The 144,179-nt window shown below is 40.2% G+C and overlaps 1 protein-coding gene across 14 annotated transcripts; it reads right to left on the minus strand.

Annotated features, from left to right (window-relative positions):
- Positions 1 to 54,167: 54,167 nt before the first annotated feature.
- LOC148852736 (D-isomer specific 2-hydroxyacid dehydrogenase family protein) lies at positions 54,168 to 111,123 on the minus strand. 14 transcript variants are annotated; one of them, XM_088943478.1, is made up of 11 exons: positions 110,934 to 111,107; positions 110,393 to 110,542; positions 109,067 to 109,200; positions 106,262 to 106,406; positions 106,014 to 106,141; positions 97,613 to 97,684; positions 95,156 to 95,282; positions 94,925 to 95,070; positions 94,779 to 94,820; positions 75,181 to 75,393; positions 54,168 to 54,386 (listed from the first exon to the last, which is right to left on the minus strand). In XM_088943478.1, the coding sequence occupies exons 2-11, from the start codon at positions 110,529 to 110,531 to the stop codon at positions 54,318 to 54,320; spliced, it is 1,215 nt and encodes a 404-aa protein (XP_088799604.1). In that variant the 5' UTR covers positions 110,532 to 110,542; positions 110,934 to 111,107; the 3' UTR covers positions 54,168 to 54,317. The 14 variants fall into 14 exon arrangements, with proteins under 14 accessions (XP_088799604.1, XP_088799615.1, XP_088799605.1 ...); XM_088943489.1 differs by having other exon boundaries at positions 109,067 to 109,205; positions 110,934 to 111,103; XM_088943479.1 differs by having other exon boundaries at positions 110,393 to 110,562; positions 110,934 to 111,093.
- Between the last annotated feature and the right edge of the window lie 33,056 nt (positions 111,124 to 144,179).

Genomic DNA, 144,179 nt, shown 5'->3' on the forward strand with positions numbered 1-144,179 from the left:
TTTTGGATCGAAGATGGCGGCACAGAGAAGGAGATTTCGCAGATGGGAGATTCGATATCTGCGACTTGTAGTTTGAGAAACTGTAATCTGTGATCTAACCTCTGTTTTGCAGGATGGAGTGTGCAAACAGCCCTGATTGACTGATTCTAGTTTTTCTTTTATTAGTTATTTAATTTCAGATTATTTTCTTGAATTAAGGATTTAATTAAAAATCAAACCCTAGACCCATTCGAACCAAGATTGGTTCAAACTGTTTGGACCAAATCTAAGGTTTAATCAAGGCTGAAAGTCAGCCCTAATTTTCCCACTAATGGGCTTGAGGATTGATATTTAATTAAATGGTTAATTCGGCCCAACCTGTAAAGGCCCAGTTTTAAATCGTTAAAACTACAAAAGCCCATTTTAAAGGATAAAGTTATATGGGCCGAACTGGGTAACTCTAATTCAGCCCATATACCTAGATAATATTAATGCTTAATATTATGGAATTTTAACGGGCTTCCAATGGGCTTTATAGATAATTAATTGATTGGATCAATTTATCCCTGCATGAGATGTATGGAGGATGTGTGATGTGCTGCGTACATGGGCCATAAGTACTTGACCCATGCTCATTCGACAGTGGCTCTTGCGCACACCATGGCTGAATGCACATCATTGCCATGGTGTCCCTTTTGGTCATTGAATGACCTCCCTCAGTGGTGGGCCCCACACCTCATCGAGAGGTTACGTGCGGAACCCTAGCTGATTTAAGGCCCAACAAAATCTGGCTTTATGAAAGTCAGTGGGAGCCACTTTGGTTTGACCTAAATCAAACTAGGGTGTAATTAACTATGTCGACTGGTACAAGAACATTATGCTGGTCCTAGCTTCAGAAAAGCTTGACAAAGTGGCAAAGAATCCTGCCCTGGAGTGTCTGGGAGACAGGGCTTCTGAGGCCCGAAGGAGAGACTATCAGGAATGGGAGGAGAAAAACTCCCTAGCCCAGTGTTACATCATCGCCTCCTTTGACAACCCAATACAGATGTTGTTCCATCAGATCGAACTTGCCAAGGACATATTGGATAGCCTGAGGACGATGTATGAAGAGCATAATCGTTCTACTCGGCAAAAGGTTTTGAAGTAGTTCATCACCACTAAAATGTCCAAGGGCCAACAAGTTCACGACCATTGTCTTTGGATGATGGGTTACATAAACGAACCGGAGGCTCTTGGATCCGGGCTGGACCTCGCAACCAAGATAGATGCTATCCTTAATTCTTTGCCTCCTTCCTTTAATCAGTTCATCATGAATTGTAACATGAACAAGCTGAATGTCAGCTTGCATGAGCTCAGCAATGAAGGGAATGAGAGATCCATCCCATGGACGCCCAAAGATTGCAGAATAAGGGGCGAATTTCAAAAATTTTTCTCTCCCTTCAACTGGGAATCACATTCCCTATTTAGAAAATCATATTTTCAAGGATCAATTTTTTAACCTTAAACTGAACCAGATCTGAACCAAAAGGAATGGGAGAGAATGATACCTGATACGGAGAAGCGATATCTCCCAACGAAGGTGTCCACGCCCAAGGAAGGATCCAAAAACTGCTCCCACTGAAGATGGCACAGTGCAGGATGGAGCAAAATCAGCAGTGTCCTTCCCCAAGAACTCTGTCCTTCGCAAGAAACAGTAGGATGGAATGTGAGCACAGCTTCTTTTTCAATTCTTTCTCAAAGAACTGATGTCAAGATCCACTCTTGACTTCTCCCACAGCTGGAGATCGAACTGGCAAAACAGGGCGGCAAGAGCGGGGAGGCGACAAGAGAGTATTCGTAGGCTGCAGAATTCTCTCTTCTTGATTTCAGCACTAAAGAGGATCTGATGTGTTTCTTGTTCTCTCTCAAGGCTGCCGCCCCTTCCTTCTTTTTGTTAACTTGAAAAGATCAGCTCCTAATATCATTAGGAGGTGCTTATCCAAATCATATTTGGATCAGCCTTCTCTTCTAGTGATAATGATAAACCCTTATCTTATCTGCAGATTAGATTAGCTTTATCCTAATCTTATTAGGAGGTTTCTAGATCTGAATCACATTTAGATCTGGACTCTCTGAGTGCATAGGATTAACACCCTATCCTAACTGCTAATCCAACTCAGAATTCGCTCCTTTAATTAACTAAATTAATAGCCCAGTTCAAAATGGGCTTTAGGCCCATTAAGCTTATGTGCTCACTTAACCTTCCTAACTGCTGCCCAGTTGGGCTTCCTTGTATGGCGTGGGACCCAAGTATTGATCTACACATCAGCCACATGGGTTCGGCCCAGCCTTTGTTACAAGGCCTGGTCGAATACACTGTTAACACAGTGTACCCCCTGAAACCCATCAAATGGCCTCTATGGGCCCAACACTTACCCTAAGTGGTCCCTGGGCCAAGCCACCTTGTAACACCCAGGGACTGTGGGCAGATGCAAGATTAGCCCATCAGGTATTATCCTCAATGGTCTTACACTTAAACCTCTCAGCCCTTCATGATCATACACTGCCCAACAAGAAAGGACCTCTCCCTCGGCTGCAAGGAACAATGTTGCACTCTCCACTTATAAGGATCCCAGGAATTAAAACCTTTTGCAAACATTTTGGAAACCATAATATATATACTTTTATATCTCATATAAAATATACTTCACAAAAACAAATTTCAACGGTTGAAATCGGCTGCCGGCACCTTGGTTTCCAATAGTGAGAGTGCATCCCCGATCATTACCTTTGTTCGACAAAGGGGCTGATCCTATCACTATGATCACCCACTCAGATGAATTCTCGGATTGTCCCAACATACCCAGGTTTTGACCCCCGCTAGGGATCTCACTGATTGGTACATTAAAGACAGCCCGATCTGACACCTAGTGCAATATCATAATCAAGTCTAGGGGTCGGGTGTAACTTTCCAGTTTTGCCCATCAATCTCCAAGGTCCATGGCAATACTGGAAATCTGGTCCAGTTCAAAGATTCAATTAATCCCACACTGTATGTGCCTACGGTCTCACCCCGGTAGCTGAGACAAGCCACCCCAACCGACTTGGTGGCACCACAGTGTCAGCCTTGTCAGGATAGGTCTCCCTAGACCGACCCACTGGCTGTGAACATTCTAAACTAACACGAGTCTCAATAAGTGTTCAGTTTAAGGGTAATACACAGAAACATACCAAGGGAACATGAACAAAATATGTACTTTTTTATTCATTTACGATAAACTCATAAAGTACATCAATTTTGATTGAAGCTAAGGGCATACAAAACTGTCTAACAAGCAATATGTTGCAAAGAGCTGAAGAACTTATTAAAAAGGATGAGCCTATAGCTATGCTTGTTGAAGCTAGCAAAACGAGCAAGAGAAAGAGGAAGGCAAAGAAGCATCAGAAGAAAGCCACCAAGGGCAAAAGGCAGAAGATAGACATAGCATCGGATGCCTGTCACTTCTGCAAGAAGACCAGCCACTGGAAATGGAATTGTCCTCCCTACCTGGAATCCAAGAAAGGTAATTTCAAAACTTGTGTTATAAAACCAATTTATTGGTAGCTTCTACATCCTGGTGTATTGACTCCGGGGCTTCAACTCATGCGTTTAACTCACTGTAGGGGTTCAACGTAAGCAGAAGGCTGAGTGAATGAGAAGTCACTCTCTACTTGGGGACTACTGCAACTATTGCCGACGCGGCGATAGGAACCGTGGAGTTAATTTTTAGAAAAGGAAATGTTGTACTGAAAGATTGTCTTTATGTACAAAACTTATGAAGAAATTTGATTTTTGTTTCAAAACTGTGTGCAGATGGTTATTATGTCTTCTTTAGTAATACGATTACTATTAAAAGAAATAACAGATTCATCGCATACGGGGAACTAGAGATGGTCTTTATGTTCTACATCCTTCTCTGGAAACTAACATAACCGAAACTACATTGGCTGAAATCCCCAAGAAGACAGCCCGTAATACAGTTAATCCCACGTGTCTGTGGCATTACCGACTTGGCCACATCAGTGTTGACCGAATCACAAGGTTGGTAAAGGATGGTCCTTTGGATTTTCTAACTGTAGAAAATCTTCCCACCTGTGAGCCTTGCCTACAAGGCAAAATGACAAAACAGCCATTTAACGGTAAGCCCGAAAGATGTACATACTGATGTATGTGGTCCCCTGAGTGTTAGGACATGGAATCAACACGTGTATTTCATCACCTTCACAGATGATTTCTCACGATATGGTTACGTGTAACTAATGAGACACAAGTCTGAATCCTTTGAAAAGTTCAAAGAGTTTAGAAAAGTGGTCGAGAAACAATTGGGGAGAGAATTTAAAGTCATTCGATCTGATCGAGGTGGCGAGTATCTCTCTGACGATTTCAGGGACTACTTAAAGGACAATGGGATAGTATCACAATTAGCTCCTCCTGCTACACCACAACTGAACGGTGTTTCAGAGGAGGAATAGGACCTTATTGGATATGGTCTGGTCACTTCTTATACACTCAGAGTTACCCACATCCTTTTGGGGTTACGCATTAGAGGCTACAATTTACGTGCTGAACCGGGTTCCAACCAAATCGGTTCCGAACACTCCATATGAACTTTGGACCGGAAAGAAACCAAGTGTCAGAAACTTGAAGATTTGGGGTTGTCCGGCACACATTAAAAGAATGAGTGCGGACAAGTTGGAATCCAAGACCAATCATTGCGTGTTTGTAGGCTACCCAAAAAGCTCTGTAAATTACCTTTTCTATGACGCAAGTGAGCAGAAAGTGTTCTGCAGTCAAAATGCCCAGTTCTTGGAGACCGATTACATCCTGGACACCCATCGTCAGGAAATTGTTCTTGATGAGGAGAGCTCAGGAGCAATGAGAGATGTCCCACAAGTTCCAGGTAGTGAACAACCTAAAAGATACACTCAGGTATCCAAGCCACCAGTCCGTTATGATTATGACCAGGATAGTTACCTAGTGGAAACATTGACTGGTGAGGAGCATCCCGTGACTTATGCGGAAGCTATGTTGGACATAGATTCCCAGAAGTGGGTGGAGGCCATGAGAGCAAAGGTGGACTCAATGGACACAAATGGAGTCTGGACTCTAGTAGATCCGGCCTCCTGGTAAAAGCAATCGGTTGCAAATGGATTTACAAGAGGAAGAAGGGCCGGATGGTAGAGTAGAGACCTTCAAAGCTCGTCTAGTGGTGAAAGGGCACACTTAGAAAGAGGGCATCGATTATGAGGAAACCTTTTCGCCTGTGGCCATGCTTAAATCCATTAGGATCCTGCTAGCTGTAGCAGCATACCATGATTATGAGATTTGGCAAATGGATGTCAAAACTGCATTCCTGAATGGAGATCTTACTAAATATATCTATATGCAGCAGCCGCAAGGCTTCATAGCTACGGGTCAGGAAAACATGGTATGTAAACTTAATAGATCCATTTATGGACTTAAGCAAGCTTCTAGAAGTTGGAACATCCGTTTTGACTCTGCCGTCAAATTGTTTGACTTCGAGCAAAATCTGGATGAACCCTATGTTTACAGGAAGTACAATGGAGATAAGGTTACCTTCTTGGTTCTGTATGTAGATGGCATTCTACTCATTGGGAATGATGTAGGAATGTTGACTACAGTGAAAGTATGACTTTCATAGCAATTCTCCATGAAAGATCTTGGAGAGGCTTCCTATATACAGGGTCTTCAACTCTATAGTGATAGATCGAAGCGGATAATAGGATTATCCCAATCTGCCTACATTGACAAATTAGTCAAAATATACAGCATGGAAAACTCCAAGAAAGGAAATGTTTTTTTCAGGAATGGAGTCACTCTCTCCAAGAAGATGTCTCCCAAGACTTCTGAGGAGATTGATGGCATGAAAGACATTTCCTATGCCTCTGCCGTAGGGAGCATCATGTATGCCATGCTGTGCACTCACCCTGACATTGCTCAGGCGGTGAGTGTAGTAAGCAGATTTCAGGCCAACCCAGGGCAGGAGCATTGGACTGCTGTGAAAAACATACTTAAGCACCTTCAAAGGACAAAAGAGTTTTGTCTAGAATTCGATGGTAGCTCACTACAGATCCAAGGGTATACAGATGCCAATTTCCAGTCGGATCCAGATGATAGAAAGATGTTCATTCCTGAATTTGGAATTCAGCACATCACCCATTCCATTGTTGTATGACAACACTGGACCTACGGGAGGATGATAGTAAGAGGTAGCATCAACGGAGAATGTGGTAGACCCATTGACTAGGCCCCTGACACAGAAAGTGTTTATGAAACACATGGAAAGTCTGGGACTCCGGCTAGTACCTGATTGGACCTAAGTTCAAGAGGGAGCTGTTAGACAGTTTTGTATGCCCTTAACTTCAATCAAAATGATGTACTTTATGACTTTATTGTAAATGAATAAAAGTGCATATTTGATTCATGTTCACAGCCAGTGGGTTGGTCTGGCGAGACCTATCCTAACAAGGCTCACACTGTCGTGCCACCAAATCAGTTGGGGTGGCTTGCCTCAACTACCAGGGTGAAACCCTAGGCACACACAGTGTGGGATTAATTGAAACTTTGAACTGGAACAGATTTCCAGTATTGCCCTGGACCTTGGAGATTGATGGAAAAACTGGGAAGTTACACCCGACCCCTAAACTTGATTATGATACTGCACTAGGTGTTGGATTGGGTTGTCTTTGATGTATCAATCAGTGAGATCCTTAGCGGGGGTCAAAACCTAGGTATGTTGGGACAGTCTGAGAATTCATCTGAGTGGTGATCATAGTGACAGGATCAGCCCCTTTGTCGGACAAAGGTAATGATCGGGGATGCACTCTCACTGATGGAAACCAAGACTACCGGCAGTCGATTTCAATCGTTGAGATTTGTTTTGCAAAATATATTTTATATGAGATATAAAAGTATATATATATTATGGTTTCGTAATAATTTACAAAAAGGTTTTAATTCCCGGGATCCATAGATGAGAGAGTGCAACACTGTTCCTTGCAGCCGAGGGAGAGGTACTCTCTTGTCGGGCAGTGTATGATCATTATGGGCGGAGAGGTTAAGTGTAAGGCCATTGAGGATAATACTTGATGGGCTAATCTTGCATCTGCCCATTGTCTCTGGGTGTTACAAGGTAGCTTGGCCCAGGGACCACTGAGGGTAAGTGTTGGGCTCATAGAGCCCATCTAATGGGTTTCAAAGGCTGCACTGTCCATAATAGTGTATTCGGCCAAGCCTTGTAACAAAGGTTGGGCTGAACTCATGTGGTTGATGTGTAGATCAACGTTTGGGTCCCACACCATACAAGGAAGCCCAACTAGGCAGCAATTTGGAAGGCTAAATGAATACATAACCTTAAATGGGCCTTAAGCCCATTTCGAACTGGGCTAATTTGTTTAGTCATTAAGGGGCAAATTCTGAGATAAGATCAGCTGATAGGATTGGGCCCACACCCTATCCACTCAGAGAGTCCAAGATCTAAATGAGGCTTAGATTTGGAAATTTCCTAATTTGATTAGGAGCTGGTTTATCTAATCTGTAGATAAGATAAGGATTATCCCTTATCTTAAAGGGACTTCTAATCCAGATATGATTTGGGTTAGCAACTCCTAATGGGATTAGGAGTTGATCCCTTTAAGTCTGTAAAACAGAAGAGGGGGCGACAGCCTTTAGACATCCAAAAACATCCAACAGACTCAAGTCTTGTCTTCAGAGCTAAGATTACAGAAGAGAGAATTCTGCACCCTGCAAATACTCTCTAGCTGCCTCCTTCCTAGAGCCACCGCCTATACCAGTTCGATCTCCCTTGCTTGGGAGAAATCAAGATTGGATCTTGATTCCAATCTTTTGGAGAAAAGATTGGCAGGAGTTGTATTCACAAGCCGTCCAGGTGATACTTGGGAAGAATCAAGTTCTTAGGAATGGCTCTGTTGATTCTGCTCCACCTTGCACTGCGCCATTTTCAGTGGAAGCAGATTTTGGTTTCTACCTTGGGCGTGAACACCTCCATTGAAAGATATTGTTTCTCTGTATTAGGTATTATCTCTCTCCTCCTTTTGGTTCAGATCTGGTTCAGTTTATGATTCAAGAATGATCCTTGAATATAAGATTTTCTAAATAGGGAATTTGATTCCCAGTTGAAGGGAAAAGAAAAATTTTTGAAATTCGCCCCCTTTATTCCGCAATCTTGGGCATCCATGTGATGGATTTCCTATCCCTTTATTGTGATCATTGGATTGTTCTTCTTGGATAGGGGAAAGATTGATTTTATGGGCAGCTATTCTTCATGTTCAAGGAATAACCAGAGATTGATTTTATGGGCAGCTAAGGGAACCTATCGATAGAGTCGTATGTTTGTTATGATTCATACCTCCTTTTATAAGGAGAGATCCCGAGGTCCTAAAAGGAATGAGCCAAAAATAATTTGATTCCCATATGGAAAGGGAATCTTTGATTCAGTTTTAGTTGTTAGGGGAACTCTGCTAAGCGTTCGCCACATATCTTATGTGATCTCTCCAAGATGAGGTTTCCTTTTGTCTAAGGATTCTCATAATGTGTGTATCCTACTTCTTTTTGCAGGTCTCCTATACTGACATGGCATGGGTGATGTCAGTGCTAGTCTTATGTGTCTTTCTTAATCCTACTAGGTGTTCTGTCACAGGTGATATTGACTGGTTATTGTATTTTCATTCATAACAGATTTGCAATGGCTCTAAACTCATCACAAGCTCACGGTGGATTTGGGCTCATCACAGGTCTGTGGTGACTTCATGTTCTTCGTCGGTATTGTGGCTTTCAGCTCATCACATGTCTATGTAGGCTTTGAGCTCATCGAAAGTCTGTGTAGGCTCTAAGCTCACCATAAATCTGTGCTGAGTTGTGAACTCGTCACGGATGTTTCTGTAGCACTGGTTTAGTACCTTCTATACCATTGTAGTCGTGGTGAACATGTACCTATATCCGCATAGGAGAGATGCTTCTATGTTTAGTTCTGCTTAGTCTGTGAAAGGGAAAAAAATAAGTAGATCAATTTGTTGTGCGGTGGGAGAGGTACCTTGGTATGGTAAAAAATAATGTTGAGTGAGAATGATACGGAGAAAAGAGAGATGGAGGGTGATAATAAAAATGGAGGGAGAAAGAAAAATAATGTAAGTGAGAGTTTGTGTTTGTGTGTGTGTGTGTGTGTGTGTGTGTGTGTGTGTGTTTGTGAAAGAAAATGAGATGACAAGATTGAGAGAACAAATCACCACTATTGTGAGTTGTAATGGTGGTTGAAAAATAATAGAGGTTGCAGAATGGGAAACAGAAGATGAAAAAGAAGAAGGCGAAGGAGATGAAGAAAAAGAGAATGAAAGAAATAGAGAAGGGAGATCATCGCTACCACATGATATTGTAATGGTGGTGGTGAGGTTTCAAATCGAGAAATAAGGGAAAAGGGAGGTGTTGGAACCGATGAAATATAAAGGAAAATATGAGGGAAAGGGAGAGAGGATCAAAGGAAGAAAGAGAATAATGAATAAGAGGGAAAAAGGTAGGGAAGTAATCAGACCGATGAAACATAAAGGAAAATATGAGGGAAAGGGAGAGAGGATCAAAGGAAGAAAGAGAATAATGAATAAGAGGGAAAAAGGTAGGGAAGTAATCAAACTTCACTTTTTGTTGTTACCAAATTTATCGTTGTGTTGAGAGGGAAAAGAGACTAAATAGTGTCTTCGATCGATAAGGTTAAATTTGAAACATAGCTTAGCTATTATAATAAGTAAAAATGCTATTTTGGTAATTTTAAATCAGGTATAAATTTGAGAAATTTAGGCTAAATCAGATCTAAGGGGTCAAATTGGGATTCTGGTTTAATGATGGGGATTTCAGGTTTATGTATGGTTTTGTGTGTGTGGGCCTGTGAAATTGGTTGAAATGGAATCTTTTTAGTTAGGGGACAAAATAGGGTATTTTTAGTTGAAAATTGGTAGGATAGATTTTTTGAGAATTTTGGATCAATTAATGGTGTTAGATTAGCATTATTTGGCCCAGATTAAGCAGATTTGGAGATGAGAATTTTGGATCAATTGATGGTGTTAGATTAGCATGATGCTGCCTACGGCAGAGGCATAGGGAACGTCTTTCATGCCCTCAATCTCCTCAGAAGTCTCGGGAGACATCTTCTTGGAGAGAGTGACTCCGTGCCTGAAATGAACATTTCCTTTCTTGGAGTTCTCCATGTTGTACCTTTTGACAATTTTGTCAATGTAAGAAACCTGGGATAATCCAATTATCCGCTTTGATCTATCTCTATAGAGTCGAAGACCCAATATATAGGTAGCTTCTCCAAGATCTTTCATGGAGAATTGCCGCGAAAGCCACACTTTGACCAAAGTCAACATTCCTACATCATTCCCAATGAGTAGGACCTTATCCCCACTGGACTATCTATAAACACAGGGCTCATCCAGATTTTGCCCAAAGTCAAATGATTTGACTACAGAGTCAAAACAGATGTTCCAACTCCTAAAAGATTGCTTAAGTCCATATATGGATCTATTAAGTTTACATACCAGGTGTTCCTGACCAGCAGCAACAAAGCCATGTGACTGCTGCATGTAGATATCTTCACTAAGATCTCCATTTAGGAATGCGGTTTTGACATCCATCTACGAAATCTCATTGTCATGGTATGCTGCTACAGCTAGCAGGATCCTAATGGATTTAAGCATGGCCACGGGCGAAAAGGTTTCCTCATAACCGATGCCTTCTTTCCGAGTATACCCTTTCGCCACCAAACGAGGTTTGAAGGTCTCAATCTTGTCGTCGGGGCCCTTATTCCTCTTATAGATCCATTTGCAATCGATTGCTTTTACCCCAAAGGGTGAATCTACTAGAGTCCAGACTCCATTGGCCTCTATTGAGTCCATCTTGGCTCTCATGGCCTCCAACCACTTTTTGGAATCTATGTCCAACATAGCTTCTGTGTAAGTCACAGGATCCTCCTCATTAGTCAAGGGTTCCACTGTAAGAATGGTAGGATCCATCCAATGGACGCCAAAAAGTGTTGCGGAATGGGTGGGCGAATTTCAAAAATTTTCCTACATTCTTCCAACTGGGAATCATATTTCCCAAATTTAGAATACAATATTCTAGGATCCTACTTGAACAATAATCGAACCAGATCTGAACCAAAAGCAAAAGGGAGAAATTAACCTGATCCGGAGAAGTAGTATCTCCCAAAGTTGGTGTTCACGCCCAAAGAAAAAACCAAGATCCACTCCTACTGAAGATGACATAGCTATGGATGGAACGGAACCAGCAAGTTGCGTCCTACACATTTTATCCTTCGCAAGAATCCTCTGGAAACTCTGAACACCGAATCTTTTTTAGTCTTTCCTACAAGACTGATGTCAAGAACTGATTTCTTGACTTCCTATTGCTGCAAAGATCCAATCTTGCAAGAGGGAATGGTGGCGGCTGGAGGAGAACTCCAGGGATGAAGAGGGATGAATTGTTTCTCTTCTTTCTGGAGTCTATGTGTGATCAAATCTTAATTCGCAGGAGGTATCCCTTGCATACCAACCCTGGTTCAAAATCTGATATGTCTCTTAGGGTTTCTCCTCTTTCTTCTTGATTAAGAAAACTCCTAATTGGGATTTATCCCAATCCAAATCAGTATTTGGATAGGGGATAATCTTAATCCTATCTGCAGATTAAGTTAGCTTACTCCTGATCTTATCAGGAGGTTACCAGATTCAAATCTAATTTTAATTTGAACTCCTAGAGTGGATAAGGTTAAAGGCTCAATCCTTTTACTAACATTAATCTCAGATTCGCCCCATGAATAGGTGATCAATTAAGCCCAGTTCGAAATGGGCTTTTGGCCCATTAAGTGTTCAGTGTTTAACTAGTTTCCAATCGGCTGCCCAATTGGGCTTCTTTGTATGGCGTGGGACCCAAGCATTGATCTACACACTAGCCACATGGGTTCGGCCCAGCCTTTATTATAAGGCCTAGCCAAATTCACTAAAAAAATCAGTAAACCCCTGAGCCCATCATATAGACCCTATGGGCCCAACACATACATTAAGTGGTCCCTGGGCCAAGCCATCTTATAAAAACCAAAGGACTGTGGGCAGGTGCAAGATTATCCCATCAGGCACTATCCTAAGTGGTCTTACACTTAACCTCTCAGCCCATAATGATCAAGCACTGCCCGACAAGAGAGGACCTCTCCCTTGGCTGCAAGGAACAGTGCTGAACTCTCTATTCACATGGATCCCGGGAATTAAAACCATTTGCAAACATTTTGAAACCGTACATATGCATATATATATATATATGTACTAATTTTGCAAAACAAAATTCTAACGATTGAAATCAACTGCCGATAGTTTGGTTTCCATCAGAGAGAGTGCCTTTCCTGATCATTACCCTTGTCCGACAAAGGGCTGATCCTGTCACTATGATCACCCACCCAAATGAATTCTTGAACTGTCCCAACATACCCAGGTTTTGATCCCCGCTAAGGATCTCACTGATTGGCATATCAAAAATAGCCCGATCCGACACCTAGTGAAGTGTCATAATCAAGTCTAGGGGTCAGGTGTAACTTTCAAGTTTTGCCCATCTGTCCTCAAGGTCCAAGGCAATACTGGAAATCTGGTCCGATTCAAGGATTTAAATAATCCCATACTACATGTGCCTTGGGTCTTACCCTGGTGGCCGAGACAGGCTATCCCAACATTTGGTGGCACACCAGTATCAGCCTTGGTTGGATAAATCTCCCCAGACTTATCCAATGGCTGTGAACATTTAAAACTAACACGAGTCTCTATAAGTGTCCAGTTTTAGGGTCTTACACTGAATTATACCAAACAACATGAATCAAACATGCACTTTAATTTATTTCCACTAAATAACAAAAATACATCAAATCGGATTGAAGCTAAGGGCATACAAAACTATTTAACATCCACCAGGTAACTATCCTGGTCATAACCATAACGGACTGGTGGCTTGGATACCCGGGTGGATTTTCTAGGTTAGCCACTACTTGGAACTTGTGGGACATCTCCCACTGCTCCTGAGCTCTCCTCATCAAGAACTATTTTCAGACGATGGGTGTCCAGGATATAATCAGTCTTTAAGAATTGAGCGTTTTGACTACAGAACACTTTCTGCTCACTTGGGTCATAGAATAGATAACCCACTGAATCCTTTGGGTAGCCTACAAATAGGCAACTACTAGTCTTGGATTCCAACTTGTCCGCACTCGTTCTTTTAACGTGCACAGGACAACCCCAAATCTTCAAGTGTCTAACACTTGGTTTCTTTCTGGTTCAAAGTTCGTATGAAGATTTCGTAATCGATTTGGTTGGAACCCGATTCAGCACGTAAATTGTAATCTCCAATGCATATCCCCAAAAGGATGTGGATAATTCTGAGCATGTGAAAAGTGACCAGACCATGTCTAACAATGTCCTATTCCTCCTCTCTGAAACACCGTTAAGCTGTGGTGTTGCAGGAGGAGCTAATTGTGATATTATCCTGTTGGCCTTCAAATAGTCCCTAAATTCATCAGAGAGATACTCGCCACCTCGATCTGATCAAAGAGCCTTAATTTCTCTCCCTAACTGTTTTTCGACTTCTTGTCTGAACTCCTTCAACCTTTCCAAGGATTCAGACTTCTGTCTCATTAGGTACACAAAACTATATCGTGAGTAATCATCAGTGAAGGTGATGAAGTACACGTATTGGTTATGAGTCCTAACACTCAGGGGACCACATACATCAGTATGTATAAGGTCAAACGTGCCTGTACATCTTTCAGGCTTACCGTTAAATGGCCGTTTTTTCATCTTACCTCGAAGGCAAAGCTCACAAGTGGGAAGATCTTCTATGGTTAGAAAATCCAAAGGTTCATTCTTTACCAGTCTTGTGATTCTGTCAATACCGATATGGCCAAGTCGGTAATGCCGCAGGCACATGGAACTAACTATTTCACGAGTCCTTTTCTTGGGGATTTCGACCGACGTAGTTTCCGTTAAGTTAGTATTTAGAGAAGGATGTAGAACATAGAGACCGTTCTCCAGTTCTCCACATGCGATGAATTTATTATTCCTTTTAATAGTAATCATATTACTAAAACATATAGTATATCCATCAACACAGCTTAGACATAGAAATTAAATTTCTTCTTAAGTTTTGTACATAAAGACAATCCTTAAGTACAAATAATCCTTCTCTAAAGACTAATTCTATGCTTCCTATCGCCGAAGCCTTCTGCTTACTTTGTACCCCGACAGCGAATTACAGTGTCACCTCTCCTTCACTTAGTCTTCTGCTTACTTTGAACCCCAACAGCGAATTACACGCTTGAGTTGAAGCCCCGGAGTCAACACACCAGGACACAGAAGCAACTAACATATTAGTTTCCATGACACAAGTTTCGAAAGTACCTTTCTTAGATTCCAGGTAGGCAGAATAGTTCATCTTCTAGTGGTCGGCCTGCTTGTAGAAGTGATAGGCATCGAATGCCTTGTCTTTCTTTTATTTCTTAATTTTAGTGGCCTTTTTCTGGGGATTCCTCTTTTCTCAACTCTTCTTGGGAGACATATTCTTGGAGAGAGTGACTCCGTCCCTGAAAGGAACATTTCCTTTCTTGGAGTTTTCCATGCTGTATCTTTTGACTATTTTGTCAATATAAGCAGATTGAGATAATCCTATTATCCGCTTCGATCTATCTTTATAGAGTTGAAGACCCAGTATATAGGAGGCTTCTCCAAGATCTTTCATGGAGAATTGCGGTGATAACCATACTTTCACCGTAGTTAACATACCTACATCATTCCCAATGAGTAGAATGTCATCTACATACAGAACCAAGAAGGCAATTCCCAATGAGAATTGCTGTGATAACCATACTTTCCGGATTCTGCTCGAAGTCAAACGATTTACGGTAGAGTCAAAACGGATGTTCCAACTTCTACAAGCTTGTTTAAGTCCATAAATGGATCTATTAAGTTTACATACCATGTTTTCCTGACCCACAACAATGAAGCCTTGCGACTGCTGCATATACATATCTTCAGTAAGATCTCCATTCAGGAATGTAGTTTTGACATCCATTTGCCAAATCTCATAATCATGGTATGCTGCTACAGCTAGCAAGATGCTAATGGATTTAAGCATGGCCACATGCGAAAAGGTTTCCTCATAATCGATGCCCTCTTTCTGAGTGTACCCTTTCGCCACCAGACGAGCATTGAAGGTCTCAACCTTACCATCGGGGCCCTTCTTCCTCTTGTAAATCCATTTGCAACCAATTGCTTTTACCCCGGAGGGCGGATCTACTAGAGTCCAGACTCCATTGGTCTCCATTGAGTCCATCTCTGCTCTCATGGCCTCCACCCACTTCTGGGAATCTATGTCCAACATAGCTTCCGTGTAAGTCACGGTATCCTCCTCACTAGTCAAGGTTTCCACTAGGTAACTATCCTGGTCATAACCATAACGGGCTGGTGGCCTGGATACCCGAGTGCATCTTCTAGGTTGGTTACTACCTAGAACTTGTGAGACATCTCCCACTGCTCCTGAGCTCTCCTCAACAAAAACAACTTCCTGACGATGGGTGTGCAGGATATAGTCGGTTTCCAAGAATTGCGCATTACGACTGCAGAACACTTTCTGCTCACTTGGGTTAGAGAATAGGTAACCTAGAGAGCCTTTTGAGTAGCCTACAAATAAGCAACGGCTGGTCTTGGATTCTGACTTGTCTGCACTTGTTCTTTTAACGTGTGCTGGACAACCCCAAATCTTCAAGAGTCTGACACTTGGTTTCTTTCCGGTCCAAAGTTCATATATTCGGAACCGATTTGGTTGGAACCCGATTCAGCACATAAATTGCAGTCTCTAATGTGTAACCCCAAAAGATTGTGGGTAACTCTGAGTGTATGAGAAGTGACCGGACCATATCCAATAAGGTCCTATTCCTCCTCTCCGAAACACCGTTAGGTTGAGGTGTAGCAGGAGGAGCTAATTGTGATACTATCCCATTGTCCTTTAAGTAGTCCCTGAATTCGTCAGAGAGATACTCGCCACCTCGATCTGATCGAAGGGCCTTAATTTCTCTCCCTAACTGTTTCTCGACCTCTTGTCTAAACTCTTTGAACTTTTCAAAGGATTCAGACTTGTGTCTCATTATGTACACGTAACCGTATCGTGAAAAATCATCTGTGAAGGTGATGAAATACACGTGTTGATTTCGTATCCTAACACTCAGGGGACCACATACATCAGTATGTATTAGGTCAAGTGTGCCCGTACATCTTTCAGGCTTAGCGTTAAAAGGCCATTTCGTCATCTTGCCATGTAGGCAAGGCTCACAAGTGGGAAGATCTTCTATAGCTAGAAAATCCAAAGGACCATCCTTTACCAACCTTGTGATTCGGTCAACACCGAAGTGGCCAAGTCGATAATGCCACAGACACGTGGGATTAACTGTATCACAAGCTCTCTTCTTAGGGATTTCTGCCAACGTAGTTTCGGTTATGTTAGTTTCTAGAGAAGGATGTAGAACATAGAGACCGCTCTCCAGTTCCCCGTATGCGATGAATCTGTTGTTTCTTTTAACAGTAATCGTATTACTAAAGAAGACAGAATAACCACCTACACATAGTTTTGAGACAGAAATCAAATTTCTCCTTAAATTTTGTACATAAAGACAGTCTTTCAGTACAATTATTCCTTCTCTAAAAATTAATTCCACAGTTCCTATGGCCGCGGCGCCAACAGTTGCAGTAGTCCTAAAGAAGAGTGTGACTTCTCCTTCACTCAGCCTTCTGCTTACCTTGAACCCCTGCAGTGAGTTACAAGCATGAGTCAAAGCCCCGGAGTCAATACACCAGGAAGCAGAAGCTACCAACAAATTGGTTTCTATAACACAAGTTTCGAAGTTTCCTTTCTTGGATTCCAGGTAGGCAGGACAATTCCTTTTCCAGTGGCCGGTCTTCTTGCAGAAGTGACAGGCATCCGATGCTTTGTCTTTCTTCTGCTTCTTGCTCTTAATGGCTTTCTTCTGAGGCTTCTTTGCCTTCCTCTTTCTCTTGCCTGTCTTGCCAGCTTCAACAAGCATGGCTACAGGGTCATCCTTTCTAATCAGTTCCTCAGCTCTTTGCAACATATTGCTGAGCTCTTGTAAACTGACATTCAGCTTGTTCATGTTATAGTTCATGATGAACGGATTAAAGGAACGAGGCAAAGAGTTAAGGATAGCATCTATCTAGGTAGCAAGGTCCAACCCAGATCCAAGAGCCTCCAGTTCATTAATGTATCCCATCATCCGAAGACAATGGTCGTGAACTTGTTGACCCTTGGACATTTGTGCGGTCATGAACTGTTTCAAGACCTTTTGTCGAGTAGAACGATTCTGCTCTTCATACATTGTCCTGAGACTGTCCAATATGTCTTTGGAAAGTTCGATCTGATCGAACTGCCTCTGTATCGGGTTGTCTAAGGAGGCAATGATGTAACACCGGGCAAGGGAGTTTTTCTCCTCCCATTCTTGATAGTCTCTCCTTCGGGCCTCAGAAGCCCTATCACCCGGACACTCTGGGGCAGGATTCTTTGCCACTTTGTCCAGTTTTTCAGAAGCTAAGACCATCATAAGGTTCCTGTACCAATCAGCCTAGTTTGGGCCCTTCAAATTGTTGTCATCAAGCAGTTTTGCAAAAGATCCGTTTGCCATTTTCTGATAAAAGAGCAAACATCAGTCCACAACCTAATTTGATTCATGTTCATTTCATAGATATGGATTTTAATCTATGATCCATTTCCATTTATTCGTCTCTGAGATTTCCCTCCTCTCTCAGTGACGGAGACAACGGGTTGTCTCTAGAAATGTGGGAAATCACATAGGGTGCATGGAGCCAACTGTTTCAGCTGCATAACCCCACCACCTTTCTGTAAAGGATCACATCCACTCATCATATGAGTTTTCCCTTTGGCCTCTGTCAAACAAGGTTCAGAGTCGTTTTCAGGTAAACCTTTCTGTCCAGTGAGTGCTTGCCCATCATATTCGTGAACGCCAAGGTACCGTGAGAGAGTTCACATTTTCTGGTGAAGCCCCTCCCACATCGGTCTATGACGCCCCTATCATCTTATGAAACACTCAGACAAGCCCAACAACAAATGGATAGCCCATTTTCTGGTGCGTTTCCTCATTACTGAAGGACCCATCCTCATGCTAATGATGGAAAGCCTTTAGAGAGGTCATCATATGAATCTCCCTATCACATGCACTCATATTAGTTGGAGGGAACGAAATTACGCCCTAGTTTGATTTAGGTGAAACCAAAGTGGCTCCCACTGACTTTTATAAAGCCAGATTTCGGTGGGCCTTAAATCGGCTAGGGTTCCGCACGCAACCTCTTGATAAGGTGTGGGGCCCACCACTGAGGGAAGTCATCCAACAACCAAAAGGGACACCATGGAAATGATGTGCATTCAGCCATGGTATGCGCAAGAGCCACTGTCGAATGAGCATGGGCCAAGTACTTATGGCCCATGTACGCAGCACATCACACATCCATACATCACATGCAGGGATAAATTGATCCAATCAATTAATTATCTATAAGGCCCGTTGGAAGCCCGTTAAAATTCCATAATATTAACCATTAATATTATCTAGGTATATGGGCTGAATTAGGGTTACCCAGTTCGGCCCATATAGCTTTATCCTTTAAAATGGGCTTTTGCAGGCTGGGCCGAATTAAATATCAATCCTTAGGCCCATTAGTGGGAAAATAGGGCTGACTTTCAGCCTTGATAAAACCCTAGAATTGGTCCAAACAGTTTTGAACCAATCTTGGTTCGAATGGGTCTAGTGTTTGATTTTTAATTAAATCCTTAATTCAAGAAAATAATCTGAAATTAAATACTGATAAATGGAAAAACAAGAATCAGTCAAACAGGGTTGTTCGCACAATCCTTCCTGCAAAACAGACGATCACAGAATGCAGTTTCACAAACTGCAAATCGCAGATAGCATTTCTCTAATCTGCGAAATCTCCTTCTCTGTGCCGCCATCTTCGATCCAAAATAAAATAAATACAAATCCTATTTCTATTAATAATTACATCAGATCGAATACCTATACATTGAGTTTATAAAATAAAAAAAATTATTTACAGACCCAAAACAAGTCAAGAACTGCAAAATTGCAGATTCCCTACGCAAACCAAGAATTCTATCTCCTCTTGTACGAACAACCCATAAATCAAGAAAATTATAAAGAACAATTCTAAATAATAATTAGATTTATTTAAAATTAATTTTAGATTATTTGCCCATCTGATTTGGGAACAAATTTCCCAAAACCAAATTTGCGCAAATTGTGTAGAACGCCTTCTCCCTAATTGCGCAGGTTCAGATCTGAAACAGAATGGTTCAAGATTTTAACCCGTGGCTCTGATACCACTGAAGGGTTGGGAGATCCATCCCATGGGCGCCCAAAGATTGCGGAATAAGGGGCGAATTTCAATTTTTTTTTTCTCTCCCTTCAACTTGGAATCACATTCCCTATTTAGAAAATCATATTTTCAAGGATCAATCTTGAACCTTAAACTGAACCAGATCTGAACCAAAAGGAATGGGAGAGAATGATACCTGATACGGAGAAGCAATATCTCCCAACGAATGTGTTCACGCCCAAGGAAGGATCCAAAGACTGCTCCCACTGAAGATGGTGCATTTCAGGATGGAGCAGAATCAGCAGTGTTCTTCCCCAAGAACTCTGTCCTTCGCAAGAAACAGTAGGATGGAACGTGCGCATAGCTACCTTTTCAATCATTTCTCAAAGAATTGATGTCAAGATACAATCTTGACTTCTCCCACAGCTGGAGATCGAAGTGACAAACAGGGCGGCAAGAGCAGGGAGGCGGCAAGAGAGTATTCGCAGGGTGCAGAATTCTCTCTTCCTGATTTCAGCACTATAGAGGATCTGATGTGTTTCTTGGTCTCTCTCAAGGCTGCCGCCCCCTCCTTCCTTTGGTTAACTTGAAAAGATCAGCTCCTAATCCCATTACGAGGTGCTTATCCAAATCATATTTGGATCAGCCTTCTCTTCTAATGATAAGGATAAACCCTTATCTTATCTGCAGGTTTCTAAATCTGAATCACATTCAGATCTAGACTCTCTGAGTGGATAGGATTAAGTCCCTATCCTAACTGCTAATCCATCTCAGAATTCGCCCCTTTAATTAACTAAAATAATAGCCCAGTTCGAAATGGGCTTTAGGCCCATTAAGCTTATGTGCTCACTTAACCTCCCTAACTGCTGCCCAGTTGGGCTTCCTTGTATGGTGTGGGACCCAAACATTGATACACATCAGCCACATGGGTTCGGCCCAACCTTTGTTACAACGCCTGGTCGAATACACTGTTAAAGACAGTGCACCCCCTGAAACCCATCAAATGGGCTCTATGAGCCCAACACTTACCCTAAGTGGTCCCTGGGCCAAGCTACCTTGTAACACCCAGGGACTGTGGTCAGATGCAAGATTAGCCCATCAGGTATTATCCTCAATGGTCTTACACTTAACCTCTTATCCCATAATGATCATACACTGCCCGACAGGAGAGGACATCTCCCTCGGCTGCAAGGAACAGTGTTGCACTCTCCACTTATATGGATCCCAGGAATTAAAACCTTTTACAAACATTTTAGAAACCATAATATATATACTTTTATATCTCATATAAAATATATTTTTCAAAACAAATTTCAACGGTTGAAATCGGCTGCCGGCAATCTTGGTTTCCAACAGTGAGAGTGCATCCCCGATCATTACCTTTGTCCGACAAAGGGGCTGATCCTGTCACTATGATCACCCACTCAGATGAATTCTCGGATTGTCCCAACATACCCAGGTTTTGACCCCCGCTAAGGATCTCACTGATTGGTACATCAAAGATAGCCCGATCCGACACCTAGTGCAATATCATAATCGAGTCTAGGGGTCAAGTGTAACTTTCCAGTTTTGCCCGACAATCTTCAAGGTCCAGGGCAATATTGGAAATCTGGTCTAGTTCAAAGATTCAATTAATCCCACACTGTATGTGCCTAGGGTCTCACCCCGGTAGCTGAGACAAGCCACCCCAACCGACTTGGTGGCACCACAGTGTCAGCCTTGTCAAGATAGATCTCCCCAGACCGACCCACTGGCTGTGAACATTCAAAAATAACACGAGTCTCAATAAGTGTCGAGTTTAAGGGTATGACACAGAAACATACCAAGGGAACATGAATCAAATATGCACTTTTATTCATTTACAATAAACTCATAAAGTACATCAATTTTGATTGAAGCTAAGGGCATACAAAACTGTCTAACATGATGAACTCTCTAAAGGCCTTCCATCAATAGCATGAGGATGGGTGCTCCAGTAATGAGAAAACGAACCAGAAAATGGGTTATCCATTTGTTGTTGGGCTTGTCTGAATGTTTCATAAGATGATAGGGAAGCCATAGACCGATGTGGGAGGGGCTTCACTAGAAAATAGGAACTCTCGCATGATACCTTGGCATTCACGAACATGATGGGTAAGCACTCACTAGATAGAAATGTTTACTTGAAAATGGCTCTGAACCTTGTCTAACAGAGGCCAAAAGGGAAAACTCATATGATGAGTCGATATGATCCTTCATAGAAAGGTGGTGGGGTTTTGCAGCTGAAACAGTTGGCTCCATGCACCCTATGTGATTTCCCACATTTCCAGAGACAACCAATAGTCTCTGTCACTAAGAAAGGAGAGAAATATCAGAGATGAATAAAAAGAAATGAAACGTAGATTAAAATCCATATCTATGTAATGAACATGAATCAAATTAGGTTGTGGACTGATGTTTGCTCTTTTATCAAAAAATGGCAAACGGACAATTTGCAAAGCTGCCTGATGACTAGTTGGAGGAAGGTAGGAAATTTTTTTTGAAATTCGTCCTCCAATCCGCACCCTTCTTGGCGTCCATTAGATGGATCCTACCATTCTTTCAGAAGATCTACTCGGGTATCCCGGCCACCAGTCTGTTATAGTTATGATCAGGATATTTACCTGGTGGAAACCTTGACTAGTGAAGAGGGTCTCGTGACTTACGCGGAATCTTTGTTGGACATAGATTCATAGAAGTGGGTGGAGGCCATGAGAGCAGAGATAAACTCAATTGAGACCAATGGAGTCTAGACTCTAGTAGATCTGCCCTCCGGAGTAAAAGCAATCGGTTGCAAAAGGATTAGAAGAGGAAAAAGGGCCTCGATGATAGGGCTGAAGGGATAGGAAACCATCATATGAACACCCAAGATTGCGGAATAAAGGGGGGGCAAATTTCAAAAATTTTTCCTTCCCTTCAATTGGGAATCAAATTCCCTATTTATAAAATCATATCTTCAATGATCATTCTTCAACCATAAACTGAACCAGATCTGAACCAAAAGGAGGAGAGAGAGATAATACCTGATACAGAGAAATAATATCTCTCAACGGAGGTGTTCATGCCCAAGGTAGAAACCAAAATCTGCTCCCACTGAAGATGGCGCAGTGCAGGGTGGAGCAGAATTAATAGTGTCCTTCCTAAGAACTTGATTCTTCCAAAGAATCACCTGGGCGGCTTGTGAATACAACTCCTACCAATCTTTTCTCCAAAAGATTGGAATCAAGATCTGATCTTGATTTCTCCCAAACAATGGAGATCGAACTGCTATAGACGGTGGCTGCAGGAAGGAGGCGGCTAGAGAGAATTTGCAGGGTGCAGAATTCTCTCCTCTAGGACCTCAGCTCTGAAGACAAGACTTGAGTCTATTGGACGTTGTGTCTAAAGGTTGCCGCCCCCTCTTCCTTTTATAGACTTAAAGGGATCAGCTCCTAATCCTATTAGGAGCTGCTAACCCAAATCATATCTAGATTAGAAGTCCCTTTAAGATAAGGGATAAACCTTATCTTATCTGCATATTAGATCAACCAGTTCCTAATCAAATTAGGAAGTTTCCAAATCTAAATCCCATTTAGATCTTGGACTCTCTGAGTGGATAGGGTGTGGGCCTAATACTATCAGCTGATCTTATCACAGAATTCGCCCCTTAAAGACTAATCAAATTAGCCCAGTTCGAAATGGGCTTAAGGCCCATTTAGGGTTATGTATTCATTAAACCATCAAAACTACTACCTATTTGGGCTTCCTTGTATGGCATGGGACCCAAACATTGATCTACACATCAGCCACATGGGTTCAACCCAGCCTTTGTTACAAGGCCTAGCCGAATACACTGTTATGGACAGTGCATCCCCTGAAACCCATCAGATGGGCTCTATGGGCCCAACACTTACCCTAAGTGGTCCTTGGGCCAAGCCACCTTGTAACACTCAGGGACTATGGGCAGATGCAAGATTATCCCATCCGGTATTATCCTCAATGGCCTTACACTTAACCTCTCAACCCATAATGATCATATACTACCCGACAAAAGAGGACCTCTCCCACGGTTGCAAGGAACAGTGTTGCACTCTCTCAAGTATGGATCCTGGGGATTAAAACCTTTTGCAAACATTTCAAAATCATAATATATCTAAACTTTTTATATCTCATATAAAATATATTTTGCAAAACAAATCTCAACGATTGAAATCGGCTGTCGGCAGTCTTGGTTTCCATCAGTGAGAGTGCATCCCCGATCATTACCTTTGTCTGACAAAAGGACTGATCTTGTCACTATGATCACCCACTCAGATGAATTCTCAGACTGTCCCAACATACCCAGCTTTTTACCCCCGCTAAGGATCTCACTGATTGGTATATCAAAGATAGCCCAATCCGACACGTAGTGCAGTATCATAATCGGTTGCAAATGGATTTACAAGAGGAAGAAGGGCCCCGATGGTAAGGTTGAGACCTTCAAGGCTCGTCTGGTGGCGAAAGGGTACATTCAAAAAGAGGGCATCGATTATGAGGAAACATTTTCGCTTGTGGCCATGCTTAAATCCATTAGGATCCTGCTAGCTGTAGCAGCATACCATGATTATGAGATTTGGCAGATGGATGTCAAAACTGCATTTCTGAATGGAGATCTTACTGAAGATATCTATATGCAGCAGCCGCAAGGCTTCATTGCTGCAGGTCAGGAAAACAATGTATATAAATTTAATAAATCCATTTATGGACTTAAGCAAGCTTCTAGAAATTGGAACTTCCATTTTGACTCTACTGTCAAATCGTTTGACATCAAGCAGAATCCGGATGAACCCTGGGTTTACAGGAAGTACAGTGGAGATAAGGTTACCTTCTTGGGAATGATGTAGGAATGTTAACGACGATGAAAAAATGGCTTTCACAGCAATTCTCCATGAAAGACCTTGGAGAAACTCCTATATACTGGGTCTTTGACTCTATAGATATAGATCAAAGCGGATAATAGGATTATCTCAATATGCTTACATTGACAAAATAGTGAAAAGGTACAGCATGGAAAACTCTAAGAAATGAAATGTTCCTTTTAGGCATGGAGTCACTCTCTCCAAGAAGATGTCTCCCAAGACTTCTAAGGAGATTGATGACATGAAAGACATTCCCTATACCTCTGCTGTATGGAGCATCATGTATGCCATGTTGTGCACTCATCCTGACATTGCTCAGGCAGTGAGTGTACTAAGAACATACTTAAGTACATTCGAATGACAAAAGAGTTTTGTCTAGTATTCGACAGTAGCTCACCACAGATCCAAGGGTATACAAATGCCGATTTTCTGTCGGATCCAGATGATAGAAAGTCTACATCTGGATATGTTTTCACGATAGGATAGTGTGTTATTTGCTGGAAAAGCAGCAAATAGGGGTACATTATAGACTCCACGACCGAGGCTGAGTACATTGCCACAAATGAGGCTGCCAAAGAAGCCGTGTGTATGAAGAAGTTCGTTCACGAGTTGAGAGTAGTTCCGTCCAGCACATCACCCATCCCTTTTTTGTGTGACAACAATGGAGCCATTGCTCAGGCTAAGGAGCCATGAGCCCACTCAAAGACGAAACACATCGAGAGGAAGTACCATCTATTGCGGGAGATTGTTGTCAGACGGGACGTCCTGATTCAGAAAGTAGCGTCAGCGAAAAATGTAGCAGACCCATTGACGAAACCACTATCACAGAACGTGTTTGAGAAACACATGGAAAGCATGGGACTCCGGCTTGTACCTGATTGGACCTAATTGTAAGTGGGAGTTGTTGAATAGTTTTGTGTGCCCTTAGCTTTAATGAATACAAGTGCATATTTGATTCATGTTCCCATTGTATGTTTCTGCGTATTACCTTTAAACTGGACACTTAATAAGACTCGTGTTAGTTTACAATGTTCACAGCCAGGGGGTCGGTCTAAGGAGACCTATCCTGATAAGGCTGACACTGTTGCGGCACCAAGTCGGTTGGGCTGGCCTGTCTCAACTGCCTGGGTGAGCCCCTAGGTACATACAGAGTAGGATTAATTGAATCTTTGAATTGAACCTGATTTCCAGTGTTGCCCTGGACCTTGGAGATTAATGGGCAAAACGGGAAAATTACACCCGACCCATAGACTCGATTATAATACTGCACTATGTGTCGGATTGAGTTGTCTTTGATGTACCAATCAGTGAGATCCTTAGCGGGGGTCAAAACCTGAGTATGTTGAAACAGTATGAGAATTCATCTGAGTTGGTGTTCATAGTGACATGATCAGCCCCTTTGCTGATTTCAATCGTTGAAATTTTTTTTGCAAAGTATATTTTATATGAGATATAAAAATATATATTGTTATGATTTCTAAAAGGTTTGCAAAAGGTTTTAATTCCCGGGATTCATATAAGTGGAGAGTGCAACACTGTTCCTTGTAGCCGAGGGAGAGGTCCACTCTTGTCGGGCAGTGTATGATCATTATGGGCTGAGAGGTTAAGTGTATGACTATTGAGGATAATACCAGAAGGGCTAATCTTGAATCTGTAAGACAGTCTTGTATGCCCTTATCTTCAATCGGATTTGATGTACTTTTGTTATTTAGTGGAAATAAATTAAAGTGCATGTTTGATTCATGTTGTTTGGTATAATTCTGTGTAAAACCCTAAAATTGGACACTTATAGAAACTTGTGTTAGTTTTAAATGTTCACAGCCATTGGATAAGTTAAGGGAGACTTATCCTGCCAAGGCTGATACTAGTGTGCCACCAAGTGTTGGGATGGCTTGTTTCGGCCATCAGGGTAAGACTCAAGGCACATGTAGTATGGGATTGCTTGAACCCTTGAACCGGACCAGATTTCCAATATTGCCCTAGACCTTGGAGACAGATGGGCAAAACTGGAAAGTTACACCTGACCCCTAGATTCGATTATGACACATCACTAAGTGTCGAATCGGGCTATCTTTGATGTGTCAATTAGTGAGATCCTTAGTGGGAGTCAAAACCTGGATATGTTGGGGCAGTCTGAGAATTCATCTGAGTGAGTGGTCATAGTGACAGGATCAGCCCCTTTGTCAGACAATGGTAATGATCGGTAATGCACTCTCTCTGATGGAAACCAAACTGCCGGCAGTTGATTTCAATCGTTGGAATTTTGTTTTGCAAAATAAGATATATATATATATATATGTACGGTTTCAAAAGATTTGCAAAAGGTTTTAATTCCCAGGATCCACGCCATACAAAGAAGCCCAACTGGGCAGCAGGTTAGAAACTAGTTAAACATTGAACACTTAATGGGCCAAAAGCCCATTTCTAACTGGGCTGATATGATCACCAGTTCATAGGGCGAATCTGAGATTAGTGTTAGTAAAAGGATTGGGTCTTTGACCTTATCCACTCTAAGAGGCCAAATTCAAATTAGATTTGAATTTGGTAACCTCCTGATAAGATCAGGAGTTAACAAACTTAATCTGCAGATAGGATTAAGATTAACATCTATCCAAATACTGATTTGGATTGGGATAACTCCCAAAATATTGGGAGGTTTCTTAATCAAGAAGAAAGAGGAGAAACCCTAGCAGAAATATCAGATTTCGAACTAGGGGTTTTGAGTAAACAAGAAACACATCCTACAATCTGATATTTGATCTCTCACAGACTCCAGAGAAAAGAGACAATTCTGCCCTCTTCGTCCCTGGACTTCTCATCTTTCAGCCGCCGCCACTACCTGTTGGAAGATTGGATCTTTGCAGCAACAGGAAGTCAAGAAAGCAATTATTGACAATAGTCTTGCAAGAAAGACACTAAGATTCGGTGTTCAAGATTTCTAGAGGGTTTTTGTGAAGAATCCAGTGTGTAGGACGCACCCTGCTGGTTCCGTTCCATCCACAATTGTGTCATCTTCAGTAGGAGCGGATCTTGGTTACTTCTTTGGGCGTGCACACCAACTTTGGGAGATATTATTTCTCTGAATCAGGTATAATCCTTCCTGTTTCCATTTGGTTCAGATCTGGTTTATTTATGGTTCAAATAGGATCCTTGAATAATGTATTCTAAATTTAGGGAATATGATTCCTAGTTGGAAGAAGGTAGCAAATTTTTTTGAAATTCGCCCCCCCCCCCCATTCCGCACCTTTCTTGGCATCCATTAGATGGATCCTACCATTCTTTCAGTGGTATCAGAGCCACAGGTTTGAATCATGAACCAAAAGAAAATCAGATCTGACCCTGCACAGATGAACAGAAAATGTTCTGCCAAGATCTGCGCAGATTGCTTTCCTTTTTTTTCAAGAAAAGGTTTCTAGTTAAGGGTGTTTGATCTGAAATTAATTTTGTTAAATCCAAAAATTTATTTAGAATTGTTCTTTATTTATTTTTTATTTAATGGACTGTTCGAACCTGTAAAGTCCAGTTTTAAAGGGTTAAAACTGCAAAAGCCCATTGTAGTGAGAAAAGCTGTATGGGCCAAACTGCTAACTGTAATTCAGCCAGTAGACCTAGTAAACATTAATTGTTAATGATTTAAGTTTGAAATGGGCTATTCGATGGGCTTTATAGTAGTTAATTGATTGGATCAATTCCTCTTTTACATGCGATGTTTGGATGTATGATGTGCTGCGACCATGGGCCTTAAGCACTTGGCCCATGTTGAATCGTTAGTGGCTCTTGCACACACCATGGCTGAATGCACATCATTGCCATGGTGTCCCTTAAGGTCATTGGATGACCCCCTCTCTGTTTGGTGGGCCTCACAACCCTAAAAATGGATATGTACGGAACCCCTAACCGTTTGAGGCCCACCAGAAATCGAACTTTATGAAAGTCAGTGGGAGCCACTTTGGTTTGACCTAGATTAGAAATAGGGTGTAATTTTGTTCCCTCCAGCAAATATGAATGCATGTGATAGGGAGATCCATATGATGGACTCTCTAAAGACCTTCCGTCATAAGCACGATGATGGGTCCATCAGTAATGAGGAAATGCACCATAAAATTGGGCTATCCATTTGCTATTGGATCTGTTAGAATGTTTCATTAGATGATAGGGGCGTCATAGACCGATGTGGGAGGGGTTTCACCAGAAAATGGGAACTCTCTCACGGTACCTCCCACATCGGTCTATGACGCCCCTCCCAAGGTACCGTGAGAGAGTTCCCATTTTCTGGTGAAGCCCCTCCCACATCGGTCTATGACGCCCCTATCATCTTATGAAACACTCAGACAAGCCCAACAGCAAATGGATAACTCATTTTCTGGTGCGTTTCCTCATCACTGAAGGACCCATCCTCATGCTAATAACAGAAGGCCTTTAGAGAGTTCATCATATGAATCTCCCTATCACATGCACTCATATTAGTTGGAGGGAACAAAATTACGCCCTAGTTTGATTTAGGTCAAACCAAAGTGCCTCCCACAGACTTTCACAAAGCCAGATTTCGATGGGCCTTGAATCGGCTAGGGTTTCGCACGTAACCTCTTGATGAGGTGTGGGGTCCACCACTAAGGGAAGTCATCCAATGACCAAAAGGGACACCATGGCAATGATGTGCATTCAGCCATGGTGTGCGGAAGAGACACTGTCAAATGAGCATGGGCCAAGTACTTATGGCCCATGTACGCAGCACATCACACATCCATACATCACATGTAGGGATAAATTGATCCAATCAATTAATTATCTGTAAGGCCCGTTGGAAGCCCATTAAAATTCTATAATATTAACCATTAATATTATCTAGGTATATGGGCTCAACTAGGGTTACCCAGTTCGGCCCATATAACTTTATCCTTTAAAATGGGCTTTTGTAGTTTTAACTATTTAAAACTGGGCCTTTACAGGCTGGGCCGAATTAACCATTTAATTAAATATCAATCCTTAGGCCCATTAGTGGGAAATTAGGGCTGACTTTTAGCCTTGATTAAACCCTAGAATTGGTCCAAATAGTTTTGAACCAATCTTAGTTCGAATGGGTCTAGGGTTTGATTTTTAATTAAATCCTTAATTCAAGAAAATAATCTGAAATTAAATACTGATAAAAGGAACAACAAGAATCAGTCAAACAGGGCTGTTCACAAAATCCTTCCTGCAAAACAGAGGTTAGATCATAGAATGCAGTTTCACAAACTGCAAATCGCAGATAGCATTTCTCTCATCTGCGAAATCTCCTTCTCTGCGAAATCTCATTTTCTGCGCCGCCAACTTCGATCCAAAATAAAATAAATAGAAATCCTATTTCTATTAATAATTACATCAGATCGAATACCTATACATTGAGTCTAGAAAATAATAAAAAAATATTTACAAACCCAAAATAAATCAAAAACTGCAAAATCGCAGGTTCCCTACGCAAACCAAGAATTCGATCTCCTCTTGTACGAACAACCCATAAATCAAGAAAATTATAAAAAACAATTCCAAACAATAATCAAATTTATTTAAAATTAATTTCAGATTATTTGCCCATCCGTTTGGGAACAAATTTCCCAAAAACAAAATCTGCACATATTGGGTTACACGCCTTCTCCCTGATTACGTAGGTTCAGATCTAAAACAGAATGGTTCAAGATTTGAACCTGGCTCTGATACCACTGAAGGGATGAGAGATCCATCACATGGACGACCAAAGATTGCGGAATAAAGGGCGAATTTCAAAAATTATTCCTCTCCCTTCAACTGCGAATCACATTCCCTATTTAGAAAATCATATTTTCAAGGATCAATCTTGAACCTTAAACTGAACCAGATCTGAACAAAAAGGAATGGGAGAGAATAATACCTGATACGGTGAAATAATATCTCCCAACGAAGGTGTTCAAGCCCAAAAAGGATCCAAAGACTGCTCCCACTGAACAAGGCGCAGTGCAGGATGGTGCAGAATCAGTAGTGTTCTTCCCCAAGAACTCTGTCCTTCGCAAGAAACAGTAGAATGGAACGTGAGCACAACTTCCTTTTCAATCCTTTCTCAAAGAACTGATGTCAAGATCCAATCTTGATTTCTCCCACAGCTAGAGATCGAACTAGCAAACAGGGCGACAAGAGCAGGGAGGCGGCAAAAGAGTATTCGCAGGCTGCAGAATTCTCTCTTCTTGATTTCAGAACTAAAGAGGATCTTATGTGTTTCTTGTTGGTCTCTCTCAAGGCTGCTGCCCCTCCTTCTTTTGGTTAACTTAAAACATCAGCTCCTAATCCCATTAGGAGGTGCTTATCCAAATCATATTTGGATCAGCCTTCTCTTCTAATGATAGGGATAAACCCTTATCTTATCTGCAGATTAGATTAGCTTTATCCTAATCCCATTAGGAGGTTTCTGGATCTGAATCACATTGAGATCTGGACTCTCTGAGTGGATAGGATTAAGACCCATCCTAACTGCTAATCCATCTCAAAATTCGCCCCTTTAATTAACTAAATTAATAGCCTAGTTCGAAATGGGCTTTAGGCCCATTAAGCTTATGTCCTCACTTAACCTTCCTAACTGCTGCCCAGTTGGGCTTCCTTGTAAGGCATGGGACCCAAATATTGATCTACACATCAGCCACATGGGTTCGGCCCAGCCTTTGTTACAAGGCCTGGTCGAATACACTGTTAAAGACAGTGCACCCCCTGAAACCCATCAAATGGGCTCCATGGGCCCAACAATTACCCTAAGTGGTCCCTGGGCCAAACCACCTTGTAACACCCAGGGACTTTGGGCAAATGCAAGATTAGCCCATATGGTATTATCCTCAATGGTCTTACACTTAACCTCTCAGCCCATAATGATCATACACTGCCCGACAAGAGAGGACCTCTCCCTCGGCTGCAAGGAACAGTGTTGCGCTCTCCACTTATATGGATCCCGGTAATTAAAACCTTTTGCAAACATTTTAGAAACCATAATATATATACTTTTATATCTCATATAAAATATATTTTGCAAAACAAATTTCAACGGTTGAAATCAGCTGCCGACAGTCTTGGTTTCCAACAGTGAGAGTGCATCCCCGATCATTACCTTTGTCCGACAAAGGGGCTGATCCTGTCACTATGATCACCCACTCAGATGAATTCTCGGATTGTCCCAACATACCCAGGTTTTGACCCCCGCTAAGGATCCAACTGATTGGTACATCAAAGACAGCCCGATCCGACACCTAGTGCAGTATCATAATCGAGTCTAGGGGTCAGGTGTAACTTTCCAGTTTTGCCCATCAATCTCCAAGGTCCAGGGCAATACTAGAAATCTGGTCCAGTTCAAAGATTCAATTAATCCCACACTGTATGTGCCTAGGGTCTCACCCAGGTAGCTGAGACAAACCACCCCAACCGACTTGGTGGCACCACAGTGTCAGCCTTGTCAGGATAGGTCTCCCCAGACCGACCCACTGGCTGTGAACATTCAAAACTAACACGAGTCTCAATAAGTGTCCAGTTTAAGGGTATGACACAGAAACATACCAAGGGAACATGAATCAAATATGTACTTTTATTCATTTACAATAAACTCATAAAGTACATCAATTTTGATTGAAGCTAAGGGCATACAAAACTGTCTAATAGCTCCCACTTGCACTTCGGTCCAATCAGGTACTAACCGGATTCCCATGCTTTCCACGTGTTTCTCAAACACTTTCTGTGATAGTGGCTTTGTCAATGGGTCTGCTACAATATCCGCTGACGCTACCTTTTGAATCAGGACGTCCCCTCTACCAACAATCTCCCACAGTATGTGGTATTTCCTCTCGATGTGCTTCGACTTCGAGTGGGCTCGTGGCTCCTTAGCCTGAGCAATGGCTCCATTGTTGTCACACAACAATGGGATGGGTGATGTGTTAGACGGAACAATTCCCAACTCATGAATGAACTTCTTCATCCATACGGCTTCTTTGGCAGCCTCGCTTGCGGCAATGTACACTGCCTCGGTCGTGGAGTCTGCAGTGGACCCCTGTTTGCTGCTTTTCCAGCAAACAGCATACGATCCTATCGTGACAACATATCCAGATGTTGACTTTCTATCATCTGGGTCTGACTGGATGAAGAAGTTCCACCAGGTAACTATCCTGGTCATAACCATAACAGACTGGTGGCCTGGATACCCGAGTGGATCATCTAGGTTGGTCACTACCTGGAACTTGTGGGACATCTCCCACTGCTCCTGAGCTCTCCTCATCAAAAAAAACTTCCTGACGATGGGTGTCGAGGATATAGTCGGATTCCAAGAATTGCGCATTACGACTGCAGAACACTTTCTGCTCACTTGTGTCATAGAATAGGTAACCTACAAAGCCTTTTGGGTAGCCTACAAATAGGCAACGGCTGGTCTTGGATTCCAACTTGTCTGCACTCGTTCTCTTAACGTGTGCTGGACAACCCCAAATCTTCAAGTGTCTGACACTTGGTTTCTTTCCGGTCCAAAGTTGATATGGAGTATTCGGAACCGATTTGGTTGGAACCCGGTTCAGCACATAAATCGCAGTCTCTAATGCGTAACCCCAAAAGGATGTGGGTAACTCTGAATGCACGAGAAGTGACTGGACCAAATCCAATAAGGTCCTATTCCTCCTCTCTGAAACACTATTAAGTTGTGGTGTAGGAGGAGGAGCTAACTGTGATACTATCCCGTTGACCTTCATGTAGTCCCTGAATTCGTCAGAGAGATATTCGCCAACTCGATCCAATCGTAGGGTCTTAATTTCTCTCCTTAACAGTTTCTCGACCTCTTGTCTGAACTCTTTGAACTTTTCAAAGGATTCAGACTTATGCCTCATTAGTTACACGTAACCATACCGAGAATAATCATCAATAAATGTAATAAAGTACTCATGCTATTTACGGGTCCTAATACTCAAGGGACCACATACATCAGTATATATAAGGTCAAGCGTGCCTGTACGTCTTTCAGGCTTACCGTTAAATGGCCTCTTTGTCATCTTACCCTGAAGTGACCGGACCATATCCAATAATGTCATATTCCTCCTCTATGAAACACTGTTAAGTTGTGGTGTAGCAGGAGGAACTAACTGTGATACTATCCCGTTGACCTTCATGTAGTCCCTGAATTCGTTAGAGAGATACTCGCCACCTCGATCTGATCGAAGGGCCTTAATCTCTCTCCCTAACTGTTTCTCGAACTCTTGTCTAAACTCTTTGAACTTTTCAAAAGATTCAGACTTGTGTCTCATTAGGTACACATAACCGTATCGTGAAAAATCATCTGTGAAGGTGATGAAATACACGTGTTGATTTCGTGTCTTAACACTCAACGGACCACATACATCAATATGTATTAAGTCAAGTGTGCCCGTACATCTTTCAGGCTTACCGTTAAATGGCCGTTTTGTCATCTTGCCTTGTAGGCAAGGCTCACAAGTGGGAAGATCTTCTACAGTTAGAAAATCCAAATGACCAACCTTTACCAACCTTGTGATTCGGTCAACATCGATGTGGCCAAATCGATAATGCCACAAACACGTGGGATTAACTGTATCACGAGCTCTCTTCTTAGGGATTTCAACCGACGTAGTTTCGATTCTTTTAGTTTCTAGAGAAAGATGTAGAACATAGAGACCGTTCTCCAGTTCCCCGTATGCGATGAATCTGTTGTTTCTTTTAATAATAATCGTATTACTATAGAAGACAGAATAACCATCTACACACAGTTTTGAGATAGAAATCAAATTTCTCCTTAAATTTTGTACATAAAGACAGTGTTTCAGTACAATTAATCCTTCTCTAAAAATTAATTCCATGGTTCCTATGGCCGCGGCTGCAACAGTTGCAGTAGTCCCCAAGAAGAGTGTCGCGTCTCCTTCACTCAGCCTTCTGCTTACCTTGAACCCCTGCAGTGAGTTACAAGCATGAGTCGAAGCCCTGGAGTCAATATACCAGGAAGCAGAAGCTACCAACAAATTGGTTTCTATAACACAAGTTTCGAAATTACCTTTCTTGGATTCTAGGTAGGTAGGACAATTCCTTTTCCAGTGGCCGGTCTTTTTGCAGAAGTGACAGGCATCCGATGCTTTGTCTTTCTTTTGCTTCTTGCTCTTAGTGGCTTTCTTCTGAGGCTTCTTTGCCTTACTCTTTCTCTTGCCTGTCTTGCCAGCTTCAACAAGCATGGCTACAGGCTCACCCTTTCTAATCAGTTCCTCAGCTCTTTCCAACATATTGCTGAGCTCTTGTAAACTGACATTCAGTTTGTTCATGTTATAGTTCATGATGAATGGATTAAAGGAATGAGGCAAAGAGTTAAGGATAGCATCTATCTGGGTAGCAAGGTCCAACCCGGATCCAAGAGCCTCCAGTTCGTTGATGTATCCCATCATCCGAAGACAATGGTCGAGAACTTGTTGACCCTTAGACATTTGTTCGGTCATGAACTGTTTCAAGACCTTTTGTCGAGTAGAACGATTCTGCTCTTCATACATTGTCCTGAGACTGTCTAATATGTCTTTGGCAAGTTCGATCTGATCGAACTGCCTCTGTATCGGGTTGTCTAAGGAGGCAATGATGTAACACCGGGCAAGGGAGTTTTTCTACTCCCATTCTTGATAGTCTCTCCTTCGGGCCTCAGAAACCCTATCACCCGGACGCTCTGGGGTAGGATTCTTTGCCACTTTGTCCAGCTTTTCAGAAGCTAGGACCAGCATAAGGTTCCTGTACCAATCAGCATAGTTTGGGCCCTTCAACTTGTTGTCATCAAGTAGTTTTGCAAAAGATCCGTTTGCCATTTTCTGATAAAAGAGCAAACATCAGTCCACAACCTAATTTGATTCATGTTCATTTCATAGATATGGATTTTAATCTATGATCCATTTCCATTTATTCGTCTCTGAGATTTCCCTCCTCTCTCAGTGACGGATACTACGGGTTGTCTCTAGAAATGTGGGAAATCACATAGGGTGCTTGGAGCCAACTGTTTCAGCTGCATAACCCCACCACCTTTCTATTAGGACCACATCCACTCATCATATGAGTTTTCCCTTTGGCCTCTGTCAGACAAGGTTCAAAGCCGTTTTCAGGTAAACCTTTCTGTCCAATGAGTGCTTACCCATCATATTCGTGAATGCCAAGGTACCGTGAGAGAGTTCTCATTTTCTGGTGAAGCCCCTCCCACATCGGTGTATGACGCCCCTATCATCTTATGAAACACTCAGACAAGCCCAACAGCAAATGGATAGCCCATTTTCTGGTGTGTTTCCTCATTACTAAAGGACTCATCCTCATGCTAATGATGGAAGGCATTTAGAGAGTTCATCATATGAATCTCCCTATCACACGCACTCATATTCGATGGAGGGAACAAAATTACGCCCTATTTTGATTTAGGTCAAACCAAAGTGGCTCCCACTGACTTTCATAAAGCCAGATTTCGGTGGGCCTTAAATCGGCTAGGGTTCCGCACGCAACCACTTGATGAGGTGTGGGGCCCACCACAGAGGGAAATCATCCAATGACCAAAAGGAACACCATGGCAATGATATGCATTCAGCCATGGTGTGCGCAAGAGCCATTGTCGAATGAGCATGGGCAAAGTACTTATGGCCCATGTACGCAGCACATCACACATCTATACATCACATGCAGGGATAAATTGATCCAATCAATTTAATTATCTGTAAGGCCCGTTGGAAGCCCGTTGAAATTCCATAATATTAACTATTAATATTATCTAGGTATATGGGCTGAATTAGGGTTACCCAGTTCGGCCCATATAGCTTTATCCTTTAAAATGGGCTTTTGCAGTTTTAACTATTTAAAACTGGGCCTTTACAGGCTGGGCCGAATTAACCATTTAATTAAATATCAATCCTTAAGCCCATTAGTCGGAAATTAGGGCTGACTTTCAGCCTTGATTAAACCCTAGAATTGGTCCAAACAGTTTTGAACCAATCTTTGTTCGAATGGGTTTAGGGTTTGATTTTTAATTAAATCCTTAATTCAAGAAAATAATCTGAAATTAAATACTGATAAATGGAAATACAAGAATCAGTCAAACAGGGTTGATTCCACAATCCTTCCTGCAAAAAAGAGGTTAGATCACAGAATGCAGTTTAACAAACCGCAAATCGTAGGTAGCATTTCTCTTATCTGCGAAATTTCTTCTCTGCGCCGCCATCTTCGATCCAAAATAAAAAAAAATAGAAATCTTATTTCTATTAATAATTACATCAGATCAAATACCTATACATTGAGTCTAGAAAATAAAAAAATATTTACAGACCCAAAATAAATCAAGAACTGCAAAATCGCAAGTTCTCTGCACAAACCAAGAATTCGATCTCCTCTTGTACGAACAGCCCATAAATCAAGAAAATTATAAAGAACAATTCTAAATAATAATCAGATTTATTTAAAATTAATTTCAGATTATTTTCCCATCTATTTTGGGAACAAATTTCCCAAAACCAAATCTGCGCAAATTGGGTAGAACGCCTTCTCCCTAATTGCGCAGGTTCAGATCTGAAACATAATGGTTCAAGATTTGAACCAGGCTGTGATACCACTGAAGGGAATGAGAGATCCATCCCATGGACGCCCAAAAATTGCAGAATAAGGGGCGAATTTCAAAAATTTTTCTCTCCTTTCAACTGGGAACCACATTCCCTATTTAGAAAATCATATTTTCAAGAATCAATCTTGAACCTTAAACTGAACCAGATCTGAACAAAAAGGAATGGGAGAGAATAATACATGAAACGGAGAAGCAATATCTCCCAACGAAGGTGTTCACGCCCAAGGAAAGATCCAAAGACCGCTCCCACTAAAGATGGCGCAGTGCAGGATGGAGCAGAATCAGCAGTGTTCTTCCCAAAGAACTCTATCCTTCGCAAGAAACAGCAGAATGAAACGTGAGCACAGCTTCCTTTTCAATTCTTTCTCAAAGAACTGATGTCAAGATCCAATCTTGACTTCTCCCACAGCTGGAGATCGAACTGGCAAAACAGGGCGGAAAGAGCAAGGAGGCGGCAAGAGAGTATTCGTACGCTGTAGAATTCTCTCTTCTTGATTTCAGCACTAAAGAGGATCTGATGTGTTTCTTGTTCTCTCTCAAGGCTGCCGCCCCCTCCTTTTTGTTAACTTTGAAAAGATCATCTCCTAATCCCATTAGGAGGAGCTTATCCAAATCATATTTGGATCAGCCTTCTATTCTAGTGATAATGATAAACCCTTATCTTATCTGCAGATTAGATTAACTTTATCCTAATCTTATTAGGAGGTTTCTAGATTTGAATCACATTCGGATCTGGACTCTCTGAGTGGATAGGATTAAGACCCTATCCTAACTGCTAATTCAACTTAGAATTCGCCTCTTTAATTAACTAAATTAATAGCCCAATTCGAAATGAGCTTTAGGCCCATTAAGCTTATGTGCTAACTTAACCTTCCTAACTGCTGCCCAGTTGGGCTTCCTTGTAAGGCATGGGACCCAAATATTGATCTACACATCAGCCACATGGGTTCGGCCCAGCCTTTGTTACAAGGCCTGGTCGAATACACTGTTAAGACAGTGCACCCCCTGAAACCCATCAAATGGGCTCTATGGGCCCAACACTTACCCTAAGTGGTCCCTGGGCCAAGCCACCTTGTAACACCCAGGGACTGTGGGCAGATACAAGATTAGCCCATCAGGTATTATCGTCAATGGTTTTACATTTAACCCCTCAGTCCTTAATGATCATACACTGCCCGACAAGAGAGGACCTCTCCCTCGGCTGCAAGGAACAGTATTGCACTCTCCACTTATATGGATCACGGGAATTAAAACCTTTTACAAACATTTTAGAAACCATAATATATATACTTTTATATCTCATATAAAATATACTTCGCAAAAACAAATTTCAACGGTTAAAATCGGTTGCCGGCAGTCTTGGTTTCCAACAGTGAGAGTGCATCCCCGATCATTACCTTTGTTCGACAAAGGGGCTGATCCTGTCACTATGATCACCCACTCAGATGAATTCTCGGATTGTCCCAACATACCCAGGTTTTGACCCCCGCTAAAGATCTCACTGATTGGTACATCAAAGACAGCCCGATCCGGTACATAGTGCAATATCATAATCGAGTCTAGGGGTCGGATGTAACTTTCCAGTTTTGCCCATCAATCTCCAAGGTACAGGGCAATACTGGAAATCTGGTCCAGTTCAAAGATTCAATTAATCCCACACTGTATGTGCCTAGGGTCTCACCCCGGTAGCTGAGACAAGCCACCCTAACCGACTTGGTGGCACCACAGTGTCAGCCTTGTCAAGATAGGTATCCCCAGACCGACCCACTGGCTGTGAACATTCTAAACTAACACGAGTCTCAATAAGTGTCCAGTTTAAGGGTAATACACAGAAACATACCAAGGGAACATGAATCAAATATGTACTTTTATTCATTTACAATAAACTCATAAAGTACATCAATTTTGATTGAAGCTATGGGCATACAAAACTATCTAACAATTTTAAGTGTGGGGGAGTTAGGCTTAGGCCAGGGTGTGGGGCTGGAACCATGCACCTCAATCACACCAACACACACATGCAGGCAATAACATGACCAATTAGACTAAAATCCCCCAAGTTCATTGTTGTTTATTAGGTGAATTTAAAGAAGGAGTATAAAGAGTTGAGGGAGACTAACATTTGTATCAGTTTTTATTCTTGAGAATAATCCAACTTAGCACATGCATGAGGTTAAGGGGGCTGAATATGTGTTTCATCATGACTAGCCCTAACTACCTTCATATGTATAAAAGCACTTGATTTCATCATTAATGGTCATTCTAGCTAGTTCACTTCTGACCTGCTGATGCATGAGACTCAACAAATGCAAAAAAGATAAAGCCCAATTGACTCCGCTATTCCAAGATGAATAGTAAAACTAGCAGCTTGGAATATGAGTCTTGTTATCTACCTCAAGCTTATGACCAGTGTGAGATGGAGTATAAAATGCACTCACAGCTAGAAAACAATTGAGGAAAGAAAAAGAAAAATTGGTGATGGCTGAGGTTCAAACGGACAAAATGCAATTGAACTCGCAATGAAGGTACAGTTACAGATTCGAACTTAGTCCAAAGTAATGGTTAGTTTTCACAGTCAAGGAGTTTATCTACATATTGAATGGGAGTGAAAACTAGAGTTTGAAGAATCTCATATTCTCTCTTTCCTTGGCTCTTATGCATGTGTTAAATGGTAGTTTATATGAATAGAAGTTGAATACTCACAACAGTTTCCCAACTACTCAATGCAGTTACCTCCTACAAATTCGTCCGATAAATGGCGAGAATAAAAGGGGGGGATGATCAGTTTATGGCTGATGTCTTTTCTTGAGGACAAGCAAAAGCTTAACTGTGGGGGTATTTGATGAGTACATGGTTTACCTACAATTTATGAAGTTTTATGCATGCTTTTATGATGGTTTGTTTGAGTTTCACCCCATTTTTAGTTTAATTTCAGGAAATATTTCAGGGAAACCAATTCAAGAAAAATAAGGCATAAAACAAGAAAAAAAAAAGAGAGCCAAGATTAAATTAATTTAGCCCAACCCAGCCAAGAGAGTAATAGAGGATCACTCGACCCATGTAGCCCATGCTACACTCTTTTGGAGAACCCAAAGAGAGCCTAGCAAGAAAACTAAATTTGAATCAGCAAAGAGGAGGCCCATTTCAGCAAATAAATAGCCTAGATTGCAGCCCAAAACAAATCAAAATTCAATTAAGTTACAGCCCAAAGTGCAGCCCAGAGGGAGCTAGGGGTAGTAACTTCTAGAAGCTTCAAGAGAATAAGGGGGGCAGCACTCTAGAATGTTCAAGAGGAGAGAAGGGCAACCAATTCTAGAAGCTTCAAAAGAGGCCTCTAGACTCCTTGAAAGTCTATAAAAGGAGGTCTCTTGAAGGGGGGGAAGGTGTTCATTTGCCTAAGTTCAAGACTCCTTGGTCTCTTGGGTTCAAAATTCAAGGAGAGGAGAAGAGAGATAGCTAGGTGCAAGAGAGAAGGGGCTGAGAAGATTCAAGCATTCCAAGAGAGAAGAAGGTGAGTTCGAAGGAGAGGAAGCTTGATTGAGAGATCTAGGTTACATTCTTACTTAGTTTTTGTTTTCTTTGAATTTGAATTCAGCTTTAGATCATATTGTTTCTCTTCCTTTCTTTCTTTCTTTCTTGCTGTAATGGAGATTGAATGTTGTAAATTCAGATTATGTAATTAAGTTTTCTTGAATCATTCAAATGGATTAGATACAACATTTGATGTTTCTTGAATTAGAGAATTGATTGTAGAACTGATGGGCTGAATTGTTCTCTTACAAATCCATATAAGAAATTTCAGATCTAAGATTTGTAATGACTGAATTGCTTGAGAAAGAATTCAAACATTCATTATTCAGTTTGGCCGATCTATTCTAACCTCTTGGAATTTCTAGAGTGCTTGAGAAAGACTCTAGAAATTCGGATCTGCTACTCAAGAACTAAATTGAATGCAAGGTTGGAGACAACTTACATAATTCAGTTGGTGATCAATTCAATCTGAATTGATGCCCTTGAAGTGTTCGATCTAATGCATGCATGAATGGTTAGATTATTGATAAAGATATAAGAATCATCATTCATGCATAGGATGAACAAGCACTTGAAAGAGGCTACTCATTGCATGAATGGTTAGAAAATCATATTTTCAAAGATCAATCTTGAACCTTAAACTGAACCAGATCTGAACAAAAATTAATGGGAGAGAATAATACCTGATACGGAGAAGCAATATCTCCCAACGAAGGTGTTCACGCCCAAGGAAAGATCCAAAGACTGCTCCCACTAAAGATGGCGCAGTGCAGGATAGAGCAGAATCAGCAGTGTTCTTCCCCAAAAACTCTATCCTTCGCAAGAAACAGCAGAATGGAACGTGAGCACAGCTTCCTTTTCAATTCTTTCTCAAAAAACTGATGTCAAGATCCAATCCTGACTTCTCCCACAGCTGGAGATCGAACTGGCAAAACAGGGGGGCAAGAGCAGGGAGGCGGAAAGAGAGTATTCGCACGCTGCAGAATTCTCTCTTCTTGATTTCAGCACTAAAGAAGATCTGATGTGTTTCTTGTTCTCTCTCAAGGCTGCCGCCCCCTCCTTCTTTTTGTTAACTTTGAAAAGATCAGCTCCTAATCCCATTAGGAGGTGCTTATCCAAATCATATTTGGATCAGCCTTCTATTCTAGTGATAATGATAAACCCTTATCTTATCTGCAGATTAGATTAGCTTTATCCTAATCTTATTAGGAGGTTTCTAGATCTGAATCACATTCAGATCTGGACTCTCTGAGTGGATAGGATTAAGACCCTATCCTAACTGCTAATCCATCTCAGAATTCGCCCCTTTAATTAACTAAATTAATAGCCCAGTTCGAAATGGGGTTTAGGCCCATTAAGCTTATGTGCTCACTTAACCTTCCTAACTGCTGCCCAGTTGGGCTTCCTTGTATGGCGTGGGACCCAAGCATTGATCTACACATCAGCCACATGGGTTCGGCCCAGCCTTTGTTACAAGGCCTGGTCGAATACACTGTTAAAGACAGTGCACCCCCTGAAACCCATCAAATGGGCTCTATGGGCCCAACACTTACCCTAAGTGGTCCCTGGGCCAAGCCACCTTGTAACACCCAGGGACTGTGGGCAGATGCAAGATTAGCCCATCAGGTATTATCCTCAATGGTCTTACACTTAACCTCTCAGCCCATAATGATCTTACGCTGCCCGACAAGAGAGGACCTCTCCCTCGGCTGCAAGGAACAGTGTTGCACTCTCCACTTATATGGATCTCGGGAATTAAAACCTTTTGCAAACATTTTAGAAACCATAATATATATACTTTTATATCTCATATAAAATATATTTTGCAAAACAAATTTCAACGGTTGAAATCAGCTGCCGACAGTCTTGGTTTCCAACAGTGAGAGTGCATCCCCGATCATTACCTTTGTCCGACAAAGGAGCTGATCTTGTCACTATGATCACCCACTGAGATGAATTCTCGGATTGTCCCAACATACCTAGGTTTTGACCCCCGCTAAGGATCTCACTGATTGGTACATCAAAGACAGCCCGATCCGACACCTAGTGCAGTATCATAATCGAGTCTAGGGGTCGGGTGTAACTTTCCAGTTTTTCCCATCAATCTCCAAGGTCCAGGGCAATACTAGAAATCTGGTCCAGTTCAAAGATTCAATTAATCCCACACTGTATGTGCCTAGGGTCTCACCCCGGTAGCTGAGACAAACCACCCCAACCGACTTGGTGGCACCACAGTGTCAGCCTTGTCAGGATAGGTCTCCCCAGACCGACCCACTGGCTGTGAACATTCAAAACTAACACGAGTCTCAATAAGTGTCCAGTTTAAGGGTAATACACAGAAACATACCAAGGGAACATGAATCAAATATATACTTTTATTCATTTACAATAAACTCATAAAGTACATCAATTTTGATTGAAGCTAAGGGCATACAAAACTGTCTAACAATCTGAATATGATTCAGAGCTAGAAACTTCCTGGTGGGATTAGGAGAAGGCTAATCCAATCTACAGATAAGATAAGGGTTTATCTTTATCACCTAAAGAGAGGTCTGATCCAATCAGCAGCTCCTAATTGGATTAGGAGTTGATCCTTTGGATTTACAAAAGAAAGAGGGAGTGGCAACCTTTAGAAATATCACATAATCGGATCTTCTTCTGAGCTGAAATTAGAGAAGAAAGATTTCTGTTATCCCTGCAATGATCTTTTTGCCACCTCCTTCCTATCGCCTCTAGACATCCAATTCGATCTCTAGTTGTGAGAGAAGTCAAGATTCGATCTTGACATCAATTCTTTGAGACAGAATTGATAGAAAATTGTGCTCACGTGCCATTTTGCTGTTTCTTGCGAAGGGCAGAATTCGTGGAGAATAATACTGTTGATTCTGCTCCATCCTGCACTGCGCCATCTTCAGTGGGAGCAGTTTTTGGATCCTTCCTTGGGCGTGAACACCTTCGTTGGGAGATATTTTTTCTCCATATCAGGTATAATCTTCTCCTACTCCTTTTGGTTCTGATCTTGTTCTGTTCATGGTTCAAGATTGATCCTTGAAAATATGATTTTCTAAATAGGGAATGTGATTCCTAGTTGAAGAAAAATTTTTGAAATTCGCCCCTTTATTCCGCAAGATTTGGGCGTCCATACGATAGATCTCTCATCCCATCAACATAGATATAGCTTTTAGTCTATGTTCCATTCCCATTTGTTCTTCTCTGAGATTTCCCTCCCATCTGAGTGACGGGGATGGCGAAATATCTCTAGAAATGTGGGAAATCACATAGGGTGCGTGGAGCCAACTGTTTCAACTGCATAACCCCACCAACTTTCTATGACGGATCATATCCACTCTTCGTATAAGTTTCCCTTTGGCCTCTAACAGACAAGTTTCATAGCCATTTTAGGATAAACCTTTCTATCCAGTGACCCATCATATTCAGGTTACGCCAAGGTACCGTGAAAGAGTTCCCATTTTCTGGTGAAGCCCCTCCCACATCGGTTTATGACGCATCTATCATCTTATGAAACACTCTGACAGACCCAATAGCAAATGGATATCCCAATTTTATGGTGTGTTTCCTCATTACTGAAGGGCCCATCATCGTGCTAATGACGAAAGGCCTTTAGAGAGTCCATCATATGGATCTCCCTATCACATGCACTCATATTACCGGAGGGAACAAGAGATTACGCCCAAGTTAATTTAGGTCAAACCAAAGTGGCTCCCACTGACTTTTATAAAGTCAGATTTCTGGTGGCCCAATTCGGCTAGGGTTTCTGCATGTGTCCCACTTTAGGGTTATGGGGCCCACCACGAAAGGAAGGGGTCATCCAATGACCGTAAGGGACACCATGGCAATGATGTGCATTCAGCCATGGTGTGCACAAGAGCCACTATCGTATCATCACGGGCCAAATACTTATGGCCCATGGTCGCAACACATCAAACATCCACACATCGCATGTAATGGAATAATTGATCCTACATCAGTGTTCACGCCCAAAGAATACTCCCAAGATCTACTCCCACTGTAGATGACGTAGTGATATTGGAACAGAACCAACAGTGTTCCTCCTACGAACCAAATTCTTCACAAGAATTCGATGGAAGCGAAGAACACAGTACACAATCAGCCTTTCAGCAAAGACTGATATAAAGAACACCTTGATCTTTCCCTTTCAGAGAGATCAAACTAGGTAGTGAATGGCGGTGGTGGCAGAAGGAGAACTCTAGAGCTGAAGTTGGTGTATTTGCTTTTCTTCTTTCTAGGGTTTCTGAGATCCTATCTCAATTTACAGAAGAAGAGAGTGCCAAAACCCTTAGTTCGAATTCTAGTAATTCAAGACTAGGATTTCTCATATTTCTTAGTGATTAAGAAACCTCATAATCCTATTAGGAGTTATCCCAATCCAAATCTGTATTTGGATAAAGAATCATCTTAATCCTATCTGTAGATAAGGTCAACCCACTCCTGATCTTATCAGGAGATTACCAGATTCAAATCTTTATTTGAATCTGAAATTCACCCCTTTAAGTGGGTAATTAAATCAACCAGTTCGAAATGGGCTTTAGGCCCAATAATATTAAGTACTCAATAGGCTTCTAAACTGCTGCCTAGTTGGGCTTCTTTGTATTGTATGGGACCCAAGCATTGATATACACATCATCCATATGGGTTCGACCCAGCCATTGTTACAAGGCCTAGTCGAATTCACTAGAGAGCCCAATAAACCCCTTGAGCCCATCACATGGACTCTATGGGCCCAACACTTACACTAAGTGGTCCCTGGGCCAATCCATCAAAAGGGATGAGAGATCCATCGTATGGACGCCCAAATCTTGCGAAAAAAATGGGTGAATTTCAAAAATTTTTCTCTCCCTTTCAACTGGGAATCGCATTCCCTATTTAGAAAATCATATTTTCAATGATCAATCTTGAATCATAAACTGAACCAGATCTGAACCAAAAGGAGTAGGAGAATATTATACCTGATACGGAGAAAAATTATCACCCAACGAAAGTGTTCACGCCCAAGAAAGGATCCAAATATTGCTTCCACTGAAGATGGTACAGTGCAAGATGGAGCAGAATCAGCAGTATTCTTCTCCAAGAATTCAGTCTTTCACAAGAAACAGTAGGATGGCACGTGAGCATAGCTTCCTACAAATTCTTTCTCAAAGAACCGATGTCAAGATCAAATCTTGACTTCTCCCACAACTGGAGATCGAACTAGATGTCTGGCGGTTACAGGAAAGAGGCGGCAAGAAAGATCTTTGCAGGGATTACAAAAATCTTTCTTCTCAGATTCCAGCTCTGAAGATGATCTAATTATGTGATGTTCCTAAAAGCTGCTGCCCCCTCCTTCTTTTGTAAACCCAAAGGATCAACTCCAAATCCAATTAGGAGCTACTGATCCAAATCATATTTGGATCAGACCTCTCTTTAGGTGATAAGGAAAAACTCATATCTTATCTGTAGATTGGATCAGCCTTCTCCTAATCCCATCAGGAGGTTTCTAGATCTGAATCATATTCAGATCTGATCCATCTCAAAATTCGCCCAAATTTAACTTATTAAATAAGTCGAATTCGAAATGGTCTTTAAGCCCATTAAGCTAATGTGCTCACTAAACATTCCTAACTGCTGCCCAATTGGGCTTCCCTGTATGGCATGGGACCCAAACATTGATCTACACATCAGCCACATGGGTTCGGCCCAGCCTTTGTTACAAGGCTTGGCCGAATACACTGCTATGGACAGTGCACCCCTCAAACCCATCAAATGGGATCTATGGGCCCAACACTTACACCAACTGGTCATTGAGCTAAGTCACCTTGTAACACCCAAGAACTGTGGGCAGATGCAAGATTATCCCATCAGGTATTATCGTCGATGGTCCTACACTTAACCTCACAGCCCATAATGATTATACACTGCCCGACAAGAGAGGACATCTCCCTCGGCTACAAGGAACAATGTTAAACTCTCCACTTATATGGATCCCGGGAATAAAAACCTTTTGCACTTTTTAGAAACCATAATAATATATATTTTTATATCTCATATAAAATATACTTTGCAAAACAAATCTCAACGATTAAAATCGGTTGCCGGTAGTATTGGTTTCCATCAGGGAGAGTGCACCCCCGATCATTACCTTTGTCCGATAAAAGGGCTAATCCTGTCACTATGATCACCCACTGAGATGAATTATCAGACTGCCCCAACATACCCAGGTTTTGACCCCCGCTAAGGATCTCACTGATTGGTATATCAAAGACATCCAAATCCGACACCTAGTGTAGTATCATAAGCAAATCTAGGGGTTGGGTGTAACTTTCCAATTTTGTCCATTAATCTCCAAGGTCCAAGGCAATATTGGAAATCTGGTCAAGTTCAAAAATTCAATTAATTCTACATTGTATGACATCTGGTCCAATCTGACATTGATTACTACCAAAGAAGTTGGGGTAGTTGTCTCAATTGCTAGGGTTACACCCGAAGCACATGTAGTATGTGTTTGGTTGAAACGTCAAACCCGAACCATTTTTCAGTTATGCCTTGGACTTTGGAGATTGAATGACAAAACTAAAAAGTTATACATAACTCCTATACTTGATTATGGTACTGTAATGAGTGTCGAATTGGGTTATTTTTTGTGAATGGTAAAATCCATCATATGGATGCTAAAAAATTACGAAATGGGTGGGCGAATTTCAAAAAGTTATACATAACCCAGTGAACCCCTTAAGCCCATCACATGGAGTCTATGGGCCCAACACTTTCACTAAGTGGTCCCTGTGCCAAACCATCTTATAAAAACCCAGAGACTGTGGGTAGATGCACGATTAGCCCATCAGGTATAACCCTAAATAGCATTACACTCAACCTCTCGACCCATAATGATCAAACACTGCGCGACATGAGAGGACCTCTCCCTTGGCTGCAAGGAATAGTGTTGCACTATCTGCTCATATGGATCCCGAGAATTAAAAGCACTTGCAAACATTTTGAAAGAATATATATATATATAACTATATCTTATATATAACTATATATATAACTATATCTTATATATAAATTTTGCAAAACAAAATTCCAACGATTGAAATCAATTGCCGACAGTTTGGCTTCCATTAGAGAAAGTGCATCCCCGATCATTACCTTTGTCCGATTAAGGGGTTGATCCTGTCATTATGATCACCTACTCAGATGAATTCACAAACTGTCCCAACGTAACCAAGTTTTTGTTAGGCAGTCTTGTATGCCCTGAGCTTCAATCAGATTTGATGTACTTTTGTTATTTAGTGGAAATAAATTAAAGTGCATGTTTGATTCATGTTGTTGAAAGAATGATAGGATCCATCTAATGGATGCCATGAATGGTGCGAAATGGAGGGCGAATTTCAAAAAAAATTCCTACCTTCTTCCAACTAGGAATCATATTCCATAAATTTAGAATACTTTATTCAATGATTCTACTTGAACCATAAACAAACCAGATCTGAACCAAAAAGAAACAAAAAGAATTATACTAGATCCGGAGAAATAATATCTCCCAAAGTTGGTGTTCACGCCCAAAAAAGTAACCAAGATCCGCTCCTGCAGAAGATGACACAGCTGTGGATGGAACGGAACCAGTAAGGTGTGTCCTACACACTGGATTCTTGCACAAGAACCCTCTGCAACAGACCTTGAAAGGCGTTCCCTATGCCTCTTTCATAGGGAGCATCATGTATGCCATGCTGTGCACTCGCCCTGACATTGCTCAGGCGGTGAGTGTAGTAAGCAGATTTCAGGCCAACCCAGGGCAGGAGCATTGGACTGCTGTGAACAACATACTTAAGTACCTTCGAAGGACAAAAGAGTTTTGTCTAATATTCGATGGTAGCTCACTACAGATCCAAGGGTATACAGATGTCGATTTCTAATCGGATCCAGATGATAATAAGTCTACATCTAGATAGTCCACAACCCAAACCGAGCGCATTGTCGTAAGTGAGACTGCCTTATGAATGAAGGTGTACATTCCTGAATTTGGAATTCAGCACATCACCCATTCCATTGTTGTATGACAACACTGGACCTACGGGAGGATAATATTAAGATGTAGCATCAGCGGAGAATGTGGTAGACCCATTGACTAGGCCACTAACACAGAAAGTGTTTGCGATACACGTGGAAAGCATGGGACTCCGACTATTGGGCTAATTTGATTAGTCTTTAAGGGGCGAATTCTGAGATAAGATCAGTTGATAGGATTGGGCCCACACACTATCTACTCAAATAGTTCAAGATCTAAATGAGATTTAGATTTGGAAACTTTATAATTAGATTAGGAACTGGCTGATCTAATCTGTAGAAAAGGATTATCCCTTATCTTAAAGGAACTTCTAATCCAGATATGATTTGGGTTAGCAACTCCTAATGGGATTAGGAGCTGATCCCTTAGAGGCTATAAAAGGAAGAGGGGCAGCAGCCTTTAGACATCCAAACAACATCCAACAGACACAAGTCTAGTCTTCAGAGCTGAGATAACAAAAGAGAGAATTCTGCACCCTGCAAATTCTCTCTAACCGCCTCCTTCCTGCAGCTGCCGCCTATAGCAGTTCGATCTCCATTGCTTGAAGGGTTGAGAGATCCATCACATGGACGCCCAAAGATTACGGAATAAGAGGCGAATTTAAAAAAATTTTCTCTCCCTTCAACTGGGAATCACATTCCCTATTTAGAAAATCATATTTTCAAGGATAAATCTTGAACCTTAAACTGAACCAGATGTGAACCAAAAGGAATGCGAGAGAATGATACCTGATACGGAGAAGCAATATCTCCAAACGAACGTGTTCACGCCCAAGGAAGGATCCAAAGACTGCTCCCACTGAACATGGCGCAGTGCAGGATGGAGCAAAATCAGCAGTGTTCTTCCCCAAGAACTCTGTCCTTCGCAAGAAACAGCAAGATGGAACGTGAGCACAGCTCCCTTTTCAATCCTTTTTCAAAGAATTGATGTCAAGATCCAATCTTGACTTCTCCCACAGCTGGAGATCGAACTGGCAAACAGGGCAGCAAGAGCAGGGAGGCGACAAGAGAGTATTCGTAGAGTGCAGAATTCTCTCTTCTTGATTTCAGCACTAAAGAGGATTTGATGTGTTTCTTGGTCTCTCACAAAGCTGTCGCCCCCTCCTTCCTTTTGTTAACTTGAAAAGATCGGCTCCTAATCCCATTAGGAGGTGATTATCCAAATCACATTTGGATCAGCCTTCTCTTCTAATGATAAGGATAAACCCTTATCTTATCTGCAGATTAGATTAGCTTTATCCTAATCTTATTAGGAGGTTTCTAGATCTAAATCACATTCGGATCTGGACTCTCTGAGTGGATAGGATTAAGACCCTATCCTAACTGCTAATTCAACTCAGAATTCGCCTCTTTAATTAACTAAATTAATAGCCCAATTCGAAATGAGCTTTAGGCCCATTAAGCTTATGTGCTAACTTAACCTTCCTAACTGCTGCCCAGTTGGGCTTCCTTGTAAGGCATGGGACCCAAATATTGATCTACACATCAGCCACATGGGTTCGGCCCAGCCTTTGTTACAAGGCCTGGTCGAATACACTGTTAAGACAGTGCACCCCCTGAAACCCATCAAATGGGCTCTATGGGCCCAACACTTACCCTAAGTGGTCCCTGGGCCAAGCCACCTTGTAACACCCAGGGACTGTGGGCAGATACAAGATTAGCCCATCAGGTATTATCGTCAATGGTTTTACATTTAACCCCTCAGTCCTTAATGATCATACACTGCCCGACAAAAGAGGACCTCTCCCTCGGCTGCAAGGAACAGTGTTGCACTCTCCACTTATATGGATCACGGGAATTAAAACCTTTTACAAACATTTTAGAAACCATAATATATATACTTTTATATCTCATATAAAATATACTTCGCAAAAACAAATTTCAACGGTTAAAATCGGTTGCCGGCAGTCTTGGTTTCCAACAGTGAGAGTGCATCCCCGATCATTACCTTTGTCCGACAAAGGAGCTGATCCTTTCACTATGATCACCCACTGAGATGAATTCTCGGATTGTCCCAACATACCCAGGTTTTGACCCCCGCTAAAGATCTCACTGATTGGTACATCAAAGACAGCCCGATCCGACACATAGTGCAATATCATAATCGAGTCTAGGGGTCGGGTGTAACTTTCCAGTTTTGCCCATCAATCTCCAAGGTCCAGGGCAATACTGGAAATCTGGTCCAGTTCAAAGATTCAATTAATCCCACACTGTATGTGCCTAGGGTCTCACCCTGGTAGCTGAGACAAGCCACCCCAACCAATTTGGCGGCACCACAGTGTTAGCCTTGTCAGGATAGGTCTCCCCAGACCGACCCACTAGCTGTGAACATTCAAAACTAACACGAGTCTCAATAAGTGTCCAGTTTAAGGGTAATACACAGAAACATACCAAGGGAACATGAATCAAATATGTATTTTTATTCATTTACAATAAATTCATAAAGTACATCAATTTTGATTGAAGCTAAGGGCATACAAAACTGTCTAACATTGCTTGGGAGAAATCAAGATCAGATCTTGATTCCAATCTTTTGGAGAAGAGATTGGTAGGAGTTGTATTCACTAGCCGCCCAAGTGATTCTTGGGAAGAATCAAGTTCTTAGGAAAGACACTACTGATTCTGCTCCACCCTGCACTGCGCCATACTCAGTGGATGCAGATTTTGGTTTCTACCTTGGGCGTGAACACCTCCGTTGAGAAATATTATTTCTCTGTATCAGGTATTATCTCTCTCTCCTCCTTTTGGTTCAGATCTGGTTCAATTTATGGTTCAATAATAATCTTTGAAAATATGATTTTCTAAATAGGGAATTCGATTCCTAGTTGAAGGGAAAGAAAAATTTTTGAAATTCGCCCCCTTATTTCGCAATCTTGGGAATGACTGCAAGTGTTGCAGCTGTTGCAATAGGAACCGTAGAATTAGTTTTTAGAGTATGAGTCCTTGTACTTAAAGATTATCTTTATGTACAGAATTTGAGAAGAAATTTAATTTCTGTTTCTAAACTGTGTGCTGATGGATATACTGTTTATTTTAGTAATATGATTACTGTTAAACGAAATAACAAATTAATCGCATGCGGGGACTGGAGAATGGTCTCTATGTTCAACATCCTTCTCTAGAAACTAACCTAACCGAAACTACGTCAGTCGAAAATCTCAAGAAAATGAATCGTGATGCAGTTAATCCCACGTGCCTCTGGCATTACCGACTTGGCCATATCGGTATTGACTGAATCACAAGACTTGTAAATGATGGTCCTTTGGATTTTCTAACCGTAGAAAATCTTTCCAGTTGACCTAATACATACTGATGGATTTTCTAACCGTAGATAAGATCAGGAGTTAACTAACTTAATCTGCATATATGATTAAGATTAACACAAATCTAAATACTGATTTGGATTGGGATAACTTCCAAAATATGGGGAGGTTTCTTAATCAAGAAGAAAGAGGAGAAAACCCTAGCAGAAATATCAGATTTCGAACTAAGGGGTTTTGAGTAAGCAAGAAACACATCCTGCAATCTGAGATTTGATCTCTCTCAAACTCCAAAGAGAAGAGACAGTTATGCCCTCTTCGTCCCTGTACTTCTCCTCCTTCAGCCGCCGCCACTCCCTGTTGGAAGATTGGATCTTTGCAGCAACAGAAAGTCAAGAAATCAGTTCTTGACAATAGTCTTGCTAGAAAGACACTAGGATTCGGTGTTCAAGGTTTCCAGAGGGTTCTTGTGAAGAATCCAGTGTGTAGGACGCACCCTGCTGATTCCGTTTCATCCACAGCTGTGTCATGTTCAGTAAGAGCAGATCTTGGTTATTTCTTTGGGCATGAACACCTACTTTGGGAGATATTATTTCTCAAGATCAGGTATAATCCTTATTGTTTCCTTTTGGTTCAGATCTAGTTTGTTTATGGTTCAAGTAGGATCCTTGAATAATGTATTCTAAATTTAGGGAATATGATTCCAGTTGGAAGAATGTATAAATTTTTTTTTTGAAATTCGCCATCTATTCCGCACCCTTCTTGGCGTCCATTAGATGGATCCTACCATTCTTTCAGTTTTGACTCCCGCTAAGGATTTCACTGATTGACATATCAAATACAACCCAATCAGACACATAATGCAGTATCATAATTGAGTATAGGGGTCAGGTATAATTTTCTAGTTTTGCCCATCAAAGGCAATACTAGAAATCAGGTCCAGTTCAAAGATTCAAATAATTCTACATTGCATGTGCCTTGGGTTTCACCTTGGCGGCTAAGACAAGCCACCCCAACATTTGGCAGCACACCAATGTCAATCTTGGCAAGATAAATCTCCTCAGACTTATCCAACAGCTATAAACATTCTAAACTAACACGAATTTTATTAAGTGTCTAGTTTAAGGGTCTTACACAGAAACATACCACACAACATGAATCAAACATGCACTTTATTCATTTACACAATATTTAAAGTACATCAAAACTGATTGGAGCTAAAGGCATACAAAACTATCTAACATTTGGTATGGCAATCAATGAGATCCATTATGAGCAAAAGTAGACAGTTTGAAAATTCACTTAAATGGGTGATCATAGTGATAGAATTAGCCTTTTTGTTGGACAAAGTGAATGATCGGGTGTTCATTCTCTCTAATGGAAACCTAAACTGTTATCAATGGATGTTCTTTCCTATTGGGCAATGTTTGATCATTATTGGCCAAGAGGTTAAGTGTAAGTGACTATTAAGGGCTGATTACCTTATAGGCTTTATTTTATTTAAGTCTATTATCATTGGGCCTTCATATGATGATTAGATTCGATGATTATTTAAGTGTAAATGTTGGGTCCATAGTGAATTCATGGATTCATTGCGTTTAGCAATGAATTCGGCCAGACTTTTTCATAGAGGCTGAAAAATAATGCTTAAATAATCCTAGCATTGGATGACTTCCTACGAATCTTGAATGGTCCTAGCAGTGGATGACTTTCTACTGGAGTGATGAAATCAAGATCTAGTGAATAAGGTGGTGTTTGTCCTACTGGTGCTATTGGTGTAGTCTGGGCTTTGTAGTGGATGGAACATGTGGTCTTGCTTCTACTCCATGAACTACATTTTGTTGTTCTTCGTCTTCTGTGGTCCAATGGTTCTAGTGGATCTTGCAATGCTTCCTCAAGCTGTGGCAATAATACTAGTGTGCCTTCTTTGATCCATGCTTGGTAAAGCCCTATGCGGCGACATTTTTATCTTCCCCCAACTTTCCATATGTCCATGTTGATGTGGGATTCTTCACAAGGCCTTGTGTGCGGACTACCTCCTACACGGTTCAAGTATCAATATAATCAAATTAACAAGGGGAGTTGTCAATAAAATTTGAGAGAACTCTGGCCACCATCCACGTATGACAACCTCTACCATCAAGAACAGTTAAACCATTATGCTCATGCCTTTCGGCAGTGCAATCGTTGCATGGAGTTATTATGGACTAACTTGTCATGCAAGGAATGCTTTGTGGACAAAAGCCTGTTGAACGTAGACAGTCATGTTCTTATACTCCTTCAATCAGTGTAGTCTAAGTTTCTTACCCATCAGGCACGTGAACATCAGAAACGAGATTTTTCGTCAAATATCAGCTTGTAAATTGCAATACAAAATTCATTTAAGTTCAGTGCAGTCCAAATAGTATGTCTTAATATGAATGGATAATTAAGCAAATTTTCTTCCTGCAACAGACCTTGTACAATTTTTCTTTTTCAATTGACAGCATCGATTCCTGTCAATGGTTTCCCAGCGTGCAGTTGAAGGGCAACATCACCAATCACCTGCAAACACCAAATTGAGAGAATTACGAAGGAAGTGGCTGGAACCCACTATTGCTGGTCGATTCTAGGGGGTTTCGTCCAAACAAATCACTAACTGTATTGGGTTCCACATTCCAAGATGGTTTCTGATGCAGGAGACAGAATAAAATTTGAAAACTTTTTTAATTTTTTATTCGGTCTTGCATTACTACATAATAAGAGTATTTTGGTTATTTTATAAATTTTATGGGGTCTGACCAAATAGTCCTTATTGAATCATTATTGAAGTTACAGAATCCTAGGTAAAGTGGATAAGGAGTGAATTTTCCTCGGGCTAAAGTTTACAAGTGGCATAATTCTAATTTTGGCTGATACTGGAGAGTCTACATATGTTCATTGTTCTCAAAGCATGGATGTTATACTGCAGTGAACTTTTATACAATTATGCTTAGTGAGGGATTCCTACAAACCCTAGAATGATTCCCTTCTTTTCAATCTTTCACTACAAACTTTAGCATATATGTCAACCATCAAAAACATAGTGATTCTTACTTTAACAACGTTCATTCAACAAAGGTTGAGAATCTAGATAAATTTCTCCTTTTGCATCAAAAGTTGAAACTCTCATTTCAGCAATTTTAGTTTTTACCAAACCATCTCCAAATGTCCTCGTATAGAATTGACCAGCATAGGTCTTTATCACCTTTCATCTTCACAGAAATACACCTAGAACCATGGTTTTAAAAGGCAGTGAGATGAGGCACTGATGTGTATGCCTCAAGGCAATGCAAAGTCCAAAGGCCTGAACTTAACAGTTTTCTCTACAAGGTCTAAGGCCAAGGCCTCAAGTTCAGCGAGGTATGCACCCCACAGCTTTCAGCCTCAAGTTAGTGAGAAATGCCTCATGTAATTAATCTATTAAAAATAGAAAAAGGAAAGAAATATAATATCTTCCAAAATTTCAGGAAACTTAATTATTTAGTTTTTACCAATAAATCAAAAAATCTCTCCTAATCTCTTTCTGAACCCAAAATATCTTTGTTTTTCTCCTAGTTATAGAATATAGAGCCCACCAATCTTAAAACTAAAAATGGTAGTTTTTTGTTTAAATAGGTATAATAAAATAAAATTACCTATACAATGAAAAACTGAGCAAAATTGTCAATCTCTTTTTACCCACTGTCACAATATTTTGCAGCAACGAAGTTGAATGAAAATATACAATTTAATTATTGTCAATCTATTTTTCGTTATATTATTTTTATTAAAAAATATTAATAAAATTAGATTACATAGAAATGAACTAGAATATACATAGATAGATAGAGAGAGAGAGAGAGAGAGAGAGAGAGAAAGAGAGATGGATGGATAGATAGATAGATAGATAGATTATAAGGAAATATATAATTTAAATATAAAAGAAATAAATTGTGGCCAAAATAGATAAAAAGGTAAAATAAATTTAGTTTCAACATTGAGTAGCGGATTAATGTTACCATGATTTTAAAAGAAAAGAAAAAATGGAGATGATGATCGACAAGTATAATTTAATTGGTTGGCTGAACTGGAGGAGAATTTTGGTTGCATGATATATCGTTTACTAATTAGAATGAGTATAGTTGAACACATGAAGTTCACAGGTCCTGATTAAAGTGAGAAAGATGGTAAATACTGATCATGGCAAAAAGAAAGGCAATAAAGAAGAATATCTAGTTTCTTTTGCAAGATTATGATGGTCAATATACGGTCACCAAATTGCATTGTGAACATTAGACTTCGATTTTTCCAAATTGTGAAAGAGACAAACAGGAAGAATTGTTCTCTTTAAATGGATTAATAAAGAGAACAGTAGCTGTAAACCCAGGGCAGTTACCATTGAAGACCTAAAAGTCACAGATTGATATTTAAAAAAAAAAAATCAAACAATTGAAAGACAGATTTCCAAGTTGCACAAGTAGATAAAACCAGTCAAAATGAAGGAGAGGATGGGCCAGCAAAATTTACAGGAGACAATGAAGAATTTGTATATTTCATAGAAAGGATGAGATATCAGAAATGCAACTCAAGAAAATCCAGGGGAAAAAAGAGTTTGGTATGACTACCATAGCCCTAATTTACTTAAAAGCAAATATCAATTGTATCTGGGAAAGAATCGTGCCATCAAAATGTTTTGAGAAAATGACTCAACAGGTTAATGCTGCTAATGCAAAGGGGATGGATATATAAGTTATGAGATCCTGCAGCTCATATAAACAGGCAACCTGTTTAAAGACTTTTTTATCCTAATAACAGACCTTAAGCAAGTGATAAATTTAGGAAGTCAATTCTTATTAGTCAGCCAACCATTTCTAGCAGACACCATAGGGAAACAAAATAAAAATAAATGATACCAAAATGACATTTGAGTTATACCGAAAAGTTGAGATATCTAGCTTAAGCCAGTTATAGAATACACAGAAAAATTCATGGTAGAAAAAAAAAAAAGGAAGATAAACAAATCATTAGAAGATTTGAAGCTAAAAATCAGAATCCAAGAATCCCAAGAATATACTAGGAAGAGAAATAACGTGCAGAAATTCCTTGTGCTTTTTCAATACAAAAAATCATGTGGTATACCCACTGTATGAGAAAGACTTCAGAAAAGCCAGATGCCCACCAAAGCTACAAATGGAATGTGAGGCCTTTTTGGCAAGAAAAGAAAAAATCCTTCAGAATTTCAAAGAAAAAACAATGAATTAAATGTTCACTCCTTTAACTAATTTTATTATAGTATACTTAAATATGCCCCAATAAAAATGCTTAACAAGAATCCACCTGAAAGAACGAAGGAATATACCCAAGTAGTAAAAGAAAATCAAAAGGTGAAAACTTTACTATGTCTAAATATTATTCACCCAGAATCCCAGATGCACGTATGATAATTGAAACCGATGTGTTTGACATAGATCATGGAGGAATCCTTAAACAAGTGATTATTCGATGTGTTTGACAGGGCTTCTCAGCTTACCGATATGTCTACCAAAAATTCAACTGAGAGAAACTCCGCTCCCAGCAATGGAGAAGAATCGACAAAGGTATGTTCCCCTTTCCCTCTTCTTCTTCGACTGAAAGGCCATAGTCAAGACTCACCTATCACCGTGTTCTCCTTTCTCATCAATATGTGTCGTTCTATACCGTGTTCAGGTATAATCAACCACCATTTCTCATGTTTTTTTTTCAGATTTCATTGATGCATAAGGTTTTAATGGTACTGATGCATAGATTTCTAGCATAATGAATTTATAATGTAAATTTTGATCTGTAGCTTTATTTGCCTTCATCACCTCACCATTGTTTACCTCTGTTTAAGCCAATGCTCATCTGTGGATATTTGTTTGCTATTTTCAAGTTTGGTAAATAAACATAGTTCCTTTGAGCAATTATTGTGTTTGTTTTTTGTTCTTTGTTTTTTTTATCGTGTTTTCTATTATAAGAGACAATTATCTACTGTATATTATAAAAGACGACTAGACGACATTCATCATTTCTATCAAATGGCCAATCATTACAGCTCACCTCTCTTAACCTTCTTTCAATTCCAAAACCTCAAAACAGGGCCATCATACATGCATCTGGAGTCAGCTGATAATCTTCAAAAAGAATGTGGTTCATCCATTATTAAATATCATTGTTCCTGACCATTTTATGACCTAAACTTTTACTGTAAGCTCCTTCTACTTCTATCACCAAACCTGGGCTCTGGTTCAATTCAAAAGTGTTAGAAGACTGAGTCACAGTGGTGATTAGGTGCGCCTAGGCTCACAAACGAGCTGCATTTTAGGGAAGGTGCAGCAGTTTCAAAAGGCACATGCCTGGTATGCCTAAACATGCACCTGATGTGCCTTGTGCCTTAGCCCAGGAGTGCGCCTTTTGACAATTTTACAAGAATCCCCTATTTGCTTATGTTGTTCATTCATTCCTCTAAATAAAATATATCCTTAAAAGGCAATTAAAATTATAAAATTGTTATTTTTTTGTGAGAAAATTAAGAATTTAAGTCCATAACATGGACTTGTCGGGCTGGCCTAGAGGGGCATGGCATAAAGGCGGATCGTAGAATCAGGAATTTAATATGTTTTACATCACATTAGCTACTTGAAGTAATGCAATTGAGGAAAAGAAAGAGATTGTGGGTTTTAAATGCTTGGAAATGTTTTATATGTTTGATTTTATTTTTAAATATTCACTTGAATATGCTTTACAAGTTATGTTCATGTATTTTAATTTTAAATAATAGGTTTTTAAAGCATTTATTTAAAATTTAAGTTTATATTAATATTATGTTTAAATTTTTTTGCATCTTATGGCATTTTTTTTTATTTTTTTGACATTTTTTTATGTTTTAGCATTTTTTGTATCTTTGCGCCTTGCTTCAAAAAAGTGCTTGCCTCTCCTTTTTTGCACCTTGCACTTTTAAAACATCGAGTCACAAATATTATTATATTACATTCATACAGCTCAAATTATTTTGTTCAATAGCTTCTGTAAGTAAGGTGGCAAGGCAAGTAAAGGATGAATGGATGATCTCCTTGAAGGACGAAGAAAGGATCGATCTTGGGTCAAGGTCGCAGAGAGGCTTAGTTCTCTAGAGGAAAACAGGTTAAGGGATTTCAGCTATGAATTTCAAACTTCTCGTGTGTCCCGCGACTCGTCTCTTCTCCTCTTTAAAAAGGTGATCCCAAGGCTACAAAGAGAAAAGTCCAAAGGAGAACTCCTCTGAGGAAAGGGGATCTTTGTCCATTAGGATTTCGCCACCTATCCAACGAGATCCTCTGCGAATAAAATTTCCTTTCTCTTGAGGATTCTCACATAGCACGTGTTGGCCACCTGTCAAAGAGAAGATCTTAGTTTGGCTAACGTGTTTGTTTTCAGGCCTGAGATATCAAAGGAGAGGAAGAGAGGAAGAAGAGGAAGAAGAGGAAGAGAGAAGAACGTTTTAGATTCAAAACTTAGAGTTGGCGGCTCCAGCTCTCTTTTCTTTTTATATTAGGGCGACCCAGCTTAAAACAAAATGATGTGCAAAATTACAAGATTGCCCCTACGGCACTAAAGATTAGAAAAATATAAAAAACTGCTAAGAGAACTAGCAAATTTCAACACTCCCCTCAAGTTGGGGCATAGATATCAATCATGCCCAACTTGTCACATAAATCATTGTGCCACGGATGATGTAACCCCTTGGTAAAGGTGTCTACAAGTTGATCTGTGGAGCTGACAAATGGAGTGCACACTTCCCCATTTACAATTTTTTCCCTTATAAAGTGCTTGTCAACCTCAATATGTTTAGTTCTATCATGAAGTACCGGGTTGGCAGCAATGTTGATAGCAGCTTTGTTATCACAATACAAGGATATGGGGCCATCAACAGGAAGTCCCAACTCATTCAACAAGTTCTTTATCCACATAACTTCAGCTACTCCATGGGACATTGCTCTATATTCAGCTTCAGCACTAGACATTGCCACAACATTATGTTTCTTGCTTCTCCACGTGACTAGGTTTCCTCCCACAAAGGTACAATACCCACTAGTAGACTTTTTGTTATCAAATGATCCGGCCCAATCAGCATCGGTATACACCAACCTTCAAGTGATCATTCTTCTGGAAAAGTAAACCAGCCCCTGGAAACTTCTTTAGGTACCTGAGGATTCTATAAGCTGCCTCCAAGTGTGTAGTCTTAGGAGCATGCATGAATTGGCTAAGAACACCCATAGCATAAGCAATGTCCAGCCGTGTAATAGACAAATATAATAATCTGCCCACAAGTCTCTGGAATTATTTCACATCCTTGATAGTCTCACCCTAACAATCACCCAATCTGTGGTTTGGATCAATGGGGGAGTAGCAGGCTTGACTCCAAGTTTTCCTGTATCCTGTAATAAATCTAGGGTGTATTTTCTTTGAGAAGTGAAGATCCCCCTTTTTGAATGGGCCACTTCAATTCCAAGAAAATACTTCAAGGGACCTAGGTCTTTCACCTCAAACTGAGTGACTAGGAACTCCTTTAGTCTCTGAATTTCCATCTTCCAGACGCCTGTGATCAATATGTCGTCAACATACACTATCAAGGCTGCAATTTTTCCCTCTCCTTTTTTCAAAAATAATGTATGATCAGTCTAACACTATTTATAACCAATCTGTTGAATGGCTAGATGAAACTTGCTGAACCAAGCTCTCGATGATTGTTTTAGTCCATACAAGGACTTCTTTAACCTACACACATTTTTTTCATGGTCTTGAGCATAGGAGGCTGCACCATGTACACCTCCTCTTCAAGATCACCATTCAGGAAGGCATTTTTAATATCTAACTAGTGGAGATCCTAATCAAGGTTAGCAGCAAGAGAAAAAAGAACTCTAGTGGAATTCATCTTAGCAACCAGAGCAAATGTCTCTGCATAATCTACTCCATACACCTAAGTAAACCCTTTCGCCACCAATCGAGCTTTATACCTTTCTATTGTACCACCAGCCCTATGCTTTACTACAAAAACCCACAGGAAGATCCACTAATTCTCATGTACCACTTTTATGTAATGCATCAATTTCTTCTTTCATTGCATCTGTCTATTTAGTTACCGAAAGAGCTTCTGCCACATTTTTGGGGATAGGGACAATGTCAATGGAAGAGAGAAAAGCACGAAAAGATGATGAGATGTTCTCATAAAGATAATGTGGGAGATAGGATGTTTGTAGGGATGTCAAGGTCATTGGCGGAAAAAGAATAAATAGCAATACGATCAGAAATATCAACAGGAATAATGGTACCTAGTGGGATGGGACTTGTCCCTGGTGAATCTGATGATATTGGCGGTATAGTTTCAAGTTGATTCATAGCTTTTGAACCCGACTAGCCCTTGTGGCGACGGAGGAAGACACAGAACGGAGGAGGGTCGGGTAGAGGAGGTAGCACTTGAAATTATTTCTCCTCCACCATATTCTTCCCCTGAGGAGAAACTAGATAGAAAGGATCACTCTCAAAGAAAGACGCATCCATAGAAACATAGTATTTTCGAGAAACAGGATTGAAACAACAGTAACCCTTTTGAGAAGACGAATAGCCCAAGAAAACACAAGGGAGAGCACGTCAAGCTTACCACTGGTAGGACACAAGTTTTTAACAAAACAACAACAAACAAACACCCGAATGGGAATAGAGAAAAGGAGAGCTTTAGGGAATAGTAGTTGATGAGGGGCCTAGTATCCTAACACCCAAGATGGCATGCGGTTAATGAGATAGGCAGCACACAGCATCCAACCAAAAACGTTATGGAACACTCATATGGATGAGTAACCCACGAGCCACTTCAAGTAGATGGCGGTTTTTTCTTTCTGCAACACTATTTTGTTGAGGAGTTTTGACACAAGAGCTATGGTGGATAGACCCACACGAAGCAAAGAACTCTGTGAGATCACTGTGGAAGTATTCTTTGGCATTGTCAGACAGGAAAAATTGGATCTCGACCTGAAATTGGGTGAATATCATGTTTTGGAAGTCTTACAATTTTTTGTACTTCATCCCTGGACCGTACACCCATGTATATCAAGAATAGTCATCAATAAAAGTAATGAAATATTTATAGATAAGCTCAGATGGTAAAGTAACAGAGCCCCAAACATCAGAATAAACAATATGGAAAGGAAAATCAGATTTATTATTTCTTAAAGGAAAATGATTTCTACAATGTTTGCTCAACTGACAAGTTTGACATGTTAACTCAGACACTGACGTTGATTTAAATAAATTCGGAAGTAAGACTTTTAGCTACTCAAAAGATAAATGACCCAAACAACTATGCCATAAATAAACTTAACTCATACTAGACTGACTTATAGACTCAATGGCCGCAAGAATAGCTTTGTTCTCCAACATGTAGAGGTCATCCACCATACGACCTCTACCAATCATCTTCCCCGAGTCCAAATCCTATACAACACAAGAAGAAGGGAAAAAGGTCATTGAACAACTTAAAGAATTTGTAATGCTGCTGACAGAAAACAAGTTTATAGGTAATTTCGGGACATGTAATGCATTAGAAAGGGTAAGTCCAAAAGGAAGGGTTATGGTTCCTCGACCAGCTATGGTGGAAAAAGAACCATCAGCTAATCTCATTTTGTCCCCACCAAATAAAAGTTGATAGGACTAAAAACAATTTGACTTACCATTCATATGGTTTGAGGCTCTGGAGTCAATTATCCAAAGGGAGTCAGGGGAATGGGAAGACACATGGAAGGTTGTGGCAAGATTACCATTACCTGAAGTAGATGCAAAAGAAGTTGAGGCAGGAGGAGCAGAATCCATCTAACGGATTGCTCTCGCGTACAGATCCAAGTGGTCACGGAAAGAATTAATGATATCTTCTCGAGGATTGGCAATGGATGGGTGGTCCTAGTGAATAGCAGTAGATGACAGAGGCTCTTGAGAGGCCAACTTTGTTGTATTAAACCATTTTTGACTTTGTTGTCCCGGCTTCTTATTCTGATCTGATTTCTTACTCAGCTCTTGGGCCCACTTTGGCTTTCCATGGAGGTCCCAACAAGTATCTCAGGTATGTCTAGCCTTCTGGCAATGAGTACACCACAAATTATCCTTATCATCCACTTTCTTTCGGGAGTCACCCTTCTTAAAGGAATTGTTGCTTCCTGCACCTATACTCCCTTTAGCCACTAAGGCAATCTGCTCCCCCTCAGAGCTATTCATCACATTGCACCTACTCTCTTCGGACTGTACTAGAGCATACACTTATTGCACTGAAGGAAGATCTTTATTTCCTAATATCAAAACTCTTAGGGACTCATATATGGGGTTCAGCCCCAAGAGAAAGGCAAAGACCCGTTGTTGGGAAACTAGAGCCTTGTAGGCTTTAGCATCAGTATCACACTTCCAATCAATGTTCTGGTAGTGATCAGTTCCTTCCAGATTGAGGTCAAATCTGAATAGTAGGCTGAGAGGGTCCTCTCCCCTTGCTTACAAGTAGATGAGGCAGCTTGCAACTAGTATATTTTGGCATAGTGGCATTGCTCTAAATAGGTAGATTTTTCCTGCTCCCAAATCTCAACAGCTATTTCAGCCCACATGAAAGTCTTCCTGACTGGAGGCAACATAGACAGTAACAACCATGACATCACCATGCCGTTTTCCTGGTCCCACCTATCATGTTCTGCCCCCTGAGACTTTGGTTCTTTAGTTTTACCATTAATATAGCCTACCTTTCCCCTGGCTGTTATGTATAGTTTGATTCCTCTTGACCATTCTAGGTAGTTAAGACCATCAAATGGTATCACAGCATTGGGAAAACTCGTGTCAAATCCCCCACTGACTCCACCTTGACTTGGGGACCCATCAGACAGAATAGAATCTTCAGAAAACATATTATAAGATTTAGGTTTCCAGATCAGGTCTGTTCAGAAAAGGTTACAGTTCAGCCACTGTTCAATTTCAGTTCAGTCACAATTCAGTTTACAGTTCAGCCACTGTTCAATTTCAGTTCAGTCAGTTCAGTCCCCAGTTCAGTCACAGTTCAGTCCCCAGTTCAGTCGAAGTTCAAACTATAATTCAGTTCAGTCCCCAGTTCAGTCAAAGTTCAAACCCTAATTCAGTTCAGCCACAGTTCAGTCATGGTTCAGCCACAGTTACAGTTCAGTCCCCAATTCTACAGTTCAGTCACAGCCACAGTTACAGTTCAGTCAAGGTAGACGACCACTGTCTTATAGTTACAGGTCATTTTGACCTACACCACCGCCCAGTTGACTAGGTAAAAAAAATAGGACCACACGATCCAAAGTGCAAGGGAACTTAGCAGATTCAGGTCATCTAAACCTCCAAAAAACACTTACCTAGCTACAAGAGAGGATCACTCGATCCTCAGAAGATAGATTTATCTTCGCAGCATCAGATTCTTCCTTCCTTTTAGGGGTTTCTTGGCACAGCTCCATAGTTTTCAGCCAGTGGAACACCCCTAAAAGTATTAGATCTAATAAGTTTTCTAGGGTTCTTTCCTTGTCTGAAAATATTTGTAAGTTTCTTTCTTCCCATAGGGACCAACACCCGCCCTAATGCTTCTCCACATAATCTTCTCTTTCTTCTTCGGCCATATGAAAAAAGAAGAGAACAAGCTTTCGACGCTCCCAGGGAGAATCCAAATACTCCTGAAGAGGGAAAAAGCCCACTCCCATACTGTTTTAGCAACTGAGCAAGTAACCATAAGGTGGTAACCAGTTTCCCCATCAGCTTTACAGAGAGTACACCTATTAATAAGTAAACAAGAGTTGGGTCTCTTTTTCTGAAGCAGGTCATTTGTGTTAATTCTTTCCAGAAAAGTTTCCCAACAAAAACTACCAACCCGAGGAGGAATGGGCTTACTCCAAATTTCCTTAACCGGGAAGGACAACCCAATAGGATCAAAAGGCTGAGCTAATGTTTCAAAAAACGAAGCACAAGAGAAAATACCAGAGGAAGGAATCCAAAATCTGGTGTCCTCCTTATTAGTGTCCAAGAAAACATTTTCAAGGATGACTAACAAAGGCATGATGTAGCCCAAGTTTGTATCCCTAATTGCCCTTCTCAGACCTAGGTTCCACCCAAAACCAAAAGGAGAGTCTGAAAGGCTTAGCAAGGATGATATGGGTTCGATTTTCAAATCTGATAAAGCATACAAAGAGGGAAATTGGTCCATCAAATTAAGACCATACCTGATCCAAGGGGAGAAAACCGGAAGCAAATCATGAATAGCTTTCCAAGGAGAGGCAAGCCCTTGCCAAAATTCCAGGTTCCCAACCATTGTCTTCCAACCCAAGTATGCTAGCTACAATCTTTGTCCACAATTTGTCTCTTTCCAATGGAAACCTCCATAACCATTTCCCCAACAATGCCATGTTCTTTTTACTAATATTCCCAATCCCAAGACCTCCTAGCTTTTTACATCTAGTTACCACCTCCCAACTCACCATATGATCCCTCTTTTCCTCTCCAGGCTCCCACAAGAAATCCCTCATTAATGTTTCCAAAATGTTAGAAACTTTTGTGGGGATCTTAAACACTAACAGGAAGTAAACAGGTAGGTTAGCTAGGGTAGATCTAATCAAAGTGATTTTCCCCCCAAGAAAAGATAATTTTTTCTCCAAGAAGCAAGTCATTTTTCAAATCTCTCCACCACCAGGTTCCGAAAGCTTTCCTTCTTAGGATTATCCCCTAAGGGGAGGCCTAAGTAATGAAGGGATAGGATATCCATCACATGGACGCCCAAAGATTGCGGAATAAGGGGCGAATTTCAAAAATTTTTCTCTCTCTTCAACTGGGAATCGCATTCCCTATTTAGAAAATCATATTTTCAATGATCATTCTTGAACCATAAACTGAACCAAATCTGAACCAAAAGGAGTAGGAGAGGATGTACCTGATACAGAGAAACAGTATCTCCCAATAGAGGTGTTCACGCCCAATGAAGGATCCAAAATCTGCTCCCACTGAAGACGGCACAGTGCAGGATGGAGCAGAATCAGCAGTGTTCTTCCAAAAGAACTTGACCCTTCGCAAAAATCAACAGGATGGCTTGTGAATACAGCTCCAGTCAATCTTTTCCCCAAAAGATTGGTATCAAGATCAAATCTTGATTACTCCTGTAGAGAGTAGGAGATTGAACTGCTGGAGGCAGCGGCTACAGGAAGGAAGCGGTAAGAGAGTATTCGCAGGGTGCAGAATTCTCTCTCCTTGTGATTTCAGCTCTGAAGACAAGAATGTGTTCGTTGCATGTCCAAAGGGTGCCGCCCCCTCCTCCTTTTATAGACTTAAAGGGATCAGCTCCTAATCCCATTAGGAGTTACTGATCCAAATCATATTTGGATTAGAAGTCCCTTTAAGTGATAAGGGATAACCTTTATCTTATCTACAGATCAGATCAGCCATCTCCTAATCTAATTAGGAGGCTTCCAGATCTAAATATTATTTAGATCTTGGACTCTCTAGGTGGATAGGGTCTGGGCCCAATCCTATCAGCTGATCCATCTCAGATTTCGCCCCTTTAATTGACTGGTCAAACCAGCCCAACTCGAAATGGGCTTAAGGCCCACTAAAGGTTATGTATTCACTTAGCCTCCCAAACTTTTGCCTAGTTGGGCTTCCTTGTATGGAGTGGGACCCAAACACTGATCTACATATCAGCCACATGGGTTCGGCCCAGCCTTTGTTACGAGGCCTGGTCGAATACACTGTTATGGACAGTGCACCCCCTGAAACCCATCTCATGGGCTCTATGGGCCCAACACTTACCCTAAGTGGTCCCTGGGCCAAGCCACCTTGTAACACCCAGGGACTGGGGGCAGATGCAAGATTAGCCCATCAGGTATTATCATCAATGGTCTTACACTTAACCTCTCAGCCCATAATGATCATACACTGCCCGACAAGAGAGGACCTCTCCCTCGGCTGCAAGGAACAGTGTTGCACTCTCTACTTGTATGGATCCCGGGAATTAAAACCTTTTGCAAATCATTTCGAAACCATAATATATATACTTTCATATCTCGTATAAAATATATTTTGCAAAACAAATCTCAATGTACGAAATCGGCTGCCGGCAGTCTTGGTTTCCATCAGTGAAAATGCATCACCGATCATTACCTTTGTCCGACAAAGGGGCTGATCCTGTCACTATGATCACCCACTCAGATGAATTCTCAAACTGTCCCAACATACCCAAGTTTTGACCCCCGCTAAGAATCTCACTGATTGGTATATCAAAAACAGCCCAATCCGACACCTAGTGCAGTATCATAATCGAGTCTAGGGGTCGGGTGTAACTTTCCAGTTTTGCCCATCAATCTCCAAGGTCTAGGGCAATACTGGAAATCTGGTGCAATTCAAAGATTCAATTAATCCTACACTGTATGTGCCTAGGGTCTCACCCTGGTAGCTGAGACAGGCCACCCCAACCGACTTGGTGGCACCACAGTGTCAGCCTTGTCAGGATAGGTCTCCCCAGACTGACCCACCGGCTGTGAACATTCTAAACTAACACGAGTCCCATTAAGTGTCCAGTTTAAGGGTATTACACAGAAACATACCAAGGGAACATGAATCAAATATGCACTTTTATTCATTTACAATAAACTCATAAAGTACATCATCTTGATTGAAGCTAAGGGTATACAAAACTGTCTAACAAGTAAATCATAGGCCAATCCGATGTTGCACAACCTAAGACGCCTACATATTCACTGAGCTCCCTCTCCTTCAAATTCACACCCAAGTTCACCTTGAAATTAGACACCTACTCAAAGAATTGTATTGCCAATTTTATGTCCCCACCTTCACAAAACAAGATTGTGTCATCTGCAAACTACGAATGTGTAAGTGGTACCTCCTCCCTTCCTAATCTCCAACCTTTTATTAAATTCCTCGAGTCTGCTCAATGGATCAATCACTCAAGGACATCAGCAACGATAGTGAAAAGAAAAGGGGAAAGTGGATCTCCTTGTCCACCATAGTTCCATTCACCAAAATAGAATAGTGGAAACTCCTATCACAGCTCCAAATCCATTTACACCACCTGTCTCCAAATACAAAACTTTTCAACACCTCCAACAGGTAAGACCAAACAACCATGTCATAAGCCTTCTCCAAGTCCAGTTTGCAAACCACTCCTTTCTTCTTGGATTTCCTAAATCTCTCCAGACTCTCATTTGCAATCAAGATTTGATCGGTAATCTGTCTTCCCTTCACAAAAGCACCTTGGTTAGGTGCAATAATGGTAGGAAGAACCTTCTTTACCTTAGAGACAACACTTCTGCAATTATTTTATACAAAATGTTCACCAGACTAATAGGTCTAAAGTCCCTTGGTTGTGATGCCTCTTTGTTCTCTGGTACCAAAGCAATGAATGTGAAATTCAAACCCTAGTTACTTATTCCCCTTCTGTGGAACTCCTCGAACACTGAGCCATGATCCTTCTCCACAATATCCCAACAATCCTGATAAAAAGCCATTTTGAAACCATCTGGAGTTGGAGCTTTTGTTCTATTCATTGAAAACACTGCTCCCTTTATCTCCTCCAGCTCAAATCTCTTTTCTAACCACACTTTGTTTTCTGTATTAGAGTCGGCCAATCCAAACCCTCCAACCAAATCCTTTCATTTAAAAGTCTTCTAAAAATAGACTTGAAATGACTTACAAAGGCCTCTGATATTTCTATTAGGTGGGATATGACTGCTCCTTCAACTTCCAATTTTGAGATGAAGTTATTCTTTCTCCTACCATTTGCCACTGAATGGAAAAATCTAGTGTTTCTATCCCCTCCTTTAACCATTTACACCTAGATGTCTGTCTCCAACTTATTTCCTCCTTAAGCAATAAATCCTCTATTTACCTCCTTAAACTCCATCTCCTCCCCCTGTCTTCATCTCCAAAAAATCCCCTTTCTTCCTTCATATCCAATTCCTCTATCTACTCCAGCAAGATCTGTTTCCTTTCCTCCACTCTCCCAAACTCCAACCTGTTCCACTCCTTTATTTGGGATTTTAAGAATTGAAGCTTTTTGTGGAACCTCATTCCTTTCCACTGTACTGGTGGATTAAAATGCTCCCACCACTCCCTGATTTTCTCAATGAAGCCCAGATGGATCAACCACTTGTTTTCAAACATGAAAGGGGCAAGACCATCACCTCTCATTTCCTCCTTACACATCACTATAGGTCAATGTTTCGAGGTAAGTCTAGGAAGTGCCCTAGATGTTAAATTACCCCAATGTTCCTCCCAATCTATAGAAAATAGAACCTATCAAGTTTAGAGCATATTGGACTTGATTGAAGGTTGGACCAGGTGAAGGTATTATTTAGGAGTGGAAATTCTTTAAGCTCAAAAGCATCCATGAACTAATTGAATTTCCTCATACTTGTCACTCTCTGTCTAGAGTTGTTGGTTTCCTCTATGAATCTCACTACATTAAAATCCCCTCCCACACACCATGGTCCTTCCCAAAGGCCCCTAATATCACTCAATTCTTCCCACAATTTCTTTCTCTTCCTATAGCCATTGGGGCCATAAACATTTGCTAGTACCCATTCAAAACCATCTTCCACCCACCTAAACTTTAAAGAAACAAAATGATCACCTATTAACTCCTCCATTCCTATTAGCACATCTTCTTTCCATAATGTCACAATCCCACCTGAGGACCCCCACGACGGAGCAACTGCCTACTTAATCCCCCTAGCTCTCCAGACACTTCTTGCCCATCTGTAATCAAAATCCATTCTCTTCCTAGCACTACCCACCCCCCTCACATTCTAACTTAGGATTCTCATTTCAACTTTGTAAAAACAACCCTACCACCACCAAAATCTATTTAATCCCTTTCCTTTTGTTCCCTCTCACCCCAAACTTCTTATACCCCTCAATATCTCTTTTTAATCTCTCAACTTCACTCAATTTTCTTTCTTAATCTTACTATCCTCCTTTTTTGGTAGAAATGCTTTTAAATCATTTGGGTTCTTCGGTTTACACCCCAGCTTTCCCACAAATTCTGCTATTGAATCTTCCCTACAAGTTTCTTCTTTTTCTAGTTTTCCGATCTCTCCAATCCTAATCCTCTCCTCATTCCTTATTTCATTATCTCCACCAGGATGTTAGACAACGTATGCCCTTAGCTCCAATCACCTTGATGTACATTATGACATTTATTGTAAATGAATAAAGCACATATTTGATTCATGTTATATTGGTGTGTTTCTATGGACACTTATGAGACTTGTGTTAGTTTAGAATCTTCACAGTCGTTGGATAAATCTCCCTAGATTTATCCTACCAAGGCTGACACCGATTTACTGCCAAATTGGTTGGGGTGGCTTGTCTCAGCTACCAGGGTGAGACTTGAGGTACATGTAGTCTAGGTTTTCTTGAAATCCTGAACCAGACCAAATTCTAGTATTGCCCTGGACCTTGGAGATAGATGGGAAAAACTAGAATATTACACCTAACCCCTAGACTCGATTATAGTACTGCACTAGGTGTCGGATTGGGCTATCTTTGATATGCCAATTAGTGAGATCTTTAGAGGAGGTCAAAACCTAGGTATGTTGGGGCAGTCCAATAATTCACCTAAGTGGGTGATCATAGTGACAGGATCAGCCCCTTTGTCGGACAAAGTGAATGGTCGGGGAATGCCCTCTCTTTGATGGAAACCTAAACTGTCTGCAGTTGATTTCAAACTTGTTGAAATTTGTTTTGCAAAATATATTTACATAGAGACATACATATATATTATGGTTTCACAAAATGTTTGCAAAAGGTTTTAATTCCCAGGATCTATGTGAGTAGAGAGTGCGACACTGTACCTTGCAGTCGAGGGAGAGGTCCTCTCTTGTCGAGTAGTGTTTGATCATTATGGGCTGAGAGGTTAAGTGTAAGACCATTTAAGGATAATAAACTAGATGGGCTAATCTCACATTTGCCCCCAGTCCTTGGGCCTTCACAAAATGGGTGGACCCAAGGACCATTTAATGTAAATGTTGGGCCCATTAAGAGCCAATACTGATGGACTCAGGGGTTCACTGTATTCAACAGTGAATTCGGCCAAGCCTTGTAAAAAAGGCTAGGCTGAACCCATGTGGCTTATGTGGAGATCAACGATAGGGTCCCATTAGAGCCCATACTAATGGACTTAGGGGTTCACGGTATTCAACAATGAATTCAGCCAGGCCTTATAACAAAGGCTAGGCTGAACCCAGGTGGATTATGTGGAGATCAATGATCCACGCCATACAAAGAGAGCCAAGCTAGCCAACATTAAAAGGAAGTGAGCCTGAAAGCTTAATGGACCTAAAGCCCATTACGAACTAGGTTAATTTGATTAATTAAATAGGGGGCGAATCTAGGTATGGATTAGCAGATAAGGATAAGAGGATAACTCTTATCCACTTAAAGAGTCCAGATCCAAATAGAGATTTGGATCAAGAAACTTCTAATTTGATTAGGAGTAGTTGATCTTTATCTACAAATAAGATAAGGGATTATCCTTATCACTTAAAGAGTTCAGATCCAAATAAAGATTTGGATCAAGAAACTCCTAATCAAATTAGGAGATTGACTCATTAAGGTCTACATAAAGGAGGAGGGCGAACTAGAATAAACACCTACAGTTTGACTGCTTTTTGCTTTCGATTCTCTCTCTCTCTACTCTTGCCACCCTACCCTGTTTGATCTCCACCTCTTGGATTGATCAAGATTGGATCTTGATATTGTTTCTTGGTAGAAGAAACAATCTTGAAGCTGTGCTCACTACCCTACACAATTCTTGCTGAAGAATTGGGGTTCTTTCTAAAGAATCCAATTGTTGATCTTGCCTTACCCTAAGTTGTATCATCTTCAGTGGAAGAAAGATTTGGTACCCTCTTTGGGCGTGAACACCTACGTTGGGAGGAGCTTTTTGCATGGATTTCGTATCAGGTATTCCTCTCCCTAGTCTTGGTTACAGATTTGGTCTGGTTTGTTTCAAGAACGAACCTTGAAAAATGTAGTTTTTCTAAATCAGGGAATAGGATCCCCGTAAGGGATAAAGAAATTTTTGAACTTTTGCCCAACCACCTGCATGGTTCGGCCATCCATATGATGAATCTCCCTTCCCTTCACAAGAACCCTTTCTGCCCCATTTGTACCCTCCCTTTGCAATTCATTCCTCTCTAATTCACCCATTATTCTCTCAATGATTCCCCACATCCTTTTATCCCTGCATGTTATTCCCACTACTTTCTCCCCTCCCTTCTCCCCTAGTATCTTCATTGTGGCTTCCTGTCCATGGACCTCTAACTCTTGGTTAGGAAGGGAATCTGGAACAAGGGACATGAAATACTCATCAGTAGCAAAAACTGAATTGACAGAATTGATAGAGTTGACAGAGTTACCTGATTTTGACTGAGGGTTGTAAGAAAGGGGCAAATGAGGGTGGTTGGTTTTCAATCACTATAAATAACAGCTGGAGCTTTCTATCTCCTCGGTTTGGAGGGAACTATTCCCCATCAAATGGTCTACACAAAGACCTCCCTTACCCAATTGTTCACCCCTCTGTAATGTACCCTTGTTCAGTTCTGGGTTAGCTTAAGCTATCTCCTTTTCAGCTGCTTGCACGGCACTAAAACTTGGTAAAGGCTTGTCCGTTTTTGGGCTTTGGACCACCCTGTTCGTGTTCACCAGAACCACCAAGTTTTTCTTTTGTACTCCCACCGTATCTCCAAGAAAAAGATGCTCCAAGTTTAATGTCTCTCTGTTTTGACCTTCATGGAGTCCCTCTTCCAAACTATCAATACTTGCAATCTCTTCTGAACTCCCTTCTACATCACTCTCTGAGCTGCAACTTATCCACCCTTGGTCTTCCTCCTCTCTTTCTTCTATTTTGTCTCTAATGTAGCGTGGGTTTGGGCGACCAACTACACTAAAAGCCAACTCGTCAATGTCCAGTCGATAGGTCCAACATTAAGGGCGCTTTCCTCTTTTTGTTTGTGTTGTGACTCATTCAGTTCGGCCAACCCTTTCCTGGAAGAAGATGGACGAAAGTTTTCGTCTACTACCTCTCTTAGCCTCTCCCACCCCACGTGACACCTTAAGTCGTCACGTGGTCCACTAATGGTGGCATGTGGTCCAAGAATTGGTAACCCCCTGCGACTGTTCATTCTCCTCTTCTACTCTATCACGCGCAGCAGGTTTCTTCACCATTCCCCGGGGTGCCACATGTGCTCCATCCTACAACCTCACTATCGTCTCCTACCTCTATTCGTCTTCCCCAAAGAGACGCCTCAACTTCCGTGTCAGCCAAACCCTGTACCAGGCACCATCTGAGAGTATGTCAAACGAACGAGGCAGGTTCTCCAGCTTAATCCCTATGACTTTGATCTCCAAAGCACGCAAGCTTCTCAGGTTTAGCTCCAATAGAAACACCCCCTAGGGCTCTGACAATTTTTCCTAAGGTCAGTTCGTTCCAGAGATTAAAGGGAAGCCCTATTAGTTTGATCAGGAGGATGTCGTCCTTTTGCTCTACTTCATTGCAAATAGGAACCCAGTTTTGAATTTGTATTAGTCCTCCATCTACTTGGACTGTATTGAAACTCAGTTTCTCGTCGCCCGCATCAAGGATGGCTTTCTTCTCAGCAAACGGCAATAAGACAGCATCGCCTTCTTAAGACCAGTCTTTCCGCAACTGTGTCTAAGACTTTCGTCCAATCCCTTACAGTCCTATCTGTCGTTAATACCATTCTATGTTCCCATTTGCCTCTCCCTTCTTCAAGTGCTATCTTCCAATGTCCAGTTGAACTTGCTACCATGATTTCTTAACGAGATAGGCTTTGCTTCTTGCTAGTCTCCAGAGTACCACGGTTCATTGGAACATTTTCACACAGCTTGTTATCAGTTTCTTCTGCAGCCTTCCTCTCAATTTCCAAGAGAAACGCTTGAAGATTATTGGTGAAGGAAACATAGCCTTGTCCTCTTTGTCTTTCCGGTATGCAAATCATCTGTTTTTTGTTAGTGCCAAAGTGCTATGTTACCATGATAAACCATCCTCTCCCATTCCTTCTCAGTACTGTTTCATAGCTCTTCCCACAATAGACCATTGAGTTTTTCCAGCCTTTCAACCAGTAACATGCTTCCTCTGGTATGAGTATCGTTGCCTTACTACCTTCTCTGATTTTCAAATATGCCTTACCTATTGTCCATCCCTGCTCGAATAAGAAATGTTTAGCTTCAATAACCACCTCCAACCTCCACTTCCCTGTCGGCCTGAAGTTTCTCTCCTCTCGTTCCATCCAATCCATCTTTTATTAATGTCTAGCTTTTGAAAAGATCTTTCAAAAAAATTGCAACCAAATGGTCTTTGGTCTTTGGTCTTTGAAGACCTACCTATGAAAGCTCATTAATCTTTTGAGGTCTTGAAACAAGAATATTGAAATCATTTTGGGAATTCTCTCCTGGTGTGAAATAATTCTGTTACTACATTCAACTACATGTTAATTCCTGCTTGTGTTCCATCACCTATGATATCCAAATACTTGGACAAGGGTATTCAGCTATTTAAATTATATCCAACACTTGAATACATCTATGTACTTGCCATATCTGGGTAACAAAGTCCACTAGTATATTAAATCTAACAATAACCTTCACTTAATTTTCAACTACTTTATAGTAATACTTATCATTAAAAACCAAGTCCAAGATTATTCAAATTCAATTTCTTTGCTTACATTCCATTAACCAATTGCTCCGTCATTCAACATCTACCCAAATCTGTGCCCATCTTAGCATATATATCTCTCTCGAAGTGTTATTTTGCATGTGATATTAACTCCTAATGCTGTGTTTGGTTGCAGTATTGTACTAGTACAAATGCATGCGAGTGCAAATGAAAAGAATGCAAATTCTGGTTTAATTTTGTTTTGGATTTTCCTTTATTCTGTTTCCAGACTTATTTTATTTCATTTGTAATGCAATCAAATAAAATAAGGAAAATTTTGAAACAAAAATAAATCAAAATTTGCACCCAAATCATTTGCACTACCATAGTTTTGCATCAGTGCAAATTTATTTGCACTGCAACCAAACACAGCCTAAATAACTGTTATATATAGCTGGCTCACTTCCAATTTCCAACAGTGCAATAGAAAACGTCTAAACAAATATAAAATGGCATTGCTATCATTATTACCATAATGCCATAATATAATATTGGTCACTCAACCATAAATAAATTCAACAGAACACCAAGTAAATCTGTAAGATGATTGACTAAAGATACCTTAGCCATGGCTCTGTAGGAATATTCTGTAACCCCAGCAACATGAGGTGTAATTAGGACATTCTGGAACTTCGAAATTGGATCATCAGGATCAAACGGCTCAGTCCAAGCAACATCAATGCCTAAGCCACCCAAGCGTCCTGATTCTAGGTGATCAGCAACAGCTTCATAATCTAGAAGTCCTCCTCGAGCAATATTTACCAAAAGAGCCCCCTTGAAAACGATAGAAAAATATGGCAAGAGATGCATTAAGGTTTGATGACAATATCTACTGGGCATCTTTACTATTGACACGAAACAAAATCTCTTAATGAGAAACAGTAGAATTTTTTAAGATAAATGTTGCTCATTAACAAATTATTGAATGTATTAAAAACTTGAAGAGAACCTTTGCATGATCTGGAGCTCATGTGTGAAGTGACAGTTACATTGCTAAATAGATTAAATAATCTATTTCAAATTTTTTGTCATTTCTTAACTATAGAGCTTAGAGCATTTTAATTCCAATATGTTGATTTTTTTATGAATAACGGTGTAATTATATTATGTGCCTTAAAAAGAAGCCCCATACATGCCAGCTTTGACAGTAGGGGAAGTACAAAGAAACAGCATAAGCTGACCATAAACAGATACATGAAAATAAACAATTTCAAGCTACAATTGTGCCCCAGGCCCTGGTATTCCCCGAATACATCCTGGCCAACACTCCGGCTCAAGCTATCAGTTAGGGTGTTAGCCAATCTACGGAACCACCTTAACAAGCAATTCAGGCTACATCGAATTGATTTGGTTTCCCTAAACAATGCTTCAAATATCCATACTGGTTCCTCTTCAGTGTTTAGCCAAAGTTAACTACTTGGCAATCCCCTTCAGTTAGGACATTTCTCCAACTCTGCAAAGCCAACAGCTTTAGTCTTGGATTAAAACCAACACCATTGCTCTCAAAGCGTTCCTATAGCTAATAGAGAGCAAGAAACTCAATACAATGATGCCTCCTCTATCATCCCTTACCACCCTTCCCATGCCAGTCACCAGGATTGCCTAAACAACAACCACAAAAGTTGAGTTTCAACCAACCTGTCTCAGGGGGGCACCAACTGATTACACTTTGTGATCTGCTTGATGCACTCGCAATGATGTCCCAACCATCCTCCCATGTTAGAACCCAATGGGTAATCTTTACTTATGATTAATTCTGTTATCAAGTGTCCCAACTCTGGTTCTTGTTTTCAAACACTCCTGCATTTCTCTCTTCCCAAATACTCCACAAGTCTGCAGATTTCCCCAATAAGTCCTCTAAGAACAAATCCATAACATACTGTGGTGCGGCCCAGATTTTCCCAAAAAGAGCAAAGAAATGACTCCATACTTGGTTGGTAAAGTGACAACAAGACAGGAATAAACACATTCTCTATCATTGAGACAGAATGCACAAATCTGGGGATAAGAACCATGTTTTGCTTTTTATTTTAAGTTTGTCACAGATATTGATGATATGAAGAGAGGCTTCCCAACAAAATACCATGACTTTTATGGAGGAGGGACCAACCCACAAGGCTTTCCAAGGAAAAGGGGAGAAGCAATTTGAAGAAAGAAGAAATTGAGAATACACTGTTATGACATGGAACCCACACTCTTTCATCTGCCTCAGAAAAAGAAACAAGGACAAGGAAATGGATAAAGCTCACTGACTCAACATCTTCTCTTTCAAGTAATCCTCTTCTCAAACCCAAATCCCAAGAAAAATTGCCATCACTAAGGGATACAACATCTGCAATAAATTTGTTTTTATACAAAGATTATACAGCCTCGGGTACAAAATGCAAAGAAGTGAATCACTGTGCGTGGTGCTCCCACGTGAGAAGGGGCAATGTTGTCGTTTCGTGTGAAATTTATAACCTCCAGCTCCAAGCCCTAGTCCAAAACTTCATTTGGTCGAGCTTCTACCACTGCAAACCTAGGGAGCCGCAAGTTGAGGCTGCACAATTGGACGGTTGTCTCCGATGACTTTTTCGGCGAGAATGGCGTACTCAGGTAAGGTATGTTATGTTTCCATTTCCAACGAGAATAACTATTTCTTGTGGCTCGTTTATTTCCAAGTAAAAATGTGTTAATGGGCAATCTGTTCAGTATTCCCGAACCATGTCTTTCTTCTCTAATATTTTGAGAAGAACCACGTTTATTTCTATGTAAAAATGTGTTTATGGGCAATCTTTTCAGTATTCCCGAACCATGTTTTTCTTGTCTAATTTTTTTTAGAAGAACCATGTTATTTCTCTATAAAAATGTGTAAAACTATCTTGCCATTGTTTGTGTTGCATTGATCGTTTGTAGTGACATAATTTTTCCCTTATCTAAGGGAAAGGTAGGCTAAAAATAGGGGATTCCTTAATAGGTGGATAGTGCTGACTATTGAATTTTAGACTTAATGGGGATAAATTTTATAAGAAACAGTTTTTATATCCAAACATCGTTTCTATTTCTGTAGAAAAAAATCTGTTCTCGAAGAACAATTTGCCAAATGCCTCTGTTATTCGTGGAGAGCAAGAACTAAAATTCTTGTTCTAGCACAGGAATTTCTAAAAGAACAAAAACAAGTGGGAATATTGCCAAATAGGGCCTAAAAAACTTGATCATTTGTTTGCTTCTAGTAGTTTACCAATTTCTACTATTCTCTTAAGAATGTCAATAAAGCACGTATTACTTGTTGTTTGTGCAAGAGCCATATTTTACCCTTTCATTCTCATTCTAAGCATGCAACAGTTCCTTTTTATTTAATACATAGTGATGTGTCGTCGTCTTCAGTTATTTCTAAATTGGGATACAAGTATTTTGTGACCCGGTTTACTTGGGTTTTCTTTCTCTGCAAGAAATCCGAGGTCCACCTTACATTCAGATTACAACCAGATTTGTTTAAGATCCATCCTGTAAGTACAAGATGTCACAAAAGTGCCCACAAAAACAACTGCCATGATGCCCCTTGTGTAGGTACACGTCGTTCACCATCACCGCAATAGCAATGAAGGTACTAAACCAATGCAACAGAGACACCGGCAACGAGTACACAACCCAAGACGAACTTGCGATCAGCTCAAAGCCAACACAGACCTACGATGAGCTCAAAGCCACCACAGACCTGCGATGAGCTCAAAGCCATTGCAAATTGGCAATGAACGAAAATACAATGACCAGCCAGTAATAGGAGACCCACAAAAGGAAGTAGCACATGTGTATTATGAGAATCCTCAAACGAAAAGAAAATTTCATTCTAGAGATATCTCACAAGACACATGGCAAACCCTTAGCAATGTCCCCTTGAAAACTGACACCAAATCAATGATCCCCTTTCCAAATGGGAATAAAATTCTTTTGGCTCCTTCATTTCAGGGCCTCGAGATCTCTCACTATAAAGGGAGGCATGAATCATAACGAACAAACGACACTGTCGATAGAATCCCTTAGCCTACCCTTGCTTCCAACCTTCCTTCGTCCTTCAAGGAGACCACCACACCACTCACATTAGAGTCTCTAATTTATCTCTTGATCATGAATTATGGCCGCCCGCATGATTAACCTTTCCCATGTCCCTGAATAACAACCCAACGACCAGGAGAACGTCATCCCAAAAGCCGGAAACCAGATTGATCAGGAATCCGCTGAACAGGCTGACATCGAGATCCTAGCCAATAAGGTGTACAACTTCGAGACCCGCTTTGACCGGTTGGAGCCGATGTAGGCCGAGATGAGGAACACCCTACAACTACTTTTGCAAAAGACAACAGCAGCCGAATATTCCCCATTCACGACTGTCAGCCCCTCTGTGCCTGCCCTTGCTAACCACCCCGAAAACCTAAATCCTAGAACAATTGAACATCCTACCAGAACCAACCCCACGCGTGTACCAGACAGCGTAGAAAACCCATTCACCATCATTGAACAGCCCTGTGTGGTCTAGGGCTTAATGGAGGAGAGCCACAACCAAGCCCAATCTACGCTCGTGCTCTAGAAGCCCTACTCCGACTGTATTCTATACAGGTTGTATCCCTCTGGCTACGTTCCTCCTCAAAGTGGCCACACTACGATGGACAGAAGAGAAGCCCACAAGAGCATGTCAATAAGTTCAAAGACGCATTAGGATCATTCGCCCTGGATGGAGATCTGAAGATTTAGGAGTTCTCCAAATCTTTGACTGGACCGGCGTACACATGGTTCGTCAATTTAAATGCGGGGAGTATTGACTCATGGGTGGAATTGGCAAAGAAATTCCCGTACAAGTGGTTCACCCTTGAACGGAGGTTGACAATGGCGGACCTGTGCAACACAAAGCAGCATGTTGGAGACCTTCTAGCTTGTGTCATTCGGTTCCAGAAACTAACACATGCGGTCTTTGACGAGCATGCAACAAAGAAGAGTTTCATGGAACAGTGTGTACAGGGGATGCACCCGGCCTACAGAATAAGGATCGAGAACGTTGAAGTTGAGACCTTTTAGCCAGTCATGGAAGTGCACAGAGAACAGCGCGCACTGTCATAAACACCACATCTCAACCAGTTTCAATAGCATCGCAGTATGTGAGAAAGGAAGCATATGCCGTCGACCGCAGATCTCGGAACACTAGGGGGTCTAACCAAGGGGGTTATGATCATGAACAAGCTAGTGGAGGATCGTGTGATCAACCTACCACCACCACCACCCGGAGTAGACCCCAAGAAAGAAAGTCCTGGGGAGAGGTGGTGCAACTACAATCAGTCGTCGAACCATGATCTAATGGATTGTTTCACCCCCCGATATCTTTTCATATAGAAGGTGAAGTTAGATAATTTTGTTAAGAGAAAGTCGATTCAAGTCGAGATCAACCCCCTCCCTACACATCCCCAAGGGACTAGTATAAATGTAGTAGGAACATCGGGAGGCAACCATGCCGACATGTTGATCCAATGGTTCAAGCAGAGCCCACATTTACAATTGTTCCTCAGTAAAGAGGGGGCTAGTGCTGCGACACGACTACTTGCCATCAAGGCACTAGCAAAGGCCTTCAGGAGGGCACTCGAACCTCATCACATGGACAGGTTCCATGTAGAATTTACCCTAGACGACATGTTGGCCACAAAACCCATCACAATTGGCCTCTATACATCATAGCCAAGATAGGGGGATATGAGATGTGGCGCTCATTTGTTGACCAAGGAAGCTCCATGAATTTGATCTCCCTCCGCACCCTAAGTTTACGAACATACAGAAAGAGACTGTTAGAGAGCTACCAATGAAGGTCACGGACTTCAACATAAATTCGTCTATCACAGAAGGGTCGATTGAGTTGCCAGTGGCTATTGGACTGTTCTGCATCAACCAAGAGTTCTAGAAGAATAGCATACCACACCCTATTGGGGCAACTCCTGATACATGGCTTGGTGCTGGTCCAGGTGTGTACAGGTAACTGATGAAAATTGGGAGAGCTATTATACAATTGTAGAGGAATACGAGGACGTTGACACCCCGATTACGAAGAAGGCCATCCCAGAGATATGATTTATTTTATTACTGCGTAATATAGCTTTCAAAAAGAATCAATCGATAATTGTAATCTACATGTTCTTTGCAATAAAAAAAGGCATGCATATTCTAAATCCTATCTTAATCAAAATTACTACACTATCATGGAATCTCCATGCAAGGACATCGCAATGGTCTCATCACAAGCAAAACCCAACAGGCAAAACAAACTCAGCAACCTTGAAGGTACAAAATAATAAACTTAAACACACAATTGGAAATAAGAAAAATACTAAAACTATGTCAATAACAAGAACACCTTGAGGACACAGTGGAATATTATGATGAAGTCCATGCAACCCAACCCCTAGGTGTTAGACAGTCTTGTATGCCCTTAGCTTCAATCGGATTTGATGTACTTTTGTTATTTAGTGGAAATAAATTAAAGTGCATGTTTGATTCATGTTGTTTGGTATAATTCTGTGTAAAACCCTAAAACTGGACACTTATAGAAACTTGTGTTAGTTTTAAATGTTCACGGCCATTGGACAAGTCTAGGGAGATTTATCCTACCAAGGCTGATACTGGTGTGCCACCAAGTGTTGGGATGGCTTGTTTCGGCCATCAGGGTAAGACCCAAGGCACATGCAGTATGGGATTGCTTGAACCCTTGAACCGGACCAGATTTCTAGTATTGCCCTAGACCTTGGAGACAGATGGGCAAAACTGGAAAATACACCTGACCCCTAGACTCAATTATGACACATCACTAGGTGTCGGATCAGACTGTCTTTGATGTGTCAATCAGTGAGATCCTTAATGGGGGTCAAAACCTGGACATTTTGGGGTAGTCTGAGAATTCATCTGAGTGAGTGGTCATAGAGACAGAATCAGCCCCTTTGTCGGACAATGGTAATGATCGGGAATGCACTCTCTCTGATGGAAACCAAACTGCCGGTAGTTGATTTCAATCGTTGGAATTTTGTTTTGCAAAATAAGATATATGTAATCTGCAGATAAGGATTATCCCTTATCTTAAAGGGACTTCAAATCCAGATATGATTTGGGTTAGCAACTCCTAATGGGATTAGGAGCTGATCCCTTTAAGTCTATAAAAGGAAGAGGGGGCGGCAGCCTGTAGACACAACAATCAGCAAGCAACAAATAGTCTTGTCTTCAGAGCTGAAATCACAGAAGAGAGAATTCTGCACCCTGCAAATACTCTCTTGCCGCCTCCTTCCTGTAACCGCCGCCTACAACAGTTCGATCTCCATTCCTTGGGAGAAATCAAGATTGGATCTTGATTCCAATCTTTTTGAGAAAAGATTGATGGGAGTTGTATTCACAAGCTATCCAGGTGATTCTTGAGAATGATCAAGTTCTTTTGGAAAACATTGTTGATTCTACTCCACCCTGCACTGCGCCATCTTCAGTGGGAGTAGAATTTGGATCCTACCTTGGGCATGAACACCTCTAATGAGAGATATTATTTCTCTGTATTAGGTATTATCTCTTCCTACTCCTTTTGGTTCAGATATAGTTTAGTTTATGGTTCAAGAATGATCCTTGAAACTATGATTTTCTAAATAGGGAATTCGATTCCCTGTTGAAGGGAGAAAAAAAAATTTTGAAATTCGCCCCCTTATTCCGCAATCTTTGGGCGTCCATATGATGGATTTCCTATCCCTTCACATACAAATCAGATAATTGCTAAGACCTGAAATCAAGTTTGCAATGTTTGGTATTGCTAACTTCTGCAATTCAGATCTGATGTTAGCAGTTTTACAGAACAAAACTCACTCCATATAGAATTCAGATCAGATCTCATATCAATCCAATTAGAAAATAGAGCTGGTCATCAAAAACTTTAAATTTAGTAATGGACACCCAAGCCTATGTTGCTCATATTAAGTGATTGCAGAAACCTGAAATCATGTCTGCAACTTTATATTGTAAGCAGCTTTGATTCAGATCTGAATGCCAGTACATTACAATAAAAAATATGAAGCTCTTTTTGAACCTTTCAGGCTTCACAAACATTAGTCCCAACCAATCAAAGCATCAGTCTTCAGAAATTTCAGATTGGGTGCAAGTGATCTAAAACAAAACATCAGTCCACCGAGATTTCAGATCTCATATTGCCTCAAATTCTCATGCATTTCAATTCTGATTTTACCATTCATGGCCCACATTTTCATCAATGAGGCAAGTCTGATGCATCAAATTGTGACTTGGGTGTTGTTACTACCTGACTTCACATCAGAATAGAGTGGGTTCAGGTCTGAGTTCATCTGAACTCAGATCTGAACCCAAATGTATTCAGACCTGCAACCGGCTGAGCTCATATCTGAATTCAAATCTGAGTTTCAGATCTGAAAGCTCTCATATCATTCTTTCAAATATTTTTCATTCCTTGCTACCCTTTGATCCTTGAAACAAATATGATATATAACATTGTGAATTGGGTGCCAAATTCACATCAAAATTGAGTAAGTTCAAGTTTGAGTTCAGATGAACTCAATTCTGCACCTAGCAGATCTGCAACCAACTGAACTCAGATCTGACCTCAAGTCTAAGTTCACATCAAAATTTCTTTCATTCTTTGCTACATTTTCAGCCATGAGACAAGTCTGATGTATCAAAATATCAGTCAGAATTGAGTAGGATCAGGTTTGAGTTCAGATGAACTCAAATCTGAACCTAGCAGAATGCAGACTTGTAATCAGCAGAATTCAGATCTGAACCCAAGTCTGAGTTCAGATCTTCACATGCCATTCTTTCATTCATTTTTTCTTTTTTTTTCTTTTTCTATATATATATATATTTTTTTTTTCTTTTCTTTTCTTTTTAGAATGGAAGAATGCTAAAACAGAATACAACAAGGCAACCAAAATCTTTTTGGATGAGTGTAGGTCCGATTGCTGAATGCAATTCAGATCTGAACTCATTTTGAGATTTATAATTTTTTTTATTTTGGAGATAATAAAACCAAAAGAACAAGAGAGATTAGATCTACATAAGCTACATTAAAACTAAAACTAAGGATGGAACAATCAAGTATCAAGAGAAGAAACATGTCTCCATCAATGCAGCCCTTGCATTCAAGGCTGAAATGTAAGATGAAAAATTGAAAACCAGCCATGAATGGAATGCTAAAAACCAGATTAAGAATGATCAATAGTTCCTAATATTGCTTCCATAAACCCCAGCAACGGCGCCAATAACTTGACGTAGCTCATTGTGACACTAGCAAGTGCACAAGCCGATCAAGTAGTAAAAAGGTGAATAGAGTATTGTTCCTAGGAGGATTTAGGAAATAACTACCAATACTAAATTGGCCAATTCTTATTTGCTTAACAACACATCAAAACTTTATTCAAAAATTAAAATCCTAAGCTAAAATCTAACTAAAAACATTGGCTCAAATGCCTTCTATTCAAGTTAGAAGAGTAAGCAATAAAACCTAATTTCAAGATTCAGCAATCAATTTACTTGAGTCATTCGAATAGGCCATGATTGAGCCTTGGTTTGGTAAAACCCCAAGATCATGAGCAACCTTTTTCAAAAGCATGTTCATCCTATGCATTAATGATAATCCTTACATCTCTATCAAGGATCTAATTATTCATGCATGCATTTAATCAAACACATCTAAGGCATCAATTCAAACCTGAATTGATCACCAACTGAATTGTGCAAGTTATCTCTAACCTTGCATGCAATTCAGTTCTTGAATAATAGATCTGAATTCTTAGAGTCTTTCTCAAGCACTCTAGGAATTCCAAGCATTAGATCAAATCGTTCAACCTGAGAATGGAATATCTGAATTCTTTTTCAAGCAATTCTGATCTTACAAATCTCAGATATGAGATTTCAGATCTGAGTTTTGAAAGATAAATTAACCAATCTGATCTAGAATCATCCTCTATTCAATAAACATCAAGAAAAATCAGATCTACTCGAATGAGGAAAAAATTGATTACATAATTCTGAAATTTTACAGCCTTAATTACAACAAGAAAGAATGAAAGAGGGAGAGAAAATTACATCAAGAGAAGCTGAATTCAAACCCAAGAATTTTGAAACTAAAAAGAATTATTACAGAGGATCTCTAAATCAAAATTCCCCAAATTCAAACTCACCTTCTCTTCTTGCTAGCTTGAACCTCTTCATCCCTTCTCCTTCTTGCACCTAGCTCTTCTTCTCTCTTCTTCTCTTCAAGAGTTCAAACTCCAAAAGATGGGAGAGCCTTGAACTTGAGCAAATGAACACCCATTCCCCCTCTAGAGGCCTCCTTATATAGGCTTTCAAGGAATCTCTTGCCTCTTCTTGATGTGCCTAGAAGTGGGTATAATACACCCCTCTTGAACCTTCTAGAGTGCTCCCTCCTTCTCTTCAAGAAACTTCTAGGAGTTGCCGCCTCTAGCTCCCTTTGGGCTGGCTATTTGGGCTGCAACTTAGCTTGCTTTTGATCACATGTTGGCTGCATTCTAGGCTGTTCTTTGGGCTAAAAATGAGCTGGGCCGAAATCTTCTTCTTGCTAGGCTTCTTTCCTTGGGTTTTCCCAAAGAGTTAGTTTGCACTACTTGGGCCGAATGATATCCCTTGCTCTCATGACTGGGCTGGGCTAAATTTGATAAATTTTGGGCTTTCTTCTCTTGCTCTTTGCCTTCTTTTCCTTGAGTTGGTTGCCCCAGAAATATTTCTTGCAATTAAGCTAAAAATAGGACAAATTTTAATTAAACCAACATAAAACTCCATGCAAAGGCCTAATAAATTATAGTAAATTGTGTATTCATCACCTAGATGATAGAAAGTCTACATCTGGATACATCTTTACGATGGGGTCCTATGCAATTAGATGGAAAAAATGCAAATAAGGATCCATAACGGATTCCACAACCGAGGCCAAGTACATTGCCACAAGTGAAGCCGCCAAGGAAGCAACGTGGATGAAGAAGTTCATTCATGAATTAGGAGTTATTCCATCCAGCACATCACCCATTCCACTGTTGTGCAACAACATTGGAGCCATTGCTCAAGCTAAGGAGTTGAGAGCCCACTTGAAGTCAAAACACATCGAGAGAAGTATCACGTACTTTGGGAGATTATTGGTAGAGGGTACATCCAAATTCAAAACGTAGCATCAACGGAGAAGGTGGCAGCCCCATTGACTAAGCCACTGACACAGAAAATGTTTGAGAAAAACATGGCCAGTATGGAACTGAGGGTTGTACCCAAATGGACCTAAGTGCAATTGGGAGCTATTAGATAATGTATGCCCTTAAATCTATTCAAATTGATATACATATATATTTATTTTAAATGAATAAAAGTACATTCTTGTTTCATGTTGTTATTGGTATATTTTTGTGTAAATAACCCTTAAAATGGACACTTATGAGACTCATGCTAGTTTAGATTGTTCTTAGCCATTAGATAGACTTGGTGAGTTTATCGTGCCAAGGCTGACATTGATGTGTTGCCAAAGAAGTTGGGGCACCTTGTCTCAGCTGCTAGGGTTAGACCCAAAGCAAATGAAATGTGTCCTTGATTGAAACTGTTAGACAGTCTTGTATGCCCTTAGCTTCAATCGGATTTGATATACTTTTGTTATTTAGTGGAAATAAATTAAAGTGCATATTTGATTCATGTTGTTTGGTATAATTCTGTGTAAAACCCTAAAACTGGACACTTATAGAAACTTGTGTTAATTTTAAATGTTCACAGCCATTGGATAAGTCTAGGGAGATTTATCCTGCCAAGGCTGATACTGGTGTGCCACCAAGTGTTGGGATGGCTTGTTTCGGCCATCAGGGTAAGACCCAAGGCACATGCAGTATGGGATTGCTTGAACCCTTGAACCGGACCAGATTTCCAGTATTGCCCTAGACCTTGGAGACAGATGGGCAAAACTGGAAAGTTACACCTGACCCCTAGACTAGATTATGACACATCACTAGGTGTCGGATCGGGCTGTCTTTGATGTGTCAATCAATGAGATCCTTAGTGGGGGTCAAAACCTGGACATGTTGGGGCAGTCTGAGAATTCATCTGAGTGAGTGGTCATAGTGACAGGATCAGCCCCTTTGTCAGACAATGGTAATGATCGAGAATGCACTCTCTGATGGAAACCAAACTGCCGGCAGTTGATTTCAATCGTTAGAATTTTGTTTTGCAAAATAAGATATATGTATATGTATATGTACGGTTTCAAAAGATTTGCAAAAGGTTTTAATTCCCGGGATCCATGTGAGTAGAGAGTGCGGCACTATTCCTTGCAGCCGAGAGAGAGGTCTTCTCTTGTCGAGCAGTTCTTGATCATTAAGGGCTGAGAGGTTAAGTGTAAGACCATTTAGGATAATACCTGATGGGCTAATCTTGCACCTGCCCACAGTTCATGGGTTTTTATAAGATGGCTTGGCCCAGGGACCACTTAATGTAAGGGTTCGGCCCATAGGGTCCATGTGATGGGCTCAAGGGGATCACTGAGTCTTTCAGTGAATTCGGCTGGGCCTTGTAATAAAAGCTCGGCCGAACCCATGTGGCTGGTGTGTAGATCAATGCTTGGGTCCCACGCCATACAGAAGCCCAACTGGGCAGCAGGTTGAAAACTAGTTAAACACTGAACACTTAATGGGCCAAAAGCCCATTTCGAACTGGGCTGATATGATCACCAGTTCATAAGGCGAATCTGAGATTAGTGTTAGTAAAAGGATTGGGTCTTTGACCTTATCCACTCTAAGAGACCAAATTCAAATTAGATTTGAATCTGGTAACCTCCTGATAAGATCAGAAGTTAACTAACTTAATCTGCAGATAGGATTAAGATTAACATCTATCCAAATACTGATTTGTATTGGGATAACTCCCAAAATATTGGGAGGTTTCTTAATCAAGAAGAAAGAGGAGAAAACCCTAGCAGAAATATCAGATTTCGAACTAGGGGGTTTGAGTAAGCAAGAAATACATCCTGCAATATAAGATTTGATCTCTCACAGACTCCAGAGAGAAGAGACAATTCTGCCATCTTCGTCCCTGGACTTCTCCTCCTTCAGCCGCCGCCACTACCTGTTGGAAGATTGGATCTTTGCAACAACAGGAAGTCAAGAAAGCAGTTCTTGACAATAGTCTTGCAAGATAGACACTAGGATTCGGTGTTCAAGGTTTCCAGAGGGTTCTTGTGAAGAATCCAGTGTGTAGGACGCACCCTGCTGGTTCCGTTCTATCCACAGTTGTATCATCTTCAGTAGGAGCGGATCTTGGTGTCTTCTTTGGGCGTGAACACCAACTTTGGGAGATATTATTTCTCCGGATCAGGTATAATCCTTCCTATTTCCTTTTGGTTCAGATCTGGTTTGTTTATGGTTCAAGTAGGATCCTTGAATAATGTATTCTAAATTTAGGGAATATGATTCCCAGTTGGAAGAAGGTAGGGAATTTTTTTTGAAATTCGCCCCCATTCCGCACCTTTCTTGGCGTCCATTAGATGGATCCTACCATTCTTTCACTAGGCACATGCAAGACTCCAATGGCGCTGCGGAAGAACCTCTGGAAGCCTGAAGAAAGAAAGTTGGATCTCTTAAGAGGTACAAAAGGGCAATGACATGTGTCTTCAATGATATGATGCACAAAGAGATAGAGTGTTATGTGGATGATATCGTAGTAAAGGGAAAGAAAAGAGAGGATCACTCTGAGGTGCTGAGAAAAGTATTTACTAGATGTCGGGCCTTCAACTTAAGAATCAATCCACTTAAGTGTGCGTTCGGAGTGCAGTTAGGAAAATTCTTGGGGTATAGAGTCGACCATACTGGGATTCACCCAGATGAGAATAAAGTGAAAGCAGTTCTAGACCTACCACCCCCAAGCACCGAGTCACAATTGAAAACTTTCTTGGGAAAAGTCTCCTACCTTAGAAGATTCATCCCTGGTCTAGCACACGCAGCAATGCCCCTTCTTAAGTTAACTAAGAAGTCCATGATCACTTCATAATTTATGCATCTTCTTGTTCCTAATCATTATATCCTTTGTAATCAACTGAGGGTTTTGTTTCACCTTCTTCAATTAGCTAATGTATGTAAAACATATTGCATTCTTGATTCTACGAGCTGCCTTTGTACCACACCCCTCGAAGCAAGCCCAAACAAGTTCATGTTAGGGTCTTAAATTCTTAATTCTCACTAAAAAGTAATGATTATATAACTTTAGTTACCTTTTAAGAAGATATTTTATTAGAACAAATGAATGAACATTAGCAAATAGGGGGTTCTCGAAGCCTAGGCTAAGGTGTAGAATTTTAAAAAGGTGCATGCCTAGGTTGAGGCAAAAGGCACATAAAGCACATGCCTAGGCGCACCAGGTGTGCACCTTTTAAAAAGTAGCTAAAATGTGCCTTGCCTATGCGACTAGGCGCGCCTTTTAAATCACTGATCATAACCAATCAACTACGACTGAAACATGTGTTGTAACTAGACCTGGCAAAAAGTTGACTCAACCCAACCCGAAAAAACAGAGTTAAAGTCTCACATTTAGCTACCTGAATGTGAGAATGATCCAACCCGGAAACAATTGGATTGGGTTAGGTTGGGTCATGGGTCAACCCGCTGACCCGATTGTCAAGTCTGATTGGGACTATTTATGCATTGTTAGAAGTTTCCACTCTTTAATTTTTTCTAGTTAGTCTTTACTCTTTATTGTTTCCTCTTTAAATTGTTAAATGTTCAAGTTTTTTTATTTTATATTTGAAATATTAAGGTTAATTCCTTTAGTTTTGGCATCTTTCATATAGTTTTTCTTTATTTTTTTAATTTCAGTTATTTTTTAGGATGAACCGAATTGACCCATGGGTCAACCTTAACCCAAACATTTAGGGTTAGGGTCTAGAATTTGATAACCCAACCCGAAATCAACCCAAAGTGTCTTGACCCAACCCGAACCCGACCCACCCAACCCAATTGCCAAGTCTAGCTGTAACTAATTTCAGAACTGTTCTCACAGTCTCACACATATCACCCACTTCTATCAGCAAGAAACACACACAGAAACTCAGAAACATGTGCTGTAACAGGTTTCACCACTGTTCTCACACCTATTACTCACTTCCATTAACAACAAAAATCCAGAAAATCACTTCCTATACATACCTGTTAATAGGCCAACTACATAAAGTCCAGAAATCCACAACTGTGACCTTTCAGATCATTAACGCCCCACGTGAACTGTTGCAGACAAACTGATCACCAATAGTCCCTCTTCAATACATCGATTAGAGGGTTTCTCTAAACTCAACTGAAACAGCACTTTCTACTGCAACTGGAGGCATGGATACCTCCCTAGACAAGAAACGACCACTCCATTTTATTCTCTCTTTAATCCTCCAGGTAATCACCAAGAAACCTCAAAATCGATGTGCTGAAGGCGCTGAGAAGAAAAAAAAAATCTAGGAAGAAAACCAGGCTCTGAAACCATGTTAGTTATTCAACCAGACCTAATTTACTTCCTGAAATAAAAAGGCAAGAAAGAAGAAGGGAGAAAGAAGGGGAAGAAGAAAGGAAGAGAGAAAGAAAGGAGAAGATGAAGAGATGGTTCGGCTGGTCTCCAGAAGAGAAAAAGACCAGTCTCCCAGCCGACCAAAATAATATATATAGGTTTCTAACTTTAAGTACAAAGACTTTGTAACCCTCTTTATGTATGGAACACTATTTAATCCTGACAACTCAGTAAGACCGTTGTGAGAGTGTAAGGCTCAGTTTGGAAAGAGTACAAATACATACAAAATACAAGGTTTTGCACTCTACATATTTGCATTTGTACTCCTTCCAAACTGAGCCTAAGGAAATTCAGTACCAAACTAGGTGCTTTTCTTGAATCCCCACGTGTCACCTATCATGCATCCTCACCTTGTGTTTTGCTTCACTTGGTAGAATGTTCATTGCATATTTGGCTTCATAGTATTGTAAGGGTCCTGATAACTAAGGCCAGTGCTTCACGACGTTCTTTTGTCAACCAATGGTATTGGACATGCCCATGCCCTTACACTCTCTTTATTATACAAGTTAACTTTTTCTGATAAATATTATACAAGTTAATTGAATAAGATATCAACCAATGGTGTTGGGCACGTCCTTTCTAAAGCACACAATTCTCTTCTCTTCTTTTCTTCTTTCTTCTATTTCTCTTACTTTTCTTCCTACCATTCCCATAACCAGCAATGAATCATCCAGATTAGCAATGAAGGTAATGGGGATCAGTCCAAGCATTATAAGACCTATTCTCGTAAGAAGGCCAACAAACAGGTTCTGAATTGGCATGTGGAAGACTCTTGGGACTTGGACTGAGCAGATCAGGGGTATTTTTATCATTTCAACTAGTCCTGTGTGGACCTGGGTTATAACATCTTGTTCCACTAGTTTAGTAGGGCTTATCTTTCAGTTTTCAGTTTATTTGCATTAGTAATGATGGCGAATTTGGCCTTTTTTCTAGTTCGACCTGCAGGTCCTCGAACTTCGGGGACTCTTTGAAGCTCTCGATTGCCTTTTTTCTTTCTTCTACGATGGCGATCTCGAAGATTTCAATGCGCTCCTTGACCGTGGCCTCGAGGTTCGCGACCTCCCACTGAAGCCGCTCCTTCTCCTCAATCAATGCAGAGATCTGCCCTTCCTGGGACAAGATCAACTGCTTCTGGGCCTCAGCCCCCTTTTTGGCTCTATGTACCTCGCCCCGGGTCAGGTCTAGCTCGCGGTGGAGCTTCTGCACCTCCGCCTTAGCATCACGAGCCTCCTTTATGCGGATCGCCGATTGGCAGGCCAGCACGTGACCAGCAGCGTTAGCCTACCAAAAGAAAACTAAGGTCAGTAAAAAAAAAAAAAAAGAGAGAGGGAGAAGAAAAAAGCGGAGCGCTTACCACCATACAGTGGCTACCGATTAGTCCCAAGAGTCGGCCCAGCGGAGACATCTCTGCCCACTTCGCAACTTCATCGTGGAAGGCAGCACCCTAACTCTTACGCATGGCTTGCACGTGGTCCATGATGCTCTCTTTCAAGCTCGGAAAAGTTCCCTTTGGTGCAATATCCGCCTCCACAGGTGTGAACGAACTCTCCGGCTCTTGAGCAAGCTCCCTCGCGATGGACCTCATCCGTAACCGCCTCGGGAGCAGCAGGTCAGACCTCTTCCTGGGGAGGCGCAGTGGAGACCGGCTCCACGATTAAGACTTCAGGTGACAGACCGCCCTCCTAGCGCGGCCTCTTCACAGCCCTCTTCTTCCCCTTCTGGGAGCTCCTCAAGAGACTTTCTGCATTGACCGGCATGGTAGCTGCAAAAACAAAAAATAAGATTAACCATGAACTAATCAGAATCTTAACAAAGCAAAAAACCAAGGCGACCTACCAGGACTCAAGTCGGCCTACACAAGCTTGTCTTCGGCAAGGTAGTCCACGCAGAGGAAGTCGAGCTCCGCCCAAGACTTGAGTGTCTCCCTTGTCCTCAGGTCCAGTCTAACACCAAAATCCTTCCTGAATCGCCGGCCTCCAATGGGTTGGAAAGGCCACCCCTCGGGGTTACGGACCACGAAGTAATCCCGTTTCCAGGCTGGGATCCTGTTGGGGAGTTCGTGCAATAGCTTATAGCCCGGGCGAGGAGACAGGTAACAAGTTCTCCTATGCTCGGGAAGAGCACAAGAAGAGTTTTTCTTAATTGACAAAACAGAAGAAAAGATCTCAAGGTTGAGGGGAAGACAGTACTCATAAAAAAGTGAAATGGTCCCTACTACGTTGCGGATGGAGTTCGGGTGTAACTGGTCTATGGTAATATCAAAAGACTTCAGGACCTCTACAATTAAGGGGTGCAAAGGAAGACGAAGACCAGCCATGAACTGCTCTTCAAAAATCACGATCTCGTTGTGATCGTGTTCCCAAGGGAAGTTATCTAAGGGGAGACTGTAGGAGAACTCTCTCGGGAGGTTGTATTGGCGTACTAAGGCCTGAAGCCAGTCCAAGGTCATTGTTGAAGGGCCAAAGTTGTCCGGCACCCGACCTTGATGAGAGGTGGATGCCAGACTACAAGAGGCCTCTCGCACCTCCCGGGGTGCCTGTACCTCGAGAAGGCCACGGACTGCCTCTAAGCCCAAAGTAGCCTCGTCTCGGCTACCGACCTAGGCCGAGGTACCCTCCTCGGCCTCATCTAAAAGACTATTAAAGCTAGAAGAAGACATGGAACAAAACCGAACTAAAAAGGAAAGCGAAGGGAGACTCACCAAAAAAGGACAACTGAACTGGAAGAAAGTGGCGAACTGGAAAACCCGAGCTAAAGAAGCTAAGCGCGACCTCAGATCAAAGACTAGTAAGCTTGTGACGAAGGAAATGAGTCTCGGGTCTCCCTATTTATAGCCACTGTATCAAAGAAGCAATGATCAAGATCAAAGCAATCCGACGGCTCCTAAAAAACCGGCTGCACGACCCTCGAGATCGAAAATAGTTTAGTGCGTTTTTTGGCGTCCGCGAAGCCTATAAATTGCATGACGTCCGCACGTGAACCGCACACGACCCATCTGACAGAACATCCAGACTTCAAGCCAAATCCACTTGGCACATCGTGAACTCCTCAAACCAGGTCAAGACCCCTAGCTCGAGGAGTGGGGGCAATTGATGAAGGAGAATTTGGCCTGACCTCGTGACAGGGAGACATGTGGACGTGACTCGGCATAAGCGACAACTCGACGTAATCAGATCGGCACATGGACATGACTCAACACGGGTGACAGCTTAGCATAAATCAGCTCGCTACAAAGCGAGCTGGGGTAGGCTAGTACCCCGAACTAAAGTCACTTCAGGCTAAGATCGTCCCTGTACCAGATCGCGACCAGGATAACGGAACCAAGTTCGTCACAAATTGAGCCCAAACAGATGGATCACCTCGGTCCAAGGGCACTTCGGCATTCATGTCAGGACGGACCTAAGGAGCACGAGCTCGAGAAGCTCACTACCAATCAACTTGCCATCGAACAACCCGATATCCTACAGGCAGCTCGCCTAACCGTTCAAACCTCCGTGTGGCAACCTTGAGGAGCACACCGCCGTACTCTGTATCCCACAGGACTATACTTTGTAACGGTTACATTAGTTCACCAACTCCCCGGTTCTGGCGGGAAGGGTCAGTATTACCATTTGACGGCGTTTCACCCACCTAACACGCAAACAAGTCCCCATCACAGCAGGGATCCAGTATCCGTTCCACCAACCCGCATGGACCCCAGTATATAAAGATTCCGCCCCCCCAGGGGCGAAGGTACGTTCTATTATTATTGTTGTGTGTAATCTTCGCTCTTTAGCTCTCTCACTGTTATCATCTTCAAGTTGTCTACTACCACTGTGTTCTAACTTAGCCATCGGAGTGTCCTCGCCGGGTGAGCCACCCCGGGATCTCTGACTCATCTCTTTCAGGAACCCAGTTCTCGTCATTGCTTGCAGCCAGATCATATCAAGCAGGGAGCAGCCGGATTATGCCACATCAAGTAGATAGAGAGCTTTCTTGATGCACAAGACAATGAGTGTCATTTTTGTAATTACGCTAAACAGTATTCCGGGCCACAAGTCACTCTATATAAATAGATGTATTCTCTTACTTTTCAAGCTAATTAATGAATGAAGATTTCTTAAAAGCTCTCTTTCTGTATGGAGTGATTCCTACAAACCCTAGAGTGATTTTAGGACCCCTTGGAGTGATTCCTTGGGATTTCTCTCTCTTTTCTCTTTTCTCTTTCTCTACCCTTTCTACATTCTTTCTCTTTCTTCCTCTCTCATTTCTGTTATCTGATACTTTGTTCCAGCCCTACTGCATCAAAGGTTTACCGATTTCTACAGACAATGGTTTAGGTATATCTCTTTTTAACTACCATTCATTTCCTACTTACACCAAATCTGTTTTCCATATGATCTAGTCTTTAAAATTTGTATGTTCCCTGTAGATCTTGCGAATTGTTTTCTACAAAACCAGCTTGCAGTGTACACATATATACATATGCATAAAAATATGCATGGATACATAAAAATAGATGAATAGGTAACTAGTTTTTATTCAAAAAGAACAAAATATATATAAAGAATGCAAACCTTTCTCATTGATGAAAGAAATCTCTTATTCACGATGCCAGCCTGAAATTCACCACATAAGAATAATTGTTCCTTCATGTCAGCAGCAATTATATACCATGTCTTCTTCAAGTGCATAAACTTTGATACAAGGAGCTGAAACTGACCGTTTCTCTATTCAAAAGCAAGCAAACAACAACAATATCCGCCTCTCCAGCAAAATCATAAAGATCTTCAGGACCACCCTTCTTATCGACCAGAGAATTGTAGGCATCACTTTGAATGTTGAATGCGGGCGATCTAGCAAAAGAATCTACAAGATAGTGAATAAGTTGCTATTCCATAGCCACACATCTTAGTGTGCTAACTTAGTACACAATCTAAATATTTCTCAATACCATTTGTTTGACAAGACTCCAGCAAATCTGAAGTCCATCTCCGTTTTGTAGCGAGGATTCTCACACCAAAAGGTCTCAAGCGTTTTGCCAAATCAATCCCTATATTTCCAAATCCCATAATAAATACCTGCATTGACAAACAATATTATTTATAAGATTATGTGAAGCTAGTTTGCATTTTGCAATCACTTAAAATAGTGTCCTGCCATCATATATGTGAACAAAAAATGAAGCAGAGACACAAGGATGGGCAGCTCCATTAAAAAATAATTAACTAAAACCCTTCCAAGTGCTGTTAGTTGATTCCTAGTGGTAACATGTGGAACAATTTTGAGCAACCTCATAAATAATTGATTCATGCATCTGCTAACACTAAAAGCTCCTGTATCAACAACATCAATGTGCTAATATCTAGAAAAGAAACGTAGAAAATTGGAAAAAAAATCATACATAGAGAAGGAGAACATCCACCAGCTATTGATTATTGAATGTAGGTCAAAACTTTTATCTTTCATGAACTAATCCATAGTAGAATTCTTTTGAAGTTAAAAACAGTCTATATAGTCAGCCTGTTGATCACTATCGGAACCTCTAGGACATCTTCTCATCCTCCCTGTAGGTATGAAAAGTAGCATTTAACTGAGACTTCTTGCACACCAATGACTCATGAAATTGAAAAGCATCTGTTAAAATTGATTTGTTGCACTTCAACGACAATATAACCATTAGCAAAAGGTGGTACAAGTACAGGCCTTCTGTACTTGGACACCATTACCTGGTTTCTGTGAGGGCTAATTACTTAAATATATACCCTATGGTTTGAGCAAAACATTTTGAGTACTGTGATTTGCAAAACTAATTGGATATACCTTGTAAGACGGCCCCACATACAAATAGGCCATCCCTTAAACAAATGTCTAGCGCCGTTTTCCAGTTTCACATGTCCATTAATTTCTTTCATAATCCCAATTTTACCCCTCTTTCTCTCCTTCCTCTCCTCTCCTTTTCTCTTTTTGTTATTGTGCATTGTCCTCAATCTATGGCCCAAACACAGCAACACAGCTTCCTCTTTTGGATGTTTGAAAAAAAAAAACATATTTAGAAAAAAAAACAAAATAGACTTTACAACTTCCAAAAAGACAATAGACAGAGAAAAGAGCAACTTAGGTGCCCCTCATTGCTTTCAAACTCCACTCCATCAAACACAAACAAAAAGACAAAAATACCATTCTAACCGTGACCAATGAAATTCCTTAAACGTATACAAGAATAGTAGTAAAAATGCCATTGAAAAGTTAAGAGGTAGCAAGAGAGCATAGGAACAACATTTCCCTAATGCCTCTCCCAAGATTGCTAATCCAGCTGATGATGGTGCTAGGCATTATTTTGTCGTTCAAATGCCAATTATGTGGAAGCTTTGGTATTCTAAAGTTATTTTGTTGTTCAAAATAATTCTCAATCTCCTAAAGCTTTAATTGATGCTAGTTCAGGTTTCCTCTGAATGGCTGACAGGCTGAGTTGCTGGGCATTTAACCATTTCGATCCTCAAATTCAACACATTATTAATAGGGATTTTTCAGTTGATGTTGGCATTTGCATTAATTTTGATGGCTCATTCAAGGATGGGAGTAGTACAGCAGCTATGGTGACAACGGGGTATGATGGAATTCTACAGGTAGCTGTTTCAGGTCGTCTATTTGCAGATGCTCAATCTTCGGAAGCTCTTGCTCTGCTTTTGGCAATTAAATGTGCTTCAAGTTTCTGTGGCAGAAATGGGTTATTGTCTTTCAATCATCAATCTGTTAAAGAACGGAAAATAATGGTAGCTCCTTGTGGATGTAGTGCCTTCTTTGAAGGTGCCCAAGTACTTCAAGTTTCTGTGGCAGAAATGGGTTATTGTCTTTCAATCATCAATCTGTTAAAGAACGGAAAATAATGGTAGCTCCTTGCGGATGTAGTGTCTTCTTTGAAGGTGCCCAAGTACTTCTCTCTTCTCTCATTTCAGGGAGTTGAGGGCAGAACCCCATTAACAGAGGGAAGCTGACATCCATTCTCCCCCTTTCTTTCTCACTCCCGATCTACCTCTTTAGACACACAACAAGGGCATGTTTTGAAAATTTAATGAACAGTGAAAGGCCTTTTTCACCTTTTATTTGTTTTCTGTAAATCTCAAGGTTGAATGCTTTAACAATGCATATTTAAGCAGTGTTGGAAACTACAGGGTATCTTGAAGTACTTTAGTGAATTTTGACATTTTAGTTAAAACATTGAACATCTTGCTAATTTGCTGAATCACACTGTGTAAGTATAGAAGTTAATTTTTCAGGAATTTGATTATATTGCAAACAATTGCATGATGTCACAAAATAAGATACATAAGAACAATGAACCAAGATGATCAAAACAGATTAAATATGAAAATGCATCATGGTAGCAACCAGAGAAAGAGAAACTCACAGTTTTCCCAAATAGGGTTTCTCCAATTGGTTCTCCTAACCTTTTCTGGTCTACAGCAATTTGCATCTCCTTCTACAATAGTACCACAAAACAGAAAAGGTAATCAGATCAAAAATAACATAGAAAGAAAATTATGTTATTATGCAATTACCCTATAACAAACCAGGAGCTACGGGTACAATTAAGGCAAAGCTTGCCCAATGGACCCTCTCTCCCACAAAGTGTTTGTAGTTTAGATGGTAGGTTAATTGGGTCAGTTTTTAATGAGTTAATAGTAGTAGAAAATTAAGAGACTTTTATAGATTTAAATGTCAGGTTAATCAGTTTTTAATGAGTTAATGCCTATAAAAGTCTCTATATTTTCTATAGATAGAAATATAGATATTAATCTCTCATATCTTCTGTCAAGACTTAAAAGGAGGACCAGTTTTCAAATCTGACCTAAGACTGATCTGGTAAGGCGAAACTCTCTATTTTCTATTCTTTCTTTGGTTGTAGTGCCAAAGAATAATTCATTTAGGGTTCAGCCTCAAGTGTTGATGGAGACGTAATAGGTAGAAGTGGTTCTTCCTCTGCTCAAATGATGAAACTAGATAAAAAGGGCTTCTTTTGAACCATTTGTTGTTCTATCTCAACCCTTAAAAGGGGTATCCGTAATTGGAGAACAGGTGCTGCTCTGGTTTGGTGTTTTTGGACCTGCCACACTGGTGTATGAATGTGGAGGTGCATTTTTTGGATTGGAAGAGATTGCTTCAGGGTACAAGTGAGTAACTGAACCATTTCTGGACTTTGGACCTTGTTTCTTGGTGATTAGATAATCATCATAGCAGCAGACTGATGTTGAACTCTGTTTTAAATGGGTTATAAACTTCTTTTGATCTGTGTAGATCTGTTAACAAGAGGAGATATAAGGAAGATAGGTGGTGGCCTTTCATCCAGTCTTTTATGCAGACCTATTCATGTTCCTTTTGGTAACTACAGCAGCAGATATGTTCTCTGCTAGGAAGTTTCACCCATTCAAGTCTGCTGGTCTCTGGCAGTAACTCATATTTGTGGCAGCAGCACTGTACTTATTATTGTTGATTGGCACTGGCCTGCTTGTAGTAGTGACAGAAACACTTTGTTTCACTTGCTAATCTTTTGGACTGTTTTCTTTCCTGATCAGCACAGAACAGTTAAATGTTTGTAGGTGGAAGAGGAAAGTTCAGCTATCACACCACGTGTTGTTGATCCAACAGATGGAGGACCTACACATGACAAATGGGAGCAAGAAAACTACATGTTAAAGGCTCTTTTTTTCTTTTGTGGGAGAGACACCAGATTTTACGGGTATGATGGGCCTGCACCATGATTCAGCACTTAGCCATTATTTATTTGCACTGATCATGGATGAATTTGACTAAACATATTGTTGAACAAAAAAAATGACTAAACATGGTGCATGTTATTTATTTATGATGTCATTTTAATTAATGAAACTGACAAAGGATTAAATGCAAAATTAAGCTTATGGACAAATGCTCTTGTAAAGAAAGAAAGAAAAAGAAGTATTTTTGTGAAAGAAGAGAAGGAGAAGGAGAAGAGGTTGAGAAAGAATGAGAGAGCAATCGGAGGATATCACCCAGTCAAACTGAACTGGTTGAAGAAGTGTTAACTCCTTTGCCAATGGGTTAGCCAAACAAGGGGCGACTAGGGACTCAATGTTTTGGGCTCTATTGTAATCTTGTTTTCTTTATTTTTTGTTTGCCTAACGGTGGGGGAGCCAAGAGATTTTATCTCCCTTTCTCCTGCAATATATACTTTTCTATTAATGAAAGTTACGAGTTATTGATCAAAAAAAGGGAGAGACTATGGAGGATATCACCCATAGAATTAGAATAAGATGGGCAAAATGGAGGGATGCATTTGGAGTTTTATGTGATAGGTAAATACCATTAGAAAGGATAGAATTAAAAGGAAAATTCGGTAACACAGTTGTAAGTCCAGGTATGTTGTATGGAACAATGTTGGGCGGTAAAAAAAACCTGTCCAAAAGATGAATGTGGCAGAAATGCATGAGATGGATGAGTGAAAAAACTAGAAAGGATAGGATCAGATATGAAGCCATTCATATAAACTTAGGAGTAGCTATAATACGTGATAAAATGAGAGAAAGTAGACTAAGATGGTTTAGTCATGTGCATAGAAGACCATCAATAGATTATCTTCTAGGTGGCATAACTGAATGGTAGGTGAGGATGTGTTGCAGCAAGAAGTTCAATCATTTCTCCCATACTGATGGAAAGAAAGGGAGATGAAGGGGGATTCCTGCCAGACACGAGATGAAAACAAGAGCTGGAGATTGAAGCAAAGAAGTTTCTACTCAAAGATTGAAGAAATAATGGAAAGTTTTCTTTGAAGGTAAGGGAAGAGAAAAAGCCCACCATCTTCCTAATCGAAGAAACAACACTATGGCTGAAGGGTTTCTTCGACAGAGTTATCTGATGCTAACAAGGAAAAGATACGAAGCTCAAATGGAATAGGAAAAGATGGTTCATTGTAGTTACAGAGTTCTTTGGGAGCGAAAAGAAGAAAATGGTTTGTATCCCAAAGGGAAAGGAGCACAAAGGATGGAAGATGGTTGCAGACAAGATACAAGATTACCTGGTTAATTTTGAAAAAGGCAAGATGGACTGACAAACTTCTACAGTGGAAGATAAACAGAGGATTGCTATGCCAGAAAACAATACAAGCGGATGAGAATCAACTCTTAATGCTAATAGATCTGGAGGTTCTTCTTTCAAACTGCATGCAGAGTACAAAAGATGTAGATGGAAGTTGAGACAGGAGTTTGGGACCAGAGATTTGTGTTAATAGCAGGAAGAAAGATAGCAGATTGGAAATCAATGGTGGATTCGATTGTGGGGAAGTTTAACATCAGATCCACAGCAATAGTTGTACCTTTCAGTGAGACAAGCAATTCTTGATATCGGTGATGAAACAGTGGAGCTTTCTTCAGTTGAAACAGAGGAGAGATAATACAGGTAGAGAAATGGCATATGTCCTGCAATGAGAAAGAGATTGAAGATGGAAGTTTTTAAAACTTTAAAGCTGGTGAGGTTTTCCCTTCAATTTCTGGAAGGAATCGATTCTTGACAGGATTATCAGAACCCTGTGTTGGATTAGGTAAGCTTATAACATGCTGGACCTACTTGTTGTGAGTGTGAGGATCTTTGGTGTAAAACTGGATGCAATCCCTCGATCCTTGCCTCTCTTCTCCAATGGTCTGTGTGAGTGTAGTGGTAAGGTTACACACAAGGGTCTCCTTGAAAGACGAAGGAAGGCTAAGGGTAAAGGGTAGGCTTAAAGGCTCTGAGTGACAGGGTGGTAGAATGATGGAATGATAGAATGATGTTCTCATTATGAGTTAGACCTCTATTTATAGGGAGAGATCCCGAGGTCCCGAAAGGAAGGAACTAAAAGTATTTTATTGCCATTAGGAAAGGGGATATTTGATTCGGTGTCAATTGTCAGGGAGTACCGCTAGGTTTTCACCACGAGTCTTATGAGATATCCCAAGGACGAGGTTTCCTTTCGTTTGACGATTCTCATAATACACATATGCTACTTCCTTTTGCGAATCTCCTAGACTGACGTGGCACGGATGATGTCGATACTAATCTCATGTGTATTTTCTAATCCTATTGGGCATTCTGTCACACGCGGCATCAGTGAAGCACGTGTTTCTTCGCTCATCTCCAACCTGCGATGGACTCAAGCTCACCGCAGGTTTGCAATGGCTCTAAGCTCATCACAGCTTCGTGGCGGCCTCATGTTAATTGCGCATATGCGATGGATCTAAGCTCATCGCAGCCTCGCAGTGGCTTTATGCTCATGGCAGGTTTGCGATGGCTCTGAGATTGCCTTTGGTATTACGACTTTGGGTCAATTGCAGACCTGTGGTGGCCTTGAGCTCATCGCTAGCTCATTTTAGGCTTTGAGTTCATCGCAAGCTTGTGCAAGTTGAGAACTCATCACGAGTTTGTGCCGAGTCCTAAATTCGTCACAGGTATCTTTGTAGCATTGGTTTAACACCTTCTATGCTACTACAGTCGTGGTGATCAACATGTACCTACAATTAGCCCCCTGCTTATTGGTAAGTGGAAGCTTACCGATAAGCATTTGCATTGTCAGGGTTTGCTTCAAAGGCTTGTGGCAGAGTGATGGTAGGGAGAACTATAGGTGTCATGGCACCTTGTTTATTTGCATTGTCAGGGTTTGCTTCGGAGGCTTGTGACAAAGTGATGGGTACAGAGAACTGTAGGTGTCGTGGCACCTTGTTTCTGTGATTCTTTGTGGCTTGCAGTGATCAGGTCCCCTAGCTTGGGGTGTGCGCCCGCTGTGTTGGGTCTAGTGATCGTTCTTGTTCCTGGTTGGGATGCATGGCAAAATGCGTGCATGAAAATTTTTTAATTTGGGTAGTTTATTAACCCCCCTGCTTATTGGTAAGTGTGAGCTTATCAATAAGCATTTTTGTTTTGCTATATATATATATTTTTTTATAAATAAGAAGGATAAATTTCATTAATAAAAACTAGTGCAGTTACAAGCTTCCCGTGGAGAGGCATGAGCTGCGTCCTCTCCTAACAGTAGGAAGAAAGACAAAAGATAGAAAACAGATTCAGTCTACAATTAAGCCCAATACAAACTTTCCCTATTTACCCCTTGCTTTGCAAGACCACCAGCCATAGAGTTTGTTGATCTCCCCGCCCATTGTATTCTCACTGTCAAGCTTCTTGTTAGGTAGTTGAATTTTTTAATTTCATTCTTGAAACACCACACTATAGATTCCGGATTTTGTAGCCAGCCCACTACCACCTTGGATCTATTACCAACTGTTCCACACCTATCTACACAGCTAACTGTACTCCCTAGATAGCGGCAACAAGTTCCGCCCTAGTAGAGTTTCCAACTCCTATGGGTCCTAAGAAAATAAGAACTACATTCCCACTCTCATTCCTCAGTACCCCTCCCACCCCTAACAAACCAAGATTACCAAGACTACTTCCGCCAAAATTCAGCTTCAAGAATCTTTCAGGAGGGGGTCCCCAAGCCATACTCACTTTAGTCTTTATGGATGAACAATTAGCCACTGCTAACCAATTCCTCCAAACATCATTAAATGAGAATTGACGGAATAGGTCCATTGATTTTAGCTACAAGATCACCCTATTTAGAATGCAGTCCATCTCTTTTGGGCTTCTCTCCTTCTCTTGAAAAATTCTAGCATTCCTTTCTTCCCACACGGACCAGCTCTTGCACACCTCCACATAATTCTTCCTCTTTTGTGCTACCAAGGGAAGAAAGCAGGATCAAAAAGCAAACTTGCATCTGCTGGCCTAACCAACCTGCACCCAAACAATGAGAAGAGCCACTCCCATAACTCTGCAGTAAATGAACAAGATATTAGTATATGGTTACAGTCCTCACCATGTGACCTACAAAGAATACACCAGGAAGGTGAGAGACAGAGAAAAGGTCTTCTCTTTTGTAGAATGTCAAAGGTGTTTATTTTCCCATAATACACTTCCCAACAAAAGGCCATAACCTTAGGGGGGGACAGGCCTGCACCAAATTTCCTTAAAAGGGAAAGGCTGGTTGGGGGTAGACTAAGTAATGGATTTAAAGAAAGAAGCGCATGAAAAGGATCCACTCTGTTGAGGTGTCCAAATCCGATTATCAGGTTCAAAAGGGTCCAAACATACTATATCAAGTAGACTTAGCAGATTTGTGAGAAACACAATTTCCTCTTCCCTTAAACCTCTACGAAACCCAAAGTCCCAATTTGGTGTTAATGGATCGTTCATAATGGAAAAAAACTTTGACACGAAATGCTTTTTATACCTTGAAACAGAGAACAAAGAAGGGGAAAGGTCCTTCAATGGAGCCTCTCCCACCCAAGTATCCTCCCAAAATAGGACTGAGTTACCATTGCAAACACCATACCTAACAAAACTAAGAAACTGAGGAAGAATGCCATGAATAGCTTTCCAAGGTGTTGCCAAGGTTGCCCGCCATGATACTCTAGCATCCTATCCATTTTCTGAGCGACCATGAATACCACCCACCACCTCATGCCAAAGTCTCTTTCTCTCCACTATCCACCTCCACAGCCACTTCCCCAACAACGCTTTATTTTTTTAATCAAATTCCCTAACCCCAATCCCTCTTCCTCTTTATTCTGGCATACCACCTCCAATTTTATCAAGTGATCCTTTTTACTCTCCCCCGGCTCCCAAAGAAAATCTCTCATCAACTTCTCTAGCTTCTTAGCATCCCTAGGTGGTATCCTAAACACAGACAGGAAAAAGGTTGGTAAGTTAACAAGTGGACACCAAAAGCTAACTTCTTTTGGAACCTCTCTACCACCGGACACCAAAAGCTACTCTCCCTAGGGTTTGCCCCTAGCGAAAGCCCCAAGTAAGATAGGCTAGGACGAGATAGAACATCCTAAGCTTCTTGCCATAAACTCCACCTCCCTATCCTCCAAGTTAACACCAACTACACAACTCTTTTCGAAGTTGACACTCAAATTTGACAATCTCTCAAAGCTTCTAACCAAATCCTTGAGAGTTCTCACTCTCTCAATATCATCCCCGTCACAGAAAATCAGAATATCATCTGCAAATTGGAGATGAATGACCGGAATACCATCCCTCCCTATTCTCCACCCTTTAATCACATCTTCTCTATCAGCCTTTGAGATCATTCTACTAAGCACCTTTGCTATTAGAGTGAAGAGGAAAGGTGATAGAGGGTCCCCTTGCCTGATACATCTATAGGCTGGGAAGAAGTCCTTCACCACTCCATTAACCAAGACAGAGTAATGGCAAGAACTAACACATCCAAAAATCTAACTACACCACTTATTACCAAATCCACAATTTCTCAATACTTGTAACAAAAAATGCCAGTCCACCAAATCATAGGCCTTCTCTAGATCCAACTTACAAACAAAGCCTTTTCTTTTAGATCTTCTCATATCCTCCACGCACTCATTAGGGTATCGGAAATTCCTACTGCCACAGGAGGGTATCAGAAATCCAACTCCACAGACAAAGCCCTACTGCTATAGGAGGGTATCAGAAATTCCTTGTCAAGTGGAAATGCAAGCCTATGTTTGACTGTTCTTGGATCACTGCTCAAGACTTTCATCATTTCAGCCCAGATCTTTATGAAAGACACCATGCTTTTAACTGGTCAAGGCCAAGTTATCAAGCCAGGGAGAAATGATAATAAAGGGATGTGGCGATTGGGAAATAGCTAGGCCTTCATTTTTGGGGAGGGGAGGGGAGGGATTTGCAAGAATTGCTTTCAAGCGTCTTGATAAGATTAAAAGAGAAGAAAAAATTAAAAAAAAAAAAAGAGAAAAGTAGATAGAAAAAAAATCTGGGACAAGGAAGGGGGTGAGGAAAGTTACTTTGCAGAGGAAGAGTAAGGGGACAGAGGTTGAGGGAGATCGGAAGTAGCGGGAGTAAAATGAAGTTGTTTCCTGGAATGTCTGGGGCCTGAAGGAGGAGGAGCTGCATCCCTTTTAGCTTTATGGAAGGAAAGAAATAAAGGACTGTTCCAAGACAAATCAAAAGGCATTGAACTTGTGGTAGCATTAGTTGGAAAGCTTGTTTCGAGCAGGGTCTCGATTCTCCTAGAATTTGAGCAGTTTAACAATGTAGTTCTAGTAGAAATTTTTTGGGGTGTTCTTGAGTTCCCAACCTGTTGTAACGTGTTTTCCTAGAGTCTTGTTGGTCAGGTGTTACCTTTAACACCCAATAAGTTTGTACCTATCTTTTCCTTTTAATAAATTTTTCTTCATACTCTTCAAAAATAAAGATGATAGGAATCAATCAGACCCTTAAAGACCTATTCTAGAAAGACCTTACCACAGATATATGTATGGATGTTTTACACAGAGATCAATGAAGTTTATTGAGTTTTCTTAATCTTACACTAATTATAGTAAGTGATTCTAGGCACCTCCTGAGTGATTGTGATTCCGTGTATTCTCTCCTTTCTTTCTCTCTTTATTTTCTTTATCATTCCTTCAAGAAGCCACTGCATTCATCAACAGTCATAAGTTTTTGATTGAGAAGGTTATTCCACATTCTCTAAGGATTGGCATTGGGTTGGTCCTACATCACTCAAACTTCCTCTCCAGTTGCTAGAATTACCTTTTGAGTCATCATCTTTCTTGTTGTTGTAGACACCCTAAGTTGACCAGTATGAGAACTATGAGAGAATATAGCTAATTTGGCATGTAATAGACTACAATTACAACTTTTGATGCTTTCAAAAACTAGGATTTTTTTTATCAGTACATAAACTAGGAAATTATGTAATTTCAAGATTATGAGAATGAAAGTACCTGCTTCCTGAGAAGGCCCAGTATCAGGTATATGGCCATTTCTGCACATGATGCTGCATTTCCAGTTACATTCCCAGGAATTCTAGCAACTTTGATTCCATATCTTGTAGCAGCATCAACATCAACACCTGTAAAATATACATATTACAGCGAAGAATGAGTTTATGACAATAAATCAATTCGAGTTGGACAAAAATAATATTTTAAAAAGCTCCTAATTTTCCTAGTTTAGTGAGCAATGAAATGACCTTCCAATCCAACACCAAACTGAACTATCAACTTCAAACGAATTGCGCAGTCAATAACTTTGGAATCCAGTTTCTTCATTTTCGGAACACAAATATCATAGTTGCCAATGACAGAGGGCACATCATCAAGGGGGACATCATCGACCTACAGAAATTGAAGATACAATTAGCTTATCAGAAAAAAAAAAAAAAAAAGGTTGAAGATACAATCACTCAACAGATCATTTTATGGAAATAAGTAGGCCTTAGTTAAAGGAAAAAATCTAAAGCAAGCAAACTCTGAAAATTCAACTCAAAAGAGGAAACAAAGGAAATTCAACAAGATAACCAATATCTAAGCTCTAAGCTCTAAAGGAGATTGGGATAAAAAATGAGACACAAGATTCATAACAAGCAAAACCAGCCAGCAATAGAAGCAGCCCTCAGATGATCAGTTTAAACTAGGGTTATAAAGCCAAATAGGTAACCAGATCAAATAAGAGAATAACTACCATTTTAACTGAAAAGATTTGTGGAGAAAAGAATAATTGTGTAAAGATTTACAGTATAAATTTCAGCGGAAATCTCAGTTCAGTTAAAGCCATTATGCTCAAATAATATTTTTGGACACATATAGCTGACAAGGCACAAATTTACATTTAGAACAAGTCTTTAAAGGTTTACAGTATAAATTTCAATGTAAATCTCAGTTCAGTTAAAGCCATTATGCTCAAAAAAAAAAATTGATAATTGAAAAGAGATTTATCAATGATATATCAGAAATGTTACAAGCACCCCAAAGAGAGGCACGAGGTGCAACCTCCCTTGAGATTAAGGTGTAAAATCTACACCAACACCATTACAAAGTTGCCCAGTACAGATGTTCCCTCAATACCCATTGTTTAACAAGATGATCAACCAAAGCATTTGCTGACCTGCTCACCCAATGTGAGCTAACAGGCATATTAGTTGTTAACCAGCTTGCCTTTTTTATGAAATCTTTGTAGCACCAGATGACTGAGCCCGGCTCTGTTAACCAGCCCACAACAATCTTAGAATCTCCTTCGATTTGCAGATACTCAACTACTAAATGGTTTGCTATCTTAATACCCTGTAAAGCAGCCAATAGTTCAGCCCTGACAGAGACTCCTACTCCCAATGGACAAGAGTATAAAGCTATGTTACTACCCTTATCTCTCAAGACTCCTATGCCTGATGGGCCAGGGTTACCTTTCTTTACCTAACTGTCAGGTGGTGGGATCCAAGGAACAATGACCTTTTTCCATGAGGAGCTATTTGCCACTACTAACCAGTTTTGAAGCATCAATTAAATAACAAGGTCCAGATCCTTCAGCCACCCCACAAGCACCGTAGAATTTCCTCCAATTATTAGATTCTTCATAAATAGCTGATTTGCAATCTGGATTCCTTGTAATGCAGTGAGCCATTTCATATTTCTTTCATAGTCAATTTATATATTTACGTATTTATTTCATGTATGTTCTTTTTAATATGATTGCAAATTTTACTTTACATTTATAAACTTTTATATCTAAATAAAATGATATTTTTACACAATTTACATCAACTCCGGCATATTTTTCAATATAAAAAATTCATAAATTTTTCAAATGAATATTTTTCATCATATACATATTCGTTTTCAAAACCAAATTGCCTGTAAGTAATTGAGAATGGATAAAAATTATTTGATAATTTTGTTCAATTTTTTATTATATTGATATTTTTTATATTTTTTTATTAAAGAAAAATCATAAAAATTATTATTAGTTTGTAAATTGATGGGTCCTATCACATTTCATGGGTGAACATACGTGATACATTGAGAAATAGAATGGAGATGCTATTCTAATACTTACATTTAGTAAGAGAAAATTAAATAGTGGATAAAAATTATTTGATATTTAAATTGTTTTTGTTTTAATTTTAGCCAACTGAATTAAGTTTTCTTGAATTTTGGGGAGTATTACAATTAAAATATTTTAAATTTTCATTTTCTTCAATGTTGGTGTTGTTTAGATGAGGCTAACACCTCAAAAATTTGAGGCATGAGGTGCTAAGATGTATGCCTCATCAAATGCGAAGAAATAACCTCTTGTCATAGTGACAACGCACTTGAGGCTAGGCATGTTAGCTCCACCTTTCCTTGATGAATTTGCCTCACCCTGAGCCCAGTAAAACCTAGGTGAAAAGAAGTGATGTCTTACAAGTTGAATGGTCTAGAAGAGAGAAGGGTGAACCAAAAAGGACAGGGGTCGAAGCTGAGAGAAATGATTAAAGGTCCATAATTTAACAACAGATATGGGGGGTATTACTTGCTGCAATGGAAAAATCTCAGACTGGCAAGCATGAGAACATGGGTTTAAGTCTGAGAAAGCAAAAAAAATGCCAAAGATTAACGCCATATCCAGTCTGTCCCCCTCATGACCCCAAATAGCTGATCCAACACTGGTCATTGGCCTTCTTAATTTAACAATGGATATGGCACAGAATAGAGAACACTGTTACAAAAATACTGGGCAGTTAAGTTGAGTCTTTGTTTAATTATATGCAGTATTACAAAAGTAAGCCCAAGACTTTGATAACAAATTCATTTACACAAGTTAATATACATCATCCACAAACATGACCAAAAAGAGAAAATGCCTAAGAATTCCATCAAACAAAGAAAACAAAACAAAACTAACATGGAAAGTTTGATATCTAGACATTTAAGTCTAAATCCTAAAAAGGATATAGCTCAGTTATAAATCTATATCAGTCTTATCAGATGAAAGACAATGGAAAATATGCATTTAAGAATACCTGTATAAATGGATAATTTTGCAAATATTCCTTCGTGTATTTATGAGATGCTGGGAATTGAGGTCCACAAAAGAGCACACGGGTCACTTGGCTATCACTGTTCTCAACCATTTTCTCAACCTTCCTTGAGAAATCTGCACTGGATAATCTAAATGTTTTAATAATATACATTCATTTTTTCTTTTGAATACAGAGTTTAGTACACTTAAACAAATAGCTAGATTGTAGCTACATGAATTCTCATCTCTGGTATCACATTTGAGTATCTTTTTAACAAAAAAAAAATGAAAAAAATAGGTAACCAAGGTAGTAAGTGGTAAGGGAACAATGACATTTCTATTGCAATGCCCAACAAAGAGTTCACCAGGCAGTAGACCACAGAATGGAAAACAGGACTTTACAATGTTTCCACCTTAACCAGAACAGCCAACTCAGTGTTCATAGCTCTGATTCCAAAAAAATCAAAGTGTTGCTAACATTGTTTTCCTACTACTTACATTCATATAAACATTATCTAAAAAGAGAATTATAGAATCAAAATTATCTAACAACACAGAAGATGAGTAATGAACAGTATTCCTATCAACTAATTTCCACCATTTTTTGCTATCAATTAGACAAAACAAAACCAAGATTGTTTTGCTAGTAAAATAAAAATAAAAATTCATTAAGAGAAAAGAAAAAAGATGCATCATAAACAAGAATTTATCATTTTGATAGGTATTAAACACCACAAACAAATTAAAGTGATTATACTAAACAAGAAAAGAACAATCAAGAATTATCCATATTCATTGACATCAACAATTCTGAACACTAGACTAAAGCAATATCAATTCGATTGACCTTAATGATGGGAATTGGACAATAAAGCATCAGAGATTAATCATATTGATGTATTCTAAACATCTAGATGGAATAAAAACGAAAACAAAATAAACTGCATAATTGCTTACACTTGCATTTCACGAACCAAAATAAGTAATACTAATCATAAACAAAAGCGGATGGTAGTAAAAGAAGGAAGATCGATTGACTCTCAGGGGAAGAGTCATCTTCCCCGATTTTGCATTCAAGGTCAATCAGTCGGCTGGCAGATAGAATACGAATGGAGTGTTACAGCAGTCTGTTATGATGTTAATAGAAGGACCGAAGGAGCAGAAAGAGAGCGCTGGAGGCCGTGGTCAGAGGAAAGGATCGAGAGAGTATACGGGGTAAGTAAGAGAGGGGAAATAGGGAGGAGAATGTTCCGTGTGGGCAGTAGTATTCTAAGATGTTGAAAACGGCATCAATGAAGGAAAAAACGAACCAAGATGAGTATCACACCTGTCCACTGGCGACAACAGAGCAAGTTAGGAACGATGGTGGTGATATAAGGTGAGCGTCGTTCGAGCTGGGTAGCAGAACCAATGCTACTAATGGCTTTAGACGACCTGAGAACGAGCTGAATGTGCCCTTTCCTCATCCTTGAATGACCTGATTCAAAGTTTCGGTACCTAGCCAGACTTAGCGTTTGGTCAATTTGAAATAAAGAAGAAAAGGCAAAAAAAAAAAAAATAAGACCAAGAAAAGGAAAACTGAAAGAAAGAACAAGAAGGGTAAGAAATGCAGACACCGGCGTCAAGTGTCCAGTCGGCCGGTGGGAGAGAAAACAAAGTAGACCCTAGGGTGGGAAAGAAGAAGCAACAACAACAACAAAAGGAGAGAGAAAAAAAAAAGTGGGAGACGCAGTTTTTTTTTTTTTTTTTAAAGAGCAGCAGATTAATTGGTTCTTCGTTCTCGGGATAGAGAAGAAAAAGCATTATGGAGAAAGAAGAAAAACATGGAGAAGAAGAAGAAAACGAAAATAAATGCTTTGTCCCCCAACCTTCGATTGGATTAATGTGCGTTGGTTCCCTCGATCCCCGCTGGTTCTCAGATCACACCGATCAGACTTTTATCAACCCTCAAGCCCCCACATACCTTCTCGGCCTTTGGCAGTGACGCAGTGTATCAGTTCGACTATGATATGGAAAAGACATCTTTCCATATTATATCTTTTCTGTATCATAAATTTTCCCGTCTAAAACATTAAAATAAGATTGAAGATATTAATAAATTCTATAATATAATGAAAATATATTTAATAATTAAGAAAATAATATTAAAAAGTAATATAACAAAATTTAAAAATTAATAAAGATACATATTTAAAAATTAATATAAATTACAATAGTAAAAAATACAAAATAAATTATAAAAAATTAAAATAATATTGAAAATATTCGCTAATTCCATAAAGCAATGAAAAAATATTTAATAGTTAGTAAAATAATGATGAAATTTAATAATTAATAAAAATGAAATATTTAATAACTAATATAAATAAAATTTAAAATAAATTCCACGGCACAATGAAACAAAATATTTAATAGTTATCAAAATAATTTCATAAAAAATAAATAAAATATTTAATAATTAATAAAAAATAAAAAGTTAGCAATTAATATTAATAAAATATTTAATCATTAATAAAAATAAATTATAAAAAAATAAGATAATATTGAAATACTAATAAATTCCATGACACAATGAAAAAATATTTAAATAGCAACGAAAGTTCTAAAGAACTAGCACTAGTTCTTCCTTAACCAAGTCCTTATCCATAAAAAATGTGGAAGAGATAAACTTTAGCAATATAGAAAAATCCCTTCAAAATTGGACCATACCCAAGATAGTACCTTTGGAGATCTATAAAAAGAGAGTTTTCAATCTATAAACAAAGTTCAATATTAAAACTATAGAAAGAATGATAACACTAGGCAAAATCAAGAGACTTCCACCTTATAGACCGAAAAACAATAGAGGCCTATAAGAGAAAAGCTAAATGCCATTTCATCCATTTTGGTCTAGTACAAGCAGCCATCAAACCTTTGACCCGATTAGGACTTCAAATAGTTACTTCGGCATGTCTAAGAGATTCAAGACATAATATATTCAGCAATTCCTTAATAGGAGTAATTAAGGGTAACCTTAGTCAAGGACCCATATATTTCAATGCCTTCCCTGGTTTCAGAGTGTCTCTAACAGACCCAGGGATATAGGAAGCCTTAACCTTGAGGCTATAAATCCAGGGTTTCGAAATGAAATCAAGATCAGAAAAATGTGGCATTAGTTTATAAAATTTACTTTAAGACCATGAATACCATTTGTCCTAATACTAGGATAACAGGGACAAGAGGAATGACAACTTTGTTCATAACAAATGCTAGAAATAACGTCACCATCCCTAGACAAATTATGTGGAAAGATGTAAAATTACGAGACAAGTGGCTAATAGCCAATGCCAAGCATTCCAAACCTGTTAAATCCATTGCATTAGCTTCAGTGTTCAATGAGCGAGATGGATATGTAGAGTTATGGTTTAGAAGAGCCGCAACTTCATCAAGACCTTCATATACAGAACCATTAGAAGTGATATATTCTTATTCTAGGAAGATTGGTGGATCTAATAGAATTACCTCACCCCCTCCAGGTATAATATATGCCACATATGAAACACCAATTTTTGATACATCATCATCAACTCATCACACAACCCATAATCAAGTCCCCTTTGTAAAGTCCTACGAACAATAGAGGCAGACTTTGAAGTTAATCTTTCAGAAGTCGATGAAGAATTCCAAATAGGTAAAGACCTTATTAGGTTAGACTTTAATTCCCAACTAATAAGAAAGGAATGGTTCATTGAAAATTCTCTAAATTAGAGAGAGATCGTAGTAGAGAACAATTTAAAAATATAAAACCCCTAGAAGAAGAACTAGAGTTATGTGTAACAAATAAACTTTCAAAAGCATAGAAAACTACTTCTACAGGTCATATTCTAGAATTAGTGCATCCTCCTTTAGAAGTAATAAAAATAGGGAAAGAGCTAATAGATAGACCAATAAAAATTTATTCTATAATAAAAGTTTAAGTAAGGTGTGGTTAGGATGTGTAGGGGTGGCCTCCTTGAAAGATAAAGGAAGACAGGAGGCAGGGAATCAACTAGGAGATTAGGGCAAAGGGGAGTGACAAGATGTCGGGTAGGATGAGCAGAGATTTTAATGATTGAGTGAATCAATGATCGAATAAATAGTTTCATTATGAGGAGGATCCTGAGGTCCTGAAAGGAAGGAGCCAAAAGTGCTTGATTCGCATTAGGAAAGGGAATATTAGATTCGATGTTGGTCATTAAGGAGCACTGCTAGGGTTTTGCCACATGTCTTATGAGATCTCTCAAGGACTGACTTTCCTTTCGTCCGAGGATTCTCATAATCCACGTGTACTACTTCCTTTCATGTCCTACTTAACCGACGTAGCACTGGTGATGTCATTGTATAGCGGGCACATTCTTTTACTATACCTACGCGGCGCCTTATCACGTGGATAACTTAAAGTTGCACGTGTAGCTGATATTCAACTTCAATTCACAGTGACCCGCAGTTCTGTAATGGTTTTCGGTTCATAGCAAGATCACGCACCTCAGATGTTCATCGCAAAACCGCATATATCCAAGGTTTATCACAGAAACGCGCGTGTAGATAATCAATGAGTTTATCACAGAAACCTCAGATGTTCATCGCAGCCCAAGGTTTATCATAGAAACATTTGATGAGTTATAAGCTCATTGTAGATAATCGATGAGTTATGGACTCATCGCAAGCGTCCATATGGTATCGATTTAGTACCTTCTATATTTTGATGGACTGAGCGAGCACTATGTACCTACATTAGCCCCCTGCTTATCGGTAAGTGGAATCTTATCAATAAGCATTTTGCCTTTAGATGTGCCCTAAGGACAAGATGAAATCGATGCAAGAAAAAGTTGGTGGTGTGTGTTGGTTTTTATGCGTTGGGTCTGGAGATCGACCCTATTTTAATAATTCACTTAGATTCTTGTTAGCCCCCTGCCTAATGACAAACTAAGAGTCAATTAATAGGCAGTCATGTGTCTAGCCTACTAATGGCCTTGGGAAAAAGTTGGGTGTTTATTCTCGATTAGTTTTCATTGTGAGTTTCATCCCCCTACCCATTGGTAGGAAGGAAATTGTCAAAAGACAAATAAAGGGTTTGTTGAAGTGTGGGAGTTCAGCCCCTTGTGCGTGTCAAAGTAGTGTCTGTTGTGGATACACAATGTTGGTTGATAGTTGTAGACGGGGTGACTGTTCACATTTGGTTACCATTGAGGGGTGGGGAAGATATTGCACATCGATGACGTGGCAGTCATCATTAGCGATTTTCTTAAACGTTGTATCCTCTTGAATGCAATCCGTTCGCACGTGTGGCCTGGACATGAAATGTGACTTTTTAAGATGGTGGTTGCTGATGTGGCACTTCTTTTAAATTAATGTGTCATTTTGTCCCGCCCTTTAGAGGGTACGTTTATAAATTTCTCTATCTTACTTTCTCATTAAGTGTTGGTTGAAGGACTACAATCATCCCTATTCATCTTCCTCGACGTCGTTTGTCATTCCTAGGGGTGGCCATGAGTCAAGCTATTCACGAGCTGCTCGAGCTTAGCTTGGTTTCAACCAAGCTTCAAGCCGAGCGTGAGCCCAATTTATAGGATTGATTAATAAATGAGTCGAGCTCGAGCCTAATAGAGCTCGACTTGTGAGGCTCGCTAGCCGAGCTCGAATATATATATATATATATATAATAAAGTTATAGAAAATAATATATATAATAAAAACATTATAATTCTTAATTTTTTAAATATCAAATAAAAATATTTTTTATATAATTTTTTATTTTTATAAAACATTTTTTCAAAATCGAGCTCGAGCTGAGTCGAGCTCAAGCTTATGAGTTTTTCACTCGAGCTGAGCTCGAGCTCAATGTTCTAGCTCAAACCGAGCTTGAGCTCGAGCTTGAGCCTTGTACAACATTGGCAAGCTAAGCTTGAACCGCATACTATTTGGCTCGGCTTGGCTCGAATCCACCCCTAGTCATTCCTGACATGTAAGAGTGTTCTTTAATAGGACAGCACACCCATTCGACTCTCTACTTCATGTTTTTGTCATCTTCGGCCTATTTGCTTTCTGTGTCTTCTTTGCATATCCTGCAATCCTTTCTACACAACTTTTTCCTGTCTCTTAACTATGATTTTGTCTGTCGACCATTGCTCCTTTCTAGAAAAGTTTGAGTGCCCCTTTGTTGATTTTGTCAATAAAGTTTATACAACAAAGATGATGTTGAAGTGGGAAGTGGCCATGGTGGTTGATGGAGGAAGGGGATTTTGGCTTCCAATGCCGATGGCCAGGGGTGAAGGTAGTGTGTTCAATGTCGTTGATGGCTCCAAACTAATGTGTCTCTGCGTCTAACCAGATTGATCAATTTCATTCAAATGTCAGGAGCCTAGGACTGATAACTCAAAGTCACCTAATAGCTATTATGCTTGGGCGCAATACATATTGGAGAATCCAAGGTACTGTCGGATGCTGCAAGATGCTGGTCTTCTTGCTTCATGGATTGCTATATGAATCTTCCTGACAAGGAGGGGGTGAAGTACGTGAAACCACTCTTGGAGCATTGATGTTGTCGTAGACACACATTCATAGGTGTGTTCAGTGAGTTTACTGTCACCATCGAGGATGTCGTTACCTTGCTGGCATTGCCCATTGGTGGGTCTGTGTCTGCCCAACATCTCTAGCACCCTGAGTCCATCCCTGCTGACTTGAGGGAGCTCTACGAAGAGCTCTTTGGTGAGATCATGACATTCAAAGCCCTGGTAGATCAGTCAGCTAACCGGGGAAAGATGCCACTTGAGGTGTGGATGGAATACTGTTCAAGTCCCATGACAGGAGGGATGTGATGGTGCGGGGGGTAGATAGCTAGTGCAACCTTGCCGCATTCATTTTGTACATTGCATCCTATTTTCTCTTCCCCGGGCTACCCAATTACGGTCTACACGCAATGTTGATTCCTCTTGCCATCCTTGCCGCCAATGACCACCAGCTCCCCTTGGCTTCCATGTTTTGGGTTATTTGTACGAGAAGATGGACGACACTGTCCAACAGATGATGGATCCGAGCTGCATGAGGCGAATCAACTATATCTTTGCGCCTTTCTTGTGAATGTTTTTGTGTAAGCATTTTGACCCCAGTGTCACACCCCATCCACTCTCTCTAATGCACGTTACCATTGTGACTATGGAAGGGAACGAGGCTAAGGAGTAGGTAATTGATGTTTGTAGAGAAAAGCGTTGGCTCAATGCCAGCAGGCATAAGTAGTTCAAAGTAAGTGAAATTGATTTGAAGTTGGCCTCCCTTGAGGGATCTGTATGGAGGCCGTATACCCAAGTTGTTCATCACTCAATGTCGTTCTGCATCGGCACCTTAGTTCCTAAAGACGATGACCAGAAGTGCTTTGTGGGGAATCGAACACCCTATTGTGGGCGTAGCATGAAATTCCCTGCTCATTGATGGGTTGTCAAAGCCCTCAAAATTATTGCTAGTCCCACAATAAAATATTTGCAGTAAAAGTGGTTCTAGGTCAAATTGCAACTTAGCCGAATGGGTAATGTAATTGAGTGAGAGAATTTAATTACTGAAATTAAAAGAAAAGAAAATAAATTGCAACTTAAACAAGAGAAAATCAGTCTTACCGAATTCTGGTTTAAGGGTTCGGGTGGAATCGATTGGCCATCGATCCTAGGTACATTTCAGCATTCTTGCTATTCAAGCATTTAACCTTAGATTTATTAGGATAGCCATAATAAACCTTGTGTTTTCTCAATTCAGTTGACCAAACCCAGCATTCGATTAACACTTATCACCTCTTAACTGGGTACGATAGCATTCATATTAAACAGTGATAGCATTAAGATTTGTGAAAACAATTAAACCAAAATAACAGTAATTGATATAGCTGCAATTACTGAATCTTGTTCCATTGATTCCTTTAGGTTGAATCATGTTAAAACATTGGTCAAAGGCTGTCACGAACAATTGACCCAAAAAGATATCAACCTAATTGCTACTTGCGCCATTATTTGTGACAATTACGGATCTCCGAAATCATGGATAGCAGTAGGAAGATCAACATTAATTCAGTTTGTCAAACTAATTAACATCAATGTCCAATAAAAATATGCACAAGAATCAATGAATACTTGAAATAGAAAACAAGAAAAAATAAAGTAACCACAGAACCTCACAATGACACAATCAAACCTCCCCCCTTGAACCAGAAAAAGAAGCTTAGCTACTCGTGATCTATGCAATCTCCATGCCTTTCTTCTCCATAGCCGAACTGCTTTCTTGAGCTTCTTGGCCTCTTAATGATCTCTTGGATCTTGGAATGAGTGATGCTAGAGTTGGTTCACCCCCCTCTTTATATAGCCAAAGGAGAGGGCTGTTTTCTAACTCCTTCTAGGAGATCATTTTATCTTTAGGGAGTCTTGATCTTTTTTGATCTAATCCTATCTTATCTCTTATCTAATCCCCAACCTTCTTATCCTTATAGGATTACATTCAAAGTTTAGATATAATAAGACTATCTCCCTATTGGGATATTACATTCGAATTAGGACTCTAGACTCTTGGATCCGAGTTGGGCTTCTCTGCTACTTGGGTTGCTTCCAGGTTCTTCTGCGAGTTGGGCTTCAGTTGTCAAATGGGCCTGGCTACGAACTTGCTCTGACTTTGGGCCCAGTTTCATACTCGATACGTATCGAATCAGTCAAAACCCAAAAAATAAAAGTTGTGGGCCTTTCTTTCTTCTTTCTAATGCTTCTTGAATTGCCCAATTCGGAGTCAGGAATTGTGAGTTAGGCCCAGATCACTAACTGTCGCTGAAACTATGCAAAATCACCCGAATTGGCCTGTTTCCTTCCAATTGCCTTCTTTATTGCCCTAAATCGAAATACAAGAGTAATGAGTGCATTTAAGTGCTGAAGTAGTGTAAAAGGATGAAATTAAGGGGACAAAATAAGGTTCTTCTAAGTCTCATCACTCATCCTACCTGGTCGTCTCATCACTCCCCCTTTGCCCTAATCTCCCAATTGATTCCTTGCCTTCGGTCTTCCTTTGTCTTTCAAGGAGACCACTCCCACATAGCCTAACAATACCTTACTTAAACATTGTATCATAACTATTTCAAGAAGTTGATAAAAAAGTTTAAGTGCATCACCTTCAATTACCTACCTAGAAAAGACAACCGCTTTGCGGATGCTTTAGCCTCCCTTGGATCAGCCATGCGTTTACCTCCCAACATGGCAATAGAACCAATTGATTTAAGTTGGGATAGTGAACCTGCCTACATGAGTAGCATAGTAGAAATCATAACAGAAGATGAAGAGTCAAATGGTAAACCATGGTTCTATGATATCAAAAACTTCTTGGAGCATTAAGCATTTCCAGAAGGGGCAGATCCCAATGTGAGAAGAATTATAACCAGGCTAGCAAGGCATTTCATCATAGCAGGAGGGATATTATATCGAAAGTCCCCAAATTTACCTTGGTTGAGATGTTTAGAAGAAGAATAAGCACAAAGAAAGATGGAAGAGGTACATGGTGACATATGTGGCCCTCACACGAATGGGCATATGTTGGCCAAAAAGTTTCTCTAAATGGGATTTTATTGGATGACAATGAATGAGGATTGTTGCCAACATGTGCAGAAATGTTATGCTTGTCAAGTCTTTAATCGAATGATAAATGCGCTCCCTTAGAGCTACATTGTTTCAATACACCTTGACCTTTCTCGGTATGGGGAATTGACATGGTTGGTCCGCTGCAACCTGCAACAAATGGGCATGAGTTCATATTAGTCACTATTGATTATTTCACCAAGTGTTTAAAAGCAATGTCCATAACTCGCCCAACAATGACCAAGATGTTAGACAGTTTTGTATGCCCTTAGCTTCAATTTGATTTGATGTACTTTTGGCATTTAGTGTAAATAAATAAAGTGCATGCTTGATTCATGTTGTATGGTATGATTCTGTGTAAGACCCTAAATATGGACACTTAATGAGGCTCGTGTTAGTTTTAAATATTCATAGCCATTGGATAAGTCTGGGGAGATTTATCCTGCCAAGGCTGATACTAGTGTGCCGCCAAGTGTTGGGATGGCCTGTCTCGGCCACCAGGGTAAGACCCAAGGCACATGCAGTATGGGATTACTCGAATCTTTGAACCGGACCAGATTTCTAGTATTGCCCTGGACTTTAGATACAGATGGACAAAACTGGAAAGTTACACCTGACCCCTAGACTCGATTATGATACTTCACTATGTGTCAGATTGGGATGTCTTTGATATGCCAATCAGTGAGATCCTTAGCGGTGGTCAAAACCTGGGTATGTTGGGACAGTCTGAGAATTCATCTGAGTGGGTGATAATAGTGATGGGATCATCCCTTTTGTCGAACAAAGGTAATGATCGGAGATGCACTCCCTCTGATGGAAACCAAACTACCGGTAGTTGATTTCAATTTTTGAAATTTTGTTTTGCAAAATTTATATATATGATATATAGATATTTTCATTTTCAAGTTGTTTGCAAATGGTTTTAATTCCCGGGATCCATGTGAGAAGAGAGTGCAACACTGTTCCTTACAGCCAAGGGAGAGGTCCTCTCTTATCGGCCAATGCTTGATCATTATGGGCTGAGAGGTTAAGTATAAGGCCATTTAGGATAATACTTGATGGGCTAATCTTGCACCTGCCCACGATCCCTAGGTTTTTATAAGATGGCTTGGCCCAGGGACCACTTAGTGTAAGTGTTGGGCCAATAGGGTCCATGTGATGGGCTTAGGGGTTTACTGGGATTCTCAGTGAATTCGGCTAGGCCTTGTAATAAAGGCTGGGCCAAACCCATGTGGCCGGTGTGTAGATCAATGCTTGGGTCCCACGCCATACAAATAAGCCCAACTGGGCAGCAGATTGGAAACCAATTGAGCACTGATTTCTTAATGGGCCAAAAGCCCATTTCGAACTGGGCTGATATGATCACCCACTTATGGGGCGAATCTAAGGTTAAGGTTAGCAAAAGGATTGGGCCTTTAACCTAATCCACTCCAGGGCACGAAATCCGAATCAGATTTGAATATGGTAATTTCCTGATAAAATCAGGAGTAAGCTAACATAATCTGCAAATAGGATTAAGATCATCCCTTATCTAGATGTTGATTTGGATTGGGATAATTCCTAATAGAATTAGGAGATTTCTTAATCAAGAAGAAAGAGGAGTTCTAAGAGGATTAATAGAATTCGAACCTAGGGTTTTGAGCAAGAAAATCTTCCTATGAATTGAGATAGAATCTCATACACTCTAGAGAGAAGAGAAGTAGCATTCGCCATATTCATCTCAGGAGTTCTCCTCCAGCTGCTGCCATTCTCTGAAAAGATTTGATCTTTGAGAAAAGAAATAAAGAAATCAATTCTTGATATCAATTTCGCAGAAGGAACTAAAAAAATTTGGTGCTCAATGTTTGCAGAGGATTCTTGTGAAGGATTCAATGTGTAGGACGCACTCTACTGGTACCGTTCTACAGATTGCTGTGTCATCTTCAGTAGAAGTGGTTCTTGGTGTCTTCTTTGGGCGTGAAGACCAACTTTAGGAGATATTGCTTCTCTGGATCATGTATAATTCCTCCACTGTCTTTTGGTTCAGATCTGTTTTGGTTATGGTTCAAGTAGGATCCTTGAATATTGTAATCTAATTTTAGGGAATATGATTCCCAGTTGGAAGAAGATAGGAAATTTTTTTGAAATTCGCCCACCCATTCTGCAATCTTTTTGGCATCCATACGATGGATCCTACATTCTTTCACAAGACAGTTTAATTCATCAAGAACAGCAGCATTGCTAGATATGGAGCATCTTATGAGATCATATCAGGTAATGGAAAAAATTTCATTGGAAAGGAAGTCACAACCCTCTACAATCATTTCAAGATTAAGTAGTTGCATTCATCCCCTTATCGACCTCAAATGAATGGAATAGTAGAGGCTACAAACAAGAACGTCAAAATAATTCAGAAGAAGATGTCTCTTACCTACAAGTCTTGGCAGGACATGTTACCATATTCTCTTTTGGCTTATTGCACATCAATCAGACATCAATTGGGGCAACGCCATATTCTTTGGTGTATGGCATGGAGGTAGTCCTATTAGAAGATGTTGAAGTGCCATCTACCTACAGGTCTTGGCAGGACATGTTACCATATGCTCTTTTGACTTACTGCACGTCAGTTAAAACATCAATTGGGGAAACACCATATTCTTTGGTGTATGGCATGGAGGCAGTCCTACTAGCAAAAGTTGAAGTGTCATTATTGCATGTGATATTAGAGTTAGAGATCCTAAAGACAGATAGTGTCCAAGCACGTTATGAGTAGTTGGCATTCTTAGATGAAGCACGACTGAGAGCTATGACCCATACTCAAGCCTACCAAACTCGATTAGCTCATGCATTCAACAAGAGGGTACAACCCCGAGACATACAACTGGGTGAATTAGTACTCAAAAGAATCATTCTAAATTAGCCAGAAATGAGGGGTAAGTTCACTCACACCTATGAAGGCCCTTAAAATGTCAAAAAGAGATTATCTAGAGGAGAACTAATACTCAACAAGATAGATGATGAAGACCTCCCACTTGCACTTAGGTCCAATCGGATCAAGAAAGTTACTTGATGGAAGCTACGAATAGAGAGGAAGATCTTGTGAGTTATACAGAAGCTATGTTGGACATAAACTCCCTGAAGTGGGTAAATGCCATGAAATCTGGATAGATTCGATGAAAACCAATAGAGTCTAAACTCCATGAAGTGGGTAGGTGCCATGAAATCAGTTGTAAGTGGATCTACAAGAAGAACAAGGGCCTTGATGGAAATGTTGATACCTATAAAACTCGGCTTGTAGCGAAAAGGTACACTAAAAAAGAAATCAATTATGAGGAGACCTTATTGCTTGTGGCCATACTTCCAAAAGCTGGAACATTTGAATTAACTCAACAATCAAACAATTTGATTTTGAGCGGAATTTGGATGAACCTTGTGTTTACAGAAAGATAGTGGGAGATAAGGTTTTATTTATGATTCTGTATATATATGAGATTCTACTCATTGCAAATGATGCAGGAATGTTGACTATGGTAAATGTATGGGTTTTACAATTATTCTCAATGAAAGATCTTGGGGAAACCTCTTATATCATGGGACTTTGATTCTATAGAGATAAATCGAAGGGGATAATTGGGTTATCCCAATCTACTTACGTTGACAATATCATCAATATATACAACATGCAGAACTCCAAGAAATGATTCGTTCCCTTCAGGGATGGAGTCAATACCTCCAAAGGAATGTCACATTAGAGCCCTAATGAGATAGAGGACATGAAAGCGGTCCCCTATGCCTCAACCATAGGGAGCATCATATATTCTATGTTGTATACTCGACCAGACATTGCTCATGATGTTAGTGTTGTAAGTAGATACAAATCTTATCTAGGACGAGCATTGGATTGCTGTGAAAAGCATACTAAAGTACCTGCTGATGACTAAAGATAATTGTCTTGTCTTCGATGGTAGTTCACTATAGATGGTTGGGCATACTGATGCTGACATCTAGCTTAATCCAAATACCAGAAAGTCTATGTTTGGATATTTTGGGGACCCTATGTAGTAAGAAAAATAGTCCATGACTGAGGCTAAGCACATTGCCATAAGTGAGAATGCCTACTAAGTAGTATAGATGAAGAAATTCGTCTTGGAGTTTGGAATCATACAATATCACCCATTCCACTATTGTGTGACAACACTGGATTTATGGGAGATTCTTGGTAGAGGGGAAATCCAGATTCAAAAGGTAGCATCATCAGAAAATGTGGCAGACCCATTGACTAAGACATTGATACAGAAAGTGTTTGAGAAAGATGTGGACTGTATAGGACTGAGGCTTGTATCCGATTGGACCTAATTGTAAGTGGGAGCTGTTAGACAGTGTGTACCCTTACCTCCAATCAGATTGATGTACAAATATATTTATTGTAAATGAATAAAAGCACATTATTGTTTCATGTTGATATTGGTATGTTTCTGTGAAATTACCCCTTAAACTAGACACTTATGAGACTCGTGCTAGTTTAGAATATTCTTAATCATTGGATAGACTTAGGGAGTTTATCCTGGCAAGGCTGACATTGATGTGCAACAAAAGAAGGTGGGGTAGTTTATTTCAAATACTAAGGTTAGACACAAAGCACATGTAGTGTGTGTTTGGTTGAAACTCTGAACTCGGACAAATTTTCAGTTATTCCCTGGACCTTGGAGATTCATGGGCAAAATTGTGAAAGAAGAGGGGGCAGACACTAACAACTTAAGTTGTCATGTCAAATGAGGCGAGTCTAGGTTTGGATCTGGGTATGGAGCACCTGTTTTTATAAGATAAGGTATATTTGTAATTAGAATCCAGATCTGATCTAGATCTAGATTATCTCCTAATTAGGTTAGGAGATAGCTCCATAATAGGTTATAAAAGAGGAAGAGGCAGACCAGTCTAATATAACTTCATGTTTTTGTAATTTGTAGTTCTCTCTACACTCTTTTGTCTCCTAGTTTTTTCCAGTTCGACCTCAGCTATTTGGGACTGATATAAATCAGTTTTTCCTCTAATTTTTGCAAGAAAAATTCAAGGGATAACATGCTCAACTTCCCTAATTTGATCCAACTAGTTGGGTTGCAGTTTTGTTGAAAATTGTGTTATTGATCCGACTAGTTGTGTTAGTGGAGGCTGGTTTTAGGACTGATTTGGGCATGAACTTTGACCTTGGGATTTGTGTTTGTGGTATCCATATCAGGTATACATCTCCCTCTTTGATTGATTTCAAATATGGTCCGGTTCAATTCAAGACTGATCCTGAAAAATGTAGTTTTTCAAAACCTAAAGAATTCAATTCCGAGAAAGATTAGGAAATTTTTGAAATTTCGCCTAGCCATCTAGCATGGTTTAGTGATCCATATGATAGATGCATCCTAACCCTTCCAACACTGGTATCAGAGCACTAGCTGATTTGAACCAAAACTCAAATTGGCAAGAACTAGTCAAACTGCCTTGAGGAGTTAGCAGAAATCTCTGAGAATTCGGTTCTCAGAGTGGGCCAATGATCTGAAATTTAGTTGGGATATCTTTGTATTGCAAGAACTAGTCTAGTTGGGATATTTTTGTATGGCATGGGACCCATGCATTGATCTACACACCAAACACATGGGTTTAACCTAGCCTCTGTTACAAGGCCTGGTCGAGTTCACTACTGAACACAGTGAACCCTTGAGTCCATCAAAATGGGCTTTTAATGAGCCCAACATTTACACTAAATGGTCCTTGGGTCCAGTTGTTGGACGGTTTTGTATGCCCTTAGATCCAATCAGTTTTGATATACTTTTAATATTTAGTGTAAATAAATAAAGTACATGTTTGATTCATGTTGTGTGGTATTCTTTTGTGTAAGACCCTAAAATTAGACACTTAATGAAACTTGTGTTAGTTTTAAATGCTCACAGCCGTTGGATAAGTCGGGGGAGATTTATCCAGCCAAGGCTGACGGTGTGTGATGCCAAATGTTGGGGTGGATTGTCTCAGCCGCCAGGGTGAGACCCAAGGCACATGCAGTGTAGGATAACTTGAACCCTTGAACCGGACCAGATTTCCAGTATTGCCTTGGACCTTGGAGATTGATGGGCAAAATTGAAAAGTTACACCTAACCCCTAGACCCGATTATGGTACTGCACTGGGTGTCAGATTGGGCTGTCTTTGATATTTCAATCAATGAGATCCTTAGCGGGGGTCAAAACCTGGGTATGTTGGGACAGTTTGAGAATTCATCTGAGTGGGTGATCATAGTGACGGGATTAGCCCCTTTGTCGGACAAAGGTAATGATCGGGGTTGCACTCTCTCTGATGGAAACCAAATTGTCGACAATTGATTTCAATCATCAGAATTTTGTTTTGCAAAATTTATATATATGATATATAGATATATATGGTTTCAAAATGTTTGCAAATGGTTTTAATTCCCAAGATCCATGTGAATAGAGAGTGCAACACTGTTCCTTGTAGCCGAGGGAGAGGTCCTCTCTTGTCGGGCAGTGCTCGATCATTATGGGCTGAGATGTTAAGTGTAAGGCCATTTAGGATAATACATGATGGGCTAATCTTGCATTTGCCCACAGTCCCTGGGTTTTTATAAGATGGCTTGGCCCAGTGACCACTTAGAGTAAATGTTGGGCCCATAGGGTCCATGTGATGGGCTCAAGGGGTTCACTGGGCTTTCCAGTGAATTCGGCTAGGCCTTGTAATAGAGGCTGGGATGAAACCATGTGGCTGATGTGTAGATCAATGCTTGGGTCCCACGCCATACAAAGAAGCCCAACTGGGCAACAGTTTGGAAGACTACTGAGCACTTAATAAATATTGGGCCTAAAGCCCATTTCGATCTGGGCTGATTTGATCAGTCACTTAAAGGGGCAGATCTGAGATTAGGTTAAGCCCAAAAGCTGATCTAACCTACAGATAGGATTAAGAGGAGTCCTAATCCAAATACAGATTTGGATAAGGGCAACTCCTAATATGATTAGGAGGCTTTCTTGATCACCAGAAAATAGGAGGAAACCCTAATTTCAAATTACTTGAATTTGAACCCTAGGTGTTTTGGTAGAACACTCTCTGCATTATTGAGATAGGATCTCAGATAACCCTAGAGAAGAAAATAGCAGTTCACCACCTTCTTCTCTAGCATTCTCCTGTAGTAGCCTTCGCCACCTTCTCTTCCAGTTCGAGTTCTCAGTTAGAGAAGATCAAGAAAGGTTATTGATTGTTTGTGTGGAGCTCACAGTTTTCCATCGAGTTCTTCAGAAGAACCTGATTCGTGGGACGAACACTGCTGGTATGGCTCCATCATCACTGTGTCATCTTCAGTGGGAGCTGATCTTGGGATCTTCTTTGGGCGTGAACACCAACGTTGGGAGATACTACTTCTCCAGATCAGGTATAATCCCTCCCTTCTCTTTTGGTTCAAATTTGGTTTGGTTTGGTTCAAGTAGGATCATTGAATTTTGATTCTAAAATCAGGAAATACGATTCTCAATTGGAAGAAAGGTAGGAAATTTTTGCAATTCACCCACCCATTCCGCAACCCTTTTGGCATCCATATGATTGATCCTAACATTCTTTTAGTGGTATCAGAGCCGGTAGTGGCTTACTACGATCCCAATCATAGTGACCTCTTGATCGAGGGCAAGTTCACCTGCCATAACTGATTTGTGTTTGTCTAAAATCAGAATATTAATTTCAGATCTTTCTTGAATTGTTTCTTGAATTAAAGATTGGTTTTTGGACCATTCCAGAACAGATTGGACCAAAGCTGTTTGGGCCAAATCTAGGGTTCGATGGGGGCTCTTCTCAACCCTGTTTTTTCCACTTTCAAGTCTGAAATCAAATTTTAATTGGAAAAACCAATTCAGCCCAACCTGTGAAGCCCAGTTTTAAGGGGTTAAAACTGCAAAAGCCCAGTTTACATAAAATCTATATGGGCCGAACTGCTAACTGCGATTCAACCCATATACCTAGATGATGTTACTTGTTAATGTTGTGGTTTTTAAATGGGCTGTTTAATGGGCTTTACAATGAGTAATTGATTGGATCAATTCTTCCATGTCATAAGATGTGTGGATGTTTGATGTGATGTGATCGTGGGCCATAAGCACTTGGACCATGATGATTCGTTAGTGGCACTTGTGCACACCATAGCTGAATGCACATCATTGCCATGGTGTCCCTTACGGTCATTGAGTGACCCCTTCCTATCATGGTGGGCCCCATAACCCTAAAAAGGGACACGTGCGAAAACCCTAGCCGATTTGGGCCACCATAAATCTGACTTTATGAAAGTCAGTAGGAGCCACTCTGGTTTGACCTAAATTAACTAGGGCATAATTTTGTTCCCTCTAGCAAATACGAGTGCACGTGATAGGGAGATCCATACGGTGGACTCTCTAAAGGCCTTACGTCATTAGCATGATGATGAGTCCTTCAGAAATGAGGAAACACACCATAAAATTGGGCTATCCATTTGCTATTGGATATGTTAGAGTGTTTCATAAGATGATAGGGGCGCCATAGACCGATGTGGGAGGGGCTTCACCAGAAAATGGGAACTCTCTCATGGTACCTTGGCGTAACCTGAATATGATGGGTGGGCACTCACTGTATAGAAAGGTTTACCTGAAAATAGCTCTGAACCTTGTCTGACAAAGACCAAAGGGAAACTCATATGATAAGTGGATATGATCCATCACAAAAAGGTGGTGGGGTTATGCAACTGAAACAGTTGGCCCCACACACCCTATGTGATTTCTCACATTTCAATAATGAGGAAACACACCATAAAATTTGGGCTATCCATTTGCTGTTGGATCCGTCAAAGTGTTTCATATGATGATAAGGGTGTCATAAACCGATGTGGGAGGGGCTTCACCAGAAAATGGGAACTCTCTCACGGTAACTTGGCGTAACCTGAATATGATGGGTGAGCATTCACTTGATAGAAAGGTTTACCTGAAAATGACTCTGAACCTTGTCTGACAAAGGCCAAAGGAAAACTCATATGATGAGTGGATATGATCCATCACAAAAAGGTGGTGGTGGGGTTATGCAGCTGAAACAGTTGGCCCCATGCACCCTTTGTGACTTCCCACATTTCCGGAGACATTTCGCCGTCTCCGTCACTGAGACAAGAGGAAATCTCAGAGATGAAGAAATGGAAATGGAACATAGATTAAAAGCCATATCTATGTAGGTAACATGAATGAAACTAAGGTTGTGTACTAACGTTTTGCTATTTTATCAGAAAATGGCAAATGGACAATTTGCTAAGTTGCTTGACGACAACAAACTTAAGGGCCCAAACTATGCTGACTGGTACAGAAACCTTATGTTGGTCCTGATTTCAGATAAACTAGATAAAGTGGCAAAGAATCCTGCACCGGATTGTCCGGGAGACAAGGCTTCAAAAGCCCGTAGGAGGGAATAACAATGAATGGGAGGAGTAAAACTCTTTAGCTCGCTACTATATCATAGCCTCTTTGGATAAACCAATATAAAGGCATTTCGATCAGATCAAACTTGCCAAAGACATATTAGGTAGTCTAAAGACTATGTACGAGGAGCATAACCGTTCTTCTCGCCAAAAGGTTTTGAAGCTGTTCATGACCGCGTAGATGACCAAGGGGCAGCATGTTCATGACTATTGTCTCTAGATGATGGGTTACATTAACGAGCTGGAGGCCCTTGGGTCCGGGCTAGATCTGGTCACACAGATAGATGCCATTCTTAACTCCTTGCCTCCATCCTTCAATCCATTCATAATGAACTACAATATGAACAAGCTGAATGTCAGCATTCAAGAGCTCAACAATATGTTGCTATGGCTGAGGAACTGATCAGAAAGGATAAGCTGATAGCCATGCTTGTTGAAGCTGACAAATATGGAAAGAAGAGGAGGGCAAAGAGGAAACCCTAGAAAAAAGCCACTAAGTCTAAGAAATAAAAGAAAGACAAGGCATTCAATGCCTGTCACTTCTACAACCGGGCTGGCCATTGGAAAAGGAATTGTCCTGCCTATCTAGAATCTAAGAAAGGTACTTTCGAAACTTGTGTCATTGAGACTAATTTGTTAGTTACTTGGGAACAACTCATGCATGTAATTCACTGCAGGGGTTCAAAGTAAACAAAAGGTTGAGTGAAGGGGAAGTGACGCTTTTCTTGGGAACAACTGCAAGTGTTGTAGCTGCTGCAATTGGAACCATAGACCTAGTTTTTAGATAAGGAATTCTTGTACTTAAAGATTGTCTTTATGTACAGAACTTAAGAAGAAGTTTGATTTTTGTTTCTAAATTGTGTGCTGATGGATATACTGTTTATTTTAGTAATATGATTACTGTTAAATGGAATAATAAATTCATCGCATGCGGGGAACTGGAGAATGGTTTGTATGTTCTACATCATTCTCTAGAAGCTAACTTAACCAAAACTATGTCGGTCGAAATCCCCAAGAAAAGGACTCGTGATATAGTTAGCCCCACGTGCCTGTGGCATTATCGGCTTGGCCATATCAATATTGACCGAATCACAAGACTGGTAAAGGATGGTCCTTTGGATTTTCTAACTATAGAAGATCTTCCCACTTTTGAGCCTTGTGTCCAAGGCAAGATAACAAAACGACCATTTAACGGTAAGTCTGAAAGATGTACAGGCACACTTAACCTTGTACATACTGATGTATGTGGTCCCCTGAGTGTTAGGACTTGTAACCAACACGTGTATTTCATCACCTTCACCGATGATTACTCACGATATGGTTACGTGTACCTAATGAGGCAAAAGTCTGAATCCTTTGAAAAGTTCAAGGAGTTCAGACAAGAAGTCGAGAAATAGTTAGGGTGAGAAATTAAGGCCCTTCAATCAGATCGAGGTGGCGAGTATCTCTCTAACGAATTCAGGGTCTATTTCAAGGCCAACGGGATAATATCACAGTTGGCTCCTCCTGCAACACTGCAACTTATTGGTGTTTTAGAGAGGATGAATAGGACATTGTTAGACATGGTTTGGTCACTTCTACGTGCTGAATCGGGTGCCAACCAAATTGGTTCCGAAACTCCATATGATCTTTGGACCGGAAAGAAACCAAGTGTTAGACACTTGAAAATTTGGGGTTGTCCTGCGCACGTTAAAAGAACGAGTGCAGACAAGTTGGAATCCAAGACCAGGCATTGCTTATTTTTAGGCTACCCAAAGGATTTAGTGGGCTATCTTTTCTATGACCCAAATGAGCAAAAAGTGTTCTACAACCGAGATGCCCGGTTCTTAGAGACTGACTACATCTTAGACACCCATCATCATGAAATAGTTCTTGATGAGGAGAGCTCAGGAGCAGTGGGAGATGTCCCACAAGTTCCAGGTAGTGACCAACCTAGAAGATCCACTTGGGTATCCAGGCCACTAGTCCGTTATGGTTATGACCAGGATAGTTACCTGGTGGAAGCCTTGACTAGTGAGGAGGAGCCCAAGACTTATGTGGAAGCTATGTTGGACATAGATTCCCAGAAGTGGGTGTAGGCCATGAGAGCTGAGATGGACTCGATAGAGATCAATGGAGTCTAGACTCTAGTAGATCCACCCTTCGGGGTAAAAGCAATTAGTTGCAAATGGATCTATAAGAGGAAGAAGGGTCCCGATGGCAAGATTGAGACCTACAAAGCTCATCTGGTGGCGAAAGGGTATACTCAGAAAGAAAGCATCAACTATGAGGAAACTTTTTTGCCCGTGGCCATGCTTAAATCCATTAGGATCCTGCTAGCTGTAGCAGCATATCATAACCATGAGATTTGGCAAATGGATGTCAAAATTGCATTCCTGAATGGAGATCTTAGTGAAGATATGCACATGCAGCAGCCGCAAGTCTTAATTGCTGCTGGTTAAGAAAACTTGGTGTGTAAACTTAATAGATCCTTATATGGACTTAAGTAGGCTTCTAGAATTTGGAATTTCCGTTTTGACTCTGCTGTCAAATCGGCTAGGCCTTGTAACAGAGGCTGGGCCGAACGCATGCGGCTGATGTGTAAATCAATGCTTGGGTCCCACGCTATACAAAGAAGCCCAACTGGGTAGCAGTTTGGAAGACTACTGAGCACTTAATACATATTGGGCTTAAAGCCTATTTCGATCTGGGCTGATTTGATCAGTCACTTAAAGGGGCGGATCTGAGATTAGGTTAAGCCCAAAAGCTGATCAAATATGCATATAGGATTAAGAGGAGTCCTAATCCAAATACAGATTTGGATAAGGGCATATTGGGCTTAAATCCTATTTCGATCTGGGCTGATTTGATCAGTCACTTAAAGGGGCGGATCTAAGATTAGGTTAAGCCCAAAAGCTGATCAAATATGCATATAGGATTAAGAGGAGTCCTAATCCAAATACAGATTTGGATAAGGGCAACTCCTAATATGATTAGGAGGTTTTCTTGATCACCAAGAAATAGGAGGAAACCCTTATTTCAAATTTCTTGAATTCGAACCCTTGGTGTTTTAGCAGAACACTCTCTGCATTTTGAGATAGGATCTCAGATAACCCTAGAGAAGAAAATAGCAGTTCACCACTCAGCCTTCTGCTTACCTTGAACCCCTGCAGTGAATTACACGCATGAGTTAAAGCCCTGGAGTCAATACACTAGGATGCAGAAGCTACCAACAGCATGGTTTCTATAACACAAGTTTGGAAATTACCTTTCTTGGATTCTAGGTAGGTAGATAGTTCCTTTTTCCAGTGGCCGGTCTTCTTGCAGAAGTGACAGACATCCGATGCTTTGTCTTTTTTTCTGCTTTTTACGCTTAGTAGCTTTCTTCTGAGGTTTTTTTGCATTCCTCTTTCTCTTGCCTGTCTTGCTAGCTTCAACAAGCATAGCTACAGGCTCATCATTTCCAATCAGTTTTTCAGCTCTTTGCAACATATTGCCGAGCTCTTGCAAGGTGACATTCAGCATGTTCATGTTATAGTTCATAACGAACGGATTAAAGGAAGGAGGCAAAGAATTAAGGATATCATCTATCTGGGTCGTAAGGTCCAGCCCAAATCCAAGAGCCTCCAGTTCATTGATGTATCCCATCATCCGAAGACAATGGTCATGAACTTGTTGGCCCTTGGTCATTTGTGCAGTCATGAACTGTTTTAAGACCTTTTGTCGAGTAGAACGATTATGCTCTTCATACATCATCCTAAGACCGTCCAATATGTCTTGGAAAAGTTCGATCTGATTGAACTGCCTCTGTATTGGGTTGTCCAAGGAGACAATGATGTAACATCGGGCAATGGAGTTTTTGTCCTCCCATTCCTGATTGTCTCACCTTTGGCCTTAGAAGACCTGCCTCTGTATTGGGTTGTCCAAGGAGGCAACGATGTAACACCGGGCAAGGGAGTTTTTCTCCTCCCATTCCTGATAATCTCACATTCGGTCCTCAGAAGCCCTATCACCCGGACGCTCCGGGGCAGGATTCTTTGCCACTTTGTCTAGCTTTTCAGAGGCTAGGACCAACAGATGGTTCCTATACCAGTTGGCATACTTTGGGCCCTTCAACTTGTTGTCATAAAGCAATTTTGCAAATGATTCATTTGCCATTTTATGATAAAAGAGCAAACATCAGTCCACAACCATATTTGATTCATGTTCATTACATAGATATGGATTTTAATCTACGTTCCATTTCCATTTATTCATCTATGAGATTTCCCTCATTTCTCAGTGACGGAGACTACGGGTTGTGTCTGAAAATGTGGGAAATCACATAGGGTGCATGGAGCCAACTGTTTCAGCTGCATAACCCCACCACCTTTCTGTGAAGGATCATATCCACTCATCATATGAATTTTCCCTTTGGCCTTTGTCAGACAAGGTTCAGAGCCATTTTCAGGTAAACCTTTCTGTCCAGTGAGTGTTTACCCATCATATTCCTGAACGCCAAAGTACCATGAGAGAGTTTCCATTTTTTGGTGAAGCCCCTCCCACATCGGTCTATGACGCCCCTATCATCTTATGAAACACTTAAACAAGCCCAACAGCAAATGGATAGCCCATTTTCTGGTGTGTTTCCTCATTACTGAAGGACCCATCCTCATGCTAATGATGGAAGGCCTTTCGAGAGTTCATCATATGAATCTCCCTATCACATGCACTCATATTAGCTGGAGGGAACAGTTAATTACGCCCAGGTTTGACTTAGGTCAATCCAAAGTGGCTCTCATTGACTTTCATAAAATCAGATTTCGGTAGCCCTTAATCGGATAGAGTTCCGCACGTAACCTCTTGATGAGGTGTGGGACCCACCACTGAGGGAGGTCATCCAATGACCAAAAGGGACACCATGGAAATGAAGTGCATTCAGCCATAGTGTGCGCAAGAGCCACTATCGATTGAGCATGGGCCAAGCACTTATGGCCCATGTACATAGCACATCACACATCCATACATCTCATGCAGGGATAAATTGATCCAATCAGTTAATCATCTGTAAGGTCCATTTGAAGCCCATTTTAAATCCATAATACTAACCATTAATATTATCTAGGTATATGGGTCGAATGGTTCAGCCCATATAGTTTTATGTGTTAAGTGGGATTTTAGCAGTTTTAACTATTTAAAATTGGGCCTTTACAGGTTGGGCCGAATTAACCATTTAATTAAACATCAATCCTCAGGCCCATTAGTGGGAAAATTAGGGCTGACTTTCAACTTTGATTAAACCCTAGATTTGGTCCAAACAGTTTGAACCAATCTTGGTTCGAATGGGTTTAGGCCTTTTATATTTCTATACTTCCCTCTTGTGTTTTTTTGTCCGGATTTGAGTGTATATTAATTTTTCCTTCACTTCCCTATGGATACGATCCATTCTCACCCATTTACTGCGTTAGTATTTGTTTGAGAGTCAGAAAATTGTATAAATGTTTAAACATGTGTTTTGAAGTGCTTAACGACACGCTTTTGGAGCACCCCATGTTTTTGGTGTCGTTGTCGGGGAAGCACGCAGAAAATTTTTTATTTTCTTTGTTTAGATCTGTTTCATTATTTTTTATTTTCGTTTGGTTACTTGATCCATTATCTCAGTTTAATTCTTGTTTCTCTTTGATTCTGTAGGACGAAATAATGAAAGGTGGTCTCCAAGCTGAGAGATTCACCTTTAAGTAGTCATTAAATTCGTTAGAGAGATATTCACGTCGTCGATCTGATCAAAATGCCTTAATGTGTCTCCCCAACTATTTATTGACCTTTTCCTGAATCTTTGAACTTTTCATAGGATTTAGACTTGTGTCTCATTAGGTACACATAACTATACCGAGAGTGATCATCGGTGAATGTTATAAAATAAACATGTTGGTTATGTGTTCTAACATTCAGGAGACCACATACATCTGTATGTATAAGATCAAGTGTGCCTGTTGATCTTTCAGGCTTACTGTTAAATGTCCATTTCATCATCTTACCCTGAAGGCAAGGTTCACAGGTTGGAAGATCTTCTATAGTTAGAAAATCCAAAGGACCATCCTTTACCAACCTTGTGATACGATCTATGTTAATGTGGCCAAGTCGGTAATTCCCACACTTTATTAAATTCTGATTTTTATTTATTGTATTGTTTAAATTCAAAACATTTAATTTCACTAATAATAGATTTTATTTTCGTATTTTCTGCCATTCCTGATTACATTCTCTTATCTGAATCTTAGTATATATATTAATTTTTCACTTGATTCCTTATGGATACGACCCGTTCTCACCCATTTACTATATTAGTAGTTGTTTGAGAAACAACAAAAATTATAAATGTTTAAACTGGTGTTCCGGGGTGTTTAACGACGCGCTTCTAGACAAAAAGTTTTTGGCGCTGTTGGTGGGGAAGCAACGGAGAAAAATTTTTATTTACTTTTCCAGATCTGTTTGATTATTTTTTCTTTTTCATTTTTTTACTTGATCCGTTATCTTAGTTTAATTCTTGTTTTTTTTTTTTATTTTACAAGACATAATAGCGAAAGGTGGGGTTCCGGAGTGCTGCGAGACTGTGGGACAGAAGAGAAGAGAAGAGAAATTGGATTGCATTTTGGGTGTAGTCGTTCCATTTTACTTTTGATTTTTTTATTTTATTTTTGAACTTTTTTAGTTGAATAGTGATTTTTGAATTTTTAATTATTTTTTTCTAGATCAGATTTATTTTTTTAGTATTATTTTCTTTTGTAGTTTTGTTTCTAGATCTATTTTTCTTTTCTTTTTAATTTTCATTTATTGTTCAGATTTTTATCTTCTTAGATTTGTATTTTTCTTTTATTTCAAAAAAATGTTTATTTTATTTATTGTAGAATAATTTTCTTTTTTTTTTCTATTTTGGGTTTAATTTTTAGAATAGCAATTTTCTTGTTAGAATTTATTTTGGTAGTTGTTAGTTTTTTTAGGACAATTATTTCGTTTTATTTTCTTCTTGTTAACATTTTTTGTTGCCTTATTTAATTTCCTTTTTATTAGTGCTTTAATTGAATAATTAATTGTTAAAGGGGAAATTGTTTAAATTTTTGAATTTGATTTTAAATTTCAAATTCGAATTTAAATTTTAATTTTAATTCAAATCTGAATTTGAATTTAAAAATTTGAAATTTGAATTTAGAATTTCCAATTTTAAAAAATAATAAATTAAAAAAATAAAAATAATAAATAAAAAATCGAAAAAAATTGATTTCTGCTTTCCAACATTTAGGGTTTCATATTCTAGTGCATGCATCATATAGGTTTATTTAATTCTTAAATTATCATTGCTAGTTGTGATTGTTTTAGGATTTATTTCTTTTTATTTTTTTAATTGCTTCTCTTGCTTAGTTTATTTTCTTCTTTTATGTTATATTGCTGAATTTCATTTTAGAAATAATTGTTCATGCATTGTAGTTAGTTGCATTTGCGTTGTTTATTTAATTTTTCCGTTAATCTACTTAAGGGCACCCAACTTAAATAAGATAAGGTGGCGATTTCATTACCCTTCCTTGGCCCAAAAGTCACTACCCTTCATGTAAGGTTTACCCTCAACCCTAATTTAAAATTTGGAAAGCAAGATCCTTTAGGGAAGCCTCATATTTGGTTCAAAGGTGTGTTGAATTTTAGGGAAACTTGTGACATTCCATAACCGACGGTTGGTGTCTAAGGAAAGAGGTTAAACGACTATGCCTAAGTGGGTTTTGTGGTTACTTAATTAGGTCCATGCGAGAGCAAGGGGAACCACTAGTTTAGGAAACCGTAGGTCAGCCCATAGGTCATGTGTGTGAATTGTTTGCATTTTTTAATTTTAAAAAGTCAAATTTGAATTTAAATTTTAGGAATTTAAATTTCAAAATCTGAACTAGAATTTATAGTTTCAAAAATTTAAATTTTGAATTAAAAAAAGAGAAAATAGAAAAATAAAAAATAAAAAAATTAAAATTTGAATTTAAATTTTAGGAATTTAAATCTATAAATATAAAATTGAATTTAAATTTCAAAAATTAAATTTCAAATTTCACATAAAAACATAAAAAAAGAAAAAAAGAAAAAAAATTCAAATTTGAGTTTAAATTGCAGAATTTAAATTTCAAAATCTAAATTTGAAATTAAAATTCATAATTTAAATTTCAAATTTAAAAATAAGAAGAAAAAGGGGGGTTAAAACAAAATAAGTTAAAATGAATTCAATAGCCCGAGTTTGTGGAATGAGAAACTACTTCCAACCTGAGCCACATATAGATTGGAACCTTGTGTCTTGTCAATTGGACAAGATTAATGGGTTGGCCCATATAATTGACCAAGTCCTCGCATATCGTCAACAAAGTGGCCCATTCCTAACCTTGTCATCCTATCAATCATGTTCCATCTATGCAATATCGGCCCATCATGTTAGCCAGTGCCCTGCAACAGGCCCATGTCAACCAGTCAGTGGTTGGGGGGAGAAGAACTTAAGAACCCTCATCTTGAAAACACCAAGGCTATTACAACCTTAAGGAGTGGGAGGATTTTAGAAGACCCGTGTGAGAGAGTTAGTGATAAGGAGCAAAAAGACCGTAAGTAGGGGGGAGAAGAAGAAGGAAATGAAACTTTAGAAGAAGAGCCCATAGCAAACCAACTTGTAGTCACCTTTCCAACTGCACTCACGGCCGGGCCGGTGCAAATGAAGAAAGAGACCCGCAACAAGGTTAGCTGGGAAGTCCATACTAACTTCCCTCTCCTTGACGCGATCTAACATATCCTGGCCTATGCCAAGTTCTTGAAAGAGCTATATACTCAAATGATGGAGCCACGATCGGCCCCATAAAAAGTAATGCTCTCGGCGGATGTTAGTGTAGCTCTCCTAAACCAACTTTCCCAAAATCGAAAGATCTTGAAGCTCCTCTCATAAACTATGTCATCTCTTGTATCACCTTTGATCGGGCCTTAATGGATCTAGGAGTTAGTATAAATATGATTTCACCCATTCATGACAGGTTTAGTATCGGCGAGTGAGAAACTACCTAGAAATTGTGCAATTCGCTGATTAGTCAATCAAGACCCCTCGTAGAGTTATTGAGGACGTCATTGTCAGGCTAGAGGGTTGTCACTTTCCCAGTAGATTTTCATCAACCTAGACATGATTATAACTAAGGAACTGAACCACATCCTGATAATCTTAAGATGTTTGTTTCTAGCAACAACCGATACAAATATCAACAGTAGATTAGGAGAAATGGACATTTCACTAGGGGAGTAGAAAGTTTGGTTATACATTTTTAGTGCCTCTGAGTATCCAAACCTAGGGGAAGATGAGTGCAAGGAGGATATAGTGGACGATCTTTTAGACGCCTTGCCTACCGCTCGGTTAGACCAATCTGAACCATGTTTGTCGAAAAATGAAGGTGAGTCGGGGAGTTTAGATGTGAACAGTGCGTGAATGTGTTCGACTGGAGACGTTAAACTTTGTGCTGGTTGGGAGTTAACCCAACGTAGTTTTTAATGCTTTTGCTTTTAGGATTTGAGTTTTTTTTCTTTTCTTGATTCGAGACCAGGTAGTAGACCTTGAACCCCTCAAGAAAACCCTATTCATTGTTCCCCTTTGGCCCAAATCCTTTTTGCATCATTCTAGTCATGCCATTGGGGACAATGGCATTTAAGTTGGGGGGTGAGGAAAGAGAGGAAGAAAAAAGAAAAAAAATTGAGAAGCTAAGACTTTAAATGTGTAGAATTAAATTTTCACTTAAATTTAAAAAAAAAAGAGACTCCCAAACAAAAAAAGTTGAGGAAACTGATAAAAGAATATTGGATTTTGTAGAAATTGGTAGCAAGTGATAGGAGTCAAAATTGGTCTTATTTGAATATTGTTGAAACCATTTAGAAATTTGAAAATACTCCCATGTTTGCCCTTTCGAAGATAAAAAGGGAAAGATTGAGAAATTAGACAAAAATTCTTTAAATTGTTAGAAATAGTGGACTACTCTGAACAATATTTCAAAAAAAAAAAGAAAGAGAACGTATGCAAAAAGGCCACGTGCCTGTGTCATTATTAACTTGGCCATATTGGTATAGAACATAGAATAGGATTAGTGAAGGATGGTCCTTTAGATTTTCTCACTTTGGAAGATCTACCAAGTTGTGAACCTTGCCTCCAAGGCAAGATGACAAAAAGGCCATTTATAAGTAATCTTGAAAGATTTACAGGCACACTTGACCTTATACATACAGATGTACGTGGTCCCATGAATGTTAGGACACAAAACCAATACTATTATTTCATAACTTTCACCGATGATTATTCTCGGTATGGTTATGTGTACCTAATGAGGCATAAGTCTGAATCCTTTGAAAAGTTCAAGGAGTTTAGACAAGAAGTCGAGAACCAGTTGGGGAGACAGTTCAAAACCTTTCGATCAGATTGAGGAGGTGAATATCTATCTGGCAAATTTAGGGACTACTTGAAGAACAATGAGGTCATGTCATAGTTGTCTCCTCTTACTATATCTCAATTAAACAGTGTGTCAGAGAGAAGAAATTAGACTCTATTAGATATGGTCCAATCACTCCTCGTCCATTTAGAGTTTCCTATATCCTTTTGGGGGCATGCACTAAAGATTGCAATTTACGTGCTGAACTGGGTTTCAACCAAGTCGGTTCCTAAGACTCCTTATGAGATATGGACTGACAAGAAATCAAGTGTAGGACACTTGAAAATATGGGGTTGTCTAACACACGACAAAAGGACAAGTGCGGATAAATTGGAAACCAAAAAAGTTGTTGCTTATTTGTAGGCTACCCTAAGGACTTTGTAGGGTATCTTTTCTATGACCTACGAGAACAAAAATTGCTTGCTTGTCGAAATGCCTACTTCTTGGAGGAGGACTATATCTAAATTAGTCATCATTAGGAAGTTGTTCTTGATGAAGAGAACTTAGGAGTTGTATAAGATGACCCACAGATTCTAGATAATAATACCCTACTTAAAAGATCTACCCGGGTTTCTAGAACTCCAATTCAATACGACTATGATCAAGAAAGTTACTTGATGGAAGCCACGAGTAGTGAGGAAGATCCCATGACTTATATAGAAGCTATGTTGGACATAAACTCCTTGAAATTGAAAGATGCCTTAATAGTTGAGATGGACTTGATGAAAACCAATAGAGCAGCCTTCCAGAATGACCAAAGATAATCTGCGATCCTTTAAGACCAAAGAGAATCTGGACTGGATGGCACACATCCTTTAGGGACCGACCAAAGACAATCTGCGATCCTTTAAGACCGGCCTTCCAGAATGCATGGGCCAATAAAATGACCCATTCTTCAATTTGCTTGCTGAGAGAAGAAAAGGACTTGCATGTCCTCCACTATTGCACAAACTTAGGCTACAAGAGCTAATCATTGGGTTGATTCATGTCCTCCACCCTTTCGCTACTATCGCAGTGACGATGGACTATATCATGAATCAACAACCCAACGATGAGCTTTCATGGCCTGAGTATGCGCAATGGTGGAGGACATGCAAGTCCTTTTTTGCTCTCGGCTTCCAAACGAAGCACTTTAAAGAACGAGTCATTCTATTGACCCATGCATTCTGGAAGGCCAGTCTTAAGATAGTTGAGGCTAGAATTTTGAAGGCGATTGAGAAACTAAACGCCCTTATGGAGGAGTGTGGCCGGAAACAAAAGATAATGTTGCAATATGAGGCAGAGCGGAAAGACTTCATGGTCTTCAAGACAAGAAAGTAGGGTCTAGAGGACATAGATAATATGAGGAAACGGTGGTCTGCCATGTAAAACATCTATAGTGTCTTACCTTGTAAATAACTTAAGTATTTGTAATGGAAAATTTTCTTTAACTTTAGACTTATATTGGGTGTTGATTGCCTAATAATAATGACTTAAGAAGCCATATCACTATTGTGTCTTAGTAGGTTAATTGCAACGCCAACAGCCTATCATGCCTTGTGCATTCCTATTACCATAGCATTGTTACGCACGATATCCCTTGTTGTGATTTCTATTCTTAAATTCTAAGAAATTTGAACTTTATCGCATTGAACACATTGGGACTAACTAAGGATGTGTGTAAGTATTAGATATCATCGAGACTTTTAGCGCAAATGGGTAATTTTGCCCAAGTTTTTCTTTAATGTATAACAATCTTAAATTTTGGGTCTGAAAAAAGAAGTTGAACATCATTCTGACACTTAAGTGTCATTAGTCATGAGGGGGAGTCATTGTCATAACATATAGCAAAGTTTTTTTGCACATCAAAGAAGCCTGAATTGTAAGAAAATCCCATAGTTTTTCATGAAGCCATACATGTCTTGCGCATACAAAAGTGTAATGTTTCACGAAGCCTGAATTGTAAGAAAATCCCATTATGTAAGAAAGAAGCTTTGAGCTATTTGTTGGATAGTGTATGCCCTTAGCTCCAATCAAATTGATGTACTTGATGACATTTATTGTAAATGAATAAAAGTACATAATTGGTTCATGTATTTTGGTATATTTTTGTGTAATACCCTTAAACTGGACACTTATGAGACTTGTGTTAGTTTAGCATCTTTACAGCCATTGGATAGATCTGGAGAGATTTATCCTGATAAGGCTGACATTGATGTGTCGCCAAGTTGGTTGGGGTGGCTTGTCTCAGCTGTTAGGGTGAGACCTGAAGGGATGAGAGATCCATCATATGGATGGCCGAACCCTGCAAGTAGGTTCGGTGAAATTTCAAAAATTTCTCTCTCTCCCATATGGGAATCACATTCCCGGATTTAGAAAACTGCAATCTCAAGGATCAATCTTGAACATAAACCAGACTAGATCTGAAACCAAAAGGTAGGAGAGGATATACCTGATACGAAGTAATAGTAACTCCCAATGAAGGTGTTCACGCCCAAGGAAAATGCCAAAGACTGTTCCCACTAAAGATGACACAGCGTAGGGTGGAGCAGAAACAACACGTGGTTCTTCAGCAAGAATTTGATGGAGGGAGAGTGAGCACGACTTCAGATCAGTTTTTCACCAAAATCTGATATCAAGAATGTTTCTTGATCGCTCCTACAGGTGGAGGTCAAACTGTCTATGGCGGTAGAAATAGGAGGCAAGAACAGAAGATAGCATCAGTCCAATTGCAGTTGTCTTCTCTGTTGTATCTGTAAGACTGACGATGAATTGGGGTTCGCCCTCCTCCTCTATTTATAGCCATAAAGAGAGGTTCTCCTAATCCCATTAGGAGTTTCCTAATCCAAATCTTGTATTTGGATCTGGACTCTTCTTAAGAGATAAGGATAATCCCTTATCTTATCTGCAGATAAAGATTAACCCTCATAATCTTATTAGGAGTTTCCTAATCCAAATATTTATTGGGATCTGAACTCTCTGAGTGGATAGGGATAACTCCTTATCCTATCCGCTGATCTAAATCCCAAAACCGCCCCTCTTTAATTAATCATATTGAACCAGTTCAATTTGGGCTTTAGGCCCATTAAATCCATGTGGTCACTCGGCCTCCAAACTGTTGCCCAGTTGGGTATCCGTGTATGGCATGGGACCCAAACACTGATCTACACATCAACCACATGGGTTCAGCCTAGCCTCTATTACAAGGCCTGGCCGAATTCATTGTAAGGGACAGTGAACCCCCTAAGCCCATCATCATGGGCTCTTAATGGGCCCAACACTTACACTAAGTGGTCTTTGGGTCAAGCCACCTTATAAAACCCAAGGACTGTGGGCAGATGCAAAATTAGTTCATCAGGTATTACCCTTAATGGTCTTACACTTAACCTCTCAGCCCATAATGATCAAACACTGCCTGACAAGAGAGGGCCTCTCCCTCGGCTGCTTGGAATAGTGCTGCGCTCTCTACTTACATGGATCTCGAGAATAAAACCTTTTGCAAACATTTTTGAAACCATAATATATATATTCAACGGTTGAAATCAACTACCGGCAATATAGGTTTCCATAAGAGAGAGTGCATCCCCAATCATTACCTTTGTCTAACAAAGGGGCTGATCCTAGTCACTATGATCACCCACTCAGATTAATTCTTGGACTGTCCCAATATACCCAGGTTTTGACCGCCTTTAAGGATTTCTCTGATTGGTATATCAAAGACAATCCAATCTGACACCTAGTGTAGTATCATAATCGAGTCTAGGGGTCAGGTGTAACATTCCAGTTTTGCCCATCAATCTCCAAGGTCCAAGGCAATACTGGAATTTTGGTTCAGTTCAGGGTTTCAAGAAAACCCACACTTCATGTACCTCAGGTCTCACCCTGGCAGCTGAGGTAAGCCACCCAAACCAACTTGGCAGCACATCAGTGTCGGCCTTGGCAGAATAAATTTCCCCAAATCTATCCAATGGCTGTGAACATTCTAAACTAACACGAGTCTCATATGTGTCCAGTTTAAGGGTATTACACAGAAACACATCATAATAACATGAATCAAATATGTACTTTATTCATTTACATTAAATGCCATAAGGTACATCATTCTGATTGGAGCTAAGGGCATAGACTATCTAACAACTCCCACTTGCACTTAAGTCCAATATGGTATAAGCTAGAGTCTCATACTTTCCACATGTTTCTCAAACACTTTCTGTGTCAGTGGCTTAATCAATGGGTCTACCACATTCTCCGTTGATGCTACTTTTTAACATCAATCCCCCTTAGATCCAGTGTTGCCACACAACAGTTGAAAGGGTGATGTGCTGAATTCCAAATTCCAGAATGAATACCTTTATTCATTAGGCAACGTCATTTACGACAATGTGTTCGGTTTGGGTTGTGGAATGTTATTCTCGTTAGTTAGGACCCCTGTTTGCTGATTTTCCAACAAACAACACACGATCCTATTGTGAAGACGTAAGCAGATGTAGACATTCTACCATTTGGATTTGACTGGTAGTCGGTATCAGTATACCCCTTGATCTGCAGTGAACTACCATCGAATACCAGACAAAACTCATTTGTCCTTCGAAGGTATTTAAGTATGTTTTTCACAGCAATCCAATGCTCCTGCCCTGGGTTGGTTTGAAATTTGCTTACCACACTCACTGCTTGAGCGATGTCAGGACGAGTGCACAACATGGCATACATGATTTTCCCTACGACTGAGGCATAGGGAACGTCCTTCATGCCCTTAATCTCCTCGGGTGTCTTGGGAGTCATGCCCTTGGAGAGAGTGACTCCATGCCTGAAAGGAACATTTCCTTTCTTGGAGTTTTCCATGCTGTATCTTTTGACAATTTTGTCAATGTAAGTAGATTGGGTTAATCCTATTATCCTCCCCGATCTATCTCTATAGAGTCGAAGACCCAGTATATAGGAGGCTTCTCTAAGATATTTCATGGAGAATTGTTGTGAAAGCCATACTTTCACTGTAGTCAACATTCCTATATCATTCCCAATGAGTAGAATGCCGTGTACATAAAGAACCCAAAACGTAATCTTATCACCATTGAATTTCTTATAAACACAGGGCTCATCCGGGTTCTGCTCAAAGTAAAACTTTTTGACAGTAGAGTCAAACCAGATGTTCCAACTCCTAAAAGCTTGCTTAAGTCCATATATGGATCTACTTAATTTACATACCATGTGTTCCTGACCCGCAACAGTAAAACCTTGCAGTTGTTGCATATAGATATCTTCAGTAAGATCTCCATTAAGGAACACAATTTTGACATCCATTTGCCAAATCTCGTAGTCATGGTATGCTGCTACAGCTAGCAAGATCTTAATGGATTTAAGCATGGCCACTGACGAAAAGGTTTTCTCTTATTCTATGCCCTATTTCTGTTCTCCTGGGTCATAGAATAGATAACCCACAACGCCTTTGGGGTAGCCTACGAATCGGCAATGACTGGTCTTGGATTCCAATTTGTCCACACTCGTTCTTTTAACGTGTGCCAGACAACCCCAAATCTTCAAGTGTCTTACACTTGGTTTCTTTCCAGTCCAAAGCTCATAGGGAGTCTTTGGAACTGATATGGTTGGAACCCGGTTCAGCACGTATATCATAG

This window comes from Nelumbo lutea, chromosome 5 (assembly GCF_056320005.1).
Source record: "Nelumbo lutea isolate HS-2025 chromosome 5, American lotus-T2T, whole genome shotgun sequence".
NCBI lineage: Eukaryota > Viridiplantae > Streptophyta > Magnoliopsida > Proteales > Nelumbonaceae > Nelumbo > Nelumbo lutea.

Coding starts and splice junctions, on each gene's coding strand:
- LOC148852736 (XM_088943475.1), bottom strand. CDS start 110,531: ATGAGGAAAGGGCACATTCAGCTCGTTCTCAGGTCGTCTAAAGCCATT. Junction 95,283..97,612: donor AAACCCTATTTGGGAAAACT/GTGAGTTTCTCT, acceptor TTGTCAATGCAG/GTATTTATTATGGGATTTGG. Junction 62,331..75,180: donor CCTACAGAGCCATGGCTAAG/GTATCTTTAGTC, acceptor TGTGTTGTATAG/GATTTGGACTCGGGGAAGAT.